Below are 144179 nucleotides of genomic sequence, written 5' to 3'. Positions count from 1 at the left end.
TTTTTATCTAAACTCAAATTTATTTTCAAAATGGACTAACCAACAAAGAAACCCTTGCCGGGGGGCATGGCCTGACTGTAGACCTGCATGACCGCGTAATCTGAGGACTCCCGCTCATCCACTTTAAATTCAGCATGTACCAGCAGCATCCACTAGCACAAACGACAGCAATCCAGTGCATAATGTCTACCTTGAGCACTGGGGCAAAATCAGCGTGTAAGAAGAGAAGGGAGGACGAGATTCCAGCCTAACAGTGGCAGACATGTTCGTCCCCTCACGCTCCAACCAGGCAGCACAAGATGGCCACCACCTCAGCCCGCGTGTCTCCCTCTCACCAGCATCTACAGCAGGCAGTGAGACGCCTGAAAGAGCAATGGAGGACGCATCGCAAATCCTCACCAAGCTGCTTGAAGTCAGGAACTACCTGGCTGAAGAAATAACGCGGAGCTCCTTCGAAGTACGGTCCGAAATCCAAGCCTTAGGGCTACGCACAGCGGACCTAGGAAACATGGTTGAGACCATAGTACGGGCCCATAACACCACTGTAGCCAACTCACACTCCATGGACAGACAGCTAAACAACATAGAGCTGCTTGTGGAGGACCTAGCAAATAGGTCCAGCCGCAAACAACCTTAGAATTCAGGGCCTACCGGAGGCACCCAACAAGGGCTCTTTGGTGGGAAAAATGGAGCACTATTTCAAACATCTTTTGCCAGACATCCCTGACGACAAATGGGTGATCAATCGGGCACAACGTGCGCTGCGCGCCCAAAGAACAGAGGGCTCCATGCCCAGAGACATCATAATGTGATTTCACTTCTCCACAAAGGAAGCAGTCCTGTGATACAACAGAGAGCATGAGATGACCTACCAAGACGCCACCTTTGCCATATACCAGGATCTCTCTCCCTCCATCCTGCAGAGATGCCGCGAGTGAAAGCCCATCACGGATCAACTGAGGCAGAGGGACATACGCTACACTTGGGGTCACCCATTTAAGCTTGTGACATTCAAGTTTGGGAAAACTACAACCCTGCAAACGGGTGATGACCCGACCCAGTTCCTCCTTAAAATGGGTATCGCAGCACCACTTGAGTTGAACCTCCCTAAGCCAAATCGCCCTGAGCTTTCCTCTCTCCCAAGAGACTGGTATAGTGCGAAAGATACAACGCTGCGCCACACCTGAGTGACACCGGCAGAGATCGTAACGGCACACCAGTGAAAACATTTAAAAACTGTCTGGTTATCCCACAACTGAAACTCAGCTAAGTGTATCATAAAGGGGCTCTCGTGGGATACTGGACTGTGGGGGCTGACTTAACCTAGAAAGAAATGTTTATTGTTTAGATAGCGGATGGGGAAGGGAGGGGGGGAGATGTAAATAAGTTAAATTAAATGCATTGTATGGTTGGCATACTACATAGCTTAAAGAGAGGCGCAGTAGGGATCAGCTTTTAAGCGCTCCTGCCTAGTTAGGTCTCTGCACAGTTGCAAGGTACCACAGGAAAATGACAGGAACCTTTACAAAACTCAAAGAGAGTACTACTGTCCCAGCAGGTGCATTGCGCACTATAGCCGACAGCCGTTCCCATGGCGGCCCACTCCAACAGCTTCCACACTGTGAAAGACTAAGACAGGGCCCCTATTGAACTGAAACCCCCAACATATGCAAGGGACCTCACACACCCAGCCGCTCCGGAATAAGGTAGGTGACATACCCTAGGAATACTATTTGCCACCTCGCCAAATTAGGACAGGCCATCCGCCCCCAGATTAAATAGGATTTCGTACTGTACATAGTTGCCTAATCCACTTTTTCTTTAATGGGCATGGAGAGCTCTAAGTAGAGCCATGGGATCCCCTGCAGAGGGGGTTCCATGGGATGCCCCAACAGGGACCACACCCGGGGCAAGGGTCTCCTGGAAGAGCTACTCACAATAGTGCAGACAAAGGGGCAACACAGCAGCCAGGCCCTAAACGGGGCACTCCATTCCCCAGCTCTTGAATGGCAGTGGGGGCGCATGTCCTCAACTCCGAGGGTGGACAGCCACAGAGTTCCCTGTGTATCAAGGTTTCAGAGAGGAGGGTGCATATGTCCACCCCTTTCCACTACAATACAGATACAAAACCCTGAAAAGTATCAGAGGGAAGGGAGCATGAGCTCTGATAGTGGATAAGAGTGGGTTGGCCACTCCTTATTCTGGCAACCTGTAAGACCAAAAAACAATGTAAATATCTGTAGGTTCTTGACATGTTTTGTTTTGTTTATTGGCTCATGGAGTAATTTCACTTATGGCTTAAGATATCGATACTGAGATACAAGGCACACACACAACCCTCACAGATGCTCCCTTAGGGGCGGCACCTTACAGAGGGGTATGCAACCCACACCTCCACAAAACCAGGACCTCAGCAAACTACCCCTCCACACCCATGGCCCTTCAGATAGTTTTAATGAATGTTAAAGGCATTAACACCCCAAATAAACATAGACTTATGTTGAGAGAAATTAAAGCAAAACGAGCGGACATAGCGCTCCCCCGGGAGACACACCTCCCCAGGTCGGCACCCACTTCGCTGAGGGACAGGACGTACACCACAGCACATGAGGCGAGGAGTAACAGAAAAAAGTCAGGGATAGAAGTGCTTACCCATAAACACTGCCCATATGTAATCACAAATAGCCAAGCAGACCCCGAGGGGCATTATTTAGTGGGGATGGGAACTCTTCACAATATAAAACTTAGTATCATCAATGTTTATGCCCCCAATGAACCAGATATCTCCTTCTGGACCTTATTGGAAACCCTCACGAAAAACATTGGTTGGGGGTTTGTGGTGGTGGGGGGAGACTTCAACACAGTGCCGTGTCCGTCAACCGACAGGAGTGCGAAACTAGGGACCCTGAGACCTCAGGGCAGAGGGGGACAGGACAAACCGATATGGGCCTGTGACGGTACAATCCGTTACTCCGTCAAGCATTCCCTTCTTCCCATAAAATAAAATCACCAAGTAATCCACAGAGTAATAACTTGCTGGTCTCGCCAAATAATCCACACATGAGCCAAAGCTTAATGCTGGAACAAGACTGATTTACTGGCACACAGAACTCACAATTTATGCAACACATAACTCCTCCTCTGGGCCAGGCTAGATAATTGAGTTTTAGCAATATACATAGCTCAATTATCTGCTGGCCAGAACATTTACAGTTAAACATACTTTTTACCTAACATTCATAACTCTAAAACCATACATCACATTCACATAAAAATACATATCCACAATCAATCCATTCAAGGGAACAACATATTAAAAATTGGCATGAATCAGACCAGGGGTTCAAAAGTTAGTAAAAGTATCTTTTGGGCCCTGGCTGGCAGCATGGCAAAATCTGGCTCACACAGGTTTTACAGAGGCCTCTATCCTGGAGACAATGGGGGGAAGTAATCCAATTATCCAGGGATAGAGGCAGACTCCATTGAGCACATGGTTACACAAAGACAGTAAAACACTTTAAAATACATAAAGTTACTTTTTATACACTAAACACAGACATGTAACATATCCCCAGATAGCTCAGGTCTGAGTGCACATTATTAGGTGAATGGCACGCAGACCACACAAATACAGTTTAATTGCCATGGAGCCAAAGTCTTTCCCATAGTCTTTCATTATATGAATAGGCTCCATGGCATAGCTATCTGGGGGTATCACCGCTCACACAGGGCAAGTACTGAATGGCCCCACTGTGTTTAAAGGGCCAGAATGAGTGACATGCACTCTGTTAGGGCCGAATACTGTTTTTAAAGGGCCCAATCTCCCAGGGCCATAGTCCAAAGGCAGGAGGCGGGCAGCCAGGCTTCTCCAATGCAATGTGGCGAGATTGCTCTCGTCACAGGGCCTATTAGATGCCTGAAGACTGCAACATCCTGGTACACAAGACTACACATTTTACTTAAACCCACACGACACTTACTTGAGAATCGACAACATATTTCTAAACGACATTGGCATGAATAAAGTGATTCACTCAGAAATCAATAGCATTACATGGTCTGACCATGCAAACATAGCGATGACACTAAGAAAACTACAATACAGCGCTAACTGGACGTGGAAGCTGACTTCTAATCTTCTAAAAGACGAAGATGTACTGACCTCCCCTAAAGAGGCTTTCACAAACTATTTCAATACTCCACGCCAAATACTCCAAATCAACCCCACCATGCTTTGGGCGGCACACAAAACGGTAATAAGGGGACACCTCATTTGGCTAACCACCCATAAAAAGCAGCACAAGACAAAACTCATATTGGAGCTACAGTCAGCTCTGCGAAAGCTAGAACAACAGCACAAAAATAAACCCAACTGCACCTAAACTAGCTGAACTGAATGCGATAAGACACTCCATCAAAGAGCTGTCACGAGAGGAGGTAGCCCGCTCCAGTATATGGACCAAACAACAGTACTATGAAAAGGCAAATACAATTAACAACCTCTTGGCCAGACAACTCAAACCGAGACATCGGAGCAAACCCATCACTAAAATATGAAAGCCTACTGGAGACATAGCAAACACCCCTAATGACATCAACACAGAATTCACTGCTTACTCTCCCGCATTCTACAAACTCTCCCCACACCATACACTTGATAACGTAGACTACAGAGAACACATCATCTCTTACCTGGCACACCTCTCGATACCGCGGGTTAGAGTGGAGGAGGTAGAGGGACTGACAGCACCGATCACTGAGGAAGAGGTGGGGGTCACAATTTCCACCTTTCCACCCTGAAGGGCAACAAAGCACCAAGCCCAGAAGGCTATGACATGAGCTACTACAAAAAATTTAAAAATTACCTGAGCCCACACCTGACAACGTTGTATAATTACTTCAGAGAGGGTGGTACACCAGACACAGATATGGCAACAGCTAACATTATGTTAATACCAAAACCAGACAAAACTCACACTCTAACCTCTAACTACAGACCCATCTCACTGATAAACTCAGACCTTAAGATCTTTGCCAAAATCCTAACAAATAGACTCACACCACTCTTGACACGACTGACCAGGTGGGCTTTATGCCTGGATGACAGCTGTATGAGAACACCCACAGGGGAGCGGACTTACTAAGGGAGTCCAAAAAACAATGTCACATGAGGTTGAGCCCCACTGATACCTGTTGGCATCTTTGCGGGGACAAACTAAGCTTTATGTGGTGGCAGTGCCCCAAGGTCAGAAACTTTTGGGGGAAGGTAGTGAACCTCAGCTCTAGAGTTTTACAGAACTAGACCCTTGGAGCTGTCTATTTATAGTGTACATAATATGTGTACAGAAGCAAAATAAAATTTTAATGTGAAAAAAAAAGACCTTAAAAATCAGGGAACAAATTAATCAGGCAACCCTAAAGCCTCCTTGGTTAAGGTTCATTCCTTAAATCTCAGAAAGTAGACAGAAACAAGGGGTGGAATAGTGCTAAGTCAAAGGAAGGGACAGCACACCTAAATAGGTAAGTCTCTCCTAAAAACCTAATAAGGACAAACAACAATACAAAGCAATAGGGTGCGCCAGGGGGTTAGGGGAGAATTAATACTCAATTAGACAACTGAAGTGAAACAGATAATACTGTATGTCGTCAGTAAAATGATATAAGATCATATATGCATAAAAACAGACAAGCCAAAATGTCCATAATGAGGCATAAACATATAGTAAGTCTATAAGAGTTTGCCTTTATCTCCAGGTGAGTATCTCTTCCAGATAGTTGAAGTCCAGGGATATAAAAAAGAAGAGAAGAGTTCCAATAGTGCAATATGATTAAAATATATTAAAAGCTTAGGTAAAAGGAAATCCAAATTTGCCTACTCACATGTGATAGAAATGATGTTTTGTTGTTGAAGGCTGTATATTAGGTCCAGAACTTTCCTGGTGCCATCAGTGCCCTGCCTTTCCCTTCACAAAGCCTACCTGGTCTTCATGTACTAGTGTGGGGAGTATTGTTGCAAGTCTATTAGAGAACATTTTTGCGAGTAGTTTGATGTCAGTGTTTAGGAGGGAAATTGGGTGCAAATTTTGCCCTTTATTTGGTATTTTCACCAGTTTGGGGAGTGTAGCTACATGACAGCATCTCCGGTGGCATGGTCCCCGTGTAATGATGTGATGAAATTTATTTTGTAAATGCGGGATAACTGTAGTAGCGAAGGTCTTATAGTTGTAGTTTGTTAGGCCGTCAGGGCCCCGGGGATTCCCCCCCGCCCCTACAATTTTGGATTGTATTTGTTTATTACGTAACATATTGGCTAATAATTTGCTGGCCTTGTTTCCTTGGATGTAATGCTTCATTTAAAGTTTTTGTAAGGTATAGGCCAATTTTTGCAAGTGTAGATCATTAATCTTATTAGTTACAATCTGTATCTCTTTTGAAAGGTTTTGTTGTTTTGTTTGGTAGAAGGTTGGTGTTTTGTCTCTCAATTCTTTAAGGAGCGTTATGAGTTTGGCTCAGTGTTGTCTATGGAGTTGGGACGCTCTACTGAGCTGTTCCCTGTCAGAAGCTTCTATGATTCCTGAAGACATATGGGAGATACTGCATAAACTGCCATCCAGGGATTCAAGATAGAATCACGCATTCACAAAATTAATGTTTGCAACCCTCCACCCCACTGTTATTTCATTTATATGTTATTATTGTTCCTTTTCATTTTATAAGGCTATCTGTGACTGTCAAGCTACCCTTTAGAGATACCCCTGCATGTGTACTCCTTTGTGTTTTTTTGTGATATGCTGCAAAATATGGGACGTGAGACGGGTAATATAAATGTCTTACGCTCCTCAGTGACAACGAAATCTCACGCAATCAGTTTGAAATATGCTCACATGTAGTATCTATGAATGTCAGAGGGTTGAATGTGCCTGAGAGACTTCGCCTGCTCCTCACAGAATTGAAAATAAATGGGGGCTGATGTAGCAATGTACAGGAAACCCATTTTAGAAAGGGAGATGCGCCGCCTCTGAGGGATTGCAGATATACGCATGGCTATTTCAGTGACTATGAAAGGGGGGAAAGCGAGAGGGGTAGGAATACTGATAGCTAATCACACACCCTTCCAACTGGCTGACCAATTGACTGACCCACAGGGGAGATTCATATTTGTCAAAGGCACCATAGGAACACAAAATTACACCTTGGTGAGTAAATACAGTCCCAACAATAGGCAAGGATACTTTTTCAAACAGACGCTCTCCAAACTGGACACTTCGCCACAGGCATCATTATCTGCGGAGGGGACTTTAATGTTAATTTGGACACTTCCAAACACCAGATACATCATAGGTACCTCCAAAAACCTATGTATACAAATGTTACATTCTCATCACCTAATGGACTGCTGGAGACTGGCTAACCCGACAACTAATGATTACACATTTTATTCCTATGTACGGGACTCCATCTCCACTCATCACAGACACTTACATCTCGTCCGTAAGGCACACATAGGCCCGATCACCTGGTCGGATCACACCTCAGTGCACGTTTACATGACATTCCCCACTATAAATTCCAGGACGTGGAACTGGAGAATTAATGACTCGCTTTTAGACAAACAAAAATCGAAAAGCCACATACAAGAGGCCATTCTAACATACTTCCACGACAATCCGGTGTCAGACACCTCACCACTAAACACTTGGGAGGCCCATAAATGCATAATCAGAGGAACACTTATTCAATTAGGCACCAGAATGAAAAAAGAAAGAGACTCAAAAATTGCTGCTCTACTCACAACTATCCAAAACCTAGAGACACGACACAAAATGGACAAAAATCCAGCTACGCTTTTCACGCTCAGACTTAAGAGGGAAGAATTCTCTCCTGGCAATAGAAACGGCAAGCTACTGGCACGTGCACTAAAGCAAAGGCTTCACAACTCATATATCTAAAAAACTAAAGACAACCCATTTAGTCCCACAGCCTTAGAAGCCACTATAACGTTGATTCCAAAACCTGACAAGGATCATACTGTTTGTGGCAGTTACAGACGGATATCGTTGATTAAGAACGACATATAAATCTTTGCACGTATGCTGCCCAACAGGTTGAAGCCCCTGGGGATTGGTACACCCATATCAGGCAGGCTTCACACCTAGCAGACAAGCCAAAGACAACACCATTAAAAATCCTAAATATAATCCTTAAAGATGACTTGGGTCTGTGCAATCTATACACACCCACAGGCCAGAGTACAAATCAATGGCACACAATCTGACCCCCTGCACATCCAAAATGGGACTAGACAGGGCTGCCCACTTCCCCCCCTGATATTTATACTATCCCTCAAACCATTCTTGAATGCAATCTGCGACAATGCAGCCATTACCGGCGTACAAGGTCGCACACTGCAATACAAAGTCTCAGCCTACACTGATGACTTATTGTTTACCATCACTAAACCAAACATATCACTCCTGGCCCTGATGTCTGAGTTGACAATGTACACTGACCTCTCCAATTTCAAAGTAAATTACGATAAAAGCAAACTCCTCCAACTCGCATCATCGCCTCACATCATACACACATACATACTGTGCAATCATTTAATACAATGTACAAGTATCTTTGTATTTTCTGAAAATAAAAAATAAATGAATTTTAAAGAATAAAAAATTATATTTTTGATATTTTAATAACATCTTTATAAAAGTTTAACTAAAAAATAAATTTGGCAAGTGAAGCTTTTGAATATCTGTTCATCAATATGAATTTGCATAAAACACAAAAATGTCAAAGCTGAGGTTTCTGTATTATTATTTTAATAATCTACAATCGTCATACCATGCCATGGAAATATGGTCTTCCATTTGTCAGACCCATATAATACATTTGCTATTAGAGTAGGGCATCCACATTGAGACCTGTGAGTTTTATGCTGAAAAAAATTATAATTTATTTGTACTCGTCATCAGTTAAAGGTTTCCAACCCACCCTTGCATCTTTCATTGCTCTAAGTTAGTAAGGAATTAAGACAGTGTAGCTGTGTTTCTCTCTGCCATTAATAGGCATGACCACATAGAAGAACAAAAAAAAAAAAAAATCTGCACTTATCTAAAGGATTACAAAAAATAAATCGTAAAGAGTGATTAAATCAGGGTCCTCCCAGAAAACAATACCGGCACAATTACCTTAATACACATTCAGAATCACAACAGACTGTAAACTAGGAGGGTTTGCGAAAAACAGGAGTGCAGTGTAATTAGTTTTAGTTATTTATAAACCTGTGTCACTTATGAAGGTGCCTTTATTGCAACATGCAGAATAACTTGACTTGATAAAATTAAAAGGACAATACCGGCAAAAGGACGTACCTCACCTTTATGAGAAGCTTCATATAGATAATACATTAATAATGAGCAAACATGTTAATAATTATAATAAACAAAAAGTGTTTGCATCAGAGATAGACCAGACTGCTGTCCCATTTCAAAATTTACACTTATTTATTAATATTTATATATTATTTTTTTTTAATGTGTAAATTTCCCTTAGTCACACTGAAAACATCTATGCTATATGAATGTGTTTGTGTGACTGTTTCAAAATCAGTGAATCATATCAGTAACTGAATGATGGACTGTAAACATTAGCTATACAGAAGATTTTAATTCTCTGGTGACCTCTACTGGAGGCTGTTTGGAAAAACTAGTGCTATCCCTGGTCCTGAACTCCTTGACTCTTGTTAAAGGGACAATATAGTCACCAGAAAAACTACAGCTTATTGTATTTGTTCTGGAGAGTAATATCATTCCCTTCAGGCTATTTGCCGTAAACCTTTTTTTTTCCGAAAAAAGACAGTGTTTACTTTACAGCCTATGGATACCTCCACTGGCCACTCCTCAAATGGCTGCTAGAGGTGCTTCCTGGGGCAGTGCTGCTGTTGTGGATCAGAATGTTGATCTTTGTTATATTCAGAGGAAGCCCAAATTGTTGTTACAAGTGCACTTGGAGAAGCGAGAATTAGACACCAGACACCTGTTGGTATTCAAAATAAACCTCTGACGTTTTTTATTCATCAGCTGGGTTTTATACATTAAAAAGTAAGTGCTTACGTGCAAATACTCTTAGAACAAAAATAGCAAGGGAATACAGATAAGACATAGGGATGAGCGCCATGTATACATAACAAATACGTTTCAAGGTAAGAGAGAACAACAAGATTAGAGTAGAGACATCTTAGGTGGGGGCTCTCTGCTCCCGGGACTTAGACATATATGGTCTTAAGTGTTGTTCAAGCATCAAGCAATCAATCCTAATTCCAAGTTAGCCAATTTTAATATAGGATATCATTATATGACACCTATAAGCTTGAGCCTTGGAATCAAGATAAATTCTATCACACTGCACACAGTGCAGCCCTGACATTCAGTGTCTCCACCCTCTGCATGGAGACACTGAACTTTCCTCATAGAGATGCTTTGAATTAATGAGGAGATCAATGAGGAGATGCTGATGGTGACATCAAGGTGGTGTTTGACTCCACCCCTGTCCTACATCCTTGGCCATCTCAGTCAATCCAATGCTTTCCTATGGGAAAGAATTGTGATTGGCTCAGATCACCACTTTTGATAATGTCAGCCAAAGAGGCAGATCAAGGGCAGAGGCAGCACCAGCAGACTGGAATAAAGATATAGAAAAAAATGACACAATGTGTGTGGTGGCAAACTAATGAAATCAGTTATGCTTATGTATAAAGTAAAAAGCTTCCCTCAGATTACTTCCCAGGTAGCAATCCATGGTAACCAGAAATACATATACATAGAGAGTGGGATACAGCTGATAAAACCTACAAATATAAAGATATACATGATGTAGTGTAATACAGTTAAATAAAAGTATTTGTGCTTAAATAAAATGCACTCACAAGAATTAGGTGTAAATCGCGCCTCAGGAGTGCAAGAATGGGGTACATTGACGTTGTGGCAGGCTTATGCAATATATGATCATATAATGTAACTAAACCCCCATTATATTTTGCCTAGGTGAGGTGTTTTTAAATAAAACTACTACAATCTGTAAAATTTTAAATAATTGTTTAGTGAATAAGCGAGTGCGCTGGATTGTGGATCTTGTATATTTTGGCCCCAGCAGCATCCTATAATGTATGTATGTTCAGGTGAGTGCAGTCCTCTTGGAGATAGATAGATAGATATATATATATATATATATATATATATATATATATATATATATATATATATATATATATATATATATATATATATATATATTTCAAAAAGATTGTTCGCACTCCCAGACTCCAATTAAAATGTAACTTTTATTTTCACATCAAAAAGTAAAAAATAAATGCCAACGGTCAACGTTTCATTCCCCGATTGGGACTTTCCTCAGGACAGCATCAACATGCTGTCCGGAGGAAAGTCCCAATCGGGGACTGAAACGTTGACCTTTGGCGTTTATTTAATAATTTTGATGTGAAAATAAAAGTTACATTTTAATTGGAGCCTGGGAGTGCGGACCATCTTTTTTAATCTTCTGTATACATATGACCTGGATCCAGCACCCAGCATGTAAGCTAAAACTGCAATTTAAGACTGTTCTGCAAGGTATTTTGAGATATAGATAGATAGATAGATAGATAGATAGATAGATATACAGTTGCAAGAAAAAGTATGTGAACCCGTTGGAATGATATGGATTTCTGCACAAATTGGTCATAAAATGTGATCTGATCATCATCTAAGTCACAACAATAGACAAGCACAGTCTGCTTAAACTAATAACACACAAAGAATGAAATGTTGTCATGTTTTTATTGAACAAACCATGTAAACATTCACAGTGCAGGTGGAAAAAGTATGTGAACCCTTGGATTTAATAACTGGTTGAACCTCCTTTGGCAGCAATAACTTCAACCAAAAGTATCCTGTAGTTGCAGATCAGACGTGCACAACGGTCAGGAGTAATTCTTGACCATTCCTCTTTACAGAACTGTTTCAGTTCAGCAATATTCTTGGGATGTCTGGTGTGAATCGCTTTCTTGAGGTCATGCCACAGCATCTCAATCGGGTTGAGGTCAGGACTCTGACTGGGCCACTTCAGAAGGTGTATTTTCTTCTGTTTAAGCCATTCTGTTGTTGATTTACTTCTATGCTTTGGGTCATTGTCCTGTTGCAACACCCATCTTCTGTTGAGCTTCAGCTGGTAGACAGATGGCCTTAAGTTCTCCTGCAAAATGTCTTGATAAACTTGGGAATTCATTTTTCCTTCGATGATAGCAATCCGTCCAGGCCCTGACGCAACAAAGCAGCCCAAAACCATGATGCCCCCACCACCATACTTCACAGTTGGGATGAGGTTTTGATGTTGGTGTGCTGTGCCTCTTTTTCACCACACATAGTGTTGTGTGTTTCTTCCAAACAACTCAACTTTGGTTTCATCTGTCCACAGAATATTCTGCCAGTACTGCTGTGGAACATCCAGGTGCTCTTGTGCAAACTGTAAATGTGCAGCAATGTTTTGTTTGGACAGCAGTGGCTTCCTCTGTGGTATCCTCCCATTAAATCCATTCTTGTTTAGTGTTTTACGTATTGTAGATTCGCTAACAGGGATGTTGGCATTTGCCAGTGACTTTTATAAGTCTTTAGCTGACACTCTAGGATTCTTCTTCAACTCATTGAGCAGTCTGCGCTGTGCTCTTGCAGTCATCTTTACAGGACGGTCACTCCTAGGGAGTAGCAGCAGTGCTGAACTTCCTCCATTTATAGACAATTTGTCTTACCGTGAACTGATGAACAGCAAGGCTTTTAGAGATACTTTTATAACCCTTTCCAGCTTTATGCAAGTCAACAATTCTTAATCATAGGTCTTCTGAGAGCTCTTTTGTGCGAGGCATCATTCACATCAGGCAATGCTTCTTCTGAAAAGCAAACCCAGAACTGGTGTGTGGTTTTTATAGGGCAGGGCAGCTGTAACCAACACCTCCAATCTCATCTCATTGATTGGACTTCAGTTGGCTGACAAATCACTCCAATTAGCTCTTGGAGATGTCATTAGTCTAGGGGTTCACATACTTTTTCCACCTGCTCTGTGAATGTTTACATGGTGTGTTCAATAAAAACATGGCAACATTTCATTCTTTGTGTGTTATTAGTTTAAGCAGACTGTGATTGTCTATTGTTGTGACTTAGATGATGATCAGATCACATTTTATGACCAATTTGTGCAGAAATCCATATCATTCCAAAGGGTTCACATACTTTTTCTTGCAACTATATATATCTATATGTATATATATATATATATATACGTTAAAAATTAAAAAATTAAAAATAAGCAATTAAAAAATATATATGTGTAATTTCATTCTAACTGTATTTTGATATTAATACATATATATATTGATATCAAAATACACATAACAACGAAATAATATATATACCTATGTACATAAATATATATGTATATATCAATATATATATATATATATATATATATATATATATATATATATATATATATATATATATATATATATATATATATATATATATATACACACACACACACACACACACACACACGTATATATTTTTAAAAAGTCTTTACAGACTGAAACGTCGACCTGTACGGTGAGTATTCCTGTTATTGCTCAATAAAGCAACAGTTATAATTTACTTTAAAGAGTGCTCTCTACTGGGATCGAATATGTGTATATATATATATATATATATATATATATATATATATATATATATATATATATATATATATATATATATATATATATATATATATATATTTTTTTTTATTCTACATATATGTTTATGTAATATTTTTACATAATTAAGTCATTTTATTAATTACAATTTGCGGGACCTGCCTGATAACCCAGGCAGAAAGTCCAGATAATTTAATTTGCAAACACTATATTTAACCCTGTAACTTTCCAAGACACCATAAAACCTGTACATGGGGAGTACTGTTTTACTCTGGAGACTTCGCTGAACACAAATATTAGTGTTTCAAAACAGTAAAATGTATTACAAAAATAATGTTGTCAGTGAAAGTGACGTTTTTGAATTTTTCACACACATTTTACGGTTTTGAAACACTAATATTTGTGTTAGGCGAAGTATCCTGAGTATAACAGTACCCCTTAAGTACAGGTTTTATGGTGTTTTCAAAAGTTACAGAGTCAGATATAAGGCTTGCGTTTCAGTTTTTTCACATTGAAATTCGCCAGATTGGTTACGTTGCCTTTGAGACCATATGGCAGCTCAGAAGTGAGAATTGTTGTTGGTGTTTGTGGTTTTGTCAAAATCTTATTATATGGAAGAAGCCTATAAAATTTTGAATGATGAGGTCACTTATAAATGTCTGGATAAAGATCCAACTATATTGTTTCTTAACCCCTTAAGGACACATGACATGTGTGACATGTCATGATTCCCTTTTATTCCAGAAGTTTGGTCCTTAAGGGGTTAAAGAACTTGACATCCTTTTAAAATCTGGATTAGAAAATGATATAATCACTAAGGAGGAATACGATTTTCTATATAATCCCCATTGTAAAATTGCATGTTTTTACTTCTTACCCAAGATACATAAGTTTATTTCAAATCCCCCAGGGTGTCCCATTATAAGTGGTATTGACTCCCTTACTTGTAATCTCTCGGCCTATATAGACTTTTTTCTACAACCATATGTATCTAAGATTCCTTCATACATCAAGGATACCAAACATTTATTAAATCATTTACAATCCATTACATGGAAATCTAGTTATATTCTAGCTTCAGTAGATGTATCTTCTCTCTATACCAGTATCCCCCACCAAAAAGGTCTATCGGCAGTAGAGGAGTGTCTACTTCAGCACTCTTCTATTGCCAAAAAACAGATTGATTTTCTTAATAGCTGCATGTTTTTCGTTCTTACTAAGAACTTTTTTTGGTTCAATGACCAGTATTTTTTACAGCTATGTGGTGTCGCCATGGGGACGAGGTTCGCCCCCAGCTTCGCCAATCTATATGTCTCCCATTGGGAATCTCGATGTATTTCTTTGGGTCAGACGCTGGGGGGGAGCCTCGTTCTATGGCGACGCTACATAGATGATGTCCTTATCTTATGGGACGGTGATCAAACCAGTTTAGATAGCTTCATTTCATATATCAATAATAACGATTATAACCTAAGTTTTACTTCGACCTGCCATTCCACACAGATAGATTTTCTAGATTTAACAATTTATATAGAAAATAACATCTTACAGACTAAAACTTATTTTAAAAACACTGACTGCAACACTGCCATAGATCACACTAGCCTGCATCATCCTATGTGGTTAAAAAATGTCCCAAAGGGACAATTAACACGATTAAGACGAAACTGCTCAGATATAGAAACCTTTAAAACTCAATCTAAAATTATCAAACAAAGATATATAGAAGAGGGATATGACTCAAAAACTATTGAAGAAGCAGAATCTTCTTTAATTAACAGCGATCGCAATCAATTACTTTCATCAAACAGAAATAAAAATAAAAGGAATGAAGAGTCAAATAAATTTAATTTTGCTTTTATTACTAGATACCATTCTCAAGCCCGTGAGATTAAAAATATTATGAATCGCCACTGGCATATTTTAAAGAAAGATATTTTCCTCAATAACATTTTACCAAATAATCCGACTATAATTTACAAAAAAGCAGATAATCTAAAAAATAAATTAGCTCCTAGTATTCTTCCTATCAAAAAAAGCATTTCCTCCCAGCCTACTCAAATTTTTTCTAACCAAATATTAAAAGGTTTTTTCAAATGTGGAAAATGCTCCACATGTTTTTTTTCAAAAAAAAAGAACACAGATACATTTTTGGGAACCTATACTCAACAAACCTATCAGATTAACAAGTTTATCCAATGCTCCACTACCCATGTAGTTTATTTATTACAATGTGTTTGCGGAGCTCAATATATTGGTCGAACGATCAGAAAACTACATGTAAGGTTATTGGAACATTTTAAAAATATAAGGAATAAAAAATTAGAACATAGTGTATCTAGACATTGTGTCCAGTGTCCTCAGTTCCAATGGAACACACTGATAGTTATTGGGATAGATAAAGTAGAAAAACATTGGAGAGGAGGTAATATTGAAACTTTATTAATGTCAGGGTCTTACCTGAGTTGGGAGTCTGTAGCGCAGATATGTTGCTCACCCTTGCAGATAGCCACAGACCGAGGTGGTCAGGTAAGAATTCACCTGGCCTGTGGGTCTGTGCACGGGGGCTGTGCAGGATGCAGTACCAAATACGCAGGACAGGCAAGGACAGAACCAGCAGGATAGTCGAGGGATAGCCGAGGTCAAAGGATGCCAGAGGTCAGGAACAACGAGGAGTAGCCGAAGTCAAGGGATGCCAGAGGTCAGAATAAACGTAGTCAGAAGCCGAGGTCAAATATACGAAGCAGATAAACTGGAACACTGGTACGACACAGGAACACAAGATCAAAGACTTGACACTGAGCACAGGGCGAGGCTGGGTTTAAATACCCTGCTGATGATCGATCAGAGTCAGGTGAGACACAGACAAGTCAAGGTGCAGCCCCCGGTGTAGTAGCCATGCCAGGATGAACAAGACCGGAATCAGTAGTCTCTGTGTAAAGCTGCTGTGGCTCAGAGGCAGAAAGCAGGACTAGGATTGATAAGTTCCCCGGTTCAAGTCCCCTGTTGGGAATTCCAGGAGCGACCACGTCTGGCCGTCTGTCTCACAGGTGAGAACCCTGACAATTAAATACTAAGGAGGCCCAATGGATCTTTAATTTGAAAACTTTAAAATTTGGTTTAAACCAAGAAATAGATCTAGCAGGATTAATTTGAGAGAAATACAAATATATTTTCTTCAGTTTTAATATTTCTTCTTTTTCTAACTCACTCTTTTTCTAACTCATTCTTATTACCCTTGTTCTTCATATGTGTATATTGTCTATATTTGATGATTAATTATGGTTTCTCATTACAGACATATCTCCTATTTATTGGATGAGGCTATACAACATATGGTTCAAATTTGTAAGATTTAGAGCATTTTGAAGCGATCTGCATCAATTGTGTATACCTTTAAATATCAAATAAATTCTCTTTCATACTTAAATTTCACTTCATATTTGAATTTTCCTCATATTTAAATTTTTCTTCATACTGAAATTTCTACATCCTTAAATCCCCATCTTTCAATTTATTAGATGGGTTTGCTACACTTGATTCTTAATATGCAGTACATATACCTTTAAATATCAATTATATTTCTAAAGATCAAATCCTTCTGCTACAGCTTTATATTCAAATTTCTATATTTCTATCTCTCTTTAGGATTCACTTGAATTTACTCATAGACAGTATTTTATATATTGTATTAAATACACAGATGTACACCATTTCAAATATGCTCAATGTCCAATCCATTCTGTTCATATTTTTTATATATAATGTCTTTTGGTAGACAAATATGGCTTCTATTGGTTCTATGTCTCTATGTGATTATCATTGCTTCTATCCGAGCTGTCATTTTCAAAGGAAACTGTGTTTTTTCGCTGTACTCGACAAACCGGAAGTGACGTCATGCGGAAGTAACATGCGTTCCACAGTGGAACGCACGCTAACACCGGCGGTCATTTGGAGAATTATCAGACGGATATTTAAGGAGACTCCCATCCCTATCACAGCCACACATCCCTGAGGAAGTCCAGAGAAGGACGAAACGCGTTGGAACTGTTTTATTTTCGTTTTTAAACCGAACTTTTATTTGTATTTTGTTTGGTGCTGCTACTGCTGTTCCTGATCCTGTATCCTGATTGGTCCAGTTGCTGCTTATGAATACCACCCAGTGTGGAGACATGCTGTTTTTACTTTGATACACTGTAAGTGCAATATATGCAATACAATTTTTATTTTTTATACAATCTGCACTATCTATTTTATTTTCTCTATTTTTGGAGTGCATTAGAAGATTTATTACCATCTTTCACTGAGATTCATTGCTGGAGGTCTCTCATACTATCCAGTTCCCTAATACAAAGGGAGATATGCCTGAATTCATCTTACTTTTGTGAGTTTTCTACCACCCATACTGCTCAGTGGTCTTTAGCAATATTACCCTATGTATTGTTCATATTTTTTGCAGATACCATTTTGAGTTTTTACATTTCTACATATCTTCAGTTGGTATTATATTTATTTACATATTATCACTTTGGTGATTCACATTATTTTGTATCTTTCACATTATTTTGTACCTTTGGTTTTTTCTTTTTTCTTGTCAGAAGTGAGAATTACCCCCATGATGACATACCATTTGCAAAAGTAGACAACCCAAGGTATTGCAAATGGGGTATGTCTAGTCTTTTTTAGTAGCCACTTAGTCACAAACACTGGCCAAAATTGGCATTCAAATTAGTTTTTTGCATTTTTCACACACAAACATAACAAATTAACGCTAACTTATTCATATTAAATTATGTTTCATAGCTAAATATTTCATTTTAAATGAAAGCCCTATTTCTCCTGAATACAATAATATATAATAAGTGTGGATGCACTTACTATGAAAGAGGGGAATTATGGTTGAACAGACATATAGTCAAATTACAGGTTTTGTTTACGTTTTATTTTGATCAAAACATGTATTTTGATCAAAACCCCTCCCCCGGGCTCTGGAGAGAGTAAGGGGTTAACACTTACCTTTCTCCAGCGCCGGGCGGGGAGCTTTCCTCCTCCTCTCCTCCTTCCTCGCGACATCATCGGCTGAATGCTCATGCGCGGCAGGAGCCGCGCGCGCATTCAGCCAGTTCATAGGAAAGCATTTACAATGCTTTCCTATGGACGCTGGAGTCTTCTCACTGTGATTTTCACAGTGAGAAGCACGCAAGCGCCTCTAGTGGCTGTCAATGAGACAGCCACTAGAGGCTCTGGAGGCTGGATTAACCCTCAGTATAAACATAGCAGTTTCTCTGAACCTGCTATGTTTATAAAAAAAAAAAGGGTTAATCATAGAGGGACCAGGCACCCAGACCACTTCATTAAGCTGAAGTGGTCTGGGTGCCTAGACTGGTCCTTTAAGGGGTTAATTTATTTTGTTCCTTGTTAATTTTTCCAAATTAAATACAAAAAATCCTTGAAGGGCTACATTTCTTTTCATGAGAGACACTGAGGAAGCATCAAATAATCTGCTTTCCCTGCTTCAAACTCACCTTTTACAAATAACCACACTACTCACTGTATCACCTTTTGAGAGATGATGAAGTCACAATTTTCAGTCTCAGACTTCTTGTATTTCCTGTACACCAAGAAACATTCTTCGCAAATGATGTTACAATTCGCCAAACCTGAATCATATAGACCCTGTTTAGACATCTGAATCAGTCTATTATTATTTACACTCTGAATGTTGGGTCACTAGAAATCGTGACAGCGAGTAAGCCTGGGATTCATTTCTCATCATAAGAATATAACATCCAAAAATAATTGAGATAAAATAACAAAATAATTATTCATACAGCAAATTAACAGATTTAGTCTTCCCTAAATCATTTCCCCAGAGATGTATAATAGCAACTCTGGGGTAAGGTAAAACGGCAAAAATTTTTTGTCTATGCCCAAATAATTGCAACCATCTTATACCTTCGACACTAAACCCAAGTTTACTCGATAAGTTCTTTCCTCTTCTTCTGAGCCCAAAAAACAAAGATGTGTCGGACTATCCAAACCATTGCTGGCTGAAGAGCTCCTGCATAAAAGAATACATTGTTAGTAGAAAGCAAAGCAATGTAGCATAAAGAAAGACAAAAACATCAGTTGTGATTTAAAACAATTATTTATTCACTTGGATTCAAAATATATAAAACATAAACGACAACTAAATAACACTGCCTTAGAGTTACTTATAAAAGCTGAGGTCAAACATAAATTTTAAACATATTAGATTCCTATCTGCCCAATTTGCTTATCAAATTATCACCTACCCCTGGGCCAGACTGGGAACAGAAAGCAGCCCTGTAAAAAAAACAAAAAACTCCAGCCCTATATTTCATTACTCGTCACTCACTTACACATACAAGTACACTACAGACAAGCTCACTGACACACACATTAGCTCTTTGACCCATACACAAGCTAACTCCAGGCAAGCTCACTGACACACACAAGGACAGTACAGACAAGCTCACTAACACACATATGCTCATTCACAGAGTTACTTATAAAAGCTGAGGTCGAACATACATTTTAAACATATTAGATTCCTATCTGCCCAATTTGCTTATCAAATTATCACCTACCCCTGGGCCAGACTGGGAACAGAAAGCAGCCCTGTAAAAAAAACAAAAAACTCCAGCCCTATATTTCATTACTCGTCACTCACTTACACATACAAGTACACTACAGACAAGCTCACTGACACACACATTAGCTCTTTGACCCATACACAAGCTAACTCCAGGCAAGCTCACTGACACACACAAGGACAGTACAGACAAGCTCACTAACACACATATGCTCATTCACAGAGTTACTTATAAAAGCTGAGGTCGAACATAAATTTTAAACATATTAGATTCCTATCTGCCCAATTTGCTTATCAAATTATCACCTACCCCTGGGCCAGACTGGGAACAGAAAGCAGCCCTGTAAAAAAAACAAAAAACTCCAGCCCTATATTTCATTACTCGTCACTCACTTACACATACAAGTACACTACAGACAAGCTCACTGACACACACATTAGCTCTTTGACCCATACACAAGCTAACTCCAGGCAAGCTCACTGACACACACAAGGACAGTACAGACAAGCTCACTGACACACACAAGGACAGTACAGACAAGCTCACTAACACACATATGCTCATTCACAGAGTTACTTATAAAAGCTGAGGTCGAACATAAATTTTAAACATATTAGATTCCTATCTGCCCAATTTGCTTATCAAATTATCACCTACCCCTGGGCCAGACTGGGAACAGAAAGCAGCCCTGTAAAAAAAACAAAAAACTCCAGCCCTATATTTCATTACTCGTCTCTCACGTACACATACAAGTACACTACAGACAAGCTCACTGACACACACATTAGCTCTTTGACCCATACACAAGCTAACTCCAGGCAAGCTCACTGACACACACAAGGACAGTACAGACAAGCTCACTAACACACATATGCTCATTCACAGAGGGCAGTGTGAGGTTTCTTCAATTGAGAAAGCCGCAGTAGCGGAGAAACGTCCTGGAGAGGTCTGACTCCCATCAACACCAGCCAACACTTGCACTTTCAAGAGGACTACTATTCAATATTTTTTAAGCACTACACCATTTTGCTGACTCGGGACGCCAAACATTTCGAATAAGGTCTGGACTTTTGCATGGCTCTTATTAGACATTCCTAAAAGACATAATATTTGCTATATATGGTATTTTCTTTTTATATTTGTCTGCATTTTATTAATAAATGGATTTTTAATTTATTATTATGAGTGTGCTAGTAAGGTTAGTAATTATAATCTATTAGAAGAGATGGGTTTATTTATCTAATTATTTGTTATATAACTTTTGTAGCCAAGGACATTGAGCTGTCTGCAAAACTGTGTGTTTTAAAATGCTTTCGGTACTTTGCTGCTATATATATCTTCAGTGTATGAAGCATTTGTTTGATTGTCCCCATAAAACTGTATTGACTTACTGCATTTGTCATACGAACTAAATCTACCGAACACCAGACCATCCTGATACAAAGTGTGGCTTCAATCAACCTCCCAATTCGTTTTATTACCTCTTAAGTGGAAACTCTTGAACTCTCTGTTAAGTCCCTGGGTGGCCGCCATTTCGGGAGTTTAACACGCGGCCATTTTAATCTCCTGAACAGCGTTGTTTTGCCGTCGAGTGTCTGGAACTAAAATCGGACACTCGACTAAGCAAACACTGCTGTGACCTCCAGACTTCCATATCTTTGGGCTGGAACTACCGAACGAGCTGCCGTTCGGTAGACTCCTACTAACATGGGGATTCACACGAATGCCAGCATAGTCATGGAAGGAAAGTCTTTCGGGACTTTTATTCCACGAACGGACACCGACCGCAAGGCCAAAACTTATGGAACTATTTTCGGATACTGTTGCCTGTGTGGTCGGTCAAAGCTTGCCCATAACTCCCGAACCCCTGGTCCGATCTGGGTGATTTTTAAATATGTTATTCACCTAGATCAGGGCTATCAGGGGATACCATATTTAGGGGAGTACCCTATGTATTTGGGGTACATCTAGAACTTGGGGAAAAATATGTACATTTTAATTCTGTTAACAGATAAGCTGATGGGAGGAGATGTGTGGGTTGTACCTTGTACTTTATTGGTTAATGTACTAATTATTGTGGGTGGTTCCCTTGCACGGGAGCATTGCATGAAAGCAGGGGTTGTGTGATTAAAAGTTAGTTAAGTTCTGCTCCTGATACTGTGTATGTCCAGTTATTGGGAAAGGTGATGGGATATTATTGGATTGTCTTACTGTTTGTGCCTGCTACTCTATTGGATTATTTTATTTATTACTGTGGAGGTTTCTCCTGGGTTAACTACTTGTTCCTGAGCCACACTAGGATTACCAGCGGAAATAGTCTGTGAGAGACCAGCGTTCCGCTACACTCCTTACGGACCTTTTTTCCATCAATTAATGGAAAAAATTAATCCCTGACAATTCTTTGCAATCCAACTCCTTCAATGGCCTATCTGAAATAAAAAAAGATAACTAAAAGATATATATCTGCGAGATTCTAAAATGTCATACTCAAAACCCATATTAAACCAAAACCACCCGTTCCATGCCTTAATATACACTTTCCATGTCACAGGGGCAAATTAAGACACAATAAAAGAACTTATCGTTAATAAATAAATTTTCAAAAGTTGCTTGGGAACGGGGGAACCCTCTAGATCTGCTTGAGGCACCTCACTTCGGAACAAGGTCCCACTGGAAATAGGAAAGAGCGTCAGATATTACTAGACCATTTGCACTGCGAATCATTAAAGGCCCAGCACACACCTTTTTTTCTGTAAGGGAACAGCACCTGAAGGTTGTCTAGATATATTTACTGAATTTGTTTGAGGGAGCATGAGACTCACCCAAAGTCCCACGTCCTTCATTCTCCGTTTCAATGAATCATGGACCGCCAATTTACGGTATTGAAACCAGGCAAGCCTGGAGATATTTTTGTAAACCTCTAAAATGCTTTCCACGTGCCGCAAGAAACCACTACATAAATGTGGATGTTTTTCCACAAGGACTCCTGTATATATGCAGAATGACTGCGACCAATTGTTAAAAGATCTTGTAATGGGGGATTTTCTGTCCTCCTCTTACCCTTATCAGTTTTAAATATCTCAGACATGTGCAGCAAAGACAATATATCAATATTTTTGCGCCTCCATATTTATCCTTTTAACCTTCTTCGTGGGACACCTCACAACCCATCACCACTTTAATATAGATTTACTTAACGCCTGACTGACCTATAACCCCCCCCCCCCCTCCCCATAGAGGGGACCGATTTAATATTTTTTAGCTCAGGTGTAACCCCTTGTTTTCACACATGCTGAGCAGCCCTGTAATGCTTTTGTGATCAGCTACAGAACATACAACCCCTTGTACATTTTGTAATTGCAAGGACTCAGCACTCAGCAAAAAAATAATAATATTTTTTAAATAACTGATAAAGCCAACTGATAATGGACACACTAGCTCTTGTGCTGTGCTACAGTTAATCAGCCCTACACTAGCATCCCGCGCTACATAGATAAATTAACTCTAACCTACCTGACTCTAACCTAAGACCCAACAATTCCCATGAGAGTCAATATGCTTTTAAATATCTGCTCTTACCATTACATCTTTACATATGGAGAATAGGTTTCACGCTGTAAGCTTGTTACCAGCTGCTACTTTATACAGATACAGTGACATGTTTCTTTTATGCTCTTCAGTCAGGCAGAAATTTACTTTCTTGCTTAGTTTAGAAAAATCAATTTTGGAAATTCCTTATAGCAAGCACAAGATAATCCACAGGATATTCTCATTCCTCTTATAATAAATATTCACCACAGCCATTTACCATGTGCTTCCCAAATTCACTGCTCATTTATTCATACGTGGCGCCAGTCAGCTCTCCTCTCCTTCGTCTCCCCATGGTCACTTGTAATTGCACTATAGTGAACAGTGCTTATTTAGCTAATATCAGACACTTTCATGGGGAACCAGCAATTGTAAATTGCCAAGATAATCTGCGGCTTTAATCTCAACGCTTTTCTGTGTGTTCCGCGAATTCCCAGTCAGTGGGTCTGCAGCTCCCATGGTTCAAATTGCTGAAAAACTTAATGCTTGCCATGATAGGAAGGTGTCAGAACACACAGCGCATCACAGTTTTCTGTGAATGGGGCAATTTAACCGCAGACTAGTCAGAGTGCCCATGATGACCCCTGTCCACCACCGAAAGCACCTTCAATAGGTACGTGAACGTCAGTACTGGACCATGGAGCAATGGAAGAAGGTTGCCTGGTCCAATGAATCACATTTTCTTTTAGATCGGTTGGATGGCAGGATGTGTGTGCATTGTTTACCTGGGGAAGAGATGACAGCAGGAGGCACTATGAGAAGAAGGCAGACCGACAGAGGCAGTATTATGCTCTGGACGATGTTTTACTAGGAAACCTTGGGTCCTGACATTCATGTGAATGTTGCTTTGATATATACCACCTATCTAGAGATTACTGAAAACCACGTACACCCCTTCATGGTAATGGTGTTCCCTGATGGCAATGGCCTCTTACAGCAGAGTAGATACACTGCAAACATTGCTCAGGATTGGTTTGAGAAACATGACAAAGTGTTCAAAGTGTTGCCTTGGCCACTGTACTCGCCAGATCTCAATTAGATTTAGCATCTGTAGGATGTGCTGGAACAATAAATCCAATCCATGGAGGCTCCACTTCTGAACTTGCAGGACTTAAAGGATCTGCTGCTAATGTCTTGGTGCCAGATAACACCGGACACATTGAGAGGTCTCGTAGTCCATGCCTCAAAGCATTAGAGCTGTTTTAGCAGCTCAAGGGGGACCCACTTGATATTAGATTTTAATGTTGTGGCTAATCATTGTATTACCTGGAAACAGATATTTTTCAATTTATTTTGCTGCTATAAACACATGCCACAGGGTTATATTGACCACAGGACGTCACATTGAAAATTACTCTTTGCATCAGGGGATGTAACCAGGGTGAGCACACCTTTCTGTTGTGAATGACTGTTTGAGATACGTGCTATGTGAACAATTTCTGCAACTGTCTAGGGTCTGCTGTCATGTACTCCTGCAAGTGTGCAATGTAAGTGGGTGATTCAGTAACAGACAACATACTACTCCACACTTAGCTAGCAGCACCCGAAGCAAGCCACCCTCCTCCAGACAAAAGGTAAGCTAACAGAAGGGTGGCAGCCAATGTGGCGATGTGCTTATATCTGTGTGTGTGTCAAGGTTCAAGGTATGTATATGGATCAAAGTGTGTATCTTTGTGTCGGTGTGTGTGTTTATGTGTCAATGTACAATGTCAATGTCTGTGTGTTAACCCCTTAAGGACAGAGCTTCGGAAGCTTGTCTTTCACTTTGTGACAACGGCATTTTTTGCATTTTTTGCTGTTTGCGTTCAACTGCAATTTGCATTTGACTAAGTTATTGCACCGACGCATATTATATACCGTTTTTTAAAGGACAGAAAGGGCTTTCATTTGATGTAACATATATATATATATATATACATGCTTATTTATTATAAAAAAATACAGAAAAATGCAAAAAAATGAAAAAATTTGATTTTTTTTACAGTTTTTGCAATAATAATGTGTGCCTAATTAGTGCAGGTTAAGGAAAGTAATTAAAAATAAATTCATTTAGTTGTTCTGATTTACAGAATATATAATGTGTCTGTGATTTTCAGTTTTTTTTGGTAGTTACAGGTCAAAAAGCACAAGGAGTAAAATAAACTTTTAATATGGAGCGATTTTAGAATTTGGTATGTTTGTCTTGTAAGCTTTATAGCCATAAAAGAAAACAAAATTGCCACACAAAAGTATATATTTATATAAAGTAGACACCACAGGCTATTTACCTAAGGTTGTTTTGACACTTTCTACGTAGCCATTTTACCGCCAACCTCTGCTAAATATTGGAGTAAAATTGTGTTTTTTGGGGGGTTTTCGCACACAAACTTATAACAAAGAACTTCTCATGTGTATTTTGTAAAGTTGGTGTGTGCTATTCCTGTACAAAGTTTTATTATGTGTTCAGTTACTTCTGCTGAGTACAACGGTACCCCCATTGTATGTCTTTGGCACTATTTCGTGAAGCTACAGTGCCATATAGGAGACCTGTCCTTTTCAGTATTCACAGTAGAATTTTGAGAGACGGATTTAATGAGCCTATGCTTCCATTTGGGGTATTATAACAGTTTGACTGTTCAAAAAAAAAACCACAAAGGCCTACCATTTGTAAAAGTAGACACCCCAGGGTATCTCATAAGGTGCATAGTGTGCCTTAACATGCCCCCATTTTTTTACCATTACATGCCAAAGTATGTGGTAAAAAATAATTTTGTGCATTTTTTACATACGGATTGCATTTTTGCTGGGCATTTTGTATATTTCATATGTGCCACTAAGTTCAAACCCCCCAAATTATGCTCAGCTACGTCTTCTGAGTAAAAGGACACCCCCATTGTATGTCTATGGCACTATTTCGTGAAGCTACAGTGCCATACAGGAGACCTGTCTTTTTCAGTATTCACAGTAGAATTTTGAGAGACGGATTTAATGAGCCTATGCTTCCATTTGGGTTATTATAACAGTTTGACTGTTCAAAAAAACCCCACAAAGGCCTACCATTTGTAAAAGTAGACACCCAGGGTATCTCATAAGGTGCATATTGTGCCTTAACATGCCCCCATTTTTTTTACCATTACATGACAAAGTATGTGGTAAAAAATTATTTTGTGCATTTTTTACATACGGATTGCATTTTTGCTGGGCATTTTGTATATTTCATATGTGCCACTAAGTTCAAACCCCCCAAATTATGCTCAGCTAAGTCTTCTGAGTAAAAGGACACCCCCATTGTATGTCTATGGCACTATTTCGTGAAGCTACAGTGCCATATAGGAGACCAAGCCATATCAGTTTTTACCGAACTTTGAATTTTGACGCCGGGCCTAAGTGCAATTTCCAAGCATCTTCGCAGGTTTTAAATTCAAACTACCCCACAAAGGCCTACCATTTCTTAAAGTAGACACCCCAGGGTATTTCAAAAGGCATATTTTGAACCTTAGCGTGGGATCATTTTGCCGCTAGCGTGTACCAGGTGTAGTGGTAATAAGCGTTTTTCTCTGCCTTTTTGACACACAAAGTGAGTTTGCACAGTATATTTTGCAAACCATATGTGTACTACCACTGTATAATACTTCATATGTTGCTCAGCTATGTCTGCTGAGTACAAAAATACCCCCGTATGTACCTTTGCCAGGTATATGTGGACATCGGAGGGGCACATTTGGGACACAGCCATTCCATTTTTTTTTCCAACTTTCAATTTTTACGCTGTGCCCATGTCCCATTTTAGAGTATTTTACCAGGCTATATAATCCAAATACCCCATAAAGCCATACCATTTCTTAAAGAAGACATCCCAGGGTATTTCAAAAGGCATATTTTGAACCTTAGCGTGGGATCATTTTTCCGCTAGCTTGTACCAGGTGTAGTGGTAATAAGCGTTTTTTCTGCCTTTTTGACACACAAAGTGAGTTTGCACAGTATATTTTGCAAACCTTATGTGTACTACCACTGTATAATACTTCATATGTTGCTCAGCTATGTCTGCTGAGTACAAAAATACCCCCGTATGTACCTTTGCCAGGTATATGTGGACATCGGAGGGGCACATTTGGGACACAGCCATTCCATTTTTTTTCAAACTTTGCATTTTTACGCTGTGCCCATGTCCCATTTTAGAGTATTTTACCAGGCTATATAATCCAAATACCCCATAAAGCCATACCATTTCTTAAAGAAGACATCCCAGGGTATTTCAAAAGGCATATTTTGAACCTTAGCGTGGGATCATTTTTCCGCTAGCTTGTACCAGGTGTAGTGGTAATAAGCGTTTTCTCTGCCTTTTTGACACACAAAGTGAGTTTGCACAGTATATTTTGCAAACCATATGTGTACTACCACTGTATAATACTTCATATGTTGCTCAGCTATGTCTGCTGAGTACAAAAATACCCCCGTATGTACCTTTGCCAGGTATATGTGGACATCGGAGGGGCACATTTGGGACACAGCCATTCCATTTTTTTTTCCAACTTTCAATTTTTACGCTGTGCCCATGTCCCATTTTAGAGTATTTTACCAGGCTATATAATCCAAATACCCCATAAAGCCATACCATTTCTTAAAGAAGACATCCCAGGGTATTTCAAAAGGCATATTTTGAACCTTAGCGTGGGATCATTTTTCCGCTAGCTTGTACCAGGTGTAGTGGTAATAAGCGTTTTTTCTGCCTTTTTGACACACAAAGTGAGTTTGCACAGTATATTTTGCAAACCTTATGTGTACTACCACTGTATAATACTTCATATGTTGCTCAGCTATGTCTGCTGAGTACAAAAATACCCCCGTATGTACCTTTGCCAGGTATATGTGGACATCGGAGGGGCACATTTGGGACACAGCCATTCCATTTTTTTTCAAACTTTGCATTTTTACGCTGTGCCCATGTCCCATTTTAGAGTATTCTACCAGGCTATATAAACCAAATACCCCATAAAGCCATACCATTTCTTAAAGAAGACATCCCAGGGTATTTTAAAAGGCATATTTTGAACCTTAGCGTGGGATCATTTTTCCGCTAGCTTGTACCAGGTGTAGTGGTAATGAGCGTTATTAAATGTATTTTTTAACTTTTTAAAACTTTTTTTACTTTTTAAAACTATTTTTTACATTTTTGTTTTGCTTATTAATTTTTTTAAAGTTTCCTAAACTTTCGTAAAACTTTTTTTTACAGATTTAACATTTTTCTATGCTTTTTTTTTACGTTAACCCCTAACTAGCAGTAAGCAGCACTAACAGTAAATTCCCCATTTTCCCATAACTCTCACCCACCCCAGCTAGCAAAATATTTAATTATACAATATTTAAATTAGTTAATTAAATAAATTTAACCCCTGAGGGTTAAAAAATAAATAAAAGTTAATCGTCAGGGGTTAAAAAAAAATTAGATCACAGTATAATACTGTGATCTGTATTTTGATCACTGTAGGCAGTGATCGACTGGCAGGGAAGGGGTTAATTTTTATTTGGACTGGGTAAAGGGTTTATTTTTTTACATTTTTTACTTAAACGTTATTAAAACTTTTTTTAACTTAATTTTTTAACTTTTTAAAGCTTATTTTTAATTTTTTTTTAACGTTAACCCCTAGTTAGCCTAATACTAAATCCCCCAATTCCCCACTAACTTCCACCCTCCCCAGCTAGCTAAATTTATAACTTTAAAAAATTTAAATTAATTAATAAAATAAATTTAACTCCTGAGGGTTAAAAAAAATAATAATTAACCCTCAGGGGTTAAAAAAAAATCAGATCATAGTAAAATGTAATCCCTGCCAATTGATCACTGTAGTCAGTGATCAATTGGCAGGGAAGGGGTTAATTTTATATTAAAATGGGTAAAGGGGGGGTAAAGGGGGGTGGGATTTTAATTTAACTTTATTGTTTTGTCACCAGGGGGCAGGATCACTGAAGATCCGGCTCCCTGCACTTCACACAGAACCAGGAAGTGCAGGGAGGCGGAGGTGAGTATAGAGAGCACATGTGCCCGCTCTGGCATGCTGTCAGAGCGGGCACATGTACTCTGACAGCCCGATCCGGTGCTCCCGGTCTGCCTCTAATGCAGAGGCAGACCGGAGCACCATTAACCCCACGATCGCCGCGATTGCGGCGATCTGGGGTTAATTTTAACGGGTGACGGACGAGGTCCGTCACTCGTCGTTAAGGCAATCCCCTAAGGGGTTAATGTGTATGTATATTTGTGTATGTAGCAGTCAAACACAAACAACATGCAAACATAGCCCTGCGAACACAAACATTACATACAAAAACGCCCCTGAATTCAAACTCTAAATTTATATACAAACACTTATACACAAATGTACATCCGCATTTAAAAGCCAACACTACATCCAAACCAGGGCCGTTTGAAGGAATTTGGGGGCCCCAAGCAAAACGGACATGGAGGCCCCCACATGCACGCTCAAGGTCTGGGCCCCCCGGCGCCTGCACCCGGGTCCTCTCCCCCCCCCCCTCGAGTCCGCCCACAGGGATGCAGTGTCCCCCCACTCAAATTTTCTCCCTCTCCCCCCTCCCCCCTCCAATTTCCTCCCTCCCTCCCTCTCCCCCACTCACTGAAATGTCCTCCCCCAACTGGCTGTCCCTGACACCCGGCGGGCACGCGAGGGAGCACTCTCCCTGGCTGAGTGCTTCCTCTTCAGCTCCCTCGCGCGCCGCGTACTGATGCCGGAGCCGGAAGATGACATCATCTTCCGGCTCCGGCATCAGTACGGTGCGCGAGGGAGCTGAAGAGGAAGCACTCAGAGGAGAGTGCTCCCTCGCGCGCCCACCGGGTGTCAGCAGGGCCAGCCTCTGGGGGGCCCTGAGGTGACCGGCTGCTGGGCCCCCCAGGAGAAGAGGCTGGCCCAGTGGGTACATACCGGGCCCCCTGTGACCCGGTATGTACCCACTGAATGTGGGGCCCGGACGACCTGAGCAGTCCGGGCCCCCCAGGACCGCATGCCCCTGCCGGCTCTGCTTGGGGCCCCGGGCCAGCTCGGGGCCCCAAGCAGTTGCTTGTTTTGCCTGTCAGGTAGCGACGGGCCTGATCCAAACACGCCACTGCACATAAATGCAGTCATTACATACAAACACATACCTGTATTAAAATGATAAAATGTTATACAAACACCAACTCTACACTCAAAAGCACACCTACTCCTAAATACTGCAATTATTTTATAAAATATTTTACCAGGAAAGATACATTGAGATTTCTCTCGTTTTCAAGTATGTCCTGGGTCCACAAATCATTGCATTGTTACAGTTAGTGTACAATAAAATACAAATACAATATTAATATACAATATATACAAAATTTAACATGGAACAGGTAGGAAATATATAATCAACCATGACAGGTACATTCTGTTTTGAGGTATGTAGAGAGGGATCTCTTAAAGGACTTTAAGCTTAGGGAAGATTTTAATTTGTGCGGGAGGTCGTTCCACAAATGCGGTGCTCTGTAGGAGAAGGAGGATCGGGCTGCTTTCTTTTTATATTGAGGTAGACTAAGTAAAGTGTTGGTACTGGATCGGAGGTTGTAGGAAGTGGGAACAGCTGGGGAAAGCATTGCGTTCAGGTAGGGTGGGAGTTTCCCAGAAAAGCTCTTAAACACAAGGCTGGAAAGATGAAGGGTGCGTCTGGATTCCAGCAACAGCCAGTTTAGTTATTTTAGCATGTCACAATGGTGGGTACATTGTAGCACAAATCGGCAGAACGAGTTATACAATGTGTTGAGTTTATTAATGTAGGATTGCGATGCAGATGCATATACTACATCCCCATAATCAATGATTGGCATCAGCATTTGCTGTACAATCTTTTCCTTTACTGAAGGGCTTAGGCAGGATTTGTTTCTGTACAGGGCACCTAGTTTTGGATAAAGTTTAGATGCAAGCTTTTCTATGTGCAGGCCAAAAGATAGATTGGGGTCTAACATCATACCCAAGTATTTGAAAGAGTGGACTGCGGTCAGTGTGCCATTTGAAATTGTTTTGATGGATAGGTGGGAATTGTGTAATTTGTGTAATTTAGGTACTGTTCCAAAGATCATTGTGACAGTTTTGTCAGTGTTCAGGAACAGTTTGTTTTTTGCGATCCACTTTTCTACCTCTGTAAACTGGTCTTGGAGCACAGCCTCAAGCTGCGGTAGATCGGAATTGCTCGCATAGATTACTTTGTCATCTGCGTACATGTGTACATTTGAGGATTTGCAGACATTAGGCAGATCATTTATAAATAATGAAAATAGTAGGGGGCCGAGAATGGAACCTTGGGGAACACCACACGTGACTGGGAGAGGGAGGGAGTCGCTGTCAGAAATGGACACATATTGCGAGCGTTCCGATACATACGATCGAAACCAGTTTAGCGAATGATCACCAATTCCTGAGTTTTTGAGTTTGTGCAGTAGAATGTCGTGGTCTACTGTGTCAAAGGCCTTAGCAAAATCAAGGAAAATAGCTCCAGTTAGGTCTCCTTGTTCCATGCCAGTTTGGATGTCATTGCAAACTTTTAAGAGGGCAGTTGTAGTGATTCTGGCGAAAGCCCGATTGATCAGGGGTCAGATAGTTTGATTGTTGGTAATACTCACATAGTTGCGTATGGACACATTTTTCTAAGATTTTTGACAATACCGGGAGCAATGATATAGGGCGATAGTTTTTGGGGACTATAGTGTTTCTTTAATGTGAGGTAAATTAGAGATTAGTGCCACGAATAATATACTAGATTGCCTACTTACAACCAGATGAGGATGATGATGGGCTTCAGCTGCCGTCTGGCTCCACTGGTCTAGTGTAGAACAGGCTCTCTGGAGGCGGTTTGTAACTGTGGTCACAAAAATCAATGTTCTGGGAGAACGGGAAGCAGCTCCATTTTTTGAGGGCCATTTACACAGCTCAAGGTCTGGGTCCCAGGGTCCACCTTCATGTTCCACCAATGAGTTTGTTCACAGGGGTAGGGGTGTGTGTGTGGGGGGGGGGGGGGGGGGTCCTGATGTGTGTAAGGAATGCATTGTGTGAATCTGTGTTTGTATGTGTAAGGGCTGCAAGGTGAGTTTGTGTATGTATGGGATGCAGTGTGTGTGTCTGTAAGGCAGTGTTTCCCAACCCAGTCCTCAAGGCACACCTACCAGTCCAGGATTTAAGGATTACCCAGTTTTGTCTAAGGTGTTTTTAGAAAAAAAAGAAAAAACACTTTAGACACAACTGGGTCACCCCTAAATCCTGGACTGGTAGGTGTGCCTTGAGGACTGGGTTGGGAAACACTGCTGTAAGGGATGCACTGAGTGTGTGGAAGGGGTGCATTGTGTGTTGCTGTGTGTAAGGGATGCATTGCTTGTGTATGTGTGTCTGTGTGTAATGCATTGTGTTTTTCTGTGTGCAAGGGGTGCATTGTGTGTGTGTGTGTGTGTGTGTGTGATGGATGTCAATATCTCCCCCTACCCCCGTCAATTTCCTTCTTCTCCCCCCCTCTCCAATTTCCTTCTTCTCCCCCTCCCTCTCATTGCCTTCTCCCCCCCTCCAATTTCCTTCTTCTCCCCCTCCCTCTCATTTCCTTCCTTCTCCCCCTCCAATTTCCTTCCTCCCCCCTCCAATTTCCTTCCTCCCCCCTCCAATTTCCTTCCTCTCCCCCCTCCAATTTCCTTCCTCCCTCCCCCCTCAAGTTTCCTTCCTCCCTCCCCCCTCAAATTTCCTTCCTCTCCCCCTCCCTCAAATTTCCTCCCTTCCTCTCCCTCAAATGTCCTCCCTTCCTCTCCCCCCTCCCTCAAATGTCCTCCCTTCCTCCCCCCCTCAAATTCCTCTCTCCCCCCCTTCGAATTTCCTCCCTCCCTCTCCCCCCCACTCCCTCAAATTTCCTTCCTCCCTCTCCCCCCCACTCCCTCAAATTTCCTCCCTCCCTCTCCCCCCCACTCCCTCAAATTTCCTCCCTCCCTCTCCCCCCCACTCCCTCAAATTTCCTCCCTCCCTCTCCCCCTCCACCCACTCAAATTTCCTCCCTCTCCCCCCCACCCACTCAAATTTTCTCCCTCACCCCCCCACCCACTCAAATTTTCTCCCTCCCCCCACCCACTAAAATTTTCCCTCCCTCCCTCCCCCCACTCAAATTTTCTCCCTCTCCCCCCACTCAAATTTTCTCCCTCTACCCCCTCCCCCCTCCAATTTCCTCCCTCCCTCCCTCTCCCCCACTCACTGAAATGTCCTCCCCCAACTGGCTGTCCCTGACACCCGGCGGGCGCGCGAGGGAGCACTCTCCCTGGCTGAGTGCTTCCTCTTCAGCTCCCTCGCACGCCGCGTACTGATGCCGGAGCCGGAAGATGACGTCATCTTCCGGCTCCGGCATCAGTACGGTGTGCGAGGGAGCTGAAGAGGAAGCACTCAGAGGAGAGTGCTCCCTCGCGCGCCCACCGGGTGTCAGCAGGGCCAGCCTCTGGGGGGCCCTGAGGTGACCGGCTGCTGGGCCCCCCAGGAGAAGAGGCTGGCCCAGTGGGTACATACCGGGCCCCCTGCGACCCGGTATGTACCCACTGAATGTGGGGCCCGGACGACCTGAGCAGTCCGGGCCCCCCAGGACCGCATGCCCCTGCCGGCTCTGCTTGGGGCCCCGGGCCAGCTCGGGATCCCAAGCAGTTGCTTGTTTTGCCTGTCAGGTAGCGACGGGCCTGATCCAAACACGCCACTGCACATAAATGCAGTCATTACATACAAACACATACCTGTATTAAAATGATAAAATGTTATACAAACACCAACTCTACACTCAAAAGCACACCTACTCCTAAATACTGCAATTATTTTATAAAATATTTTACCAGGAAAGATACATTGAGATTTCTCTCGTTTTCAAGTATGTCCTGGGTCCACAAATCATTGCATTGTTACAGTTAGTGTACAATAAAATACAAATACAATATTAATATACAATATATACAAAATTTAACATGGAACAGGTAGGAAATATATAATCAACCATGACAGGTACATTCTGTTTTGAGGTATGTAGAGAGGGATCTCTTAAAGGACTTTAAGCTTAGGGAAGATTTTAATTTGTGCGGGAGGTCGTTCCACAAATGCGGTGCTCTGTAGGAGAAGGAGGATCGGGCTGCTTTCTTTTTATATTGAGGTAGACTAAGTAAAGTGTTGGTACTGGATCGGAGGTTGTAGGAAGTGGGAACAGCTGGGGAAAGCATTGCGTTCAGGTAGGGTGGGAGTTTCCCAGAAAAGCTCTTAAACACAAGGCTGGAAAGATGAAGGGTGCGTCTGGATTCCAGCGACAGCCAGTTTAGTTCTTTTAGCATGTCACAATGGTGGGTACATTGTAGCACAAATCGGCAGAACGAGTTATACAACGTGTTGAGTTTATTAATGTAGGATTGTGATGCAGATGCATATACTACATCCCCATAATCAATGATTGGCATCAGCATTTGCTGTACAATCTTTTCCTTTACTGAAGGGCTTAGGCAGGATTTGTTTCTGTACAGGGCACCTAGTTTTGGATAAAGTTTAGATGCAAGCTTTTCTATGTGCAGGCCAAAAGATAGATTGGGGTCTAACATCATACCCAAGTATTTGAAAGAGTGGACTGCGGTCAGTGTGCCATTTGAAATTGTTTTGATGGATAGGTGGGAATTGTGTAATTTGTGTAATTTAGGTACTGTTCCAAAGATCATTGTGACAGTTTTGTCAGTGTTCAGGAACAGTTTGTTTTTTGCGATCCACTTTTCTACCTCTGTAAACTGGTCTTGGAGCACAGCCTCAAGCTGCGGTAGATCGGAATTGCTCGCATAGATTACTTTGTCATCTGCGTACATGTGTACATTTGAGGATTTGCAGACATTAGGCAGATCATTTATAAATAATGAAAATAGTAGGGGGCCGAGAATGGAACCTTGGGGAACACCACACGTGACTGGGAGAGGGAGGGAGTCGCTGTCAGAAATGGACACATATTGCGAGCGTTCCGATACATACGATCGAAACCAGTTTAGCGAATGATCACCAATTCCTGAGTTTTTGAGTTTGTGCAGTAGAATGTCGTGGTCTACTGTGTCAAAGGCCTTAGCAAAATCAAGGAAAATAGCTCCAGTTACGTCTCCTTGTTCCATGCCAGTTTGGATGTCATTGCAAACTTTTAAGAGGGCAGTTGTAGTGATTCTGGCGAAAGCCCGATTGATCAGGGGTCAGATAGTTTGATTGTTGGTAATACTCACATAGTTGCGTATGGACACATTTTTCTAAGATTTTTGACAATACCGGGAGCAATGATATAGGGCGATAGTTAGAAACCAAAGTAGTGTCACCACTTTTATGGATAGGCACTACTCTTGCAGTCTTCCAAAGTTTGGGTAAGTATCCAGACACCAAGGATTCGTTAATTAGAGTTGCGACGGGTTTAGCAATTTCCGGCGCACTGAGCTTCAACAGCATTGCTGGGATTTTGTTATACTTGGGAGACTTTGCTGAATACAAATATTAGTGTTTCAAAAAAGTAAAACGTATTACAACAATGATATCATCAGTGAAAGTGTGGTTTGTGTGTGAAAAATTCAAAAGAAATCACTTTCACTAAAAATGTCATCGCTGTGATATGTTTTACTGTTTCGAAACACTAATATTTGACTTGTGTTCAGTGAAGTCTCCCGAGTAAAATAGTACCCCCCCCATGTAAAGGTGTTAGGTTGTCATTAGTGATGTCCCGAACAGTTCGCCAGGAACCGTTCGCCGGCGAACATAGCGTGTTCGCAGGCGCGAACACGCGCGATGGGCGGTCCGCCCCCTATTCGTCATGGAGGTGGGAGGGTCTGGGAGGGAGCGTCTGCTGCTGATTGGCTGGAATGTGTCTGCTGACTGTGAGGTACAGGGTCAAAGTTTACTCAATGATGACGAATAGGGGGCGGACCGAACATCGCGCGTGTTGCAACCGCGAACACACTATGTTCGCCGGCGAACGGTTCCCGGCGAACTGTTCGGGACATCACTAGTTGTCATGTAATGTTACAGGATTAAATACAGTGCTAGCAAATTAAATTCTCTGGACGTTCGGCCTGGGTTGTCAGGCAGGTCCATCAAATTGCAAACAATAAAATTACTTAATTATGTAAACATATTACGTAAATATGCACGTAGAATTTAAATATATATAGATATTTTTATATTTGAAGTCTACGTGTATATTTATGAAATTATTTATGTAATTTTGTATACGGATATATATACATTTCATATTATTTATTTATATATACATAGCTACATATACCGGTATATAATTTATATATACCGATATATATACACACGTGTGTAATTTAATTATAAGTGTATTTTTATATTAATATAAAGTTTGACATTATTAGTTTGACATTATGTATGTAAGATATATATACATATATTTTTTTTTTTTTTTTTATATTCTTTATTTTTGAAGTGCAGTGGAGACATACATAGCATAACAGTGACATAGAGGTAAAATGCATTATGAATGGTTACAAGCTTCAAGTATAAGCACAATATGTCAGGAGTAACTGCACACATTTTTGGTTAAGAATGCAAAACATGAGAGGTAAAACAAGCTTGGTGGATATAACATGCCTAGCTGTCTAACAGTTTAGTTAGTCAATATATGTAATCTATTTTGTTTTGTTGTGGCCAGTTTGGAGTAATGACTAGGTAAGCCGTAAGCCCTGAGGCATATTAGTGTAAAAACATGCGACTTGTCAGTGAGTTAGATTGCCCAGGACTAAGCATGGCTAAGTTACACAAGCAGGTAAGCGATAAGCTTTACAGGCTATTGAGTGTATAAGTGCGACATTTATCGGTATGAACTGGCTAGTTTCTCTACGCTTTAAGACAAGCTAGGGATATTAGTGGTGTCCTTTCTGTATGTACCCAAGCTAAACCAAATATGAAAACACTGTTAACAGGCGAATGATTAGGGCGTCAACACTGGCAAAGCATAGGCATCTGTGGTAGCATAATGTGGTGCACACTAGGGCTAAACTAGGAAATTATTGTATAACAAATTTGACAAGGGAAGTCCACAGCTGGTATAAGGGGGCACCAAAGAAGCGGATGTGTGGTCTCCCAACGTTTAGCCCACTCCTATTGTAGGGTAAGTGCTGTCCCGGTCAGGAGAGGCGTTCCAGTCCCATGCCTCGGCGTTCCACCAACCTTGGGCTGTGAGAATGCCTATATTGCCAGTCCCTTTAGGTGCTGCGGTTCGTCCTCTAGGCCCTTTAAGGGGTTGCTTGTGGTCGCTTGTGACGTTGCTTTTCCGAGGCTGTGAGGTGCGTCTAGATGATTTTCCCGGTTGTGACAGAGATTTGGGATGGCTGCTGGGCTTTGCTGGGTGTTTTTGTCGGCTCTGGGTTTGTTTATATGACGTCTGCTGCCTTCCCGGCGACCCTACAGCCGCGTGGCGTCGCCCAGGATGTTCGGGCTGCCCCGTTGGTAGTGGTGAGGTTGGCTCTGGCTGGACTTCAGTAGGCTTGTGCCGGCGTGCGGCTAGTGTGGACCAGAACCTTGCAAACAGGGCATCCAGCTTCTCCTGCAGGGTCGCGACAGGTCGAGTCAGTGAGTAACACGAGGCATCCGCCATCTTGGTCAGGGCAGGCGGGTCGTCCCTAATGTGTATTTGCGGGAGTTCCGCCAGTGAGATTCCATTGCTGGTAGCCAGGATAACCCCCACCGGCTGGGGGGGGGGGAGAGGTCGCATGCTGGTTCTCCCGGTGAGTGCTTGACAGTGGGCTGAGGGATCGGCCGCCTCCCTCTCCCGCGCGGCTAGTAGGCCTCAAACTCCTCTCCGGGATTACTTGCCGCTCACGGTCCGATATGCCACTGGTTCAGGTGCTGGGGGTGTTTCCCGACACTGTGGTGTCCAGGGAGGTAAGTTTTAAGTCTAATGTTTGTGGGTATATCTTCTTGAAGAGCCCATTTGCACGGAGCTCTCTGCATGTGCGACCGTTCCGTGCGGCTGTTAGGCTCCGCCCCCTATATATACATATATATATATATATATATTTATATTTATTTTTATTTTTTTACTGTGACTGCTTTATAACTTTTTTTCACCAGCAGGGAGACTGCCTGTCAGCACAGACAGTTCCCCCTGCAGGCAGATACATGGACACCTATTGCAGCGATGTGACCGCTGTCAGGGTTTCTTTGCTGTTTTAAACAGCAACCCTTTTCTGTTTCAGTGATTGAGTTTTCAGCTGCAATTACTATGAGCTCCTTCTGCTTGTTGCCACAGTTACTCACCTGTGAGTAGTAATGAACCCTGCTGCTAATCAGTTCTGCCTATTTAAGCAGCTAAGCCCAGAACCTCCTTGCCTTTGCGTAGTTTCCTGTTTCCCAGAAGTCTCCTTGTGCCTGGGTTTTCTGTTTGTTCCTGGTTCCTGACTCCGGCCTTGTTCCTGACTCCGCTGCTCTCCGTGCTCCTGATCCCTGGCTTGTCTGACTACCCGCTCTGGTGACTGACCCCTGCTTGATTCCTGGACTTTGCTTTTGTTATTTATTTGTTATTTATCAATAAAGGTGTGTTTGCATCTAGTTCCGTCTCTGTCTGGTTCCTGGTCCCTGATATTACGCAAGGGCCATGAATACAGATGGTACAGGCAAGACACCTATACCTAACCTACTTACCCGGTGGGACCAGCAGAACCACCATTTGGACCAGTATGCCCATCTGGATCCAGTACCCGGCCAGCCTGCGATTGCGGCCGCCTCTGCCTCACTTCCTGTTCTAGCACCGGTTGTAGCCTCCAAACCTGTAGCGGCTAGAAAAATGACTGGGTCTGTCCCGCTCCCTCAGTATTTTGGGGGCAACCCAGCTCAGTGCAGAGAATTTATAAACCAGGTTAAAGGATACCTTGAAATCCTGCCCCAGGCATTTCCTACAGACAGTGACAAAGTTCACTTCATGATTTCTTTGCTGTCTGAAAAGGCCCTAGCTTGGGCAAAACCTCTCTGGGAGGCAGAGAAGCCTATTATTTACAATTACCCTGAATTTGTTGCATCCTTCAAAAGGGTTTTTGATATTCCAGCTCGCTCCACCCCTACTGCCGAACTACTCATGTCTAATACTCAGGGCACAAAATCTATTGTCGAGTATGCCAGTGAATTCCGTACCATGGCAGCAGAAGGTGGCTGGAACAACGAGACTCTCGTGGCTGCCTTTGCACAAGGTCTCTCCGATGTGTTTAAAAATTAGATTGCAGGGGCGGAGCCTAGCTGCCAAGCCGAGTGGACGTGCCAGAACTGAGCTCCTGCACTCTCTGCCTGTTTTCGGGGAATTTACCCAACAAACTCGGCACAGATCCACTCTAATAGGGCACTATGGAACGGGGATTCTCAAGGGGCACCTTTAGACACCCTACTCGAAGGAATACCTACCCGAGATCCCAAGCTACGGTGACCGAGGCCTGCAGAATGGCTGGTAAGGGGGAGACGGCCGCTCTCCTTTCCTCCTACCTGCTCCACGACCACCTCGACGCTCAAACTTCCTAACCCCCCCCCCCCCGGGACCGGTGGGGGATATCCCGGTCCAAGTCACGAACCCAGACCGAGCATATACACATCGTGAGGACACCAGGTCCGGCGACACGTGGCTCAGCAAACATGGCGCCGGAGAATCCGCGGCAACGGCTACTTCAGCCTGCAACCCCTGAGCAGGGCTCAGACCGCGGCACAGACTATTGCAGCGTCTGGATGCCCTATTCCACAATTTCTGGGAGAAGCTCCAGCAACGCGCATGGTGCGCTAAAGCAACAAGTAAGAAGAGCTCTGGGCGGCCGGGTGAGAGGGGGACTCCCTCGGGCGCAGCACCGGACCGTAAGCCGACACTCACCTACCCTAGCCCACCCGGGCGGAAGGCCAGGAGGGCTAAGACCCGCAAGCGTCGGCCACAAGGGCGGACTCTCAAGCGGCAACCAAACGGCAGACCTACCGCCATCCCCACGAGGGGGAGACACTCGGGCAATAGATGCCACCGAGTCTCAGGCCAGAAGACGCATGCCAACACACCTGCCTGGGGCAAGAGGGACACCCCCGCCCCCGCCAGAGCGGCAGCACCTTGGCTTACTTCTGCATGCTCCCACACCCAGCGACGCTCAGGAATTGGATGACAAGCCCGGAGGGGAGGCAGTGGCAGTCTGGAGATGGAGCCTCACTCAGGAGGACTAAACTGCTTAAGAGTTGCATGGACTTGCTTCTACTTTTTGGGACTATCTGTAATGTATCGCCACACCATACACCAACTCCCATCACACCACTATGCAACACGTTAACATCTTACTATAATGAACGTGCACTCATCTAGAAACGCACAAGTGCTAATTACCTTCAGTGCACTCATTCCTCCTGAGTCATGCTATTGCTTTACTACAAGGCAACTTAGAGCTCTATGTCTATACACTCTGGCACTCAGTGGCTTTGTACTCCTACTCCTACGACCTACTATAAAGCAATAGGCACACATAAATCTGCCATGTTCATATTTTACCTGTGTATCCTTTAACTGTTTAAACTTGTACTATACATTTGATATGCAACACATTAGGACAGCTCCTAGATAAGCAAGGGTTACGACTAGCATATTTTAGCAAGCCTCTAATGTGCATCCCTGTTTAAAGCTGTTAAACCTAATTAGCTCCTGACTTTAACCACAATGTCTATCATACCCTTACGCAACTGTAAACTTGATTGAAACTAATGTTGGAGACATGTTTATTTAGCCTGATTCATTTTAAAAATTGTGCTGTCAATATTCACCATGACACTGTTTATTCTATGTTATGCCATCACCTTATATCTGCTGTCGTGGCGATATAAGAATGTTTGTCAATCTGAGCACTACAAAAATAAAGAATTAAAAAAAAAAAATGAGATTGCAGCCAGAGAATTACCTAAAGATCTCGAGGAACTGATATCATTTGTCACCCTCATTGACATCAGACTCCGAGAGAGATCCTCATCCAGGGAGCGCCTGCGGAGGCCTCTTGTAAATTTGGCACCGAGCTTTTCTTGCCCACCCGAACCTCCCTCACCTCACATGCCTCCTGGTCCTGAGTCCTCTGTCTGTGTGGAGCCAAGGCGGTTAGGCTTCTCACGCCTCTCGGTCGAGGAGAGAGCCTTTAGGAGGAGGGAGGGTCTGTGCCTATACTGCGGACACCACGGTCACGTGTTAAAGTTTTGCCCGATTCGTCCGGCAAAGGGCCCGCACCCAAGATACTGTCAGGGGAAGATCTTGGGTGGTCTTTCTGCAGACCCAGAGATATGTGTGCGCAAACCCTTGGTGCCTATTATCCTCTCCTGGCCTGATTCATCCATTAAAACCTGGGCATTTCTTGATTCTGGGGCCGCAGGCTTGTTTATAGATTGTGCATTTGCATCAAAGCACTCTATACCCTTACATTCTCGCAACTTTCCACTAGCCTTCGATGGCAGACCAATACAGCCAACCCACGTGACCCAAGAAACCGAGCCCCAGGCATCCGTGCGGGTATTTCTCGAGGAAATTGAACCCGGCGGAATGCAATTACCAGATTGGTGATAGAGAACTTCTAGCCATAATTCTAGCTCTCAAAGAATGGAGGCACCTTCTTGAGGGTACTTCAGTGCCAATCCTCATCCTCACAGACCACAAGAATCTTACATATCTTTCCGAAGCTAAGCGGCTTTCCCCCCGGCAAGCTAGATGGGCTCTATTCCTATCAAGATTCAATTATGTGTTTTTCTTACTTGCCCGGTACTAAAAACATTTGGGCTGATGCCTTGTCTCGACAGTTCTCCCCTCCATCTAGAGAGGAGATAACCACTACTCCTGTGATTCCTCCGGACCATATACTGGCAACCATCCGTACTAACCTCACCTCACCCCTAGGCGAGGAGATTCTGGCTGCACAAAGTAATGCTCCTCCAGAGAAACCTTATGGCCGTTGTTTTGTACCTATTAACCTCCGTACGAAACTATTGAGTACATACCACGACCCCAAAGCAGCTGGACATCCAGGCAAAAACCAGTTAATCTGGTCCGTCTCCCGGCAATTTTGGTGGCCTAGTCTCCGTTCGGATGTCACCGCTTTTGTAGCTGCCTGTCCTGTGTGCGCTCAAAATAAAACCCCACGACGCCCTCCAGTGGGTCTCCTGCAAACCATACCTAATGGTGAACGACCCTGGACCCACTTGTCCATGGATTTTATCGTAGATCTTCCAGTCTCCCGTGGCAATACAGTTGTTCTCATGGTTGTTGACCGATTCTCGAAGATGTCACATTGCATTCCCTTGAAAAAACTACCAACTTCCCAGGAACTTGCAACAATTTTTGCTCGGGAGGTGTTTCGTTTGCATGGGTTACCCAAAGTGATAGTCTCAGATAGGGGTAGCCAGTTCGTGTCCAGATTTTGGAGAGCTTTTTGTACGCAAATGGGAGTTCAGCTTTCCTTCTCCTCGGCCTACCACCCGCAATCCAATGGTGCAGCGGAACGAGCCAACCAAACACTGGAACGTTGCTACATTTCTGACCACCAGAACAACTGGTCTGATCTGCTACCCTGGGCGGAGTTTGCCCACAATAGTGCGATTAATGCCTCCTCCCGGCTATCCCCATTCTTGGCAAACTATGGGTTTCAACCGTCCATGTTGCCTGATACGTTCTTGCCACAGGGGATACCGGCATTGGAGGAACATCTCAGGGAACTCCGTTCCACTTGGGTGCAGGTTCAGAATTCTTTGCAACGCGCAATGCAGAACTACAAACTCCAGGCCGACCGCAGACGCCTTCCTGCACCTACCTATCAGGTCGGAGAGAGGGTCTGGCTGTCTTCCCGCAACCTACGCCTCCGTGTTCCCTCACAAAAACTGGCACCCCGATACGTTGGGCCATTTCGTATACTTCGAAGGGTTAACCCTGTAGCTTACGCACTTGACCTTCCTGCTAACATGCGCATCTCAAATGTTTTCCATGTTTCCCTCTTGAAACCGTTGGTTTGTAATCGCTACACCACCTGAGTGCCACGTCCACGTCCTGTTCTGATTGACAATCATGAGGAATATGAAATACGCAGCATCATTGACTCACGGGTCTTCAGAGGACAGATCCAATACTTGGTGCACTGGAAAGGATACGGTCCAGAGGAACGCTCCTGGGTTCCAGCCTCTGATGTCCATGCACCATCCCTCCTTCGTTCCTATCACGCCCGCTTCCCCATGAAGCCCGGACCCACCAACAGAGATGGGGGGAGTCGTTGAGGGGGAGGTACTGTCAGGGTTTCTTTGCTGTTTTAAACAGCAACCCTTTTCTGTTTCAGTGATTGAGTTTTCAGCTGCAATTACTATGAGCTCCTTCTGCTTGCTGCCACGGTTACTCACCTGTGAGTAGTAATCAACCCTGCTGCTAATCAGTTCTGCCTATTTAAGCAGCTAAGCCCAGAACCTCCTTGCCCTTGCGTGGTTTCCTGTTTCCCAGAAGTCTCCTTGTTCCTGGGTTTCCTGTTTGTTCCTGGTTCCTGACTCCGGCCTTGTTCCTGACTCCGCTGCTCTCCGTGCTCCTGATCCCTGGCTTGTCTGACTACCCGCTCTGGTGACTGACCCCTGCTTGATTCCTGGACTTTGCTTTTGTTATTTATCAATAAAGGTGTGTTTGCATCTAGTTCCGTCTCTGTCTGGTTCCTGGTCCCTGACAACCGCTCTGTTAGAGCGATCTCATGGCCGCGGGGTCCTAATTCACAGAGGGGAGACTGCCTGGGCTGCAGGCAGTCTCTCCACACTGGGAGAAATGGCGATCGCCGCCAGGGGAACGACAGCGACTGGGTGAGTAAATATTTCAGTTATGATGGTTCAGGACCGTCACTGGTCCTCAAGGGGATTTTTACGATGATGGTTCTGAACCGTTACTGAGTTGTAGTGGAACGCAGGAGGAGAGAGCAGTGTAACGCACGCAGCACTTTACACTAACTGACATCTATCTTTCAGTATGCAGTATGTTGGCCGAACTTGTAGAAAATTAAAAGAACGTATTTTTAATATAAAAAGTAATAATAAAAAAAAAAAAACATAGTCCCCATCTATTGCCATACATGTGCCAAATTTAGTTGGAAAGCTTTTTATTTTATAGGTTCAGAAAAAATAGAGATGTATTGGGTTAGCACAGCGTGAAACGTATTGGATAAACACGCTAAAATGCCTCCAACAAAGGGGGTTAAATGTAGATATAGAGCTCTGGTGCTTTCTGGAGTAAGCCTGCTTAATGCCAGTTGTTCTTTACTTCTGTGTAAATAAATTAATTTTGTATTGCACTTTTATTATCTAGTCACCTTATTTGGTTGCATTTTAACTTACACATGATTGAGACCCACAACATCCTAATCCAAGAATTAAGAAGACATACATCTAAAGATTTATGAAGGCTCATTATCTGATTTCAAAGTGTGAGTGACCCTTTGGCACTACAATACTTACCCTATTGGGTCCCACAGTGTTGCCCTATGTTCTATTACTTCTGTCTCCCTTAAATGGATTCACCCTACATATTGTATTTACATTGATTAAAGATTTGAGGAGATCTTCGGGTTACTCCATTGCTAGAAGTGAAGTTTAGTGTTTTTCTATGCACTTTAGCTCACTTAAGCACTTTATTATCTCAAACTAATGAAATTCTACTTATATGCACTGTATTTGATTGAAGCACTTTAAAGTGTGATATTGTGGAAAAAAAAATGTGTATTATATCTATCTTTCAACCGGCCGGAGTGAAAGACTGTGACAGTCACTAACAGCCTCTCAGCACAGCATTCTCACGTTATTATCGGCCGATATTCTGTATTTTCAGCAATATCGGTATAGGCCAATTTAGATATCGAGATTGCTGATAATACATACCAGGACCGCCGGGCCCATTACAAGCCCGGCGGTCCTGGGGGGGGCGGCAGCAAGCTGTTACTCACCTCCCAGCAGCTCCCATGTCAAATCTTGCAGGTTACCATGGCAACGCTGCGCGGCACGCAGACTGCAAGATTTACACTGGGAGTTGAAGGAAAGTTAACAGCTTGCTGCCAGCACCCCCATTGCTCAGCCAATGCCACTGGACCACCAGGGAATGTCATAGCGCCCCCCCCCCCCCCCCTCCTTGGACAGGTAACAAGCAGGGAGGGTGGACCAAAAAAATAAATAAAACATTATTAAAATAAAAAATGCCTCCCCTCCCACCCATATTACACAAATTACATTCCTTCACAAACACACACACTCTGCATTCACTATATACACACACAACACAAACACACGCTGCATTCACTATACATACACTACACAAACACATGCTGCATTTACTATAAACACACACTACACAAACAAACTGCATTCATTATATACACACACACACTACACAAACACGCTGCATTTACTATAAACACACACACACACACACACACACACTACACAAACACGCTGCATTTACTATAAACACACACTACACAAATACACACTGCATTCACTATAAACACACTACACAAACACTGCATTCACTTTACGCACACTGCACACAGTGTGTAGTGTGTGTATAGTGAATGCAGTGTGTGTAGTGTGCAAAAAGTAAATGCTGTGTGTAATGTGTAAAGTGAATGCAGTGTTTTTGTTTATAGTGCATGCAGTGTGTGTTTGTGTAGTTTGTGTTTATAGTGAATGCAGTGTGTTTGTTTATAGTGAATGCAGTGTGTTTGTGTAGTGTGTGTTTATAGTGAATGCAGCGTGTGTTTGTGTAGTGTGTATAGTGAGTGCAGTGGGTGTTTGTGTAGTGTGTGTATAGTGAATGCAAACACCCACTCATTCACTATACACACTACACAAACACACACAGCTACCCTGTCTAGACACACTGCATCCACTGGATGTGGCATGTATATTTTGTGCATTTACCTTTAGAAATAGTTTATTTTTTCAAAATGGTAAATGTACAGAATATCGGCAAGTTATCGGCTATCGGCCTGAAAGTTCACAGGTTATAGGTATCGGTATCGGTATCGGCCCTAAAAAAACAATATCGGTCGATCCCTAGATTTTACTACTGTATTCATTGCCCACAATCTGTTCTATCCTCTACTTTGCACTTTATTGCCATATCCTGTATAGCTCCTCTCCCTACCCAGTGTTTCCCAGGACGGTACTATACCATTGTACCACCAACGTTTTTACAAATTTTACTCTATGACTGTAGAATTTAAAAACATTTTTAAAAATGGCGACACGTTTGCCTTAGTTGACTCATAGTTTGCAATCATATGGGCTACAGTCACACCCAAATCCAACATTATTACTTTTGAAGCACAGTAGAAGCAAGCCACAATCAGAAACGGAAAAACACAGCAGTTACTATGCTCAATCACAGACCACGTTTTACATAATAGTTTTATTTTGGCATCAGAATGAAATGTTTCTCACGGTAACATGAGGAAAAGAAAGCCAGTAGATTTAGTGTAAAGTCAAACTAAAATGAACAAAACAAAAAATATGAAATTAAAATTCACAGGTCCTGAAAGATACAGCATCAAGTTTAAATCTCTACATGAAATCCGAGTATGTACATACAGCTACAGGTAAGATTAAGTCACAAAGATTGGGGATTGGCAGAGAAACAGCAGTCATGTCAAGAACACAAGTGTTTGCAAATTTTGGGACCAGAGTAGATGCCTGCAATACATTTTTAACACCTTAAAGGACCAAACTTCTGGAATAAAGGGGAATCATGACATGTCACACACGTCATGTGTCCTTAAGGGGTTAAAGCCTTTTGTTGGCAAAGTCATTAATGCATTAGTGATAGGACAATAGATTACAGAGTTCTCTAAATTACCTAGAAAGTCAAACCGGGGCAATACATTTAGGAATATATGCACTAAATTGTGACAATGATAATGCTCCAATACTGTTAGGGAATTTTGACATCAAACAGGCATTTTTAAAGGATAATGACATGCTGGCTTTAATGCACTTGTGTATAACCATTTCAGGCTTAAATTAGTAGGCCATAGATTATATTTACTGTTAAAAACATTTTTTAACTAGATATAGGCGAGTATTCCATTACACAAGTTGTGCCCGCTAAAGAAATGGGGAAAAAAAAAAAGAAATCTTGATCCATGATGGAAATATACATACAATACAGATGCTCACCAATCTGTCATTTGAATTAATGGGGTCATTATTTTGGTATTTTCATAAATTATTAAGAAGAAAATATAAGTGTGTGTTTGTGTGTGTGTGTGTGTGTGTGTGAGGGGGGGGGGGGTGGGAAGGGGGCAAAAAACACAAACAGATTCACAAGAAATTTCCTTATCCCTATTTCTTAACCACACATCTGAAAAAAACAAAGACTCTGTATTTAAATGAAAGTGGATACTTAGCTCTCTCAAATGTTTGAATATGACAGCAGGTCAATACAGATGGATAAAAACTCTAGATTTATGGAGGTAGGCACAATACAATATTTCCCAGGCTTTCACTTTAACTGTCCTGCAGCAGTGTATAGAAACAAGCATTCAGATACAGACAGTTAAAATAAAAATCCCTGTAAGAAGTAAAGTGCCTTAAAACTTTTTGCAAACATGTCCTCATGTTACGGTTTTTAGATAGCTTTCGATTAACATAGCCAAGTTAATAATCTTCTACCTCACTATCAGAGATATGAATACAGTAGTTGAAATATCCTAAAATAAAAGGTCTTTTGGAGGGGTTCAGAGGAAATATTTAAAGGACAATGCTGTACACCATAACAAAAGAAACCCAAATCTGCACAAAGCTGTAGATCAAACGGTTTTCATAATCTTTCCATCCAACTCTAAAAACTTTAGAATACAAACAGAATTTGATATAAAAAATAAAGTTTGAATGACCATAATAATAGAGCTAGAGTTTTAGCATAAATCAAAATTAATTAACTTTAGAAGTTACTGAGGTGATGTTTCTTATCTCTATTAGATCACAATTTTAAATTTTTCCATTTACAATAAAGAGGTACATCTCCTAAAACTGGGAGTGCAGGTCACCCGGTGTCTATTGCCTTATATTTTCTTTAACTGTGCTTTTAATACTTGAAAACTCCATTCTCACACACTGCGTTTTCCTGTGTATCCACTTAGAGCACAGCACAGTTTCTATATCAATATGAATTCTGCACTAGCAATGACCATATAAGAATAGGTTATAAAAAAACATCATAAAATAAAATAATATGTAAGGAAGATAGAAATAGGATTTGTGTTTTTTTTTATTTTTTAGATTTATCTTATGCAAAGCTTGCTTTCTTTATAATAGTTTATGGGTTAAAGGTTTGTGTGTGCTCATGGTAAAGCCTGATAAGTATACACTGATCAGGTTACTTGCAGTTGGAATGTTATCATATATTACTAAAATGGCAACACCAGAAGCAGATAAGCAATCAGTGAAACCATATTACTCGCATTTAATTTGAGATGGAGCTATAATCCCCCAACATTTACATTTTAACCACCCAACTGTTCAATGGTTTCTGAAGAGAAATTTATACACACATACCAAGTTTTCCTAAAAAGAAAAGACAATGATATCACTTTAAAAATTTACTGTATGTAAACTTTGTTAAGACTTCAAGGCAAAAAAAAACATCTACTCAAAATTAACTCTAAACATTAGTCTATTTACAAAATCAAATTACACATTGGCCATAGGAATATAATTTTTATCCTATGCATGGATTTTCTGCAAATTTTCTAAAATGAATGCCTATTGGAAAATGAAAAAATGCACATAGACTCTGCAAACATATATATTGCTGGTAAGTCTTTGCCCAGAGTATCTTATAACATGCTTCCTCTAAACCACTTTCCCTTTTATTTCTTATATGATCTGCAGTGCCACACTCAAACATCCCATATAGTGAGGGTTAACCATCACCCTGCTTTTGTATTTAGTACGCAGACACAGCTGGTTTTCACCTGTGCAAGGCCTGCATGGGGATGCTAAATTGAGGTGCATAAAGTCTATTCAGAGCTGGAGGGCACATATAAAATATGGAGTCTTCTCTACCTTCAAGAAAGAGCTTAAATAATAACAGTTCCTGGTCCCAATAGTAGAGATTATCTACAACTCACAAATTCTAGATCAAAATCCACCTACTCAGCACACATACTAATAATGGTCTCACAATGGTCAAACAATGTCCAGGGAAGAAAGGAGGCAAGGGGAGAAAAGGGCAGTACACAATACTCCTTAACTGTGAAAGATTCAACAGCGCAGACTAAGAGCAAACTTTTAATGTCCACACAAGAGAGTCTATATTAATGATATTCCTGATGATTGTTTTCTTCATTAAATCCTGCTGGAGCTAAATTTTCAGTATTGTAGAGGGTTCCACTGCAACATGTCTTGCTTGATTATTGCATGTTACATACCTCAGGAAAACTAAAAAAAGCAAAATACAGTCCCAAATATTGTACAAAAAGATATGAGAGACATTGCGCCCCCCCCCCCCCCTCCCCACACACACTTTTTTTCCCCTAAAGCTCGCTCTCACTTACACACACACACACACACATTCTCTCTCTCTAAGGGGGAATGGAGAAAGTGCAGCACTTGAAAAGTAGTATTTACATGATATAAATCACTTCCTTTTATTTCAAGACAAGGTGAGACATGTCTGTTAAAACACCTTTGCTGCCAGTAGAGCTTTGCAACTTGGTGTAGACAACGTGGGTAAGGAAAGGGTAATAAAGAAAAAAATATTAGTCTAGGCTAAGCATGTGTGTGTTTTATGGAAGCTTGTCAGAAAGTGGTTAGTGTTTCATTTCCCTTCAAAAAGGTTCAGTAATCATTATAGCAGTCACTATTTATGTGCTACTCCCAAGACCAGCCAAGGATGATAGTGCTGGCTTTTTTCTTCTTCTTCTTCTTCTTCACAAAATGTAAGGAGAACAGTTACTGGATGATGTGCCATCTGAGCAGACTTCACTCAGTGGAGCTTTGCTATTCCCATAGCCTTTACATCTCCTAGAGGTTCAGCCAATGGCAGCATTGTTGATGGCAAGGTTTCATCAGTGGTCAAGGAACAAAGCTAGCTCGCTCACACACACACACACACACACACATATCATCTCTCTTTAAGGGGGAATGGAGAAAGTGCAGAGCTCGAAATGTATTATTTACATGATATAAATCATTTTCATTTCAAGACAAGGCGAGACTTGCCTGTTAACCACCTGAGCTGCCAGAGGAGCTTTGCAACTGGCGCAGACACCTTAGGTAGCAAAAGGGCAATAAAGAAAAATATTAGTTTAGGCTAAGAATGTGAGTTTTAGACGCTTGTCTGAAAATGGTCAGTGTTTCACATCCCTTCAGGAGGGCAGTTAGCTTTATAGTGGTCACTGGTTACGTGCTGCTCCTAGGAGCAGTCAAGTCTAGTTGTGTTGTGTTTTTGTTTTGTTTGTTTTTTTACACAACAGTGTTGAGAGAACAGCTGCTGGGTGACAGACACCTTTGACCATCACTAGAGAAAGCTTCACTCTGGAGGGTATTGGGTGGAACCAGCAGGGAGGTGCTGCCATCTTCAGAGTCTTCTGCATCACCTGGAGGCTGAACAAGTGGTACTGTCTGAGGCAGTGGTTCCTCAGTGGTTTGGGGCGATGAGGCATTACTGCTGCTTGCAGTGGAAAGCTGTCCCAGAACTGCAGACTGATGAGTCACTTGGTCTGTTTGGAGAGGTTAAAAAAAAAAAAAAAATCCAAACGTTAATTAAGATGAACAAATTACAGATGTAGGTTAGTATAAGAGAGAGGGAAAAAGTATGTACAATGCACCCTAGGAACACGTAAAAGATACACATGTGCAGGAAGAAAGGAAAAACAAAAGAAAAGTGAAAAGTTGACATGTGGAGGAAGAGAAAGTCACGTAGGAAGACCAAGGACTAATGACATGTGAAAGAAGGGAGCATGTGGCTTTTATCACAGCTGTCTGGAGAACCTTTTTGCAGTAGAAATTACATTCTAACACAAGTGCAATCCCTTCTTTGTATATATTGATATTTTTTCCCACAAACATGTCTTAATTATGATGTGTTGTTGCACAGCCCAAATCCACTGAATACGTTACATCAAAAGCAATGTGTGATCAGCGTCTTGAAATCAACTTTTATTCAAGCTGTAGCATTCATTTTTAGTAAATGAATAATCAACCAAAAAAAAAAAAAATACCAAATGGGATATGGATGCGGGAGAGGAAACACAAGCTTCCCCTTGCAGGCTCTGAGTGAGCACTAATGACAAATGTAAACTATGCACAGAATTTACATTAGGCATGATGAACAGACCAATACTACTTCATTAAGCTAAAATAGTTTGTGCTTAGAGTATTCCTTTAAGCTGGGGGCCGTCTGCTATGAGAGCAGGTTATCTGCATGCTGAGAGAAATTCAACTTACCAGGTGTTGAGCACAAAATGATATCTGGGCTAATTGATGCTTCATAGGGAGGAGGAGGATCATCTGGATGTTGGATGTCAGAGTACTTGTAAGCTGTATAGGGAGGAGGTGGCTCATGAAAGTGGAAGGCTCCACCCTCACCATCATCTGACAGGTGAAGAGGTGTGAGACCAGTGCCAAATCCATCAGGTCCATAGTCAAATCCTGGCATCCTCCGGCCCAGGTTGAAGTGATGAACTACAATGTGGAGCAATGGGATGTTAGTCATGTAGGATCAGATAGCTAAGCCAGTGTGTGTAAAAAACAACAAAAAAGTAAAACCCACACCATTAAAATGGTGTATTATACAGAACAAAACGGCAGTATCAAAAGACGTGTCAAAACTATAAAATACTACAAAAGATTGTAAAGGCCACTAAATTAAGATGATTAGGTACTAACTTTATTTCCTAAATTGGCTAAACCTTTAAGGATATTTATTGGTAAAGCTAAACTAGAGCAAATGGTAGATAATTAGAAAAGCATTTGTTTGAAGTTATACAATAGAAAACATTACTAGAGGGACTGTGGATTTTGAGGTTCATTACTCAAGTGGGGATTAAATATATTTTAATTTATATTTATTTTATAAGAATATATACAATTACTTAATTTCTGAAGTTGTATTTGGCTGTTAAATGAACATTTCATGCATCATAACCACTAGAGCCCACAGTAGTGGTTGTGGTGTCTTCCCAGGTTAAGTTGTAAAACTGAGCAGTTTGACAACTTACCTGGGGTCCACTGGGCACAACCTCCTGAGCTGGAAACTCTTGCAAGCTGACCATGGCCTGGCATACTCCAGGTAAGTAATTAAAACCAGTAACTCTACATCACTCTATATCTTTCATGGAACCAATGACAAGTGTAAAATGTAGGCAATAAATGGATTCCCATGGTCATATGTTCTGAAGAAAGGGCACGATTCTGATTATCACATTCAATATGAGGCAAATAATTTTAAAAATGCTCGGCCAGCTAAGCGTAAATGGAAATGTACATTTTTTTTTTTTTATTTTTTTTTTTAAATTCCATTCTTTACTTTTACTTTTGGATGACTGTCATGACACTGATATCACATACAGCAATAGTTATATATTTGCATAGCACCATTGCTAATATGGGAAATGTTAATTGAAGATAAGCAGTTACTGCACTTTAGACAATTAAGTGTCATGAAGAACAAAACAGGGACAAAAAAAAGTATTAGAAGGATATGGATAAAGCGTTCTTACGGTTTGCTCCAATTAGAGACTCTATGCGTTCCCTGCGCCTCTGTCTCAGACGATGCACCATGAAAAGCAGAAGTGAGAGTATAAGAAAGGAGGAGATGCAACTCACGATCAGGCGCATGCCACTTGCCATGGAATCAAACAGGCTGTTTCCATCTACAAAACAAAATAAAATGAAGCAGTTATTGTGCAAATATTCTGTTACTGTTTCTGTATATTCAAATTGGTCTTAAAGTCTAGTGCTCTTGTTCGCAAATAATTAAATCTTTTCTGCCATAAAAACACAACGATATCAGTTTCACACTGCACAGAATATGTCCGACTCTTCACCCCTCCAGACTGAAAGCAATGCTTTGGTCTGCAGAACTCTTGAGGCTGCCTCCATTTCTGTACTGGCCAGTTAATAGACAGGTATATAAATATATACAATACTGAGATTTAGGTAGGCGTGGAATAAATGTACACTTTGCCTTAAAAAAAATTACTTCTTCACACTTGCCTAATATATGGCATGGCTAGTACAGCAGAACTTTAAAATGTTGACTAAATATATGCTGTCTTATGCTTTGTGCTTTAACTGAGATTGCAAGCAATCTCCGATTTTATTTTATAGGGATGAGTGGGGCACGCTAAGGACTTGGGGGGGGGGCATTTTTTTTTTTTTTTTAAATGAATATCACCGCCACTTCCATTTTCAACCCCTCACTCACCAGCAATGAGTGACAGGTTAAAAAAATTAAATAAAAATAATCAGTTGCCTGAATTTTGTTAAGAATGCAATTATATAAACAAAGTTCGGGAAAATTAAGCCAAAGCATAGCCAAACTTGGTCTTAGCCTGAAATGTTTTTGCATTTTGGGAAATAACTATGCAGATACACAATTTTTTTTCCACTGTGCACAAGTCTAAAAAATAAACACCACTCTGCAACTTATTAGAGAGTTGGCCAACCAAGCTGTAAAAGAAGCAGGCTAATATTGACTAGAGCAAACAGAATTGCAGTGGCTGAACAGAGATTTTATTTTATATGTACTGCTCTGCCATGGAGATGAAGGGCCATAGTTTATGTAAGCTTTACTTCCCTATAATAATACTAAGGAAGTTAGCTAGCATCAGAAACAGCTTTTTCTACCAATTTTCTCGAACAGTTCACAGATTGGAACAGATTAACAAACCATACAAGCTCCACTCCGTTTACCTGGATCAAGACATGTGAAATTACAGCACTCCTTGGGATCTTTGCGATATTGTTGACAGCCTTGTGGTCGCTCGCACAGGGCAGCTACACACATTTCTGGTTCACCATTGCCACACGTGCAGCTTAGGCATGGGTCATCACCCTTTGGTGTGAAGTAATAACCCTCATCCACAATGTTATCCTTGATGTCAATACATGTCTGACCTGGAAAATAAATAAAGTATTTCCATCTATTGTAATCCATGATCAAACAGTGCACATACTCACAACCTTTAGTATACATTATGACCCAGATAAACCCAACACTAAGTTTCACAATGGCAGTATCAGATTTCAGTTACACAGCTTCTTTCTAGTGTACTCTGTGACTAATCAATGTGAATGTTTTTTTTGTTTTTTTTTACACATGACAGGAGACTTCACACTTCCCTTATGACGTCCTTTACTGAACTCCATGACCAGTGGTTTTATCTTTAGCAGTACATTATATAGTTCAGCGTAGCATTCATTTTCTGTACAGTTGATAAAGCTGACTAAATGTTTAGTATATTTCCAACTAAATACACTACTAATAATAGATGGCCTTTCATCCTACAATTGTGAATTAAAAATAAAGTTCCCTATACTATTATTTCTCAGTCTACCTCGGTCCCCCTGACAAAATCTTTTGGACCCTGCGGCAACAGAAGCAGCAGCCAGGGAGCTGCTTTGTCAGACGCCGGAGGACCAAATGGAGGATTAAATGGTCAAAGTGCTGGAAAAAAGTTTAAGAGGGTAAGACTGTGTGCACAGACATCAAGCTCCCTTTAACAACGTCAGTGAGCTAAAGCCGTCATGGGATAGGAGTGCTCCTTAAGAACAGTGTCCATATTAACACTGTCCGATAAATAGTCACATAACAAATTTACTACAAATATATAAACTTTGATTTATGACAAAGTCATAGTCACTTCGCTTTTCAGATTTCCTAAAATGCCTAGTAACAATGGACAGCACTAATGCAAAAGCAGGCAGCCCAGTAATTATGCTCCCACGTATTAACAGTGATTAATAATTGTACTAATGGAGCAAACAATAATGCATATTTAGTCTGCCAAAGTGAGTTTTAAATATGATTATCAGTTTCTAAACTCCTAAATACCAACAGTTCCTACTTACTGCGTTTGCAAAGGAAGGAGGACTTTTCATAGCAGTTCTCAGCATACCAGCTATGAAGGCCATGGTGCCGCAGAGATGGCAAATGGAAACACTGTAGTTGAGCACATAGAATATTCTCATTTTCAGACATTGCAGTTCCAAAGATGGGTACTGGAGGTAAAAATACCTCTGAAGAACCTATTAAATAAATTAAATATTCAGTGGACCTGAAAAGCAAATGCAGGGAAACTGGTGATGCAATGGCAAATAAGAAAATGCAGGACTTGTACTATGTTACTCAGTGGAGATTATGACTAGGAAAATAGATTTCTTTAGTTTTGCTTAATAAAACAAAAAAGTACTACATGTTAAAAATGGCAGCACAGTAAAGCAAAAATGTGTCCATTGCTCAGAGAGATGTACCGTATATACTCGAGTATAAGCCGACCGGAATATAAGCCGAGGCCCCTAATTTTACCCCAAAAAACTGGGAAAACTTATTGACTCGAGTATAAGACTAGGGTGGGAAATGCAGCAGCTACTAGTAAATTTCTAAATAAAATTAGATCCTAAAAAAAATATATCAATTGAATATTTATTTACAGTGTGTGAGTATGAATGCAGCGTGTGCGTATGAGTGCAGTGTGTGTGTGTGTGTGTGCGTATGAGTGCAGTGTGTGTGTGTGTGTGTGCGTGCGTATGAGTGCAGTGTGTGTGTGTGTGTGTGTGCGTATGAGTGCAGTGTGTGTGTGTGTGTGTGTGCGTGCGTATGAGTGCAGTGTGTGTGTGTGTGTGTGTGTATGAGTGCAGTGTGTGTGTGTGTGTGTGTATGAGTGCAGTGTGTGTGTGTGTGTGTGTATGAGTGCAGTGTGTGTGTGTGTGTGTGTGTGTATGAGTGCAGTGTGTGTGTATAATGTAACTAAATCCCCATTATTTTTTGCCTAGATAAGGTGTTTTTAAAAAAAAAAACTTTTAAAAACTAATACAATCTGTCAACATTGAAGTTGCTGTTTAGTAGATAGGAGAGTGCGCTGGATCTTGTGTATTGTTTATTGTATAATATGGCCCCCAGCAGCACCCCATTTAAGCATGTTCAGGTGAGTGCAAACACCCCCCATGTTCCAGTGTGTGTGTGTGTATGAGTGCAGTGTGTGTGTGTATGAGTGCAGTGTGTGTGTGTATGAGTGCATGAGTGCAGTGTGTGTGTATGTGTGCGTGTGTTGCAGAGCCTTGGTGGGGGGTGGGCAATTTTATTTATTTTTGTAATTATTTTAATTTTTTTTATATTATTATTTCTAATTATTTTTTTATTTAATTTCATTATTTTTGATATTATTATTATAGTTATTTTTTCGTCCCCCCTCCCTGCTTGATATATGGCAGGGAGGGGGGCTCTCCTTCCCTGGTGGTCCAGCATTGGCAGTTCAGTGGGGGCTGTGGGGGCTGTGAGAGAGCGTTACTTACCTCTCCTGCAGCTCCTGTCAGCTCTCTCCTCCTCCGCGCCGTCCGTGCAGCTCTTCTGTCAGCTCACACTGTAAGTCTCGCGAGAGCCACGGCTCTCGCGAGACTTACACTGGGAGCTGACCGAGGTGCTGAACGGACCGCCGCGGAGGAGGAGAGAGCTGACAGGAGCTGCAGGAGAGGTAAGTAACGCTCTCTCACAGCCCCCACAGCCCCTGTCTGTATTATGGCAATGCAAATTGCCATAATACAGACTATTGACTCGAGTATAAGCAGAGCTGGGGTTTTTCAGCACAAAAAATGTGCTGAAAAACTCGGCTTATACTCGAGTATATACGGTACATTCACACACAAGGATACTCACTGTCAGACACAAATTCTCAGACTCATACACAGGTAGACAATGCCAGACATTATCAGAAATACACACAGCCCAACACACATTGTGACTGCATGTCTATATTTGTCAATGTGTGCATCAGTGTGAGATTTATTAATGGGCATACTAAGTGTAGTATTTATTAATGGGCACACTGACTGTAATATTTATTAATTGTGCAGTTTGTTTAATAAATATCACCAAACTTACTGTGGTATTTATTGATGGGCAAACTTACTAAGGTATTAATAATGGTCAAACGTACTGTGGTATTTATTAATATGTAAACCTACTGTTCTTTATTAATGGGCACCTGGCTTGGCATATGTGTGATGGGCAAACTGCCTGTGGCATGTTATGTGGGAAAAAGTAACACGGTTTTGTGTATGCACTTTATTACTCCTATTTATATATATCGTGTGCTGTGAAATTCTGTGAAGAGCTTAGGTGTGCCTTGGGAGAGAAAAGGTTGGGAAGCACTGCTCTAGAAGGCTGCACAACGATTTGAACAGGGTGTAAATAACACCATAAATATGAAACAAAAAAATATATCAAATGCACGTAAAGCATTACCTGCAAGCATCACAAATGATACAGTTCACCGCAGTGGTCATGATGCCAGGAGTACCCTAGAAAGGTTCTCCAGTAATGGAGCAAACCGTGTAGCAACAGCATGCCCTTTAATCTGGATACCCATCAGGATCTGTGGCACATTATGCAGTTGCAGAAGCAAGACTACGATCCAGATGCCATTTATTGGCTGAGACCACTCTCAATTAATAAATAGCATGCTGTGCATGAACATTTGCCCAAAACAGTCATTAACCAGCCCGGACCTCTAAGGAGTTATTTGCAGCGTTTAAAACTGAACATACATAAAGGCTTCTGGCACCATGCCCACTTAAAATCCCTGAAGTTAACATGTTGCTTCGAACAACTATTTTATTTGTGATGGTGCCTTGAGTGTTCCATGAAAAACGGAATAATCACCTGATCAAACTTTAACTTTGTGTTAAAGGTGAAAAGCATTTAATATTACATTTGTTGCAATGTTATTGAAAACTAAACAGCTCACATAATATTTCAATGTTTTGACATTGCTGAGCTGTGGGGAGTTTTCTATCTGGCAAAAAATACCAATATCCTATTGGTTGTTCTGAACGTTTGAAAGGCAAGCCCTTGCTCACAGCACATATCTAGGCGGAAGATATATTTAAGAAGAAGATTTTCCTTTTATGCACCGCTATTCCCAAATTATGCAGAATAAATAATAAAATACAAATGTAATTTTTTTCTACTTTAAAAATAGAATGTCAGAAATGGCTCTCACCTTTATACGCTACCTCCCAGTGCCCCTCCACAGAATGATTTCTGCTAGTGATCACAAACTGGTATCCAACCCATAATCTAATTAAATAAATGCAAGAGTGAAATGTTATTGGTTATTGACAAACATACTATATGCTTCCAGAATGAAGCATAAACATAACAACATGTAAGCCTTTATTGAAATTGTGCTCCTTGAAAAATGAAGAGGCAAACATGGTTTATAGGCATAGAAAGGCATTTTGGGGTTTTATTCACCAAGCATGTGTTCCAACTAAAATGATAACAGAATGTTGCCAATTGTTGGAAATATTTTGCATACCAAATCCCTTTTCAATTCCCCACACTTCTCGATTTGTATACAAATCAGGGTGGCTAAAAATCAATGATTTAAAATAAAAATAGAATTCTGAATTTTTACATTCAATAAAATGCTTTTAAATGAAAAATCTATCTAAAGACAGACTTTAGCCAAGATACATTATAGTGCAACCATTATTCAGCTTGAAATATGGAGTAGTTCTATAGCATGAAGCTGTATATTTATGCCAAATTAAAATTTGGGATAAATTCATTCCATTAACCCAAGTTAATTGAACTTGTGCCTGCAGAGATAACATGCATTATTTCACAGTGAAATGTTATAAAAAAAAACACATGCAAAGTTCAGGAAAAGTCCTTGATCCCATTGTTAAATCTGTACACACAATAAATAGCTTACCTTAAAGGATACCCTATAGGGTCAGGAGCACAAACATGTATTTATGACCCTATTGTGTTAATACAACCATTCAGGTGGCTTGCCTCCCCTTAACCTCTTTAAACCCTTAAGGACCAAACTTCTGGAATAAAAGGGAATCATGACATGTCACACATGTCATGTGTCCTTAAGGGGTTAAAAAGGTAGGAAAACATACCTTGTTTCCAGCGCCGTGCAGGTCCACAGGCGCTGGCCCTGCTCACGATCCGATCCGCCTCCATCAGAATTAAATCATTTCGGCCAATCCAATGCTTTCCCATAGGGAAAGCATTGTATTGGCTGAAATTGGCAAGGAGGTGGGACGGGGCCGAAATGCCAGCTTGGCCAATCGGCACCTCCTCGAGATGCAATGAATCAATGCATCTCTATGAGGAAAGTTCAGCGCTCTCCATGCAAAGCACTGCCCCAGGTAGCACCACCAGTTGCCATCTGAGGAGTGGCCACTGGAGTTGTCCCTAGGGGGCAATGTAAAAGTGTCTGCAGTGCACGATTAAACTCCCCAAAACCACTACATTAAGCTGTAGTTGTTCTAGTGACTTTAGTGTCCCTTTAAACAGTTACTATAAGCATTTGTATGTGAAGCTTTTCAATAAACTATGCACATACTGAGATAATTTATATTGCGGTCAGAGGTTTAACTCCACCTCAAGCAATGTCATTAGTATGTCAGTAGCCAGCACAGAACAAGAGTTCCAAGTTGGCTAATGTCAGTTCTGTACATATTCGTTGCACAGAGGATCATTCAACGACCAGGTTAGAGGGCAAATTATTGCAGTTCATTATATATATATATATATATATATATATATATATATATAGATGTAAAAAACAGATAAAATTTGTATCTTGTAATACCTTTTTTATTGGACTAACAGAATTTTTTTTAATGACAAGCTTTCGGGATTACCTCCCTTTCTCAAGTCTGAAGCATTTCTGAGCAAGACGACACATAGAATTCAAAGTTGAGTTGTGATACAGGGGTTAAAGCGACATGAGTGTAGATAAGACCCAGGTTTGGTAGAAAATAGACACCATCTTTGTAGAGGGTCATAAATATCTTTCTGAAGAGGAGAGTGAGGGGGGGAGATAGGGAAAAGAAAAACAAACAAGCAGACAGTGCAGAGGATGGTACACTTTATACATGCACACACACATAAAAGTGTATATGTGAATGCATAAACACATGTACATATACATAAACACATATACATACATGCAAATGAACTCATATACACAAATATAAATGCACAGTAATATATATATAAGCATACATGCATATGAGTATGGGAAAGCATAGGTTAACACATAGTACTTGGTATATAGATAGAATAAACATATAGGAATGCATTTTAAAGTGTTGGTACATATGACAGAATAGTAAGATAATGCTGGGAGAGTGTTCATGTAAAGTGTTGGTAGTGGGACAGGAATCCCAAATCAATATTTAGTCCTCTATTCTTGCTGTTAAACCATTTAATCATTCTGGCTTCAAAGGCTTTTCTTTCCTGGGTATTTTTAAAACCCCCCTTCAGTACTTTGATTTTTAGGTCCTTCAGTGAGTGGCCAGGCTGGGTAATACGGACTAATACGGCTACAATCTCTACTTGAAATAAATATATATATATATATATATATATATATATATATATATATATATATATATATATATATATATATAGTTAACTTTAATAATTAAAACAAATACAAGAATATGTATACTATGTGTTATTTTAGTTAAATACACAATTTAATGATTTTCTTTAAATATGAGTTATTAACCTATTAAATTGAAGCTAGTGCACCTTGCAATTATGTCATTATCTATCCCATTTATAATGGTTTATAACAAAATCAGTTCTGAGAAAACTGTTGAATTAATCTGAAACATTATTATTCTAAAGGTGAAATAGTTTTCTGGCTGCAAGTATTTAAAGTATAAAATTCAGCAATAATGAGACTGTTTAAAAACCATGATTTAAATTAAGCCTTACTGACTGGTTATTTAAACCAAATCCTTCTAGAAAAGCTAGAGTGGGTTTTCACACATCTCAGAGTGTGTGTTGTTCCTCTTTGTGGAGGAAAATGAATTATATACAGTGTAAATAAAAACAAAAAAACATACTAATGCATTGTGAGCGGTGGGGGGAATCCAGGAGCAAGTCCCCAACATATTAACAGCTCACCTGCGTTGATCCTTCCTTCCAAATGGCCTCTCCTCCATGTCCCACTCCTGAGCAAGAATGAACTTCAGCTCCAGGTCGGTTGTAAACGTAGCCAGTGAACCATTTACCTTCTGACAGGTCTGCACGGCATCCCAGTAGTTTTCCCCTGCAGAGTAAACCTTGTAGCAGCTGGATGTTCCCTCGTAATGATGCCATCCTGTTGGGCATTTTCCTAGGAAACATGCAAGAGAGAAGGGGAACAATCCCCCATTATGTGAACACATTGATTTGATCATGTAAGACAAATCATAGCCTGGGATTAATCAGGAGTCGTTATTTAGCGCGACAGTATTTCATATAAACCAATTTATTTTTTTAAAAGCTCAAATTTGCATATGCTGCTTATTTTGTAAAGTTGTATATACATTTACCTGATATAACAGGAAACTTTATTTTGAATCCCATTAAAGTGGTCCACAAAGCCTATAGAAATACTTAGGAACTTGCTAAATAAGTGGACCCAAAGACTGGCATTAGTCTATCACAAATAGTCTTTGCTTCACCTCAAACATGGTAAAAATGAAAGAGTTACAATAATGGTCTCTACAGAAAACTTTTTTAATGATATAAAAACTTTAATTGAAGGGACACTAAGGCACCCAGATCACTTTATCTCATTGAAGTGATCTTGGTACACTGTCCCTGTCCCCCTTAGTCCAGCAATGTAAACAAAACATGGTAGTTGGAGGGAAATGGTAATGTTTACGTTGCAGTGCTAAGACTGTATCTAGTGGCTGTCTACCAGACCAGACTGGTAAGACAGCCACCAGAGGTGCTTGCTACAGTTTCACGGAGTTTGACTCCGTGAAATGACACTGGACATCCAGCATTAAGGAAAACCCCATAGGAAAGCATTACAGGAACACTATAGTGCAAGGAAAACAAACTCGTTTTCCTGGCACTATAGGGTTATTAGGTCCCACCCACCCCTCTCTGAGCCCCACTCCTGCTGGGCTGAAGGGGTTAAAACCACTTTAGCCACTTACCGTTATACAGCGCCGGGCTCCCTTGGCGCTGGTGACCTCTCCTCCCCCCTGCCGACGTCAGCTCCGAACGCGCATGCGCAGCCAGAGCCGCGCGCGCATTCAAACCACCCATAGGAAAGCATTACTCAATGCTTTCCTATGGACGTCCAGTGTGAGTTCAATGCAATATTCGTATTGAGGATTGCGGAAGCGGCCTCTAGTGGCTGTCAGGGAGACAGCCACTAGAGGCTGGATTAATCCTCAATTCTCTGAAACTGCTAGGTTTTCAGCTGCAGGGTGAAAACTGGGTGGGACTTGGCACCCAGACCACTTAATTGAGCTGAAGTGGTCTAGGTGCCTATAGTGGTCCTTTAAATTTCTTTCCTCTGGTGAAGTCATAACATGCATTAAGCCTTCCCCAGCGGCTGACGTTTGAGGAGGTGTAGCGCAACCCTGCACCAAGGGACATCAACGTTGGAATCAGGTAAGTAACATGGTCTGATCCAAGGTGCATGTATATGTCTGAAGGATCCTGTCATACACTAAATGGGATGAGTTTCTAATTTTTTATTTTATGTATACTTCCAACAAAGAAATAAAATAAAACATGTATTCCAGACCCTATAGGGTTAAAACCACCATATAGCCCCCCCCCCCCCCATCTCCCAGTCTCCCTAAAAATAGTAAAATATTACTTTTATTCAACCCTGAAGCTGCAGGCTTTGTCCTGGTTTCCTTCGGAGCTGCCCACTGCCTGCTGACATCAGCAGAAGTGGTAGCCTGATCCAATCACAATACTTCCCCATAGGATTGGCTGAGACTGACAAAGAGGCAGATCAGGGGCAGAGCCAGCACAATTCAAACACAGCCCTGGCCAATCAACATCTCCTCATAGAGATACATTGAATCAATGAATTTCTATGAGGAAAATTCAGTGTCTGCATGCAGAGGGTGGAGACCCTGAAAGTTTGGATGCATTTTAGGGAGCAATTACCCAGGAAGGATCTTTAACAGCCATCTAAGGAGTGGAGAGTGCAGTTATCACTAGGCTGTAATGTAAACACTGCATTTTCTCTGAAAAGACATTGTTTACAGCAAAAAGCCTGAAGGTAATGATTCTACTCACCAGAACAAATTCAATAAGCTGTAGTGTTCTGGTGACTATAGTGCCCCTTTAACTGTTGATCTTATCACTCATTTTCTTCTTCCTCTTGCATATTTAAACCGATCATGATTTTAAATGGACACTATAGTCACAAGAGAAACGATACCTGAATGTAGTAGTTCTGGTGAGTATAATTTGTTCCTGCAGGTACTTTGCTGTAAACAATTTTTTTATTTTTTTTAGAGAAAATGCAGTATTTGCATTGATCCCTAAGGACACCTCTAGTGGCAGTTTACTCATATGGCCACAAGAAGTGCTTATTGGGTCAGTGCTGCATAATGTGTCTCTATGAGGAGATGCTGACTGGCCAGGGTGACATTTGGATCTGCCCCCAGCCCAGCATTCTTGGCTGAAATCATCAGAATTGACAATCTCAGCAAATCCAATTGCAAATCAAATGGGAAAGAATTTTGATGATGTCAGCCAAAGAGGTGGATCAGGGTGCAGGGCAAGCACCAGCAGACCTACACGGTGCCAAAATAAAGGGAAGATTTTACTGTATTTAAAGAGGCTAACAGTTTTTTTTTTTGTTTTGTTTTTTAACACTTCTGGGTCAGGAATATACGTTTGTGTTTCTGCACGCTTTTTCATGCAGGGTCTTCAATAACCTCTTGTTAACACTTGTAGCAGTTTGTTTCTTAAAAAGCTGTGGAATATGTTGGCACTATATGAATGGCAATAATAATACAACAACAATTACAGGTAGTTACACAAAACTGTCAGCAATGGTTTTGCAGACTTCTTAAGGATGCAAAAACAGTTGAGAAGCAATCATCAAGTAGTACATAATGCAACTTACTGCTGAAGCGAACTGGTTGGGCTAGGTTAACTGTGTGAAAGCGAGGGGTTTCGCCACTCTTGCCACGGCTGTGTCGTGTGTCTACATTATCCTTTCCATGAAACGCCCGCTGGTCTCCAACAAGACCTACCAAAATATGGGGGGGTGGAATTTTTTGGGCACATATACACACATACACACTTTTTATTGTAATAGAAAACAGCATTTTATGGTCCATACATAACTGAAAAACATAAGCCCTAATCTATAACTAAAGAGGAGAATAGGATGGGGGGAGGGTTTCAAAGTTGTTTTTGTTGTAGTAGCTGGTTTTCCAGGAACAGCATTATTCTTTTTCGAAGGTTCTCCAACTTTAAGGTTCACTGCTCTCCCATTTGCCTCACCATAAATAAGTTTAATTTTACGCTTTAATCACGCTTTCACATGAAAAAGCAACAGAGGAATGATTGCCCCGTTTATGTAATAAATAAAATCAGATACATATGACAGATCATAGATTAGTGAAATTAGAATGATGTCTGCTTGTTTAGAAGCCTGTTCTGACCATGGAATTTGTTATAAATCAGAGCTCAACAAATCCAAGGTATCAAGGCCCCCATAGAAACCCAGACATGAGACTTGGTGTTGAAAACACTTTATGTCAGAGCACAATATTTGCCCCAGAATTCAGGGGGAAAACAACATTTTTCTTGCATTGCTACTAAGGGAACACTGTAAGCACCAAAACAACTTTAGTTAAATTGAATGGTTTTGGTGCATAGATCATGCCACTGCAGTCTGAGTGCCCAATTCTTTACCATTAAATAATTTTGTTTATACAGCCCTAGTCACACCTTACCAGCAGGTGACCTACACAGTCATCCTACAAGTTCCCTGTAAAGATAGATCTAATGTTTAAAATGTCCATTATTACAGTCTGTTTAATTTAAAATGTCTTATCCCGTGCTGTGTTACTAGCATGCTAGAGCCTCCTTTATGTGATTAAAGGTCAGCAGTGGATTCAAGGTAAGTAAACAAACCTAATAAAGTAACTAATAGGGCATTTTATATATACAGAAAAAAAAATACCATAAAAAGGGTTTAAGTAACCCTTTAACCAAATTTCTATTCCGAGTGCCAAGCTAGTTTATTCAAATCTATCAAAAGAACCCAACAGAAGGATAAACTGTAGAAAATTAAATCTAAAAAAAAAAAAAAAAAATACATGACAGAGCCACTTTAGTAAATTACCTTACCATTGCATTTATTACATACGCTGCCTTATGAGAAGGTCAAACAGAACTAGAACTGAATATGAGTTTAAATGATTAAGAGCAGACTCCAAATATCAGAATGAGAGGCTCCTTATTGGTGGAGTCTTTTCCTAGTGAACTACACAAGTCTAAAAGGTTTTAGTTTTTTTCATAATTTTTATTGCAATTTTGACAATAATTTCCCTGTAACTATGAACTGTGGAAATGTCCCTGAAGTGACCATTCCGCATAAACAGTAATGCACTAGCAAGCCTCATCTTACATGTAAAAAAGGTCACAGATTTGACACCGAGATGAGGGAAGCTGCAGAGAGGCAGGTGTTGGCTTGGATTTAGCCCACAGAGAGAGAGTGTTTGTCACTTGTGCTATTAAAAGTATCAACTTATAGGAGATAGGTTTAAACCCAAGAAGATTGAATGGATATATCAAGGAAGTAATATGAATGCACAGAATACAGCATTTTACAAGGAAGACTACAGTCACCGAAACCACTTCATCTCAATTAAGTGGTCTGGGTGTAGTGTCCTGTTCTTTTAACAGTGCAATGTAAAACAATGCAGGATTAAAGGGACACTATAGTCACCAGAACAACTACAGGTTATGGTCTTTGTTCGGGTGAGTATAATCAGTCACAATGTGCAGCACTGACATTTAATGTTTCCACCCTCTGCATGCAGACACTGAACTTTCCTCGCAGAGATACATTGATTCAATGCATTTCTATAAGGAGATACTGACTGGCTATGGCTGTGTTTGGCTTGTGCTGGCTCTGCCCTTGTGATTTGCTGAGATCACCACTTCTGATGATGTCAGTCACGGAGATCAGATGTAGAGCCAGCACCAGCAAACTGGAATAAAGTAACAATTTATATTTAAGGGAGCCAGATGGTGTTTTTAATACTATAGGATCAGGAAAACATGTTTATGTTCCTGAACCTACAGTGTTCCTTTAAGTACTTCTTTAGTAGCTGTCAGTACAACACGTCACGTGATGCATGCATTAGGTTCTGGACCTACAAAGGAGCCAATGCCTCCAATGTGACATGGAAGATGGAGAGGTAAGCTATGCGGAGGAATCCTCATCACTGGATATAAAATATTTATTACAATGGTGGGATAGGAGGGGTACATGTGTAGAGCTAGGGACAGTGGCACTATAGTGTTCACAATACAGGTTTTTATTCTTAATACTCTAATGTTCCTTTCAAGACACTAAAGATACCCAAACCACTTCAGCTCATTGAAGTGGCCTGGGTGCAATGTCCCCCTGACCCCCTTAGTCCTGCAATCTAAAACCCTGCAGTTTTTCAGAAGCTGCAATGTTTTCATTGCAGGACTAGGCCTGCCTCTAGTGGCAGTCTATAAGACAGTCACTAAACGTACTGCATGGATTTTAGTCTTCACGCTCGGCATGAGGACATTCAGCATCAGTGAAGTCCCCATAGGAAAGTATGGACTCAATGCTTTCCTATGGGGAGGGCCTGATGCGTTCGCGGTGGATGATGCCGGAGGAGGTTTTATAGAAACTGTAATGATTACATTGCAGGATTAAGACAGCCACTAGAGGCATGTACCGCTTGCTAAGCGACTGTTGGTCACCTGACACTGGACGTCCTCATGCTCATCAGTAAAATCCCCATAGGAAAGCATGTGCATTAGGTCCCCCGTCGGATGATGTCGGAGGAGGCGGAGCACCGAACCTGCGCTATGGGATATCTGCACTGAAACAGTAAGTAAATAAAGGGTTTTAAACCCTTTATGTACCACTGTGAGGGGGTAGACAGAACGACTAGACGACTAGTGACGACCAGAGGGAACTATAGTGTGATTGAATTTTAATCCCACACAGGAAGCTAAGGAAGCCCAGAGAGACCATGTGTGATTTAGCTCTTAAATGGTGGACAAGTGAGCAGTGAGACTTCAGAGACATGATCTATACACCAAAACCAGTCAAGCTGAATAGGCAAGCTTTCAGACGTTTTACCTAAAATGTAAATTAGTTTATCACGGTCTTCACAAAACAGATAATGGTTTGAAATTTCTTACAAACCACCTGTTTATCCAACATGTCTTGCCTTGGAATCAGTCAGCTCAGGATTAAAAACATCCTAGGATTAGACACTAAAAATAGAATGCCATTTTCACACAACACAGCAACATGCTCAAGAAATAAGATACAAATGACCTGTGTGCTTGAATAAAACTAAGGACATGATCTTAAAGAAATCCTCTTCTAAGCTGCTCCACACTGTACATATCAATTTACACATTTAAAAGAAACACTATTTAGGCCCTCACCATAGGAAAACAGTGCTTTCCTATGGGGATTTAACGGACGCTGGATGTCCTCATGCAGAGTGTACTTTTGGAACAGCCTGCCTATCCCCATCAGACTCTAGACTTTAATCTTTTATCATTTAGGAAGTTTCTCAAAACCAATCTCTTTAGAATAGTTTATGACCTCCTAGGGTAACCTTTTTTACAAACATGTGTCTTGCTCTCTGAAGGGAACACACTTCCTCTCAACTTCCAGTTCTGCTATCTTCCCACCTTGTCGCTTGGTTGCTATCCCTAACTCTGCCCTTCCTATTGTGTATTTTATATCTGAAACCCTGTATATTGTAAGCTCGTTTGAGCAGGTTCCTCACCAATCTATTGTTCCTGTAACATTTTAAAATTTATTGTTAAAATTTCCTACATTCATTATATTGTAAAGTGCTGCAGAATGTTGGCGCTAAATAAATGCCAATAATAATAATAATATTTTTCAATGGTGTATTGTTAATATTAATAAAAATAAAAAGTTGGCGTGGCCGAATGAGCATGGCAGCCAGACGTGCTTAATATCTGCTCCTCACACAACTCTTGTAAAACACAATTTTATGGTTGGATTACATCCTCAGACAATATCCAGACAACTGGCATCCTGATTCTGTGTGCTGTGGAGTACTCTTGTGCAAGTTTGGAGCCTCATATCACTGCCTGATGCCAGACATGAAAATGCGGCCTACACGCCTGGCATGGACCTTGGGCGGGAGAAATGGCCAATCTCCCGACCTGGGAGTACTAACGTCTATGACATCCGAAGGTGCTAACCTGTTTCCCACTCCCATCCCCCCCTCTTGACCGGTGGGGGATATCCTGGTCCCCACCAGGGGAGAAGCCACTGACGACTCTACAGCAAAACTGCCTACTTACCTTGACCATGCAAAGCCTCACCAAAATGTCCGCCTCACCAACCGATTACTCAGTAGGACACTGGACAGCCAAACTGAATTCGCCCTTTGACGTGATCTGCTCAGCCTTCTGGATCTGGATCGAGTCCTGTCAAGAAGAGCGGCTCCTCATCATACCCTTAGAAGCAGAGACTTCAGGCAGCGGCCCGACGCATCGCTCTCCTTCTGGGCCGAGAGTCAAGATGGACAGAGCGCCGCCCATCAGTCATTTACAGTCTTGGGGATCTGCCGGCGGAGTGGAGGTACCCCAGGATGTTAACCATGCCACAGGAGTTGAAGGGTTCAGTGGATTCCAGGCACCAGCGGCCATCGGCCTTGGCGTGGGAAGCGGTGGAGCTGGAGAGCCGCTTTTATGACCCATATAGTCTAAGCCAGATCAAGCCTGCCTGTTGCATTGGCTGACTAATCAACGCAACAGTTCTCCAAGCATGTTACAAGAACTGTTGTGTTTTTTATTTTCTTCTATTTTAGTTTCTACAATATTATCCTGGCCAAATGCATTCTCATATGATTACTTATTTTTAGTGGTAAAACAAACAAGTGCTCTATCCCCCAACAAAACAAATGGAGGGTAGGATAAATGTACTTCGATTAGTATGGTACAAACAGCTTCCCAAGAGGCCTTCCCCCCACCAACGCCTCTGTTATATCAGATTAATGATACAAAGGTTAGGAAACAGCAAGATTCTAAAACATAAAAACAAACAATACATAGTGATGTATAGTTTTAACTGGGAGACGCGGCAGTAATTTGGTCCCCTCATCAACGAACCAGATTGGCACAGAATCTTAGCCACCTGGAGGACCATTCAATCAACATCACTGGATAAGTGTATTTAAATGGGACTGAGGTAGGGTTGGGATTATGCAGGTTTCTATTTATTGCTGTTCACTTATATATCTGAGGAAGTCCATTGTTAGTGGATGGAACGCGTTAGACATTTGATTTATACTTTTGTATTTGCTTTTACTATATATTTTTAATCAGGCATTTTGTGCCTAATAAATACCTATTTTGTATCTGATCCCTGACTCCGTACTTTGAAGTTCCTGTGCCTGCTGACCCAAGGTGGAGAGCAGACCATTGTAGCCGTGGTCTGGGCTTTGAGGCACTTCTTGAATTTCCCTCTAGTTAGTGCAATCAATTACGGTTGTGTCTCCCAGTTAAAACTATACATCACTATTCTTGTTGCTTCACTGTGGCCAAATGCTGTGATTGCCTACCTGGCGTTTCCCTGGTGGACCCTATCAGCATGCTCATTTTCAATCATCCATTTATTAGTTTGTATGTTAAGGCTTATACAATCATTTATCTTGTCTTAGAGTTTCTGCTAGTCTGCACAGCACCCGTCTTGTTAGAATGGTATTTGTCCACTAGGGTACTCTACTCTGCACTGTACCAGCCATGTCATTTGATCAGATATGTGGACCTCAGCTGTCTTAAGTACATTAGCATATAATGTACTCAATTAGACCTTTATAGATAATGCATGTTACTCTAGTAAGCCTTATACAGAAGAGCATGGTTTATATAGCTTGATTTTTCTTGTTTTATCAGCGTGGAAACCTGTAGATCTCTCTTTGCAAGTCATCCCTTTTTCCCCAGCACAAAATCTGTGTCAGAGAATATTCCAATAATAGGCTTCTCGTTGAGAAGTCTCTGTGCTGGAACCGTAAGCTAAGATTTTTAAAGCTTCCCTAATGTTTAACCCTAAACAGTGCAAGTTTTCAAAAACTGCAATATTTTGCATTGCAGGGTTAAGTGGAACACTGCACCCAGACCACTTCAATGAGATTAAGTGGTCTCGGTGACTATAGTGGTCCTTTAAAACTAGGTAACGTAGAGCTATCATTTACACTTAGAATTTTTTTTTGAGGAATCAAAGGGAAGCTGCTGAATAATCCCATACCGTCATCTCATGTGCAGAGTCAAAGGTGTGAATAATCAGCAGCAGTTTACTGGATTCATTATGTACATGTGAGACCTGCTTAGTAGGCACCGGCAGAATTACTGCGGTTGCAGGGGTCGCAGCTGCGACCAGTCCAGTCACGCCAGGGGGCCCAGCCTCCCTCTGCGACAGGGTGCCCGCCAGCATTTTGGGAGACCATGCACTTGGGGCCACCCGATGGCAATGGATTTCCTGGTGCAGTGTCAGCGCTGCAGTGCTTTAAGAGTGCGACTGGGCCCCAATGATTATGTCAGAGCTGGGAGGGAGCCGTCACTTCCTCCCAACCAACAGAGCACCGTTGGGTGCCAGAGTGGGAGGTCAGACTCCCATCAGCATGAGGCAGCCACTGGACCCCAGGTAAGTCACTAAATTTGTTTTAACTGTTAGTGTGTGTGAAATAAAATGTCTGTGTCAGTATATCTGGGTGTGTGTGTTTCTGTATATCTGTGTGTGCCCGTATATGTATGTGCTTCTGTGTTTGTATGTATGAGTCTGTGTGTATGTTTGTCTGCATGTGTGGGGGGGGCGGGCACTTGTGGGGGGCGCGGACATATGTGGTGGAAGATAGATTTATTTGGGCGGGGACGTATGGGGTGGGGGGTAGACGAGCCAGGGCAATTTTTGGTTCCGTGGTTTATAGTTACGTCTCTGTTAGTAGGCACCCTTATCTGGGCATTCATTGGGTCCTGCAGACCCTTATCAACACTTGGGTTCCTGCCCATCACCAAACACCAACGGATGTTTTATATGCTGCCATCAACAGCAGTGCAAGGAGATATCTAGCGCTATATAAGAACATATTTTTTTTTCTTCCTTTCTGTAGTGATACATGGACTTAATAACCAACTATATAATAACCTGGAGTGCCACTTACTGTATTTTTTGGTTGTCTTCCAGAAACATTAAGAGCTTATGGAGAGGAAAGGAACTATTTTAGAGACAAATTGTTTTTAAACATACCTGGACAGTTTATTTCATCACTCTCATCCTCACACGTCGGCCATCCATCGCACTGCCAATGCAATGGAATGCACTGGATGGTGCCACTGTGACAAGCAAACTGCCCCGGCGTACAGCGCAGTTCTGCAAGAAAGACAAAATTCCTTATTTCTTAAACACCACCATTTTTCTTTCCCTTTAATTAGCACACTGTTGATCAGCATTGATAAAATTAAAAAATTAACAGATCCCTTTAGCTTGACCTCAAATGTTCATACCCCCTTCAAGAGAAAAAATAAACAAACTGATGTGCTCATGTACAGAGCACATCAGTTGCTAAATGCAGTGGGGGCTGTTGGCATCAACCATGTGCTTGGCATTTCCATAAAACAGATCTAAACTGTAATGACATGTGCAGACACGGTCATTAGGTACATGCAGCAATAGTGTTTCTGTCCATCAAGGCACACTCTGATTTGCATTGTGTGTGAGATGCTTGAAAGTCGGTGCATTTGCTATCATACCACCAAAGGACAGTAGGAGTTTTAGTGTAATAATTATTGCTGGGTGTTTGCATTTGCTTTCAATTGCCCACATGGTCATCCAACCCATGTGTGCTCTTTCAAGGGTTAATTATTTTGTAGGCATTGTTTAAATTATCCTAAAACAGGGTTTGCTAAAAGCTAGCCTAAAGCACATTTATAATTCTCCCTATACAGGTTAGCTTTCAGCATGCCTTGCCATTATGTTAGATTACCGGTATATGTTCTCATTTAGATAAGGAGTGGGTGTGCCTATCAAGTAATGGTTTTGCAGCTCTTGTGGAGATGTGAGCTGCTGTGCATTATATTGTGCCAGAGCATTTTTATCACTTTCTATCTCATTAGAGATTTTGCCTTTTAGTTGAAAGTAGCAAGGTGAATTGTTCGTGTAGGACTCCGGAGTAAGGATTTGGGCTACTTTTGTACACATGTTGCCACAATCTACTGAAAGAGTCAGTCTCTATACATTTTCAAATGTGCCTTTAACGGATTTATGTTGGTAGTTTGTAGTGCTCAGCGTGATCAGAATAATACATTTTTGTTTATTTTGCTTAAATAAGTTTACAGGAGATGTTGACCATGTAAATTGTAGTAATAGAAGATAAAAAAAAAATGGGTAAACCTGTTATCATTACAACAGGCATGAGGCATGGAGGAAGGCATATATATATTGCCCGACCAGTAAAATCAATCAAAATAAAATTTAAACTGTATTGTATACATCATTAAAGGGACACCTCCCGCGGCGCTGAAGGGGTTAAAACCCCTTCAGCTACTCACCCTTTCCCCCCCCCCCCCCGTGCTCCCTTATGCGCGCGCATTCAAAGTGTCCGTAGGAAAGCATTTTTCAATGAGAAAAAAAGAGAAGTCATGTCTAAATAAAGAAATTATAAAAACATGTGTTATAACATATACACATTATATATATATATATATATTATATATATATATATATATATATATATATTTTATGTTATAACACATCTGGTTTTATAATTGATTTCCCATCTACCCTATAGTTCCCCTATTCCCCATCTATCCCTATAGTGCCCATGCTCCCCCCATCTATCCCTATAGTGCCCATGCTCCCCCCATCTATCCCTATAGTGCCCATGCTCCCCCCATCTATCCCTATAGTGCCCATGCTCCCCCCATCTATCCCTATAGTGCCCATGCTCCCCCCATCTATCCCTATAGTGCCCATGCTCCCCCCATCTATCCCTATAGTGCCCATGCTCCCCCCATCTATCCCTATAGTGCCCATGCTCCCCCCATCTATCCCTATAGTGCCCATGCTCCCCCCATCTATCCCTATAGTGCCCATGCTCCCCCCATCTATCCCTATAGTGCCCATGCTCCCCCATCTATCCCTATAGTGCCCATGCTCCCCCCATCTATCCCTATAGTGCCCATGCTCCCCCCATCTATCCCTATAGTGCCCATGCTCCCCCTATCTATCCCTATAGTGCCCATGCTCCCCCTATCTATCCCTATAGTGCCCATGCTCCCCCTATCTATCCCTATAGTGCCCATGCTCCCCCTATCTATCCCTATAGTGCCCATGCTCCCCCTATCTATCCCTATAGTGCCCATGATCCACAGAGACTCAACCGAACTCAATCACTTAGATTCTCGCGCTCCCCTATTGGCGTTGAAAGCAATTTCTCCCTGGCTGTCGCTGAAGCTTTGGTCTGAAAAGGGCATACAATCTATTGATGACCTATGCGATAAGGCCCAGATATTACCATTCTCCGACCTCCAAGAGAAATACAAAATTCCGAACTCCTTTATCTTCTCATATCTACAACTGAAGAGTATAATTAACACTAAAGTAGAGTTCCCGCACACAGGGCTTAACTTTAGTCAGATATGTAAGGCGAATCTTATTACCAGATGCCAAAAGAACCCGACAAAATCAAAAACTCTATCAATATGTTACCGAACGCTGCTAGATTGCCGTTCACCGCAACTCTTCAAATATACTTCCCAATGGGAAAGGGAGGGCATCCCCAAGCTTCCAGATGACCAATGGCTCAAATCGCTGGATGCCTTGAGGGGTATAACAACCTGCTTCACCCACATTGAAGCTCACAAGAAAATCGTGTACCGATGGTACCTCACACCACAACGTTTGCACAAGATCTACCCAACAATCGGAGCTAATTGCTGGAGATGCCAGAAAGCCTTAGGGCACATGACCCACATATGGTGGGAGTGCGAGTTGATTAAGCCGTTATGGACACATGTCGAAACCCTGATAACTTTAGGCATCGGGAGATGCCCCACTCTCACCCCCAAAACCGGTTTGCTGCTCCTATTCTCAGATGAATGGCCAAGAAACTCCAAACAAGTGGCTACTATAGTTATTCTAGCAGCTAGAAACCTTTTGGCACTCAATTGGAAATCCACATACTGTCCGAAAAACAAAGAGCTAACACGGAAAGTACACCAATATTATAGGTATGAAATACTCTCCTCGGAGTCCCATCTTAGAACTGCAAGACTAGAATCCATATGGAAACCATGGTTGATAGCTACACACATGACCAATTGCGAGACAAAGACAAGACCGAAAGATCCAAAAAACGCTCTGCAGGATACTTTGAGGCACTTTGGAACATCTCGGTAGAACCGTCGAAAGAAATACAAGGCGAACATATGAATCCGATGTCTCCAAATTCAAATCATATATATATATATACCCAATACACCAACCTGTGCCTCCGGGTCAACTCACGACGACGCCGACAAGCTATGAATTGTGGTCCTTCTCCCCTTCTCCCCTCCCCCCCCCCCCTCTATCCCGATTGACAAATGGACACCTTAGTCCTATACCAGAGACAGAGAGCGACTAACTGGTAATTGTAATTCACATTTAGGCTTGAATTGAGATTGTCATCGATTGATTGTACCATGTAAAGCGATTTGTCATACTATGTTCCCCTCCTATTTCCTTTCTGTATCCCATCCTTTGCCTTACAGAAAATAAAACAATATATTTCAAAAAATATATATTTTTTCAACTGTAATATCCTACTTGTACTTATAGCCCTATAACTTGCAAAAAAAACATGTAAACACTGGGTATTTTTAAACGCAGGACAAAATTTGGAATCTATTTAGCAGTTTTTTCCCCCATTAGCTTTTGTAGAGGAGTAAAAGATGTTTCAAGTAAAAGTAAAAAAAAATGTATTTTTTCAATTTGTCATATTTTTTATTAAATTAAATGAGATTATATAAATAATGGTATGTAAAGAAAGCCCGTATTTGAAAAAAATAATATACAATTTGTTTGGGAACAGTAAATGAGAGAGCGGAAAATTACAGCTAAACACAAACACCAATAAAGTGTGAAAAGAGGCCTGGTTGCAAATGTACAACATCGCAAAAACAGTCCAGTCCTTAACCCCTTAAGGACCAAACTTCTGGAATAAAAGGGAATCATGACATGTCACACATGTCATGTGTCCTTAAGGGGTTAAGGGGTTAAAGGACCACTATAGGCACCTAGACCACTTCAGCTCAAAGTGGTCTGGGTGCCAGGTCCCTCTAGTTTTAACCCTGCAGCTGTAAACATAGCAATTTCAGAGAAACCGCTATGTTTACACTGTGGGTTAATCCAGTCTTTAGTGGCTGTCTCACTGACAGTCACTAGAGAAGACTGACGTCCATAGGAAAGCACTGAGTAATGCTTTCCTTTGGGCGGTTTGAATGCATGCGCATTTGGCGCCAACGTCGGCAGGAGGAGGAGAGATCACCAGCGCCGAAGGAGCCCGGCACTGGAGAAAGGTAAGTGGCTGAAGGGTTGGGGGGACCCAAGAACTACATAGTGCCAGGAAAACTAGTTTGTTTTCCTGGCACTATAGTGGTCCTTTAACCTAGCTATAGTCTGAATAGCGTACAGTGGCACAATCCACTTTGGGGAAACGCGTTGTGGATGTTTTAACTGTTTGTTTTACATTGTATTTTAATAAAGGTATTTTGGCCTCTTTGCACTGTGAGTGTGCCATTTTATTTTTTTATTATTTTCTACCTGGCATCCGATTTTAAGTTCCAGTGAGGACTACTCCAAAAGAATCCACGGTGGGGATTATACCACTTACACCTACACATTAAGCAGTTAGTATGCCCAAATAAATGTGAGTACCTTTCAATTACTTCCTCCCTCGGGCTATCGCAGTGGGCAAATTCTCCCACCCATGTAGCTGGCAATACCCTTGACCTAATCTTCACTTATGCATGTACAGTATCTAATATCTGCAACACTCCATATCCACTCTCTGATCACCACCTCTTATCCTTTGCTCTCACATACCCCCTCACCCAAAAACCTCAGCCTAACCCCCCTCAACTCAGGAGGGACCTTAATTCTCTTGATCTCCAACAGTTGTCAGCTGACATTGATTCACAACTGCTGTCCATCCCTTCCCTCTCCTGTCCTTCACAGGCCATCTCCATATATAACTCTACTCTTACATCTGCCTTGAACACTGCAGCGCCACTCCAAACAAGCACCTCGTGGAGGTCCCGCCCCCAACCATGGCATACTAAATCAACGCGCTACCTGCAAAGATGCTCCCGTTGTGCTGAACGCTCCTGGAGGAAGTCTCGTACACAATCAGACTTTCTCCATTATAGATTCATATTGTGTTCATACAGTGCAGCCCTTGCCCTTGCCAAACAGTCCTATTTTTCCACTCTCATTAGTTCATGTTCCCGCAACCCCAGGCGTCTCTTTCACACCTTTAATTCTCTTCTTCGCCCTGCTGTGGCCACCCCCAAAACTAACCTTACTGCTGATAACTTTGCATGTTACTTCACTGACAAGATTGAACAGCTAAGGAAAGAATTCTCCCCTCCTTGCCTTTCTGTTTCTCAATCACACATAGATCATGCCTTTCCTACCCTTCAGACATTCTCCCCAGCTACTGACCAAGAGGTGGCTGCTCTTCTTTGCTCCTCTCGCCCCACCACTTGCCCGCTCGATCCTGTCCCATCTCACCTTATTAGATCTCTCTCCACTTGTCTCGTGCCTTCTCTAACACACATCTTCAACTGCTCGCTCTCCTCTGGCATCGTCCCTGCTGACCTTAAACATGCCACTGTAGTACCTATACTAAAAAAACCATCCCTCGACCCATCCACCCCCTCTAACTACCGTCCCATATCCCTGCTCCCTTTTTCCTCAAAGCTTCTGGAAAGACTTGTCTTTACCCGTGTGTCTCATTTCCTCAATTCCAACTCTCTCCTTGACCCCCTTCAATCTGGCTTCCGCCCTCTCCACTCTACAGAGACTGCCCTTATCAAAGTTACTAACGACCTAATCGCAGCTAAATCCAAAGGCCACTACTCCATACTAATTCTTCTTGACCTCTCAGCGGCCTTTGACACCGTTGATCATGCTCTCCTTCTTCAAACTCTTCAATCGCTTGGTCTCTGTGACTCTGTCCTCTCATGGTTTTCCTCTTATCTCTCCCAACGCTCATTCAGTGTCTCCTTTTCTATTTTTTTTTTACTTATTTAATATTTTATTCTTTTTCTTATTATATAAAACATATACAGCATAATATGCATTACCATTTTCTCATATTGCAATTACGTGATAAAAAAATTCAAGTGTATACATATCTAACATACAAAACATAGACTATACATTAACAAAGATAAACAAAAAGTCCAGACTGAGGGCTCTCTTGAGTCAGATTAGATTTTAATTTAGTAATTTTACATTCCTATTATAGCATCTAGCTATCTTTATATCAAATGTAAGCAGGGTTTATCTATAGACTAATTTTCCTGTATGATACCTAGCCAGTTTTTCAAAGTACTTGGTTCTTTAACTATCCCTATCTCCATTTTCAACTGATAGATTAATTGTGATTTTACTTCCTCCCATATTGGGATTTCTCTGGCTTTCCATTTCCTAGCAATTGATATTTTAGCTGCTAACAGTGTATGGACTATCAGGACAACATATTGATCCAAATTCTGAGACATATATAGTTGTAACAGAAATAACTGTGGTTTCCTGTCGACCTTAATTCCTGTCCATGATTCAATATTCATAGTTACCATATCCCAAAATCTTTTTATCTCACCACATTCCCACCATATATGTAGCATTCCTGCCTTATGTTCCCCGCAGCGCCAGCATTTATCCGATGCATCCGGGTACATTTTAGCAAGTTTATCTGGCGTTAAATACCATCTATTCATGATTTTGTATTGGAGTTCCACTAAGTTCAGACAGTGTACATTTTTTATAGTCAAATTCAGTGCTTTCATCCAGTCATCGTAACTTATGTTATTGTCTATTTCCTTCTCCCATTTTGATATCACTAGGCCAATAATTTCTTCCGGGTCAGTTCCGATTAAATTAAAACACTTTGAGACTAACTTTTTAATAATAGTATGGTCTTTTAATAAATGTTCCAGTATTAAATGTTTCGCTGAATAGTTATTTATTAAGTGCTCTTTAAGATACCCCTTAATTCTCATATAGGTAAATATCTCTTTAGCTTGTAGCTTATATTCGTCTGTTAAAGTATTAAAATCTTTTATCTTACCATTATCTATTATATTGTTGATTTTGTTAACCCCTGCATTGATCCAGCTCTGGATGTTTAGATCCATTATATTTTTTTGCAGCTGTCTAAAATCAATGCTAGTAAGCAGTTTGTCTTGTAAGTCTAGATCTTTTCTTAATTTATACCATATGGGGATTAAATTGTTTAGGATCAAGCCCTTATCATAATTACCCTGTCTAAGGTTTTTTCTATGGTCTGTCTTCCAGAAAAGAGAATATATATCCTCCTTTATTGCATCGTTAAGTAGACTCTGTTCCATTTTAAACCAAATTTGTTCTTTTGCTAAATCGGATTGGGTTATTATTGCTTGTGCTATGTTACAAACTCTCCAAGTATGATTTAATTGTGGGATTCCCAGTCCACCCGATTTTATCTTTAATTTTGAATGGTTTCTACTTAATCTAGGACGTTTTTGACCCCAAATAAATTTATTAATAATTGATTGTGCTAAAGATAGCCAGCTTTCTGAACAGTAAAGGGGTAGCATGCGGAAGAGATACACCCACTTTGGGTATATATAGAATTTTATAATATTTATTCTCCCCCACCATGATACTTCAATTCCCTTCCAATTATTCAGGGTTTTTGCTGTATCTTTCATTAGCCTTAAAAAAATTTGTTCCATCATATTATTCGGTTCATTAGTAATTTCTATGCCCAAAACTTCCATGTTTTTTTTTTCACAATTAAATCCGAATTTGTCAAATAACTTTTGTTTAATATTCAACGTGAGATTGAATGAAAGTGCTGTAGACTTGCTTAAGTTTAATTTATATCCTGAATAGAATGAATATTCCTCTATGGAATCCATGACCTTTTCCATGGATTTCACGGGGTTTCTCAGAGTAAGTACCACATCGTCTGCATACATTGTAAGCTTTAATGATTCCTTCTCTAGTTCTATTCCTTTTATAGAGTCATCCGCTCTGATTTTGTGTGCTAATGGTTCAAGACTAATCAGGTATAATAGTGGGGACAGGGGACAACCCTGTCTTGTTCCATTTGTTAACTGGAACCATTCGGAAGAAAATCCGCTTCCCACTACCCTAGCCGTTGGAGTTGTATATAAAGCCATGATAGCCCTGGTCATATTACCTTGAATTCCGAAGCCAGATAGGGCTTTCTCCAGAAACTCCCACCTTACCCTGTCAAAGGCCTTTTCGGGATCTAATGACAGGGCAAGGAGGGGGATCTTGTGTCTGGTTGCCAAATCTGCCACATCTATCAATCTCCTAATATTAGAAGTTGGGGCTCTACTGGATATAAACCCCACCTGGTCTTGATGAATAATACTAGTTATTACGTTAGATAACCTGTCTGCTAGAACAGAAGAGTAGATTTTAATATCGCTGTTAAGTAATGAAATAGGTCTATAATTTATTACTAATTCCACATTTTTCCCAGGCTTTGGAATTGGAACTATGTGGGCTTTTAACAATTCGCTGGGGATATTTCCGTATGACATAAAGTCATTAAATAGTTTGGTAAGAGGTTCTATTATATTACCCCTAAAGGTTCTATAAAAGCAGTTACTAAACCCGTCAGGTCCTGGTGCTTTTTTTGATTTTAATTTTTTAATTGCAGATTCTACTTCATTTTGTAAGACAGGTTCATTTAATACTTCCAGTTGAGCCTCTGTTATACACGGGAGTTTGAGTTCTGTAAAGAATTTGGAAATATCATCAGTACTGTTTCCCCCGGGTAGATTATATAGTTCTGCGTAATATTTTTGAAATGCGTTACCGATCTTCTCTGGCGACAGGACTACTTCTTCTCCGTTTATTTTTATTTTAGAAATAATTTTTTAATTTTTTCCTTTTTTAATCTATTTGTTAGTAGTTTATCCGCTTTATTCCCTTTATAATACCAGTTTCTTCTTAAACGTTCTAACGCAAGGTTGGATTTGTTTATCAATATATTATTAATACTCTCCTTTATTTTTTTTAATTCTTTACTTATTTCAAACGATATTTTTTTTTATTCTGTTTTTCCAATCTATCATGATCTATATAAAGTTATGCCAAGTTTTGTGAGTTTCTTTTTTTTATAAAGCTTCCCCTGATTGTACATTTAAACGCACACCAGAGCGTAGATAAGGAGATCTCAGAATTATTATTTTCTCTGAAATAGTCTTCTATAGCCTTTTGTATTGTGTCCACATTTTGTTGTTTTTTTAACAAATATTCATTCAATCTCCAGTTAGATCTAGTTTTGGCAAATTCTTCTTTGATTTCCAAAATTAGAGCATTATGATCTGACCATGGGATATTGGTGATCAGAATTTTCTTGACCCGATATTTATTTCTGTCAATATGTAATCTATTCTTGAATATACCTGATGCGGGAAGGAAAAACAAGTATAATCCCTTTCCATAGGATGCCATACGCGCCAAATATCCATAAGACCTGCCTTTTTGATTACCTCGTTAAATTTTTGGGAGGATTGTTCTAACTGTCTCTTGTTCTCATTTGTTTTTAATTTATTTCTGTCCATATCAGGGTCTAGTATACAGTTAAAGTCTCCCATATATATTATTTTCCCTTGTTTAATTTTTTCGACTTTATTCACCAGTTTATTTAAAAACCTTATGGGAGCTTTATTGGGGGCATATAGATTTACAATTGTGTATCTCTGATTGTTTATCTCTCCAATTATTATGAGAGTCCTTCCTTCGTCATCTGAAACTTGGTGAATTAACTTGAAATCTATCTTCGCAGAAATTATAATTGCTACTCCTCTTTTCTTGTTCTTGGGCATAGAGGATCTAAAAATATGTGGAAACTCTTTTGAGCTAAACCTATCTTTGTCATTTTTTAGCCAGTGTGACTCTTGTATTCCACATATATGTATTGACTCTTTCCTAATAAAATCGGTGAGGATAACTCTTTTCTGCGGTGTATTTAACCCCCTTACATTGAGAGATGCTATTCTAAGCATACCTTAATTCTATCTGACCCCTTTCCCCTCAGTCTGGACAACCAAAAAATAACATAACATACAAGACATTGCACCCCTACATTTAACATTAAAATAAATGGTTCCTTTCCCATAGGAGCCATAAATATCCCTGCGTTCCTTCCCCCTGTATATCAGGAGGGAAGAAATTTACAGATTAACCACCCTATATGGTTAGGTGATGGGATATACTAACAATTCTATCAAACATGTAAGAAATCTGCGAGTTACCCTGAGTTCAAGCGGAGATAATAATATGAGAAAAAAAAATTGCTTTACATTCTTTACCAAAATTCCTTCTCTCTCCTCTGTCTTTTCCCCTGTATTATTTATCTTTAGTGCTCATGTCCAATATTATTTACTTAAAGTGTAATAAACTCTCTCTGTTTATTATTTATTTAATTTCCCTATCCTTCTCCCTTACTATTTATACTAATAATATCTATTTTTCAGTGCTCAAGTGCTCCCCTCCCTTGAATTTTACTTCTTTTTACCTGGAACTACTATCATTTATTTGTGTGATATTCAAAAGTATCTTATATTCCTTCACTTCTAACCCCCTTTGTCTTACTCATCCTCTTCCTCTCTATTTCCTTTCTTTCTATATATTCTTTAATATTTGTGTGAATTATTTAACCATATGATTTTCTGTTTCTCTAATTGTGTTCTCAGTTCAATTCACCTCGTGTTAATTTCTGTAGAGAAAATTATATTAGCTACCCTACTTTCCTAATTTTCTTATTCTTTGTTTCAAAACGCGTCTTTGTATAGACTGCTTATCAATGTTACCAACCATACTCTCTCTTCAAGGGAAAACGATAGAGGGGGAAAGACACACAAAAAAAAAAAAAAAAAAAAAAACCTTTATAGGGCTACTTAGAGTTACCTCTTCCCGACCCCTATTCATGGGGAGGGGGAGGGGGAAGTCTAATGTAGACCCATACATCTATTATTTAAAGGTTTCCTGAATCCATTTTTGCAAACTCTGAACTTCTCTAAACATTTCCACTTTTTCTCCATACGTGAATCTTAATCCAACTGGGAACAACCAAATATACTTAATTCCCATTTCTCTCAATTTAACAGTGCAAGATGTGAAATTTTTTCTAGCCATTCTGGTACTTCTAGATAGGTCGTTAAATATTTTGATGGATTCATATTTAGAGTCCTGTAGGGACTTGGATCTCATTGCCCTCATAATTTCTTGTTTAAGTCTATATGAGTTTAAAGCTGCAATGACGTCTCTTGGATGCTGGGCTGGAATATTGCTTGGGTTTGGGATTCTATGTATTCTTTCCGTACAAAATTGGCTATTGTTCTGCTGGACCCCCAAAAATTTACAAAACTCTTTTAGGAATTCGTCAAGTCCTCCTGAAGTCACTTCTTCTTGGATTCCTCTTATTCTGATGTTGTTTCTCCTTGCTCTATCTTCGTTATCCGAAATCTTGGCTTCCATTAACGCCATTTTTTTTTCCATCTGTATAATTCTTTCTTCATTTAAACCTTGTTGTAGTTTTATATGATCCATTTTGTCTACCATTAGATTTATTCTGCCCATTATTTTGGCTCTGTTTTAAAATCCCCCATCATTAGGTGTATCTCTTTCTTTATATTTTCTAGTTGCGCTTGTAAGCATTCATTCAAGAGATCTTTTCCAATCAGGCCAGCGTCTTTACTTAGAGAGTCCGACATTTCATGCTCGGGGTTTGTTTGTATTATAGATTGCATTATGGGTTGGGCTGCTCCATTTATACTGTTTCTTCGTTCTGCCTTCTCCTTATCTTGGGGTGAGAAATAGTTTGAGAGTCTTTTTTCATTTCTTTGGTCGAGTTTTTTTTCTCTTTTGTTTCCCAGCTTAAGTTCACTTTTTTTGTTTGCCATTATTGCACTTTCTTGTATGGAGTTAATAAGAGCAGGATAGTATGTATCAAAAAGTATATATCAAAATAAAAAAAAAAATAAAAAAAGTTTTTTATTTGATTGTTCCGTCTTCCTTTCGCTTGATTGTGTCCGGTATCTTGAGTTCAGGGACTAGGGTCTCGCGGCGTTCCACGGCTTTCAATTGTTCTCTGGCGTTTTATTCTTAAGCTCCAGTTATCTTAACATTCGTTCTTAACATCTTAACATTCAACAAGTGAACTTTAGAGCTTTTAGAGCATTTAGAAAGAAAAAAATATAATTTTATCCAATTAACCCACAGCTCTCCAGATAGCTCCAGGCCATTTACAAAATAGTAATTTTCCCTCTTGAATGTCTATTTTGAACGTGTACATGGAACTTAACGATATTCCATACTATTCCATATATTCTGTGTTATTCCATTTTTTTTTTTTCCGTCTTAGCTATTTTATGGATAACGATTAAGTTAAGCACGCTTATCCAGAAGAGATAACTCTCTCAGCCAAAATTCGTTTGGAACCTTTGCACGCTCCTGTTAACGGAGTTTTCAATAATAATAATAGGTTAGACACATATCTCCAGTGGGAACGAGTCTCACAACCAGGATTAATTTGGAGCCTTTTCCACGCTCCTATTAATGGACTTTTCCTTGGGTCTATATATCAGTATATATCAACTGAAATTAGTTTGGAACCTTTGCACAACCTTTGCACCCTCCTATTGGTGGAGTTTTCAGTAAGTCTGTATATCTGTATATATCCAGTATTTATCAAGTCTACGTTCAATATGCCCGTGAAAGGGATAAAATAGTTTTCTGTTGATTATGCAGACATTATTCAGCTTGTTTATATGCTTTTTTATATACTTGCAGTTAGATTGTCTTCTGCCTGTTATTTATGTCATTGTTTAGGCTTGCTGCCGTACTGGATGTTCCGAATTGCTCGTCTGTCCGTCCACCACGTGTATCTGCACGTTCGTCTTCAGAACTTCAGTCTTCACTGTCCTGGATCTCTATGCCACCGGAGACTCTCCTGTGCTATCTAGACACTGTCAGCCGCGTGTCCACTCATCCGTCGCCAGCTACCGCCAACTGCCGCCATAGACCCTCGGCCTCAGGTACCTCGCGGCTTCCTTATCTTTTTCGCGGCTTTTCCCCTCACCTTCCGCGGGACGTGACCGGCGTGCGTCGTCACGTCATCGCCCCTCCCCCCAGTGTCTCCTTTTCTAATGATACCTCCTCCCCTTGCCCTGTCTCAGTTGGAGTTCCCCAAGGCTCCGTCCTTGGTCCCCTTCTATTTTCTCTTTATACTGCCTCTCTTGGCAAACTTATTACCTCTTTTGGATTTCACTACCACCTGTACGCTGATGACACCTAGCTATATCTCTCCTCCCCGGACCTCTCCCCTGCCGTCCTGCAACGTGTCACTGCTTGCCTTTCTTCCATCTCTGACTGGATGTCCTCCCGCTTTCTGAAACTCAATCTCTCAAAAACTGAGCTCCTTGTCTTTCCTCCTCCTAATACTGATCCTCCTCTTTCGCTCTCCCTCCAAGTTTGTGGTACCAACATCAGTCCATCCTTGCAAGCGCGCTGTCTTGGCGTCATACTTGACTCTGGTCTCACCTTTGAGCCTCACATCCAGCATGTTGCCAAATCCTGTAGATTCCATCTTAAAAACATAGCCCGCATCCGCCCCTTTCTTGCACCAGATACTACCAAGGAGCTTGTCCATGCTCTAGTAATTTCCCGCATGGATTATTGTAACCCTCTCCTGATTGGTCTTCCCAATAGCCGTACTGCACCCTTACAGTCTGTAATGAATGCTGCTGCTAGATTGATTTTCCTCTCTAGTCGTTTCTCTCACACCTCACCCCTCTGCCAGTCCTTACATTGGCTTCCTGTATGCTATAGGAGTCAATTCAAGGTACTAACTCACACCTATAAAGCACTGAACAACTCTAGCCCCTCTTATATCTCCTCACAGATCCATAGGTATGTCCCTTCTCGGTCTCTCCGTTCTGCCCGTGACCACCTCCTGTCCGTTGTCCGCACTCGTACGGCCAACTCGCGCTTGCAGGACTTCTCGCGGGCGGCTCCCTTCCTATGGAATAGCCTGCCTACCGCCATCAGACTCTCCCCTAGTCTTGCATCTTTTAAGAAGTGCCTTAAAACCCATCTCTTTAGGAAAGCTTATGGCCTCCAAGATTAACCCTTACCTCACATACCTGTCTCTTGCCCTCTCCTAAAGGGCAGCCCACCTTATTTGATTGTAAATTCCTGTCCTAATGTGTTTTACACCCCACCTCCTATAGAATGTAAGCTCGTTTGAGCAGGGTCCTCTTCAACCTATTGTTCCTGTAAGTTTATTTGTAATTGTCCTATTTATAGTTAAATCCCCCTCTCATAATATTGTAAAGCGCTACGGAATCTGTTGGCGCTATATAAATGGCAATAATAAATAAATAAATAAAAATTATTCTATACTCCTGGTACCCTTTATACTTTTTTGTGATCTTCACACCGATGATACATCTGCCTATCTAAACCGTGTCACGTATCCTATAAGTGGGGATTGTACCACTGTACGCCATTTAGACTAGAGCTAGGTTAAGCTCTATCAATTGTAGTTTTATTTACGTTTTATGTTATTCTGGGATTTTTTGCACCATTAGTTCCCTCTTTCTGTTGCATATATGGCTGACAAGAATACTCTGATCTGACCCCCATTCCAGAGGAACTACCCTGACTCTTTAAGGTTTTATCTTCCAGCAAGTTTTACCATTTGGATTCACACTTTGACACACATATAATTATTATGCAAATTCTATTTAAGTGTCACAAACATTAAATATTTTGTTTTTCAGTTTAACTCATGGATGGCATTGTGTCTCAGGGCTCTTTTGATTACTGAAAACCATCTCGGCTACATGTGATAATTAGATTGCCAGGTGAGACCAATTAAGGGAAAAACTACTAAAGGAGGGTGTTCCACATTATTAAGCAGAGCACCATTTTCATGCAATATGGTGAAGAAAAAGGATCTCTCTGCTGCCGAAAAGAGTGAAATAGTTCAATGCCTTGGACGAGGTATGAAAACATTAGATATTTCACGAAAACTTAAGCGTGATCATCGCACTAGTAACAGCTTTGTGGCTGATTCAGAGCACAGACGGGTTTGTGCAGATAAAGGCACATTGAGGAAGATTTCTGCCAAATCCATGCATCGGATCAAGAGAGCAGCTGCTAAAATACCATTACATAGCAGCAAACAGATTTGAAGCTGCTGGTGCCTCTGGAGTCCCACGGACATCAAGGTGTAGAGTCCTCCAGAGTCTTGCAACTGTGCATAAACCTTTTATTCGGCCACCACTAACCAATGCTCACAAGCAGAAACAGCTGCATTGGGCAGAAAAAAAAAATACAACACTAATTTTCAAACAGTCCTGTTCACTGATGAGTGCCGTGCAACCCTGGATGGTCCAGATGGATGGAGTAGTGGATGGTTGGTGGACGGCCACCCTGTTCCAACAAGGCTGCGACGTCAGCAAGGCGGTGGTGGAGTCATGTTTTGGGCTGAAATCATGGGAAGAGAGCTGGTCGGTCCCTTTAGGGTCCCCGAAGGTGTAAATATGACCTCTACAAAGTATGTGGAGTTTCTGACTGACCACTTTCTTCCCTTGTACAGAATGAAAAACTATGCTTTCCATAATAAAATCATCTTCATGCATGACAATCTCATGCTGCAAAGAAAACTTCTGCATCAATGGCTGCTATGGGGATAAAAGGAGAGAAAGTCATGGTGTGGCCTCCATCCTCTTCTGACCTCAATCCTATTGCAAACCTTTGGAGCACCCTCAAGCAAAAGATCTATGAGGGTGGGAGGCAGTTTACATGCAAACAGCAGCTCTGGGAGGCTATTCTGACATCTTGCAAACAAATTCAAGCAGAAACGGTCCAAAAACTCACAAGTTCAATGGATGCAATACTTGTGAAGCTGCTATCAAATAAGGGGTCCTATGTTAAAATGTAACGTGACCTGTTAAAATGTTTAAAAAGTTAAAATGTTGTTATAAGTTTGACTGAAATCGCCTTTGATTTCAGTAAATATGCTGCAAACACAACAAATGACAATTTTCAGTTCTTTACAACCTATAAAGTGTTTTGAAACTTACTGTGCATAATAATTTGTAACAGTGCATTGTAAGTTTATGTTAAAACAAAAAAAAAGGTGGTTTGTTTAATATAATTTGAATTGACCCCTAAAACGTTGATAACATGAGAATTAGGCTGACTGTTATTCACATCAATTATTTAGGTAAATGAGAAAAATATCATTTGCATAATTATTTTGAACAGGGTGTGTATGTATACATACATATATATATATATATATATATATATATATATATACACACACACACACACACACACACACACACACACACACACAATCAAACAAATAAAAAGCAAAAGGTTGTTTTCATAATTTCCGGTGCAACCTTTGTCCCCCATGTTTGACTCATCTCTGTTTATAAGGCTTAGAGGGAGCCATGTGTTTTAAGGTGTGTCGCCTACTTTAATTTTTTTATTTTTATATACATCTTTTTGTTAGGTATATTAGCGCTGATCCTTTTTTAATCCTTTTGTCTATGTCTAAATATATGCGTGGGTAAGAATTCTAAATAGGTTTAAAGACATGGCTTGAATTCCAAGTTAATTGTGTCCATAAAGGGGACTAAATACAAATGAATTTATTTAGTAGATATACTACCAATGAAAATATAGATGCATTTAATTACGCATTTTTTCCCATTTGGGGTGTATGTAATGATCTCGTCTGCAGCTTTTGCAAGCTCTCCCCCTGCCAGACTTTCTGAGGCTGTCCAATCACAGACTTCCCAAAAGTTCAATGACAAGTCAACTGCTCTGACCAATTGCCTGCCTCTTGAGATTAGCTTTGTAGAATATTCTGTTTTAGAAAGCAAATAAATAAGGATGTCACACTTCACAAACAAAGCACTTAAGCAAGCCGAGTTGTTAAAACTAAGACTAGGCCGATCCCATCAGCTGACATTCTCAGCCTATCACTAGCATTCCATTAATGAAACTGCTCACAGTATGCACATAGCCTAATCACCTTCCTAATTGAAGCCAGTGACTTAAACACAGAAAGAGCAATAGAGCAGACATGTGCCATTTGGACAACTAAGTAAATGCTTCGTAAAATACAGAGATTCATTTGTAATGGTTCCTATAATAAGTAGTGTGTGTTATGTTGTGTCCAAGGCACATTGTTTACAAAGCTTGGTGAACAATTACAGACACTACAACATGACTTGACAAATTTCCTAGCAACACACAAACACTCAGAGAAAAGGCAATGTTTACATTGGTGCCTACTAACAACTCTGAGATGTATTAATGTGGTCTGGGTGCCCACAGTGTCCCTTTAAATTTGAAATTCACTTTGAATTCTTACTTTTGTCAATAACCGTGTAAATTTGTAACAAAGTTGTCTATTCATTTTTGTACTGGTTGTCTCGTGAGCTTAGAACTAGTATTTGTATAAGTTTTCTAAACAAAGTGCTTAGTCACATAGTCGGCCTATGGTGGTCGGCCGGCCGGCCAGCCAGCCAGACAGCTCAGGAAAAGCATGGGTGTGCAATCCACCTGCTGAGGGAGAACGTGGGCGTGCGCATGGGCAAGAGCCTCCTAGAGGATTGAGGCAGACGCACAAGGGAGCTGTAACCTCCCTGCTCTACAGTTATGTACAGTGATATGATGTCATTCAGGCCCCAGCATCACAAAACAGACTAAAGCCACATTGGACCACAGAAAAAGCTGAAACACTTGATCTCTCCCAAAGGTAGGGAGGCTGGGTGATCACATTTATGTGTGTGACAAAATGTGTGTGACTATTGTAGTGAATGTGTGTGTGTGTTTAGGCGATTGGTCCCCCTCCAATCACATGGGAAAGGAATTTTATTTTTGTATTTTTGCAGTGCATACGATAACATGCATGAGGTAGCCCAACAGCATTTCTCAGGCAAAATAACATGCGTTACATTTGGGGTATTAGATAGACGTGCCCAATTTTATAATAGATAGGTTTGGTCAAACATGTAAGTTCATATGGGTTTAATGTGGCGTGGTCATTATGTGTGGGTCTAATACGAAGCAACATGGGTTAACAAATGCATAAAATAATATGTGAGAAGACATAACTGGCTATGCTGAAGAGTAGGTGCACTGTGCTCTGGAGTTTAGTGAGAAGGCCTTCTGCTCCCTATGTTTGCAGTCATAGTGGTGTGTGACAGCCTAGTTAACATAACATGAAATAAAATCACATGTAGTAATGGCACGATGGCCCAGCAGAGAAAGTGCTGGAGGCGTGGGTCAGAGTGCCCCTGTTATCCGATGCCCTCTATGGGGAAACGGCTGGGGCCTGCTGGAGGCCGCTGCTGCACAGGAACTAGCTAGGGTGTCCCTCCAGCCCCAGGCTGGTGAATAGGCCTGCATCTCCTGGCCACAACCTCGGTGACTTCTGGAGCCGAGGTTCCTCCCCATGTGGGAGTGTAGGAGGGACTGTGGGGTTACCGCTGTTGCGGTACATCAGGCTTTGGAATCGATCTGTGCCGACTGCTCCATTCGCCCAGTGAGGACTGGTATGACCCCGGCCGGTGCATAGGGTGAGAGCTCTGAGGAGTCCATACTCTGGTCTGTCAGCGTGGAGAGCGGCTTCCTCTCCTCGATCGCTGGTAGGCCTCAGGTTAGTATTATGGGTTCCCGGTTGGCTGTAAGCTTGATTTCAGTATCCGGAGATTCACCCGGGTGTCCCCGACTCATTTGTAACACTCCAGAGTGCGTTTGTGCCGTTTTGGGGGTTTTACCCCCTAAATGTGCGAGTTTGATCAGGAGCTGATGCTTGGCACGACCGCTCAGCCTAGAAGCTACCCTGGAAAGCGTTTTTTTACTCACCTTTTTATCCCACGCTGTGCTGGTCTTGCCGCAGCTGGCCCTGCTTTCATGACTGCGATCAATCTTGATGATCTCAGCCACTCCAATTATTTCCCATAGGAAGTATAGTGTCCCTTTAAGAATTGTATTTTTGACATTGAAAAACCTGGCTCCTAACTTTTTTTGCTGGCTCCTAGATTTTTAGCAAATTTGTCAAGCCCTGTGTTAAAATATAAATAAAATCACTGCAACTTTAAGCCTGCCCTCATAGCTGTCAATGCTTGAAAACAGCTTGATAAGAACAGGTCACTTTACCCACATATTCATATCACTATAACCACAAAACCAGACAGTAGTGCTCACAATGTCCCTTTAAGCCAGGGCTCCACAAATCACGTGAACTAGGTAACAACTCTAACGTAGACTGGTGTTCCCTTAGGGAGCAAGTGAGTAGAATTGCATTGCAGGTTTTATTGGCAGAGAAACCTGTGCTTCTGTTCTTTACTCTTGCACATAGCTTGGAGGAAGTCATCTAATTATTATTATTATTATTATTTTATTATTTATATAGCGCCAATAAATTCCGTAGCGCTGTACAATGGGTGGACTAACAGACACATAATTGAGATCAGACAACTGGACGTACAGGAACAGAGGGGGTTGAGGGCCCTGCTCGATGAGCTTACATGCTAGAGGGAGTGGGGTATAGTGACACAAAGGGTTAAAGTAGGGGAATTAGTTTGTTAGAGAAGGGTTTATTGAGTGCTTGGTATGTCATTTTTGACAGTTGCGGGAAAGGAGTCATGGGGTGGGGGATGAGAAACCTGCTGACAGTGTCATTGATACGCTTTAATGAAGAAGTGAGTTTTCAGAGATTTTTTGAAGGAGTGGAGGCTGGGTGAAAGTCTGATTGAGGAGGGAAGGGAGTTCCACAGAAGAGGTGCAGCCCTGGAGAAGTCTTGAAGGCGAGCATCAGAGGTGGGGATCCGGGCAGAGGATAGGCGTAGGTCTTGGGCTGAGCGCAGGGGTCTCGACGGGACATACTTGTGTATGAGGGAGGACAGGTATGTAGGAGCAGCATTATGTAGGGATTTGTAAGCAAGCTCCAGAATTTTGAATTGGGCCCTATATCTAACTGGAAGCCAATGCAGGGACTGACAAAGCGTGGAGGCGTGGGAGGTGCGTCCGGACAGGAAAATAAGCCTCGCAGCCGCATTCATTATAGATTGCAGCGGTGCAAGCTGGGAACATGTAAGTCCGGTGAAAAGGGGATTGCAATAGTCAAGGCGAGAGAGAACAACAGCATGAACCAGTACCTTCGCTGCGTCCGGCGTTAGATATGGGCGGATGCACGCTATGTTCTTGAGTTGGAAGCGACAGGATTTGGCTATCGATTGGACATGGGGAGTAAAAGAGAGGTCAGAATCAAGAAGAACCCCTAGGCAGCGAGCTTGCGAGGTAGAAGTGATAGTAGCGCCGTTGACTTGGATGGAGACAGACACAGGAGTAGCAGCACTTGAGGGAGGAAAAACTAGAAGTTCTGTTTTGGACAGGTTGAGTTTAAGGAAGTGAGCCGCCATCCAGTTGGAAATAGCAGAGAGGCAGTCAGAAACACGAGTCAAGGTGGGTGGAGAGAGATCAGGGGAGGACAGGTAGATTTGTGTGTCATCTGCATATAAATGATATTGGAAGCCAAAGGAGCTGATGAGTTTACCAAGGGAGGCAGTATAGATAGAGAACAGTAGGGGGCCGAGGACAGAACCTTGGGGGACGCCGACAGAGAAGGGTTGGGGAGAAGAGGCAGTGTCAGAGAAAGAAACACTGAAAGAGATCTAATGCCACAACTCACAGTGTTGTCAATTAGGAAGCAAGATGGAAGAGTAAGTGAAGTCCTGATTGTGTCTCTGCTATCAAACTAAAAAAAAAAAAAAAGTAATTTTGTTATATATATATATATATATATATATATATATATAGTGTAAATAAAAAAAAACAAATGCCATTCAGTATTTTAAAATTAAGATAAAATAAAAAATAATTATATATATATATATATATATATTTTTTTTTTTTTTTTTTTTTTTATTTTTTTTTAAATACTGAATGGCATTTTTATTTTTTTTAAATTTACACTCTATGCCTGGTCCAGTCAGGGAATAACATGCAAATTTATTGAACCCACACTGCACAAAATGCAAGGGGTGCACACAACAGAACAAAAGCTCAAAAGCAAATATGCTTATATGGCATTTCTCATCAGATGCCCAAACAAATCTGGAGTATCATGAACCAATGAGAACATCCCAGAAACCTTGTCATATAGGGAAGTGTTGTTTTAAAATATCTGCTGCATTTCTCTACTCCAAATGCATTTCAGCAGAGTTTCACAGGTGGGGTGACAAACAAAATAAAACTTCACAAACGTGACAGTAGCTCCTTAGCATCTACACTGCTTCCAAAGCGCAGGTGGTCTTTGGAAGGGTCATTGCAGGGGTGTTAAATTACAGGCTACTGTGTACTCACTATAGTTACAAGATGAAATATAGTATATTAAAAAATTAAAAAAAAAAAAAAAAAGAGAGAGAGAGAGAGAGAAGAACACTTAATTGCTTTATTGCAGCAATAAAGAAAACACACGTTGAATTCTTACCATCAAGGAAAGAGCTTTAGTCCAGCTTACTAAGTGTGTGAGCCAATTAACTATGTAATACAGGAACTCCAACTGCCTGAAAAGAGGGAAGCGGTAAGAAAAAGCCCCCAATAGCAAACTATTTGAATGGGTTTCAGCAAAGTCTATTCTACAGCACAGCATGATTCTAAAAGTTTAGTAGCTGTGAGAGAAAGGAAAATTTTCTTTCCACAATCTGTACTTTCATATCTGTCCATGTTAGATTTAAAATACAGTGAGTATCACAGAATTCTATATACCCACACCCCCAACCCACTTTACAGACATTGCACAGCTAAACACAAAGCAGGGGGACTTTTCCCAATCACAGAACTAATGGGAAGAAGGATGGAACAAGGATTTTCTTTTTCATATTTAATTTGGTGCCTGTACAAATGCTTCAACTACGATTTAACCAAATTTGTTAAAATGTGTATTACGAAAGTTTTAGCCATAGAGCTTTCCAATACACCATATACATTTTAAATATATATTTATTTTGCATTTCTAATTCTCTTCCATGTCATTGTATCAATCCTAATCAGGGAGGGAGACAGACAGACCTAGATATCTGAAAACAAAAACCTTAGCCATGGGAGCACTCCTCCTTACCCAGTGACAATTAAAGCAGGGCTCCCAACAGTTCCGCTTTTGGTGGGACAGTTTGTATTTTGGGGTGCGTTGCCCCGATTTCGTTCCCTGGTATCCCGTATCTGGGGACACCAGGGAACGGTCACCAGTCATCACAGCGGAAAGATCATCATTAGACGCAGTGGGGGAGGCACCAATACCATGCAGGGAGCATTTCACCAGCACTCTCTGCATGGTCCTGTATATTGGGGCCAGCCGGAGAGGTTGTCAGTCAACTTGGCACTTGACTGGGAAGGCGAGTATGTTATCAGTAAATTTTGTAAATTACAAGATGAATATTGATGATGGGAAATATCTTGAATATCAACACTAATAATCGGTAGAAATGTTAAGTTGGTCGATCCCTAATTCTCAGAGAAGTATTGAAATCAATACTTTTCTATGAAAAGCACTGGATGGGTGGTGAGTGGCAATTGCCATGTGTGCCATAGATTCTCAATTCCTCTCCATGAGAAGCTTTATCTTAGACCAGAGATCATGAATTGTGATGCTTTCATCAAGAGTGGAATGGCTATGAAGGGTTCCTATAGTGATAGAAATAAAGCTTAGTTTTCCCAACACTACAGCATTCCTTTAAAGGGGAATTTTGGATGTTAAGTTTGTGTTAGTTTATAGGTAATTTACTGTCAGGGCATCACAGGGTGCTTTTAACTTAATAAATTATCTGTAAACTTACATTAAATTATCATTGTTGAAGCAGATTCCAAAAAGAGAGAAGTAAGGAAGGTGCTCTTTCCCACCAATATCACGCTTTGACACTCTATTTTTCCAGTGCAAAGTGAAAAATTACATGCTTAGAATGACATTTCAGCAAGGATATACAGATCAATATACAAATCAAGATGGTGCATGAGATGTAAGTTAAAGTTGCACTTTTTTTTTTTATAATGTCAAACAAAAGCAGGCTACATAGGAGGAAAACCTCAGAAAAATAAGTGATATAAAATAAAAACATTCACTAGCTATCACTGCGTCATACGTTAAGAATGAGTGGTAGCTAGTGATATTTACTGATGTGAGAACCAGTGGAACCATATGCATTAATATAGCACTATCAAAAGTAATCAAAAAAGGAGCAAGTAGAAAAAGTTAGAGAATTATTAACAGCATGTCGCTGTATGCCACATGATCGATCTTCTTGCTGCTCTGGCAGCACAAACTTTGGAAAATGTGTCCAGTTGAAGCAAGGTGGATTCTATGGTGCCACGGTGAAACTTTAGTGATGGGCATGGGTTTTACTCAAATGTTTAAGAACAGTTTGACAACCTGCCTGGGGTCTGCCAGGATAGGGGCTGTAGTAGGGAATAGGGGCAGTGGTGTGTGTGTGGGGTGGGGGGCGCAATGTATTTGTGTGTGTGTTGGTGTGTGTGTGTGTGAAGGGTGCAATGTGTAGGGTTAAGTGTGTGTGTGTGTGTGTGTGTGTGTGAGGGGTGCAGTGTATGTGTGTGTTTGTGTAATAGGTGCAGTGTGTGTATGGGGGTGCAGTGTGTTTGTCCCCCCCGTCCTCCCCACACACTGTATCCCTCACACAAACGTTATCCTTCACAGTGTGTTTTAGGGAGCAGTGCATGTGAGGGGTACAGTGCTTGTGTATGGGGCAGTGTGTGTGAGGGGTACAGTGCTTGTGTATGGGGCAGTGTGTGTGAGGGGTACAGTGCATGTGTGTGGGGACAGTGTGTGAGAGAGGTACAGTGCTTTTATGGGGGGGCAATGTGTGTGTGTGTGTGGAAGAGAAATAGTGTGGGTCTGTGGGGTTGGAGGGTAGATTAATAAATGTAAAAAAAAATAAAAAAATATATATTTTGATATCCCCTCTCCCTGCTTACCTTTTGCCTGGGAGGGGGGACAGTACAATGCAACCCCTGGTGGCCCATGTGCTTGGAGCGGCGCAGCATACCGTTTGGGAACCGCTGGTTTAACCCAAAAGTCTTCAGTCCAGCGCTCGTCAGCTCTGACCTGCACTTCCATTGCAGTCAAAGGCTTCATATAGAAAGCCTCAGAAAGGGGCACATGTGATAGGCCAACCTGAGGCTTCCTGTGTCAGGAGTGTTCCTTTAATTTAAAGGGGCACTACAGTCACCAGAACTACAGCTTAACAGTTTTTCTGGTGTGTGTATAACATGTCCCTGCAGGCTCTTTGCTTTAAACAATACCTTTTTAAGAGAAGAGACAGTGTTTACATTGCTCCGTAGTGACACCTCCAGTGGCAGTCAGTCATTCATATGCATGGAGGCGTTTAACTTCCCACATAGAGATGCATTGATTTAATGCATCTCTATGAATAGCTGCTGAATGGCCAGTGTAGCATATGGCCTCGCCCCCTTCGGAACAGATAAGATTTTTGGGGAGGGATTTTGTTTTCCCCTTTTTGTATATGCACCTTGTTTAATAAAGCTTTCCATTTGGAGCGCTTGCTTTTCCTGGCTTTATTTTTTTGTTTTTTCTTTGCATGAGGATTTGGAGTTCCTTGTCAGGCGTCCTATGTCCCAGAGAGGTAAGTGGGATTTTTTTTTTCTTTACCCCACTTCCAGTTTTTTTCCCTTTGACCTTTAAATGAGTGTGTGCTTCACAGCACAATGGTATGAGCTCCCTGGTTTCCATTCCAAGTACTTTTTTTAACTGATGATCTCAGTCAATCCGATGCTTTCCCATAGGAGGAGGATCAGAGCATAGCCGTGCGGTGCTGGAATACATTTTTAACTTATTTAAGGGGGAGCCAGGGGCCAAAATAGTGTTTTTCTTTGTTTGTTTTTTAATTCTTTATTTTGGTTGCGCAGGTGAGTACAGTAACAATACAGACGCCACAACAGCGTGCACCTGTATACCAAACATTCAGAACAGTGGCACGGGCATTAGCGCATTTTTTTTTTTTTTTTTTTTTTATTACAGGCTTATTTCAAAAGTGGAACTCACAACAGTGGCAGAAACAGTCATATATGATAAAAGTTACAGGCTTTATAAAGTCAGTGTTAAACACTAGCTTAGACGTTATATTAAAGGCAGGTAAGTAAATACGTCAGGTCAGATAGTCCGGCAGTATAAATGTTTAGAGAGCGGGCTAGTTGTCACAGTATGTTAGTTAGTTCCTAATCTTTCCTGCCTCAATTATGTTAGTAGATATGCTATAAACTTGCAGGTTTTCATAGTTGTACCAGTAGCTAGTAGTCAGGCGTGCTCAATTTTGGGGGATCTGATCTGTAAGCTCATTGGAGCACAGCCTCGGTCTGAGTGCAATGATGGTTAAGTAGATTAGGCCAGGATATTCAAATGAAGTAGGTACGGTGTACCGAAAGAAAGTAAAACCCCCCCAAAAAACACAAAAGACATTTTGTCTGCGTTTGTGGCATACTGTCCATTATGCACGGTTGAAACTTCAAACACACAATGCGCCTTAGGGAAGGTCGAATAGGGTTACATAGGCTAAACAAGCTAGGCAGGCTAAACAATACCAGAATGATTATAAGTGTACATATCAATTCTGTACTATTTAAACAGTACATTGTAAAAACAAATCATAACTTTTCTATTATTCGCCTGTCGCAGGGATGTAAGGCATAAGAAATTAAAATTAAAAATTGGCGGGACATAGTCCTCAATGGCTGCATAGGTGTTGTGGCATGACAGCAGTCCAGGCCGCCGTGCTGCAGTGAGAAAGGGACAGGCAAATGCGAACAGTAAGGCAGTTGTATCATGAACAGCTTTAGTGGTTGGACAGTCCTCTCCCAAGGGATTCAGGTGGTGGTGACAGTCTGCATAGTGCGGACGGGTCCGCCTGGAACGAAGGGTTCGGAGGTGGCAGGGTTCCATCTGTGAGACTTGTGTGTCGTGTGCTGTCGCCGCATGGCGTCCACGGGTAGGCCCAGAGTGGGTAGGAGGGCTTCGGCCTCCTGTGAGTCTGCTACTAGATGTGTGACCTCTCCATGCAGCACTTGGAGTTTGCAGGGTGAGCGCCATCTGTATTGGATGTCGCTCTCACGGAGCAGAGTGGTGAAGGGCTTCAAGGTAGAGCACCAGGCCATAGTTCCCCGTGATAGGTCAGAGTAAATTGATAAGGTCATGTCCTCGAAGACGATCGGCGTGGTATTTCGGATTGCGGCCATTATGGATTCTTTGTCCTGTCGCTTGTGGAATTTAATGATTAAGTCCCTGGTTGCTGCTGGTGGGGCCGTGGGTGGTTTAGGTATCCGGAATATGCCCTCAACACCCACACCTTTGGCCTGCTTTGGCGGTAAGATTGTGCTCACCAGACGCCTCACCAGGTGGGGGAGTTCAGCTTCAGGGACAGATTCGGTTATGCCCCTTACCTTGAGGTTCTGGAGTCCTCCATTGCTGCCATGGCCTGTTCCACCTTTGTTTGCTGTTGTTGCAACAGTTTTGTCTCCTGCTGGAGTGAGGCTATCTGCTTAGTGTGGGAGTCGTGCTCCACGGTTGCCACGCGGTCGTTGAGGCCTTTTAAGTCCCTCCGCATGTCTGCCACGTCCTCCCGAAAGTTTCGTCGGAGTTCTGCCAGCAGCTCCTTCATTTCCAATTTCGTGACCGGAGCTGTGTCGGGCTGTGTGGCAGGCTTCACGGTAAGTTTCTCCGGTGTCCGCATCGTGGGCATGCAAATCTCGTCCGGCTCTGAGAGCAGGTCGTCAGAATCCTCAAAGCCGTCCATGTATGCGGCCATGACAGGCTCTGGGGCGCCATGCGCTCGCCTCCACAGATCTCCTATGCTGGTGCCCTGTCGGGGTGGATCGGGCTTAGGTTTCTTGGTCTTTCTGCCCATGGCCACTGCTTTCTCAGGTGGCTGGTCTGCTTTAGGGGGTGATATTTCTGAGTTTTGGGTTCTTTTAGTGCAATTTAGCCGGGAGCTCCCGGTGCATGCGACCTGTCGGTTCGGCAGTTGGCTCCGCCCCCCCAAAATAGTGTTTTTAACCATTGAGTTTGTATTCCTGACCCTATAGTTTTCCTTTAATGTATTTTTCAAAGAATGAAACAAATTTGATTTTTTTTTTTTATATACTTTATTTTTGCAGGCATAAGGTTCATGCAGTTGCAATAGGTTACAGTTTCCAATCATAAAGTCAAGGTTCGCATTATATATATGTATGTTGTGCCCATTTTTGAGATTGAACCAACATATATAAAACTGACATTTTTAAATCTAGAAGGGTAAGTCGTACGTCTGTAGTGCTAAAGGTTTCTAGAGTTAGTAGCTGTCAATGTATGCTGCGTATAGTGCTCTGTATCCCCAAGCTCGGGGGGAATAGACGTCACTCTGTGATCTGGCCCTCTACTGAGTGGCTCAACTAGTGTAGGCTGTACTCTATATCCTCCTAGTGTCAGCCTCTTGGCTATGAGGAACAAAAGAGTAACAATTAAAATAGGAGACAGCCGGTCAAGATAGATAGATAGATAGATAGATAGATAGATAGATAGATATAGATATAGATATGAAGAGAGAAAAAAAAAATAAAAAAAAGGAAGTATAAAAGCAAGATCATGGTTATGGAGGGACTCCATAAAGCAACATAAACAATACAACTATATAACTATAGACAATCCCGGTCAATGGTGTTAAATTAAGTCATGAGGTGATGGCCCCAATAAGTGTCAAGAGGCCTCAGGTTGTGGCAGCCACATAGGTGTCCAAGGAGGTCTTCTGAGGGACAATTGCAGTTGCTGGGTTCCACGTGTGAGTGATCGGATTAGCCACGTGTGGTTTCTTTAGTCGCAGGGTGGTCTGTGGGAGGCCTAGGATCCCCAGTAGTGCTGCCGCATCCTGGAGATTATAGACAGAATGTGAAGTGTCTCCGCGTGAAGGACCAACAGGGTCTGAGAAGGGCGTCAACGATACCGGATATTGTGTTCCCGCAGGAGGGTGGTAAGAGGCTGTAGGGATCTCCGCCATATTAGTGTGTTGCCCGACATATCGGCATAAAAAGGTAACTCCAGATTCTCAAATGTGTAAATGGAAGTCCCTTGCAGAGCAGCCTGTACTGCAGTTTTATCCTTGAAGGATTGAAATTGGACCACTAGTTCCCGGGGTGCGGTCGGGGCCTTCCGTGGTTTGGGTATTCAAAACATGCCGTTGAAGGCTACATTTTTAGCTTGTCTTGGTGTTCGTAGGGCTGCCATCAATCTTCACATGAGATGCGGGACTTCCACCTCTGGTATGTCCTCGGGTACTCCTCGTAGCTTAAGGTTCTTGCTACGTCTCCTATCGATGTCTGAAGCGCAGTTCCATGGCTGTGTTGCTTTTTGAGCCCTCTTGTTCAAGGGCTGCGATTTTCTGGGAGTGCGTCTAAGACGAGGCTTCCACTACCCCCAGCCTGCCCACCATGCCTGTAAGGTCTGCCTGTAGTGAGGCCACGTCAGCCTGAATACTTTTCTTCAGGTCTGTGAACATTTCCCGCAGGGGCGCTTCTGTTACTGGTGTCGTTTTGGCACTCAGAGGGACCGGTTGCGGGTGAGCAGGAGTAGGTGTTGAAGTGCTGCCTAGACCCAGCGAGAATTCCTCTGAGGAATCAGAGCAGTCGTCAAGGTCGGCTTGGTCGGCCCAAGTGTTCCATGTGCTTGGCGGAGCATTTCTCCGATGTTCATACCCGGCCTGGGTTTGTCGGGTTTCTGCTTTTTGAGTTTTTTTTTTTTTTTTTAATTCCTTATTTTTGTAGTGCAGAATAAAAATAACACATTTTTGTCATGCCACATCAGCCAACAACCGTAGATTCACAGTACATAGCTTATACTTAGTGATGCAGTGAGAGAATCATGCACATTTTTTTTTTTTTTGAACAGGTATAGCAACAAGTATAGAGGCTTGCTTAGAATATGTTGTAGGATTTCAGGCATTATAAAGACATTTCGTGTGAGATATATAGGATTACGATTTGCTGAAAACGACACCTGTGTTACATTTTCCTATACATTGATAAGTTGGTGCTATTTATGCCATACGATACACAAGAGTGGCAAAGGAGTGTCATTCTATTTTAAGATAGGTAAACTAGAGTAGTTATAACATGCTTTAACCTTTAGTTAGCTTATGGGTGATACATATGTTAGCAGAGGCTGTGCGGACTATGAGATGCCCCCCAGGTGGTTCGTTATCCACAGGTATGAGTCCCTTAATAACAATGAAAACAGGGAGAGAGAGACTGATGGAAAACAGATGAGTGCAAGAGTACCCCAATTTACTGCCAGTGCAGGGCAGCACAAAAACAGCACACTATAACTGACCAGGTTGGAGGCATAGCAGTCGTGGGAGTTCATCTGGTAAGGAATTTTGGGTTCTTTGCATAGCAATAAGTCCCCTTTTTGAGTTGCCTCATCCGATGCCGTTTTGGGGGTGAATACGTGCTCCTCGCCATTCAGAGTCCTCTTGCTGACGAAAAGTCTCTGCTCAGGAGATGCCATGCGTAGCCGGTGCCGTTTGGAGCCTGTGGTGTGTATATATCTGACAGCCATGGGTTTGGCGTACCAGGGTGCCCGGTCTGCCTCCATTCGCTGGGTGCTGTTCACCAGGCTGGTATTCTGCTGGGTGTTTGCAGCATGTGATACACTCCTCGGCAACAGGGGTTGATGTGGTTGCTAGATTGCTGCTTCACCACGTGTCGGTAGGCCCCACGGCGTGGTAGCGGTTGCGGGCAGCTTGCGAGTCAGTGGGTCGTCCTGTGCTTTGTCCGGAGGAGGACGAGGGCCTCCTAGATTCCAGCCATAGCGGAGGGGAGTATCATTTTTGGATGCGATGGTGAATGCGAGCTTTGTGCCATCGCCATTTTGATTGCAGTGTTTGGGTTGCGGGTCTTTGCGGCCCAGTTACTGTGCCCCAGGTGCTTCGTGGTGCTCAGATCCTTGGGGTGAGGACCGGGATCACCCCCCCGGTCCAAGGGGGGGGGGTTCGGGGCCAGTTCCCCGCAGGTCCGACTCATGGCTGAGCGCTGATCGGCAGTCAGTGGGGCAGCGGCCGTCCACCCCTCTCACCGCTTGATTAGGCCTTGAGGTGCCGATGAGGAACCCTCCTCCTGGGGACTGAAGCCCGTTCGGCCAGCCTCACCCTAGATCCAGGGCTCTCTGCCCGCTGGGGGCCACCGGTGCTGGACGGTTTTCTGCCCTTAATTGCCGTTTTGGTGCCAATTTGGGCCTATCTTGCAGGAGCTGGTGTCGAGTGCGACCGTCCAGCTCGGCGGTCCGGCGCCGCCCCCCTGCTTTTTGAGTTTTTGCCCCATGATGACCAGGATTGTGGTTTGTGTTTTGCCTGTGTGAAATTCCGACGGGCAATCAGAATGAAACACATTTGAAAGACTGAAACAAATGCTGCTGAGAGATATTAACCTAAATACAGGTGTTTTAGAAGTGATTTTTAATTCACATTTGTAATGTGACAGAAGACAACAGAGAAATAAGAACTAATTAGAAACAAATTAGACAGTCAAGTGGATAATCAAACAGAAAATCTAGGTAAATCTTAAAGCAACACTCCATGCACCAAAGTAATCGTAAAGAGACACTGTCACATTGTAGTTTTTGTTTATAATAACCGTGTTTTGGCTCAATATTTTCCCTTGGTTTTTTTCCACACTTAGGCCTTCTCCATGGTAAAGCATGGTAAAGCACTGAATCAATGCTTTCTTAAGGAGGATTTGAAGACACTGAACATCCTAATGCAAAGAGTGAGGACGTCCAGCGTCGTTTCAGAGTGTTATACTCCATGAAAAGCCAATGTGGTGGTGAAAACCCCTTCAGTAACTTACCTGAGGCAGCGGCGATGTCCCTAGCCGCTGTCTCCTCCTCCGCGCCGCTCCTCCTCTTCATTGCGTCGGCCGGTGGGCGAGACTGATCCCGCCCACCGGCCGAGGAGACCTAATGCGCATACGCGGCAATGCTGCGCATGCGCATTACGTCTCCCCATAGGAAAGCATTGAAAAATAATTTCAATGCTTTCCTATGGGGAAATGATCGACGCTGGATGTCCTCACCTGTGCTATGAAGGAGGAAGTGACCTCTAGTGGCTGTCTAGGAGACATCCACTAGAGGAGGAGTTAACCCTGCAAGGTAATTATTGCAGTTTATAAAAAACTGCAATAACTACACTTGCAGGGTTAAGAGTAGTGGGAGTTGGCACCCAGACCACTCCAATGGGCAGAAGTGGTGTGGGTGCCTGGAGTGTCCCTTTAACAAAGAATCAAATTTTTGCCTCCAGTGATCAACCTCATGCTGATGAGTTGCATTAACGAAACAGCTGTCCATGAGTGGTTCACTGGTTTTGCATCTTTTCCTATATTGTGTTTCAAGCTGTTGTATATAGCAAACAGATTAAAGCAGCACTGTCATGGCCGAATCCCTTTTTTTTTTTTTTTTAACCCCCCTCCCGACTCCACTAGATCTAACCACTAGTCACCCCCAAATTACTTATTTTTATTCTTTCTTTTCTGCCCAGATCTATATTCAGGGCGCCGCCATCTTTGTGTGGGTAGAGGAAGTCCCTGTGGGATACATCATCTGCCCACACTAGATAGCCTGTGAGATTCCCGCACATGCCCAGTTAAACACTTGGGCATGCGAACAGGAATTTCATCTATTCATTCGTCAGAAAGACGAATGAATGAATAGCATTGTCAGACGAACAAACAAACACTGAATATCAGTGTTCGTTTGTTCGTTCAGTTTATAACAAGGAGGGAGCTACCGGCGTGCAGCTCCCTCCTTGTAATATGTAAAGATAGAAGCGTCAGGGAGCAGTGCTCCCCGCCACTTCCTAATCCCCCCATGTCCTCCCTCACTCTATGGGGGTCAATATGAACCCCATAATAGCATAAGGGAGATTAAAATCTCCCGAATGCCCCTACTCGCTATACCGTGAGTAGGGGCATGTCTACTAAACAGTGTGGCTGCTCACTGTAAAAATAAAAATAAAAACACCCTACTATCTGGCCTCAACCCCTGCGTGGTGGGTGGGGGCCCTAAATAACAATAAGGGGGGGACCTACTGTCCTCCCCCCGGCCCCCACCCCTGCGCGGTGGGTGGGGGCCATAAAGATAATGAGGGGGAACCTACTTGTCCTACCCCCCCCCCCCCCCCCGGCCCCCACCCTTGGGCGGCAGGTGGGGGCCCTAAGACAAATCTCCCTCCCCCCCAATCAAAGGTGACTAGGGGTCCCCAAACCCCTAGTCACTCACCCTCCCACCCCAAAAAAAAGTTACCCCCTACCTATCCCCCCTCACCCTAAAAAATAGTGAGGGGGGAATAAAATAACAAACCTGTAAATAAAAATTAAACTTACCATTTGATGTCTTTTTTCTAAAATCTTCATTTTCAGCCCCAAAAAAGGCCAAATTAAAAAACCATCATACCCGCCGAACATAAAATAAAATAATAAACCCGAGCGCAAAAAAAAAAACTGCCGAAAAAGAAAAAACCCGAGCGCAAAAAATTATCCATCTTCACCCATGGAGGGCTCCGCGCAGACTGAGCTCTGCAGGGCAGGGGGAAGGCTTATAAAAAGTCTTGCCCCGCAATTAGGCCAAGAACACTCTGATTGGTTGGTTTAAGCCAATCAGAGTGCTTTGTGTCATTTTACACAGCGTGGGAAAGTTCTTTGGAATTTTCCCACGCTGTGTAAAATGACAAAGAGCACTCTGATTGGCTTAAACCAGCCAATCAGAGTGTTCTTAGCCTAATTGCAGGGCAGGGCAAGGCTTTATAAGAAAAAAAAATATATATATATATACACACACACACACACACACACACACACACACACACATTTTGGCCAGGGTTTGTGACTTCTAAAAAAGACTGGACATACCCCATTTTGAATACTGTGGGTTGCCTACTTTTACAAATGGTATGCCATGATGGGGTTAATTTTCATTCCTGGGCTGCTATACGGTCTCAAAGGCAACATGGGCCCAGCAAATCAATCTGGCAAATTTCAAAGTGCAAACATGGAAAAGGGGAAAGCCCTACATTTGACCACTGTAAGTCTGCAAAAAAAACATAAAACCTGTACAATGGGTGCACTGTTGTACTCAGGAGATGTTGCTGAACACATAGTGGTGTGTTCTTTGTCAGTAACACATTACAAGAACTGAGAATCCATGCCTAAAGTACAATGTGAGAAAAATAACAAAAAGTGACTACCCACAAGTTTGACAAAGACTGGTGGTAGAATTAGTGCCTGGAAAGTGTTAAAATACCACCATTTGAATTACCCTAGGGTGTCTGTTTTTCAAAAATATATGGTTTGATGGGGGTAAATTACATTGACCGGCTTCAAAAATGTCCCAAATAGGACATGAGTGCATGATGACCAGCTGTGAAAATTCCAAGTTGGAAAACTGGAATGCGCACCCTCTAAATAAGGTCTTTTAGCCCCCAGAGAACCTGACATACCTATACATGGGTGGTATCACTGTACTCAGGAGATGTTGCTGAACACATATTGGAGTGTTCTTTGGCAGTAATCCTTAAAGTTCTCAGTACATCTATTCTTAAATTAGCAAGTGTGTCAAAAAAATCACCACTTATTTATTTATTTATTTTTTTAATTTTTACATTTGGCATAGATCGGTGGTAAAATGGTTGCATTGAAAGGCATGAAAAGAGTCAAAATACCCAAAGTTTAATACCTTAGGTTGTCTTTTAAAATTTTATTAAGTGTTCTTGCATAGCAAGACCACTTAATGTTATCTCACATATATATTATTATTATAGCCAAATGTACCACCCCAACTTCTCCCACAGTTTTTACACTACATAGACAAAAATATACCAAAACGTGCGGATTGTTCCCGATTGGATTGCTATTACTTTGTGGAACGTTTCGCCGAATGGTTCACGGAATATAGTCGTTCGAGGCAAAATTGGTCCCATAGGAATGAATGGCAAAATGTTCAAAGCTAGAGTGGGAGCTGGCAAAAGCTGAAAAATCAGGACATGATTTATAAACTGCCACCACTCCCTCATTTTCAGGCCCACCTACACAAATCTTATATCAAAACGTTCAGCTATCCCTGCTGCCACTAAAAATGTCCACGGCTAAGCCATAGTCCTGACAGTTTTCACAATATGACCATTTGTTTGCAACTCACGCTATCCATTGACATTCATTGAAACTCCACTCTGCAAAGCTCACATTTGAAGGGCAATTTCTAAACTGCGACTGTGCCTTCATTTTTAATACTTCAGAGACACACTATGCATCAAAATGTATGTCTGGGTCTTGTGATTCTCACAATATAAATCTCATTGCTGTAGGATTTAAAGTTTGTAAAATACGACCGTTTGAAGATGGCAACCACCAAAATACTCTGACCTGTGCCAGGCTGGAGCAGCAAGTGATGTCATAGACAGAGCCTTTTGTACACCTGCTAATGTTTTTATAAATGTATGTTTTAATGTAACTGTGAAGCACACTTTGGGCAACAACTGGTGGACTACTGGTGGAGGCAAGAACACTTCACACAATTTCCCCAGAAATACATACATACATACATACATACACACACACACTGACATACATACATACATACATACATAAAGGGTTATTCAGGGATTCCTGACAGATATTAGTGTTACAATGTAACTTGCGTTAATTTGGGGGGGGGGGGGGGGAATGGTTTGGAAATAGCAAAGTGCTACTTGTACTTATGGTCCTATAACTTGCAAAAAAGAAAAAAAAGGCAAGAATATGTTAGCATTGGGTATTTCTAAACTCAGGGCAAAATTTAAAAACTATTTAGCACGGGAGTGTTTGGGCTGTTATAGATGCGCGACAGATTTTGTGGGTCAAAGTTAGAAAAAAAAGAGTTTTTTTTAAAAATTTCATATTTTATAATTTTTTTCTAATCTTTAGAAAGACCATTTAATGGCTAGAAAAACGGTTTAGAATATGTGTGGGTACAGTAAATAAGCAAGATTAAAATTACAGCTAAACACAAACACCGCAGAAATGTAAAAACAGCCCAAGTCCTTAATGGCAAGAAAATTGAAAAACGGTCTAGTCACTAAGGGGTTAAGGAAACTAGCTATCTTGTATCTACTAATTATACCAATGCTTAATGGTCATATTAAAACAATGTATGTATTATGGACCAGAAACTTTGTAAAGCAGTGATTTTTCATTTCATGATTAATTATTTGCAACCAATGTTTTAGTGTAAGTAACAATTTACTACGATACTAGAACACAACTAGTCACTTTCGTTGTTTTTTTTTTTTAATGCAAAATCTCATTCTAATATGTTTTTTTGCTATTATTGTGAAATTAAAAGAGCATGTATAAACTGAACACATCGCCTTTAATCTACTCACTACTAAGACTATTAGCATGCTCACCTGATTGCAGTCTTGCCAGAACTACTCGTGAACCTGAAATTTAAAATTTAAGAGAAACTTACCAAAACAGTTACAATCTAGTTAGTTAATTAAATAAAAGAAAAATTAAACACAATATGAAATGGTCCAACACTTATTAAACCCACATAGGTCTTTAATATTATTTGCAGACTACAATGTTGGCTTAAAGGCACAGATATGCAGTAAAATAAAATCATATATGTAATGGCTTTTGTAGTTAGTGTTTGTATTATCTACTTATAAACCACGGTCAATTACTGTTAATGCCTGATGGACAAGAACAACGTCAACATTTTTCTAAGAGTTTTTTTTCTCAATTGGAGAACCAATCAATATTACCATTTCCCCCTCAAGTTTTGTCCAGTAATATCTGCTTAGAAGGAACACTTAAATCACCATAACCATTGCAGAACATTGTAATGGTTATAGTGCCATGAATGCTTTTGCACCCTCCCAGTGTAAGTAGTAAAACATTTGAGAATGTTTGACCACTTAACCTGAGCCCTACAGTGATTGGAGGCACTAATAGAAGCTCCTTGAAGAAGCTTCCAGCTACCGAACAACCAGCAAACTCCAGGTTAGCTGTCAAACAGTTATCAAATAGGCTGTAGTGGTTATGGTGCTTGGAGTGTTCCTTCAAGACATCAGCATTAACAAAAAATGTAGTGAAAAAATGTCCCTGTAAGTGTTCACCATGATAATTTCTACAGAATTACTGAAGCTAAAAAAAGCAAAGCAGTTAAGTACCTACTCTATTTCAAACAGTTATAGAATGAGACAGAAATGTTTTCCATTAGCCAACAAATGGGAACTTTTTGGAATTAACACCATTTAATAAAACATTGAAATTTGCTTATGACATGTATTTAATGTGTTTCCATGGCATGTTTCTTTTGCTTTTAAAATTTATATTAACGATTTAGGAAATGACACTAACTCACTGCATACAAGTAATAGAAAGGGAAAATATTGCACTCAAAGAGGAAACATAGATTAATTTGGGCTTGAGTAAGTAAGAATGCACAGTGTGCAGCACTGCACCAGGAAGCACCTCTAGTAGTCATTTGGGAAGTGGCCAATGGAGGTATCTCTAGGCTATGGCTATAATGTAAACATTGCATTTTCTCTGAAAATACAGTGTTTACTGCAAAAAGCCTAAAGGGAATGATTATACTCACCAGAACAAATACAATATGCTGTAGTTGTTCTGGTGACAATAGTTTCCCTTTTTCAGAGAAAATGCAGAGTTTACATTACAGCCTAATGATAACTCCACTGGCCACTCCTCATATCGCTAGAGGTGCTTCCTGGGTCAGTGCTGTACATTGATTCAGTGTCTCCACCCCCTGCATGGAGACACTGAACTTTCCTCATAGAGATGCATTGATTCAATGCATCTCTATGAGGCGATGCTGATTGGCCAGGGCTGTGTGACTTGTGTTGGCTCTGCCCCTGATCTGCCTCCTTGACAGGCTCAGCCAATCCTATAGGAAAGCATTGTGATTGGCTCACAGAATCACATCTGATGATGTCAGGCATGCAGGCAGGTCAGGGGCAGAGGTAGCAGCTACAGACTTGAATACAAGTAAATTTTACTATATTTAGGCAAGGGGGGCTAGATGGTGGTTTTAACACTATAGGGTCAGGAATACATGTTTGTGTTCCTGACCCTTTAATGTTCCATTAAAACCTCTCATGGTTCACTCCCAAAACATTAAGGAATCTAGTTAATTTTGGTATTGTTTAAAGGGGAGTGTAAAAATGTTCTTTTTTTGTAAAAAGCACTGCTACACACAAAATTATTCAGTATGGGGTCACTGTGATGTCAGCATCAGTGGGATAAACATTTGTTTCTCCTTCTGTGTGGTGGAACTGAACTCCATGCAACGACCTTTTCGGAGTCTGATCACATGGTTCACACAGGTTCCTCAGTGAGGACATTGCTGGAATTGTGGTTTAAAAAAATTAAGCGTTAGGGCATAGGTACTTCAAGCTGTTTAGGCATAATGCCCACCCGATTGGGAAGCTTGCTATATCCCATACGTACTGCCACCATATGTCAGAAAAAAAAAAAAAAAAAAAACAGACATTTTAACTCACCATAATTTTGTTTTCTAAATATTGTGGCAGTACGTGCGGGTTGTGCTTCCTAATTGGGACAAGCATCTGCAAGGTAGGTGATTAAGAAAAGTCCCTCCCCTTTACACTATAAAGGGCTTCCCCCCGGCAATCCCACCTCTGTCATAGCAAGAATACACCCCTAAGCCACACACTGTAAAAATTGTAATTTCGAGGGAGGGAGATTTGTACTGCCACCATATTAAGAAAAAAAAAAGAATTTACGTTAAGTATAAATTTAGTTTTTTTTCTGACATATGGCAAGATTCCCAATCAGGTGGGCATTATGCCTAAACAGCTTGAAGTACCTATGCACTAATGCAATTTTAGACGCAGAGGGTACATCTAGCCTGAAAATGCCTGACGTTTTTTAGGTGCTAAAAACTGACCAAGAAGCAGCCATGCGGATTTCTTCGGGTGAAGCAAGAGATTTTCTCTGCCCATGAAATGGCAATTGCCTTTGTGGAATGAGCTGTGAAAGATGCTCGTGAATCAAAACTTCTGAAGCATAGGCCATTATGATTGACAAAATAACGAGAAATAGAATTAAGAGAGACTTCATTCCCCTTAAAACTTCCCTAGAAATTGACAACAGGTAATCAGATCTTCTGAATTCGGCTGATATTGATCGGTACATCTAAAATGCCCTTTGATTGTGCCATCTAGTTCCAGCGGGGAGGTGGCATAATTATAGAAGGCTGAGCTGATTAACGTCACTAAAAGATTTGAAGTGTTAGGATGAAACACAACTTTCACCCTGATGGAATATAGGAAATTCCACTGAAGATTATATATCCGGAAGCTTGCTTACTCTCTTGGTAGAGGAATTGACACTAAAAATGCTGGTTAAGCTTTAGCATATTAAAAGGAGCCATCTCCAAAGTAAAAGGGGACTTGAAAGACTGAAGAAAGATCCCAGGAGGGAAACAGAACTTCCTGGGTGGCCTAAGAAGCCTGTTGCTTTAAAGGAACTTCTAACCAGTAAATACGAAGACCAATCCCTTCTGAGACAGAACTTAGGGAATACAATTTTGCCTTAATGTGGAAACGCCCAACCAGTGGAAATCTTCTGCAGGAAGTGAAAGTTTGACCCACCCGGACAAATGAACTAGAAGACAATGACGTTCCTTACAAAAATGTAGAAACTCTACCCAAATCCTCATGTAAAAGTTAGAGGCGGAACAACTAGAAGATTATAAGCAACAAGTGGACTCTGACTCATAAAGACTCAGGAGATGAAGGATCCACCAAGCAGTTGCCCTACTGTCAACAAGAACATATTCAACACTTCCAGCAGGATATTCTGTCTTCCAATAGTATTCGAGATCGGAAACTTGAAAGTCATCTCCACAAAGGCCGAAAAATGGCTCGTGTTTGGCCAGTACGGAAACCCTTCTGACAAACTTCCTGCTGCTAGAGGGAACACACAGCGATCCGCACTCTGCGGTTTCACGGAAGTTCTAGTCCGCGCATGTGCAACAGCGCACCCGGAACTTATGTGAAAGGCAACACCACCCGGGCGTGCGTTCCACCGCTCTCCGCAGGCACGCGGCCTGCAACATAATAAAGGCAGCCCACGGCCCGCCCATACTCACCAAGCCGGAACATAGCAGCTGATACACTATTTGTTAGTGTTTGTATAGTGAATGCAGAGTCCGTGTGTTTGTGCAGTGTGAGTATAGTGAATGTAGTGTGTGGTGTGTGCATATTGTGAATGCAGTGTGTTTGTGTAGTGTGTGTACATAATGAAAGCAGAGTGTGTGTGTGTGTATAATGAATGCAGAGTGTGTGTTTGTGTAGTATGTGTATAGTGAATGCAGTGTGTGTTTGTGTAGTATGTGTGTTTGTGTAGTGTGTATATAATGAATGCAGTGTGTTTGTGTAGTGTGTATATAATGAATGCAGTGTGTTTGTGTAGTGTGTATATTGAATGCAGTGTATTTGTGTAGTGTGTGTATATAATGAATGCAGAGTGTGTGTGTATAGCGAATGCAGTTCGTGTAGGGTGTATGTTTGTGTAGTGTGTGTATATAATGAATGCAGAGTGTTTGTGTAGTGTGTGTATAGTGAATGCAGTGTATTTATGTAGTGTGTGTATATAATGCAGAGTGTGTGTGTTTCTGTAGGTATGTAACATGTGTAAAATAGGGGGGAGGGGAGGCATTTTTTATTTAAAAATATTTAATTTTTATGTATTTTTTTAGTTCCCCCTCCCTGCTTCTTACTTGACCAAGGAGGGGGGGGATATGGCATTCCCTGGTGGTCCGGTGGCAACCGTGGCATGGACTGTGCAGTGGAGGGCCCGCAGCAAGCTCTTACTTACCTTCCCAGCAGCTCCGACGGGCGCAGGACTCATGAGGTTTAGACAGGGGAGCTGAAGGGAGCTGCCTGAAAGGTAAGAGCTTGCTGCGGGCCACCCAGGACTGCCGGGTTTGTCGTGGGCCCAGCGGTCCTGGTCTGTATTATAGGCAATATCGGTATCTTTATAGGCCGATACCGATATTGCCGAAAATACCGAATATCGGCCAGACCGATAATTGGCCGATCCCTACTAGAAAGGAATCGAAGGGGAAAAAAATAAAAGAAACTATAAAATTAAACTGTGCCCCAGGCATGGCAGGTTACGACAACCTAGTCCATATCATATATATCATATAAATGCCGTCAACGTTAGTGATGCATGCTGTCATTATGTTCTTTCACGTTTTTACATATATATAAAAATGCGTAAAGAAAAACAGTCATTTGTATTAATTACACGACTAGTATTTTGTGTTACAGTGTGCTCAAATACAAAATTCTGAGCAGCTCGTGTTCTTGAAAGCAACACACAAAAGTAAGCTCTGCCTAACACACAAAAGTAAGTAGGTCGCCTGCCTCCAGCTACTGTCTTAACATAACTGGCCATTCCCCATCTTCCATCTAATGAGGGTCAACTTTGAACATTTTAGTGATATTTCAAGATGTCCTTCATGGACATATCTAAGAATAATTAGCATTATAGTCAAGTACCATGAATGTTAACAATATTAAAAATAAATTATGCAGATGAGGCAACAAAATGTTGAGAAACTACAGCAGAACAAGATGAAAGACTAATAACGATAAACAAAATAGTTGAATTAAAACAGCACCATCACCTGCGCTCCTGAAAAAGTTAGTATGTCATAAAGATAGAATCTTTATAAAATACTCATATTGTCAAGAGACATACTGAGACAAAGTAGATACTACTTTGTCTCTGTAGATTTTACAACGTCTGATAGTTCTAGATGTTGGGTGGCGCTACTGCCGTCTAGACGTGTAAATCCCCTCCCATCCCAGGGAATTGGCTTTATCAATGGAGGATCTTGCAGTCTCACTGATCCCCCTGGACCTCAATGCTGTACTTTCACACATGCACAAAAGCTCTGCAGTGACATCGGGTCCTGGCGCTATCTATAGAGGGCCAACCCAACCAAGAGAAGATCTTGGTGCCCACAAGGGACAGGTTTCGATACGTAGAACTTATCTTTGTCTGCACCCCCAGCCACCCGAAACCCAGCGTAAATTCTACAATATCCTCAGACGGTTACAGTGCAGCAAACAATGTTACTATTTTCTTAGCAATCCTATGAAACATTGGGATACTATCTTCCATTCCTGTTATTTCTTCTTAAACCTAATCATGTCTCAAACAATCATTCTTCGTTTCTCATTCACAAGGCCTCACCAACTCCAATACCTTGCAGCATTTGAAACTTTTGAACTCTTGTTCTAAGCTGGCTAATGACACCCCAATGACACGGCAGCAAAACGGTTAACATTCTGTATGTGCAGCGTTTCATAGACAGTCATACAGATTCCCGGCACCGAGACCACTTCAAATAACTTAAGTGGCTGTGGGTCTTGGAGTAACCCTTCAAAACATAACAAACAAAGATACTTTTTGTTTCCATAATACCAAACAATCAACATTTATTGTCGCAAACAACTGAATATAAATTTCAATGGGAAATAATTATGAATTCGGTACAAAGAAAACTTGATTTGTATCCAGTTTAACGGTCCAAGAAATCAACTTGCGACTGATTCACTCAGCATCTGCCTATATTTAATAAAATGATCTGTGAGACAATGACAGATAAGACAGCCTCTTTTTCAGTGTTCCATTCCAGGCATTCAATGAACAGCTGGTATGCATTACATAAAACTTCCTTAACACACACACACACAGCACATATCCAGGAAACATCTACAATGCAAAAATCAAGTAAATTTTATTATTTGGCATGCAAGCCAGCCATCACATTAAAAAAGTAAGTAAATAAGACCCCCCCCCCACATTACCTGGCCTAGTCACTAGAAAAGATATTGATGTTTTTATTTTTACTGTGATCCCATAAGAACAGAGGTAATTGTCCATGTTCAGAACCAAAACAAAACCTCTCACTTGTTCCACTGTAATTTAAAGGGAAACTCCAGTGCCAGGAAAACGATCAGTTTTCCTGGCACTGGAGGGTCCCTCTCCCTCCCACCTCCCACTCCCCGGTTACTGAAGGGGTGAAAACCCCTTCAGTCACTTACCTGAGGCAGCGGCGATGTCCCTCGCCGCTCCTCCCTGTCATTCTGTCGGCCGGTGGGCGAGACTGATCCCGCCCACCGGCCGAGGAGACCTAATGCGCATGCGCGGCAATGCCGCGCATGCGCATTAGCGCTCCCCATAGGAAAGCATTGAAAAATAATTTCAATGCTTTCCTATGGGGATTTGAGAGACGCTGGAGGTCCTCACACAGCGTGAGGACGTCCAGCGACGCTCTAGCACAGGTGCTATAGAGTAGGAAGTTCCCTCTAGTGGCTGTCTAGAGGAGGAGTTAACCCTGCAAGGTAATTATTGCCGTTTATAAAAAAAACTGCAATAACTACACTTGCAGGGTTAGGAGTAGTGGGAGTTGGCACCCAGACCACTCCAATGAGCAGAAATGGTCTGGGTGCCTGGAGTGTCCCTTTAAAGGGACACTAGTCACTAGAATAACAGCTTAATGAAGTTGTTGTGGTGCGTATAATGTATCACTGCCTGCATTTACATGTAAAACACTGCCTTTCAGAGTAAAGGCAGTGCTTACCATGCTCCTTAGGGACAGACAGCCACTAGAGATGCTTCCTGGATCAGTGCTGCACAACATGCTCTGCATGGAGGTACTGAACTTTCCACATGGAGATGCTGAATGGCCAGGTCAGCATTTGGCCCTGCCCCCACCCCACCTCCTTGGCTAAGATCTTTAGAATTGACGCTCTCAGCCAATATGGAAAAGCAGTGGATTGGCTGAGATAATCGATTATGTCAGCCAAGGAGGCGGATCGGAGCATGGCCCTCTTCAACAGACCCAAGCGGCGCAGGCAGTTTTAATATTTTTTTAGTGGGGCAAGTGGCCTATACTGTATTTTTGGTTATCTCAGCCAAGGAGGCGGGTCAGGGGCAGAACCAAACATTGCCCTAGCCAATCTTCACCTCCTCATAGAGATGCATTGAATTGATGCATCTCTATAGGGAAAGTTCAGCATCTCCACGCTAGAGCTGTTCCTAGTAATGTTATTCTCTGAAAATGCAGTGTTTACAGCAAAAAGCCTGCAGGGACTGACTATACTTACCAGAACAACTACATTATGTTGTAGTTCTGATGACTATAGTATCCCTTTAACACCAACCATACCCCTTACCCTATGCTTACACTAACAATTTATGTATGCTAACCTTACCATAATCCTACACTATTCGCAACATTATAACAGCATTAACCAATCCCTGCATTAACCCTTACCTTACCCTAACTCGAAGGAAACCCTCTATCTACTGGCTTTTTTCAATAGGAACAGTTTCCTGTACAAGTGAATATAGCATGCTTCCCCAATTGATCAGTGATCGGTGATCAGCAGCTGCCAATACAGTGCTGATCACAATTCTCTTGGGGACATGTAGGGAGACCCTGGGAGTCTCCCTTCAGCAAACTGCAGCCCTTGCATTTCCATGGCTGAGGAATGACTTTCAGTACTACATACAGCTTATTGGTCAGTCTGGGGGCACTAAAATTAGCCTAGGCTAACAGAATGGAGCCGCAGGTTACAACTGATACCTCAGTCTCCCTGGTGTCAGCAGGTATTTAAGCATGCTCACGCTACTGCATCATTGGGATTTAAATCTCTAAAGAATAGCATGCACCGCTGGATTTCAGTGAACCTGTTTTGCTTTTAATTTTATAAGGTCCAAGGATGCAAGATATGACACCAATTGGGTGGACGCATTGGGTAGGAACATTCCTGATTAATCTAAAACTCCTGACAGGGCTGACAAACGGGGCCTCCCAGCTGTGATAACGAGCACGGATGAAGTTCTACAATAAATTAAATCTGGGATATATTATTTGATTCTTGTAATTATTTATTTTTTTCCAATTTGACCATTTTTATTTTATTGGGGGTACAGAAAGGAAAAGGGGGTAGGGGAAATTGCAGATAATCATAGTATATCACATCTGTACATCACATTGTTGTAGCATAATTTTAACAACACATGTTCATTCGACTTCCTGTAACGCTAGGTGATCAGCCTCGGTTTAATGTTGTGAATCAGGGTGGGGGCGGGACGCAGGTGACTGGTATGAGGGGCTCAAGGTGGGGTGTCTACTGAAGGGATTCGGTTCGCTTGCAATTGTGCCCTTCCCCTCAACCCCTCCGCCTCTGTCCCTGTCCCTAGTTTATTGTCGGCTCTTTAGGCCTTTGTTCCGGAGGTCATACAGTACTATGATTTATTGGGGAGTTATTGTCCCCTCTTTTTCTCCAAGTGATTTACTGATGCTCGCGCCGTCAAGGCTTGTCATTCCTCGTTGCGCTCCCATGGAGAAGGGTCATAACCCTTCCTTTTGTGGCTATCTACCGCATGGAAAAAGGGGGGGGAATAACTGGGTCTAACCGTGTAACTAGTATGTCTTCACTGAGATGTCTCGATCTACTCAGTCGTCTTCGTCTTGTCTCTTTTGGCTACTGTAGGGAATTATATAGAGGCCCATCCCTCTACATAAGCTGTCCAAAGTTCTTTTGCTGTGGTGCTCCCTATACCCACTTTCAGTTGGTGCCACACTATTGTCTCATAGTCCAGTGTCGTGGAAACCAATGTGGTTACTTCCGCTATGGAGGGGATCGTTGGAGTTTTCCACTGACGTGCCAATAGCGTGGAGGCAGAGGAGAGAATGAGGAATGTTAGTTTAGATATACATTGTGGCATGTTAGGAGGTAAGAGTTTGAGTAAAAAGGTTTCGACCCTGTATTCTAAGATGCACCCTGTGGCCCCCCGTATCAACTCTTCTACTTGTTTCCAGTATGACTGGACCAAGGCATTGTCCCCTCCTGGGTTAGGCACTTCCAACATTTGTTGCTCGTGTTTGGGTACATTTTCTTGAGTCGTGCGGGTGTCATACCACCTATAGAGTATTTTTCGGGCTGACTCCAGAAGGGAGGCGCACGAAGTGAGACCCTTGTGGGTTGCGTAGATGTGGTTCCATTCATCTTGTGTGAGGTCTCTGCCTATGTCTTTGTGCCAATCTGATTGGAACCGCCACTTAGGTTCAGTATTGTGTGCGGTAAAAAGTTTGTAACATACTGACAACGTTTTTTGGGTTGGTATTTGGTGTAGGCACATCTTCTCGAAGGTAGTGAGAGTGGTGTCGAACATGGGTGTGGGATCATTGTCTTTGGTGTTGCTAATTAGTGTTTTAAGTTGCCAGTAGGAAAACGTTAGCCGCTGTGGTAGATCGTGTGTGGTCTGTATGGTCGGGAGCGTGTGTATGCCTTGTGGGTTGCACAGTTGGTGTAGGTGTGTGAGGTTGCACGCCTTCCATGCTCTATGTGGGAATGTATCATTGCAGAGGTTAATTGTGTGTAGTGGCGTTGCCAGGGACCACAGTCTGGCGGAGCAAAGCGCATCTCTGTGATTATCCCATATGTTGTGCAGAAGTTTAGTGGTGGGGAGAATGCTTGATGGAGTGCGCAACAGGCGCCTGGGTATCCACATGGTCGCCGCGAGGTCTGATGTCCCACTTCAACTGGCCTCTATCTCTATCCATTGGGGGGTGTATGAGTTGGTGTGCATAGCCAGGATATTGGCTGTTTGTGTTGCCACATAATACGCCCTGAGGTTTGGGAATCCGAGACCCCCTTTTGTTTGACGGTCTCATGAGTAATGTTCTAAGGACCCTGGGATGTTTCCCCCCAACTGAATTTAATCAGACTAGATTGTAGTCTTTGTAGGTATGTCTGTGGCAGGGGTATCTGCAGAGAGCGGAACATGTAGAGGATTTTCGGTAGGATTGTCATTTTGATAGCCGCTATTCGGCCCAACCATGATAGAAATTTATTCTGCCATGAGTGTAGTATATGCTCTACTTCTTTGGCTAGTTTAATATAATTAGTAGCAAAGAGGTCCGTGTGTTTTTTTGTTAGTAAGTCGTCTCTCCAGTCGTACAGGAATGTAAGACGATACCTCTGTTCCTCCTCTTTGGGGATGTTTATGCACATGGCCTGGGTTTTAGTTAGGTTTAACTGATAATATGATTGTCTGGTGTAGTCTCGTATTTCTTTGTGTAGGTTTGAGAGTGATATTGATGGGTTGGTTAGGGTGAGTAGGATGTCATCCACAAACCGGTTAAGTTTATATTCTTTGCCTCCTATGGTGACCCCTTTAATATCCTGGTTTGCTCTGATAGCTATTGCTAGTGGCTCCAAGGCAAGCACATATAGCATTGGGGAGAGGGGGCAGCCTTGTCACGTGCCATTGGTAATCGTGAAGGGGGTGGAACTAAATCCAGAGTTTAACACTGTAGCTGATGGGGAACTGTATAGGGCCCTCACCACATTAAGGTATTCGGGGGGGAATCCATATCCGCTTAACACGTCCTGCAGAAACAGCCAGTTCAGGCAGTCAAACGCTTTTTCAGCGTCTAATGAAAGGAGTGTGCTTTGTGTTTTGGAGCGGTCGAGGTAATGTAGGATGCCTAGTACCTTCCTCGAGTTGTCTGGACCTTGTCTGCCTGATACAAACCCCACTTGGTCTGTAGAGATCAGACCCGGCAAGATTGTTTTAAGTCTCTCTGCATATATCTTAGCGTACAGTTTTGCGTCTGCATTTAGCAGGGAGATGGGCCTGAAGTTCGGGCATATTGTTGGAGGTTTTCCCGGTTTGGGCAGGGTTATGATATGTGCTGCTAAGAATTTGGTTGGAAGGTTGCCTTGTTGTGTAGCATGGTTGAAAGCCCTTGTTATGTGTGGACATAGTGTGTGTTTGAAAGTTGCATAATAAATATTGGTGAGACCGTCCGGTCCCGGTGCCTTCCCTTTCGCCATCGACTCTATAAGATGCAATACTTCTTGGTCAGTGACAGGGCTGGTTAGGTGTGTAATATGGTGTGATTGAAGTTTAGGCAGCTCAAACCTGCTTAGATATTCTTGTATTGTGTCGTGGGTGGGTTGGGGTGTTTGCGAGTTGTTCTGGAGGTTATAAAGGGAACTGTAATAAGTAGCGAACTCATCACAGATCTTTGTAGGTTGGGTCAGTTTGTGTCCTGTAGGGGACAGCAAGTAAGGAATTCTAGTTTGTGCCTGCTTGTCTCTGAGTCTTTGGGCTAATGCTTTGCTAGCTCCGTTACCTAGGACGAAGGTAGAGGCTTTTAATTTTTTTAATGCGTAACTTGCTTTTTGAAAGGCTATGGTATTGATTTGTCTTTGCTAGCTAGTAGTCAGCTAGCTGTCTTTGATAGTCAGCTATCGCGGTTTGCGTGGTGTTTGAGGGAGTGATTTGGTTAGCTCTGTGGAGGTCTTGCAATGTTTTAAGAGCTTGAATATGTGCCTGGTGTTGCTGTTTTTTGAGGTAGGAGGCTCGTCTAATTTGGATTCCCTTAAATGACCGGTTTGTGAGCCATCCAGAGAGTGAGGGGGGAGATGTTGTTAGTGTCGTTGGATTGGAAGTATGTATGCAGGTCCTGCTGCAGTGTGCGAACAAAGCGAACAAAATTTAAATGTATATTGTCAGAGTCACTCTGAACAGAACAGACTCCATTTTGTTATTTTCAAGCTAACAAACGACACAAGATTTCTATCCCTTCTGTAAAACTAACCACTTTGCCAGAAGCTAAGGAATGCTTAGTATATACAAACCAAATTGATAAGAAATGAGAACGGGGGATGGACAGACTGTCTAAATGCTAATGGAATATAATTAATTCTAAACCCAGACATTTGTGACAGAGAAGATTAAATATTTTAATTTTACTTTCGATATTGTAGAACGTCCCATTGTAATTTAAGGGTCATATTTAGTTTATGAACTGTCATATTAGAAATTAGAATTTCCAGACACATAGTCTGAAGAAAGCCCAAAGAAACTCTTTGAACTGACAGAAAACTTAAATTATAAATAACCATAAAGATAAGCTAAATGACGTCAAAATAGCCACCAGGAAAAGTTAACTCTTTCCTGGATAAGAATGTTTAGTGGGACGAGACTGCCATCTATAGACCAAATACTTAAATTGCTATCTGGAAGGTAACCACACCTCCAGTTTTCTATTGGTCTATCACCTAGTGAATTTTCCCTTTAAAAAGTTAAGACAAAGGGAAGAGAGAGGTATGCAAAGGAAGCAAAGAAGCAAAGAGGTGAGCATATGATGGGAAAATCTACTCAACTGGTAATTATACTGGTTTCATTTAATTAATCTAAATTAATTAAAATTTTCTAATAGCATGATATATGACTGGATAAATCACGATCAGATTTCGATATTTAGAAATCTTAGTTACTAAAGAATATATAATTAAGCATTCCATTCTGCAGATGGAAAGGAATAATTATATATATTAATGTGACATATCACATGTTAGCATAGTGTGATATTTATCCAGGTGTATTGATTTGCCCTAAAATAAGATAAAATATCTGTTTAGGCAAGTTAAGATTCTGCTTATAGAACATGGTAGATTACGCTTATTGGATGGTTCCAGGAAATGACTAATGAGCTGGTTTAAATGTTATTTTATTTAAAATTACATGAGAATAGATCTTAATTACCTAGGAGGTCTAACCAGCATTGAAAGGGTTATTCTAACTGTCAGCTAAAGTTTTATGGCCTTAAGCTGCAAGCTGTGTGTGTGTAAGTTTCACCTTCGTTTCTCTGTGAAGTACCGTCATAAATCTTCTCTTGACAGCTAATGTTGTAGATTCTATACTGTGTTAGCCATTGGAATGTATATTGCCATTGTATTGCATATCATGTTATACTGAATATTCATTGATTATTGTCACGCATGTTACATATTATTATTTAAATTGTCACAATAAATTGTATCTATTTTTATAACAAATTGTGATTTTATTTATATGGAATACATTTCACTTACACGATAACGATCTTTGGGATCTGAGAATTTAAATAGTGGGCAATTCTCAACTGTTTACTATTATCATCCCATAAATATCCCCACAATTCGGATGCAGTGTGCGCCAGGTGTCATATAAGCCGTATGTTAGTAAAAGTTTGGTTAGAGTTTTACATTTCTTGTGAAGTATTTTGGCTCTTTGGGTTGTGTGGGTTGCTGATGAGTCTAATATAGGGTCCTGAAACTGATTAAAGTCTCCGCACAGGACGGTGGTACCCGTTTGGAGCTGCAACAGGTTTCGGAGGTACTCCACTTGATTTACATTAGGCAGGTATGCGTTTAATATAGTATAGGTAGAACTGTTGATGGTGCAGATCAGGATAATATATCTGCCTTGTGGGTCCTGTTTACATGATATTTCTTCAAAAGCCAACTGTCGGCTGAGTAAGATAGAGACTCCCTTACTTTTTGTGGGTGCGGTGGCGTGGTATTGGTGTGGGTACAATGCCTTCCCCAAAACAGGGCTAGAGTTTATTTGGAAGTGTGTTTCTTGAAGGCACACCACATCTGCCTGGCTTCTTTTGAGGTCTTTGAGAAGTGTGTGTCTTTTTTGAGGGGTGTTCAGCCCTCTAACATTGTGTGTGTATATTTTCATATTAATTCACGTTAATTAAGAGTGCTGCTTCGGGGCCGTTGGTTTATCTACGTGAGCATGACCACTCCCATTTGTGTAAGTCGTGCTGGTGTGTGGGTGAGTGCGGTCTGCTCTGTGTGTACCGCTGTGAAGGGTGGGCTAATGTACTCTGTGCATGTTCCCGTAAGTGGGGCCACCTCTGGGTAGTGTGGTTTTGTAGAGGTGATGCTTTGGGTGAGCATGAGATTGTAGAGACATAAGCATGCAGAAGACATACATCTGTATAACGTAACTTAACAATAAACAATTTAAACCATAAACAGTAAACGGGCACCACATTTGAAGTGACCATAGAACTTATTGCGAAGGTTGTAACTTGAACCTTCTCGGATTGGGGGTAGGTGGACAGGTCCTACCGGCTCGGTCTCGGATCTGTACACCCCTAAAGCCGTGGCTCAATGTCGCTAGCACTGCTGTACCGTGTGTCCCCTCAGTGGCATAGTTTGTGGCTTTTGGGTGGGGACATGTCTCTTTGTCCTTTTGGTTTCTGTTTCAGGACATGTGACTTATGGTCATAGCGTAAAGACCTTACAGGACTGTGCGTCTCGGTCGTGTAGCAAAGTATACGGGGGAACCTATGTGAGGCTCCTGGTCTACGGGTCAGACTGGATTTTTCCTAGGTTATAGTTGTGGGGGCGAATATATATATATATATATATATATTTTTTTTTTTTTTTTTTTTTTATTATTTTTTTTTCCCTAAATCTTTTTATTATAATAATTTTTTTTCCCCTCTTTTTTTTCCTTTGAGTTAATTATATTCTCAGTTAAAGATTGTGTGATTCAAACTCTCGTCTAGGTTTATAGGGTCTGTCTGTGTTTGGGGGGGTTACGATTATGACGCCCTTGTCTGTGTCTATATAAAACGTGGGCGTCTACTTGTCTTGTTGGCCTGACTGGGCTTTTTAGATCACCCACGGGAGCGGTGGAGCGATCTTGCCCCTTTACTTATATCCTCTAGGTACACATTCCTTAGCGTGGATTTCCCTCCAGGGCGCACCACGCCAGCGGGAATGTGTGTTAACGTTTGTGTGCTAGGGCATAATGACCTTCCCTATAACCACCGGGATGTGTCCCCTTTCCACTCCCCACCCTCCCATTCAGTCCCCTTAGTTCAAACCTTTGACCATGGACCTCGACCCGTAAATGTCCCGTAATGTTCACTGCACCATCCACCGGGCAGGTCTCCTCGTTTTAGTTGTCTTCCACTCCCCTTGCATTCTAACGCTGCAAGGTTGGCCCGTGGGTGGGTTGTTCACCTCTATGCCCCATGCTTGCAGGAGTTCAGTGCCCTCTGTGTGGGATGCGACCATGTGCATCTTGCCGTCCTTGTTGATGAGAAGTTTAACCGGGTATCCCCAGCGATATTGGAGGTTGTGCTGGCGTAGAGATTCTGTGATGTTTCTGTAGGTAGGTCTTCTCCTCAGGGTCTTGGCGGACAAGTCCGTGTAGATGTGTATATCTTTAAACTTCTCCATTGTCGTGCTGTTGGTCCAGTGAGCCCTCAGAATCTGTTCCTTGACATGAAAGTAATGTACCCTCATAAGCACATCTCGTGCGGTGGAGGGGGGTAGGTGCGTGGATCTGGCGACTGTGTATCCTATCCAGGATCATCATGTCTGATGGTATATCAGGCAGTATGGAACGGAAGAACTCAGTTGCATAAGCTGTCAGCTCCTGTGGTCGCACCTCCTCCAGTATGCCCCTGAGCCTCAGATTGTTGCGGCGGGAGCGATCTTCCAGGTCCATTAATTTATTTTCAAAATGTTCTAACCTGGATTCTAGGTCTTCCACTTTGTCTGCCATGGAATCATGGGCTGCTACAAATTCCTCCATTTTACCCTCCATGTGGGTGGTCCGGTTGCCTAGGTCAGCAATATCCTTTCTTAGGTCAGCAACTGCTGTGTGGACTGTGTTTTGCCTTTTGTTTGCCAGGTCGTCCAGCATTTGCTGAGGGGTCTGCTTGCTTACCGCCATTCCCGCTGTGCGCTCACTGTCCGTGTCGGACTCGGCGCCATCTTGGGCCTGCTGGCTCACAGATTTGTGCTGAGGTGTGCGGGCTGCAAAGAAATCCGCTTTTTCCTTGGCGTCCGTCGCTTTTTTCGAGCGGTATTGCGACATTCTTAAGGGTGATCATGGTAAGTTGTTTTTTTGCAGAATGGAAGCTTTAAATTATGCTTTTAATGAGCCTAATCGGCGGAGCTCGTTCAATCCGCGACCATCTGGCTCGGGTTCCGGCCACGCCCCTTATTCTTGTAATTATAAAGATTATACTGCAGTATCCTTAGTATCTTGTAATTATAAAGAATATATTGTTTTGTCGTTCATAAAGAAACTTATTTCACCCACTCAATTAATGTCATATCCTGCATCCTTGAAAATAAAAGCAAAACAGCATCTTTCAGTCTGGGGCTAATATACAATGGCCCAAGTTCATGCAGACGAGCACCAGGTATCTAATTATACCTGGGTTTCCTGTTGTGAGTAGGGATTTAACCCTGCTCACTCTGTATTACAGTCTATGGGTATTTAAACACCCATTTAAACATCTGTATAAAGCGCTCACTTTGAACATTGCATGCAGCTCATCTGTCAGTCTCGGGCCACTAAAAATTACCCCAGCTGAAAGAGGGAAGTCCAAGTTATCAATACATGAGACTACCTAGAGTGAGCCCGAGCTAACTTTTTTTTTTTTTCACCCGTGGCTTTTATATTTCCAGAACTTTTTACATCTCTAACTGGAACTCTTGTAAAGTTACACTTCCGGCAGCACTGGGCTAGATTTCTCTATGTGCAGCAATTCAGACTACACATACAGACTCCAATCACTATGACCACTTCAAGTCACTTTTTGGAGTAAGAGTTTAATGTAACAGGATACAGAGACATGTTAGACAGTTGGGTGCTTTTAACATTATGGCATTATTATCAGTTTGGGGAATGACTTAGCCACTGTGCCCAAAGCAAGGTCCATGAAGACATGGTTTGATGAACTTTACGTGGAGGAGTGATTGTGACCACTTAACACCTTTGGGATGAAATGCTTAAGTGTACACACTGTGTTTCTTTAACATTCTAGCTGAGCTTTCAGAGAGAAGCAACAATGAGGTAAGTTAATCCCCTCTTTACAACAATAACATGAAAAATGTTAGAAGAAAAAAAAAAAAAAAGTTTACTCATTCAGAAAAAGGGTTTCATTTCCATAATATATAGTTCTAGATTTTTAAAGGGGCATATCCACTATAGCATGCTGTATTTGTTAAGGTGGTGTAAGGACTCTTTAGACCCCATCTGAACGTTCAACATTTGCTTTGGTCCTAGACTCCCATGACCTGGCCTCTCAGATATTACTAAAGTAGAGTTTAGTAATAAAATTCTTATATCCACATTTGACATATCAAATCTGCCTGTTTCTACACAGGGGACACAAATAGGTGACTCCTAGCATCATAACCACTACAGTGCACTCTAGTGGTTATGGTGCTTACACTGTACGTTTAACTATGACTATGCATCCCACTTTAACATTTTATATTTTAAATAATCTTCCATTAGCAGGCATAAGGGAGAATAAACATGTTAACATTACTTGAAAATGAATCAATGGAAATCCCCAATTTTTCAGAAGGCAGTAGCATCCCATGGTGTGATACAAAATGCTATATTTCTGTTATTCATGGCAGCTACTGCTAGCTGTGGAACGCCAGCAAATGAGGACATCACATAAATAACAGCAAAAAAATGTCTGGCAGAGTATTAAAAGAAGTAACCATCTTGGCAACATTCGGAAGAAACAAAAAGTAGTTATCATTGCTATATTGGTGTGTGCCAATACCTGAATGTTTCATTCCATTCCATTCCATCATTCCATGATTCTCTGGCTATGTAATTCAAAGAATCAAGGGAGTTGTAGTTCTAAAGCAAGATTTTTTTTTTAAAAACTATAAGGAAATAAATTCAAAAGAGGGAAGTGAAAATCTCCAACTCAGTTTTTTGCTTTTTTTTAATCCAGGTTCTCTTTTTCCATTTGCAATTCAAACAAACTCCAAACTTAGTATAGGATTATGGCAGTGTGTAAATAAAAGAAACAATAAAAGAAAAATTAAAAAATAAAAACCTCCTCCAGATCTGCACGAAGCCTAATGAGCTTGCACAACCTTCTAATCCTTTGCCATAAAAGGCTCAGCAAAGAAAACATAGCTGGGCCAAAGTCGGGGAAGATCAGGCTTGCCATTCCCCCTGCCAACATGCCCTGTGCATCCCTGACAGGAAGTGCCATGCATCCCCTGCCCTTTGGGAAAGGGACTACAGATTCTGCAATGTCCCTTTAATTAGGGGGAAGCTGCAGAATTAGCATGTTACAGATGACGGCAGGTGACCGGAGGTGTGCACTCAAAGCATTGGTTTACAAAGCATTGGGCACACATCTGGTACCTGCAGGGTTACAATGAGACACGTAGACGCCCTGCCACTCATAATGCCACCATGCCCGATGCCCCCGGCCCCTCAATACACCCCCCAGCACTCCATACACCCCCCAGCCTGCCCGCCCTCCTTGTAGGCCGCACCCCCCGCGGGTATAACTCACCTGGCCGCAGCGGCTCAGTCAGGGTGAGCACGAGTAGAAAGAGCAGGAGGAAAGTGCCGCTGTCCGCTTTGGGCACCATTTATCCTCCGTTCATCCTTCCGCCAGAGCCGTGAAAACGGGACACACAGCGCCGTGCGGGGCAGGTTTAATCCAGCACTGCTGTCACAACTCGTCCGATGTACAATAATCCTATCGCTTCCAGGATTCCCGTTCCCGTTCCGTTAGTGTTTGCTGCCCGGTCGGTACCGGGAACTGTAACAGATTGACTAATCAGTGCTAACAAGATGGCGGCCTCCGTCTCCTCACAACAAACAGAACGCAGCGCAGCCAATCAAAGTGCGGAGAGGACGGGATTTACGGGCTGTCACGTGGTTAAAGGGGAATATAATAGGGGGTCCGCCCGGTCACCGATTCCGCCTATTAACGGCAAGCAGGCGGGAGCCTTCGTCTCGGGAACACAGAGACTGGCCGTGCTATAGAGAGGGTCCGGGGTGCGTTCACTGATTAGTGAAATAGCGCCTCAGGGTGAAATAGTGGAGTCCCGCTGTCACTGGAGAGCAGTGGGAGCATTTATATTTATTTTTTAGTCAGCCTTGTTGCTAATCGTTTGCAATTACAATTTTAGTTCCCAGTTTGGTATTTAGTAACTAAATTCACAAGTTTATGTCATTTTTGGCGAAAATTGGACTTGTCATTTTCTTCCATTCAGCTTTGTTTTTATATAAAAACAGAGAATATGAGAACTCTGAGAATGGACAAGCCCCTTGCCCTCCAGACAGTCCTGGATTCAGTGGTCCTCAGTTTCTTCACTTAGGTCCCACTTTTGGAGATACTATAGAAATGTCCCCAGTAATCACAGCACTAGTGTGTCATTAGCTTGTCTTCTAGGCAGTTAGCTGTGCTTCCACATCAATACTGATGCATAGTGTCACTTTAATGCCTCTTACATAGCCCATCCTATATTGAGGTACTACCTAAACATCCTGGTTTCAACTGTTTAGTACCAATTTTACACTCCCTGTCTAGTTCATTGGTGTCCTGCATCAGAGGACACCAGGGAAATTTCTCCAATCAGCATAGCACAAGTGCATCAAAAGATACATTCACGCTTTACAAACTGCAGCAGTCTGGGAATTAAGCTCGTGCCTAGGGTGATTTTAAAATGCTCAGCGTGCGTCAGCCAGGGAATCTCTCAGTCAGCTTGTCCTAAATTAATGTCTTGGCCTTCTTTGTGTGGCCTGCCTAGATTTTAAACAGGACTCACATTTGGGGCATCTCACCAGTGATGCAAAAGGCATAACAGGCACATCCCCAAAAGCCTGCCTATCCCCAATTCCATATGTTCCAATGTTGGGAGGTATACATTTGTATGTTTTCAGTTTGGGTATTTTGGCCCCAAATTTTAAATAAATCTTTTTTATAGTATAGTGTACTTCATGGTCACTAGACCCTGGCTGGAGATGGCACCTTCAGAGTTCTTTGCAAAGGCCCCAAAAGTGACTGATCTGCTTTAAAATGATGATAAATACTACAAGAGACGTGGAAGGTTGGGCAAGCAGTTGCAGCCTCAAACCATTCTTCTGAAAATTAAAATAACAGGAGGAATGTCTGTTCGCTCAGTTCTGGAAGATTAAGACAGCAGGCAGAAATTGTGTAGTGGTTTTGCAAGCCCAGTGTGGGCTTGTACCTGTGCTCTCTCATTAGACTATAATATCTTAGGCTGCCCTAGCTACCAGACAGCAATGAGTATGGATGATGCAGACGTTTACCATTGACAACAGGTTGAGATGAGACCGTGATCATGACTCTCATAAAACACATAGGTGCCATATTTATTAGCCCCAGACATCCCAACATTTACGCTGAATAATTGAGACAGAGTTGATGCAGGCCTGCCCGTCACGGGGTGTTGCCAGTTATGTATTGTGGCAAAACTAGCCACTTCTTTGTATAAGAGACTGAGTTGGTTCGACTATTTCTACTTCACGAACAGAATATGGACATATTGTGCGTCAGTCGAACCAACTACCGAATGGGGAGACCACCCAGTGGAGTCGTGTGTCTCCAATTGAGGATTGTAACACTTTAAACCCACAAGGTTCTAAATGGTCGGATGGGTGGCCGCCGCCACGTGTTCGTTCATATGGGCGCACGAACGCCCATCGATGTTTGGTTGTCGAGTGTGTGGAACTCAAATCGGACACTTGACCTCGCGAACACCGCAGGACTTCTATCCTGTTTGTACGTGCGTTTCCTTTCATCTAAGAAAAGCGGCATTCAACTAAATTGACCAAACGACCATCAGGCACACGACTATCCAGTTTATAAACGTTTACAATCGATAGTTTATTCATGAGAACTCCTGAAAGAAGACCGGTCGAAGCATTCAATCGCATGGAACCATTTTGGGGCTTCACCTCGTGGCTGACCGGTCTAAAACTTCACTCGAATGGCAAATTGGGCGCTCAGATCCCTGCTATTCGGTGAAGTGTCTTTCGTGGAGTTCTGATTAATATTTAAGGAGTTATGTTTTAAAATATTGTTTTATTTTCTGTACTTGGGAGGTAATCTAATTAAAGAACTGCCCTTAGGCAATCATCTTCCACGTACAGAAAAGGATCATGGGAAATGTGTCTTTGTTCCCTGCCCTCCACAAGGCCCACCAGGGGAAAACCCCTGGAATAAAAACCAGCTGTGGCTCAATATTCGTGCGCAAAGATGGCCGCCGCCACGTGTTCGTTCATATGAATGGCAGCCACCCATCCGACCATTTAGAACCTTGCGGTTTTAAAGTGTTACAATCCTCAAATGGAGACACACGACTCCACTGGGTGGTCTCCTCGTTCGTAGTTGGTTCGACTGACGCACCATATGTCCATATTCTGTTTGTGAAGTAGAAATAGTCGAACCAACTCAGTCTCTTATACAAAGAAGTGGCTAGTTTTGCCACATCTATTTAACCACTAGTGATGCCCATAATGGGCAGGGCCACACAGAAAAGCTATTTAACTGGCCCCCAGCCTTCCTGACCATGTAAGGAGCACTGCTGAAGCACTTCCTGCATGGTCCTGGAGCCTACTGTACAGCTAGAGTGCATCTAATGATGAGCTTGCACTATTTTGCCTGGGGCATTTCTCTGGTCTCCCCAAAGGTCGGGTACCAGGCAACTAAACCAAGCCAGCGGGACAGGACACTAAAACCGGAACTCTTATGCCACAAACGGTACTGTTAGGAGGTCTGCAATAAGCTGTGTGCAGCACTCCCATTAAGCAGTGCACACAGCCCTTTAAATTATCAAGGCTCAACAATCATATACATTTACAGTGATTATCTTTGAATCCAGGAAGATAGTCTCCCTGAATACCTCACTAACAATAGTGATCACACTGAGTTGTGCATGCTGAAGTTACTGTATGCAAGAGCTGCAGCATGAGAGGGAGGTCTCCTTATTCTATGATCACACCATACAAAGCTCTCACATAGTGCTCTTTATTGTGTAAGCTGAGAACTGACAGCAGAGGGAATCCCTTAATGTTAGCAAGAGGGCTTTAATTCTAATTTCTCTTACACAGGCCTTGTCTGGACTCTAGAAAGGGCAAACCATTGTAAAAAGGTTTGCCTCCTTACAGGGGAATGGCCGCAAGGTGCTCCAGGTATCCTAACCATAGTGGAGGACCTAGTGCCCCCCATAGCCCCCACCCATTGTTAGACGGTGAGGGAGGCTCTATTATTAAAAATGGAGGGGGGGGGGGGCGGGGCCTGACTACTGAAGGGAGCAGACCCATGTCTTTGCAGCTCCTGCTTATCGACTCACCTAAAGCCGATTATCGACGCACAGAGGCGGTAAACCAATGTCTTGGGGCTCCCAAACGATGTGGGACATCGAGACCGACAAGTGGACACCACGCAAGTGGTTCTATGTCCCAGACCCGACCCAAGCAGGTTTGCGGCCTACAAGCATGGCGGCGGTGGGGGAGGCGGCCGCTCTCCCACTGCTGAAACACACGGCAAGGCGAAGCTGGAATCCCCGTTCCCCCCCCTATGGGCCGGCGGGGGTTATCCCGGTCCCCACCGAAGCGACACATATGGCTGCACAGACGGCACCTGCCCACTCGGGCTGGAGTCCCGGACGCTCCGGGCCCAGCAGTATGGCGGACGCTCCGGGCCTTGTGGTCCCTGTACCCATGCAACCCTCAAGCCTGGATCTGATATTCCAGCAATTTATGGACAAACTGGATCGACTCTTCGCAACACCCCATATACAAAACGGGGATACAACATGTGGGCCGAGGAAACAGAAGCGGAATGGGACTCCTAAGGGCTCTACAAACCCCTTAGCGCCCACGTCGACTACCGACTGCCCACCCGGGCCGAGGGTCATCAGGAGACTTATTCCTCAGCGTCAGCCACATCGCCGGAAGCCTAACCGCCGCTGGCAGCGACGGAACACCAGGGCTATCCGAAGCGCCCTTGCAGGGAAAAACTTGGCCTCCAGCAGCACCCAAGTTTGTGGTTCCAAGACGCAGACCCCCACACGGAACCCGGGACAAAAGGGAGACTCAGCCGCCCTCACACCTCTCCCGCACTCAAAGTATTCCTAAACCACCGATACCCATGCTGAGACCACAGTCCCTCACCGGCAGCGGACACAGACAAACTCTGTCACGCAGAGCAACGCAAGAGAACCCGGTTCGGAGACAGCCACTACAGCGGCAAGCCCAGACCGGAAAGCGCACTTCTCGGGCAGTTTCAAGGGGACCCCCCACAGCAACAGCTATTACCTGCAGACTCTCAGCACATCGGGTCTACCTGCAACGCCCAGCCGGGCTATGGGACTCTGTATGCCCACGGAGAGGAGTCGGGTAAGCTGCTCTTAGCGCGAGGACTTCTTGGCCTCCAACCCTGCCCACTGGAATCTGGGGAAATTGACATAACACGAAAAAAGTGGACACTACCCTGTGTAGATTAACTGTGGACACTAGCCCATCATGTTTTATACCATTTCTGCATGTTATTAGACTGACTTTGAACCAACTGAAACAATGAAGATATATGTTATACCCGACATCAAGATAGCCTAGAGTAACCAGCAAAGTTAGCCTAAATGTATGGTATGCTACTGAGTACAAAGGCAGCGTATATAGTTTCCACATGATGAAGCTTTAAGCAGCAAATGTTTACTTTATCTGTCAGACCTGCCTACTGTCTTGCATTATTCTACATGCAACTTGTTACATACTGTTTTACGTAACTTAATACTAAACGGGATATACTCTGGCTACATAATCAACATGCCTGCTATAAATTCTGTCTCTATGCATGCTTTCTATATTGGAACAAACATTTGTGTTTTCCTAAACCTATACTGTACAGTTGCACCCAGTTTAAGTCAGTTTCTGGCACGTGCGAAGAAATCCTATCTTAGAACCCTGTCTACATGGGTTGTGCAACTTCTAGGCCTTAGACCGCATTAAATGGAGGACATGGTCACATGACTACGGACTGATAGGCGACTAACTCAGTCAAACGCAGCATTAACATGTTGCACCATACAGTAACACCGCTTAGCCTGATATCTTTACGACACACTTTTCTGGGGAACTCAACACGAGTCCTACATATATCGCCATAAGCGACGTGAACCTACATGGTATAACAAGTTATAAGCATACGTGTACCGCTAGTGAGTACAATTTGCTCTTGTCTCAAGATCCAGTTGATATCAATCAAGAATAGCTTGACCGTCATATTGTCTACCCATACACCACAGAATAGCCGACCATACCACTCTCGCATGCAGCCAATTGGACTTTATGCTTCCTAGCATGTATTTAAGCTTGATAACTACGACTTCTAATATTGTTCACCTGTTTTAGCTACTTATTGTTTTCTAGCATGTTTATATAACATAAAATGAGGCTGATACTTCTAAGAGATTTTGTAATTTGTCATGATGTTTCTCACCTGTATGACCCCTGCAAATCTCCCTCTCTTCATTCTGTACCACCATAACCACTTGCCTCAATAAAATAAAGATTGACAAAAAAAATGGAGGGAGGTCTTAGTGTTATAACTAATTATACAGCAATGGCATGTCCACCCCCCAAATAGTGTTCTGTCAACCCTGGGTAGCTAGTGGTCTTCTATATGAAATATACATCATGTTTGGTTTCAAATTAATTGTCTAGATTGCCAAGATTATCTGACCTAGTTACAAAGAGATCAGAAACACCTGTACATACATATTATGTATTTTAAGTTGGGTTCTAGAATACATTAATTGCCCCTCATAAAACTAGAATTCTTGCGCTTCCCCCCGCCAGCTCATCCTCAGAGGGCCAGATTAGAGAGGATGGGAAAAAATTATTATAGAATTCATAATTGAAACCTTAGCACTTTGTAATCCATTTTAAGATTCAGATCAAATATGCAGATGATTTTCCATACCAAAAGCTCTCTTGGAGCAGAAGAAAGGTTTACCCAATTTCTAAATTGCCTTGGTTGTGGCAGGTTTTCAGGTGTGGGTGATATTAAGGGGTATTTTTTATATATATAATTGTTTGTCTAGTTCATACAAATATTTATTTTGAGCCCTTTTACCCACTGAAGCAAGTTACGTGCCTGGCTGAGTGGTGGTATTTGTGATACCTCCATGTAAGGATCAGGCCGGATTCCCATTGGAATACAGAATCTTATTGACAGAAAACACCAAAACAGTTATACCTCCCAAGCGTCATCTATCTGGTGGAGGTGGTGCAGGGGGGGAACTCACACAATATAGTTATCAGAAAACACATACCCTATGCTAATCTATCACTTTCAAGTAATCCATACCCCCTAACAGCAGTGTCTGTTGAAGCAGGATTTTGGTGGGCAAGGTAAAAGGGCCACTGGTGTGAATCTCGTAAACAGAACTGCCCAAAGGGACAAGCATGCCCAAAAAGGCACGAAGAGTTAGATGGTCAGATTGGTGTGAATGCACATCAGGCTGCCTGCCAATCATGCAAGATGAGCAACCAAGGGCATACTATGCAGACGGCACCCTGAGCTTGGCATAAATGCGTCTAATGATTTGCTAGCTCTACACTTTCTAAGGACTGTTCCCTAGCACTAGCTGGTCCACTCCTCTCCTAATGTTCTTACTAGCAAGCAGAAGCTCCTGTTATACAGTCTAGGACAGAGAAAAAGTGTATGTAGTGCGGGTAGAAGAAAGGGGACATGCCACAGTGTTAGAGAGACTGAAGCAGCAAGGGTATTTGTATTGTGCACAAAGTCAGCTTTACCTTAAGTAATTTCATTGTCAGCCAGTCCACACCAGTTATGTTACCCTACATTCCTCTTAAGTTTCCATACTTAAGCAAGAGCATGTGAGGATATTTATGGGGTGATAAATATTAAAAATGTTTTCATAGAAATTATCAAAAATGAATTTAATTATTTTTATTATAGCAAAAATTTATATATTGGCCCTGTTCCCCTTAATTAAAGCAAAGAGCTACCCAATATTTTTAGCTCTTATTGACCCTTGCGTACATTTATTAGGGGATTTATATTTCACACATTAATGACAAACTAATTATAAAAATATAATTTATTGTGACAATAATAATAATAATATGTAACATGCGTGACAATAATCAGTGAATATTTAGGTATAACAAATTTATACAATATGGCAATGGTTTAACTCTATTTACAGACAGCTAAATAGCAACAGTTATATCGACATAGATGTAAATTTCAACAAGGTTTATGACAGACACTTTACTTTGAAACCAGCAATGCAATTCCTTACACAGCATCAACTTGAAATTTCTTTACACAGAGCTTTTCACAGCGTCTGTCTCACACAGCACAGGATAGAGCAATAAAAAGGATTTTTGGACTGACATTCTGTTAACTCCTCGCTATTGGCTACAATTCTCATAGGCAATATACCCTTTTATATTGCAATTGCATCTTTCTCATACCAGATCATTTAACCATTCCTTTTTCATCCAATAATAGTAATTCTAACCAGATTTTACCATATGCAGAATTTTAGCTTTCCTAATTAAAGATTACTATCCCTAATTCAGGTGAGTAAATATCCCTTGGTAAAAGTTCAGTATTCTAATTTTTGACAAATTACCAGTGAATATATTGTTTAATTATTCCACCTGTAGGAATGGAATTTTTATAACCATATATTCCTTAATTAATTGTGATTTCTAAGTTAGAAACCTGACCAACCTTCACCCAGATATATTTGGCTTCTTTGTAAAAGTTAGGTAATTTGATTTAAATTAAATAAAAAAAAAAACAGCATAATTATCAGTTCTTTTGTAGAATTTCTATCAGGCTTGGAGATATGTCCCAAGAATTGTAAATGCAAGTATGAATGAGAATTGTGGGAAATAGGAAAGTTTTCGGTTTAAGAGACAAGTGTTAGGATTTTTCAAAGTTCAAGAATTTTTAAAGAGATGAAGAAAGTTAGGTGTGTCCTCGTTCCTGCTCCAGATGTACGATCTTAGATGTTAGATGTCCCATCCCCAGAGAGTATTCCTCTCTCTCCTTTTTCCTGAAATTTTAAAGGAGAATTTCTCTATACGTCACTAGTTCACAGTGACCAATAGAGAAAGGTGGGCTTGTCTTTCCTATAGACTCATCTAGATTTTGGTCAGTAAATGGCACAATTACATCACCAAAAAGTCTTGTCATGGAGTCCATTTACTATTTTGTATAATAGGTTAACTGTATTTCGTGATGCGTTTGACATCATCTGGGCTATCTTTACGATACCTATTCGTTAAAAAGCTGTCAACTCTTCAAAGCGTTTTCTTTGTTTTTTACTAGACATACTATCTGGTTTGGTGCCATAAAATTAGATTCTGACACGTGTAGCCTTAATTTCACCCTTCCTTACAATGGAACTTTGTATTAGATCCTTCATATTTAAAAAGTAAATTACCGGTAATTACTTTAGTGTTATCTGTTATTCTGTGTCTGGTTTTCTTGTATGAAACTGTGTGTAGCACTTAGTAATGTTACACATGTGATTTATACATGTCTATTACACATATTCCACTATCGTTACTAAATAATATGGTATTTCTTCATTGATATTATATCCATGAATATTCTAATATTATTAACTATTTATATATAAGTAAACATAATTATAGTTAGTTATATGTGGATATATATATATATATATATATGTATTAGAGTGTCATATATACATATATATATAAATATATATATTTGTGTCTGGGTTGTTGCTATCAACCCCCCTTCTGCTGCAAACATCATGTATTTTCTCTGCCAATGTTTACATTATTCATTCAGCCATTAGCAGAGTAATACGACTAGAGTGCAGAGAAGTAAAAATGTAACTGTATTTGCAATTTGTTACAAAATGGAGTCACCTCTGTTTTAATGGTGATGTACAGTATACATTTTTAATTTCTATCTTAACAAAAAATGTCTGCCAGTGTAAATATACTGACAAGTAGTACAAAAAAATAATTAAATTAATGGGCCTATTCCATAGGCATGGGCCTGGAGCCCTGGTAAGGGTTAATGCATACATGGGGAGCAATCTTACTCCAGTACACCTTCTGGTTGGAACTCCTAGAACTAATGCAAGCCACGGGAATATAATGTAAAAGTAAATTTGGTTCACATATAGGATAATTCACTAATCTGAATAATCCAATGGGGCCAGAGAGGACCCTAGGTCCTCCCTCATGAAACTTATTAAAGCCCTACTCATTAACCACAGATGGTGACTGGGACATAAGGATGTTTCCCTGTTTATTTTTAATATATATCCCCACCTGATGGTCATGGGTGGGGATATTGCTGTGTGTAGTGATCTGTGCACCCCAGAGTACTTTTTTTTTTTTTTTTTAAAGTCCCCCACCTGATACCTATTGCTGCCCAGTTGCTAGTTAATATATTATTATTAATATTAAAGGCAACAACCTAATATCCCTCCCCATCCATCCACCCATGGGCCATAATAATAATCAGGGGGTGGACCTAGTGCACCACCCAGCCCTCATCTCAACAAAGTCAGACATCTACATGAATTCAATCTGCAGTCAATAAATATATATACAGTGGGGGCATAATCAATTATACAATAGGGGGAGTGGATATGCCATTACCCATATTTCACCCTTAAATAGTGTTCTATTCCCTCAATCCTCTAGCCACTGCCAGTAAAATAAATAACACTACAAACCCCCACCCTAATAATAGTGAAGGGGGCAATAAAACTAACTAGTCAACCAATCAGATAACTTTTACTCATATTGCAAATCACAAGACAATTTCCACGCTTTGCAACAGTTGACATAGCATTGAAAAGCCTATATAAGGGCTTTCCCCACTATCAGAGCTCAATCTGCGCTGAATCTTCAATGGGTGAAGGTGGATTAATTTTTGTTGTTGCATTTTTGCATTTTTTATGGCTCTTTTTTGTCCAATCAAGATGTTGCTGATTTTTAAAATTTTCATTAGTTGCGTTAGTTATTATGGATTTTTATTTGACCTTTTTTGGGTCTGAAGAATTAGAAGAAAGAGGACTTCTGGTGGTAAGTATAATTTTTTACACAGGTATTAGATTTAATGGCCTCCCCTTCACTATTATTATGGAAAAGGGGTAGGTAGGATTATTTATTTTTATTGGTGTGTCTAGGGAATTGGGGACACTTAACCACTGTGGGGTTGACATAACACTATTTGAGGGTGGACAATGACATGTGCCCCCGTGCTGTATATTTAATTAGGGACCTCACCCACTTATCTGAAAAGGCAGTGCTTACATTAAAAAGTCTGCAGGGATGAACTATACACACCAGAAAAACTACATTAAGCTGTAATTGTAACTGGTTACTATAGTGCCCCTTTGACATTAGGCCACCATCCTAGTTATAATGCCTGGAGTACTGTTACCCTGTAAGGGGGCAAGACTTTTTACAATGGTTTGCCACTTGTTAGAGTCCCATTGGGTGACAAGCAACCATGAATGGCATCTAAAAGACATCTGACATCTAATTGTTCCTTAGGACTAGAGGCTGTGCATTACAGCTGGGATATTCTCTAATCTAGAGGGAAGGGAGGCAGACCTAAAAATAAAAAGAAAATTAATTCCCACCCCTAGCTTCTCCTCCCCTAGGTATATAATACCTCTCTTACCTTAAATCTCCAGTAAATACACAAGCACAAATAACTGCAAAGTAATTTATTAAATAGGGAGGAAAATATGCTCTTTAATCCTAAAGAAAAACGTTTCCCTCCAGATTAGCAGCAGTTCACTACAGCGGGCATAAAAAAAAAATCTCTAAAGAGCGTTACTTCACTGCTGCTTGCAACATCTTGCTCCCAGAAACTAAATCTTACGAGGCCTATATGTCCAATCTGTAAAGTTTGGAAAAGGTTTGAAGAGAAGATCATGTTGCTGCCTTGCATATCTAAGATGGAGTTCCGGCAGCTCTAAACACGCATTACGTAGAAATAGCCATGGTATAATGGGCTTTTCATTGCATAGGAGGATGAATCTTGCCATAAGACCTTTGTTCTTCCGCTGAAAGAGGACAAACAATCTATCAGATCTTCTAAATGCTTTAGTTTTCTCTATATATAACTGTAAGTTGCGTTCGACATCCAGGCAATTACATTTTTGTTCAGTGGCATTCTGAGGATGTTGACAGAAGGTAGGAATGATCATTTTCTGATAGATGTTTGCTTTTTTCCCCAAAAAAGGGTGGACTCTAAGGACCACTTTATCCAAATTAATGACTAGATAAGGAGGAGATGTAGACATTGCTTGTAGTCCACTTAGCAACTTGGAAGATGTAACTGCAATCAAAAATATTGTGTTAAAAGTGAGAATTTTAAGACTAACTGAATCTATTGGCTGAAAAGGGGCCACACACAGATCCCAAGGAGGCATGAGTTTTCTGATGGTGGGCAGAAGGCTGTAAATTGCTCTGAAGAATCTGGTAATTGCGGGATCTGTAGTGGAGTCTCTTATGGCAAAAAACTTATTGCCGTTATCTGAACCTTCAGGGTAGCCTGGCGGAGACCATTGGCAAAGCCCAGTTGCAGAAATGTAAGAATTTGAGGAATTAGGGCAGATAAGGGCTCAATGCCTATACTGCTGCACCAGTCACAGAATTTATTACAGACTCTTGTATAGTGAGATGCAGACTCCTTATTAGCTGCCACACTAACAAGTCAGGATCTTGCATTCAGACTCCATACTGTCAACTGGAATGTTTTAAGAGTCTTCAGAGGGACCAGTTTGTGCTCTAGCATATTCTTTGTTATTGGAATCTTCCAGAAAGTATTGTTGGACAGGTTGAGAAGGACTGAAAACCAGCTTCTTCATGGTCAAAAAGGGAAAATGTCAATAACCTTTGCCCTAGCCTCCCTGATTTTCTGTAACATTCTGGGTATCATCATGATTGGAGGAAAGATGTATGCCAGACAAAAGTTCGACTGGAAAGCCATTGCATCTATGAACCTTCTTGTTTTCGTTTGTAGCCATTAGGTCTATATCTGGCATTCCGAATACCTTCACAATGTATCGAATAATTAGAGGCAATAGAGACCAATCTCCCTGTTTCCAGTGATCCCTGCTTAGAGCATCCGCCAGGTAATTTCTTTCGCCTTTGATGTGTACTGCTGAAATGGACAGAAGATGACTTTCTGACCAAAGCATGCTAATTAAAAAAAACTTTTTCTAAAAGGACTGAACAAGTTCTCCCTTGTCTGTTTAAATATGCCATTGATGTGGAGTTTTCTATTCTTATTTGTATATGTCTTCCCTGGATTCTGTGTTAGTAGAAGAGAAGTGCCAGTCAAATTACCTTTAATTCTCTGAAATTGGATGATTTCTTTGAATCTTGAATATTCTATATCAGGCTTCCCCAAACTTCAGCCCTCCAGATGTTGCTGAACTACAACTCCCATGATTCTCAGCCTCATACATAGGATCATGGGAGTTGTAGTTCAGCAACATCTCGAGTGCCAGAGTTTGGGTAAGCCTGTTCTATATGTTCCTTCTCTACCCAGATGTGCACCAGAGCCACTTCTAGGAGCATCTGTTGTTAAAATACCAAACTGTAATACTTTAGGAAAACTTAATGTGGAACTCAACCGCAGATGAATGAATTTGGCACTGTCACTTTAAGAAAGTTTAATTTATTGAAATGAAGTAAATTAACTTGGCAATCTTCTGCAGCACTGATAATTGGAAATAATAATGCATAATAAATGGCAACCTTTCTTAGTATAACTTCAACAGAGATAGTATTCAGTAGAAATAAAAAGACAAGGTAACTCCTTAATTAGGAAAATATAATATAGTCCATTAGACAACAAATAAGGAATTGGAAGAACAGGTTATTCCTGTTTTAGGAATGTAACAATATTTTTGGTTGCTAGAGTAAATGTTGAAATAAAGGTAGATCCTGATTTGGATAAATGGTTCTAGTCCTTTTAGACTCCAATAATAAATTAAACAATTTAGAAAGTAGCATTCAGCTGTAATGGAATTTCAATAAAGCAAACATGTAATAATAGAATCCCAGAAGGCAGATATTAGTATCCCCTTTTCCTTCCAAATAAACCTAAGGCTTGAGCCAATTATTAATCCCAGTAACTGGAGAATTTATCTTGCTTTCTTTGGATGATATGCATGGAAGTCCTTTCCAGAATAGAGTGGATTATGGTTCCATGTAGTACATGGAGGAATTCGTGGTGAAGTATGTTTCTAATCTGGGAGAGAAGAAGCCAGCGTAGTCGGGATCAATCAAGAGAGGTTCGGTACACGGGTAATCAAAAAGAGGAGCTCCCTCAGCAATTAGCAAAAAGGTTACAAGTATCAAAGTTACAAATTGATTGAGCGCCTGAGATCAGCTGCAGCTTCCTTTTAACACTGGTATTGATGACATCAGAAACATAGGTGGGGCCTGATCGGTGATTAATGATAGTGGAAATCTTGATACAAACTTTCTTAGTTGAAATGAAAGACCTGACAGGAACCGTGAAGATGTCCAACAATGTAGGGTCTTTGGAGTGGAGGGCAGATAAATCAACTTGTCCAGTGAAGAGGTGTTTCTCTCTCAGACTGAAAGTTCTTTTGTAAGGGTCTCATTCTTGCTTTGGCCCAGTTTACTGTCGGAGTGGCCGATGTGAACAGACCCAGGAGACTCATCACTTCCCTTATGGAACAGACCTTCTTTGTAACACAAAAACTGAGTTTCTGTTTTTTTCTTGTATTTTAGAAGAAAGATTTTCATATTTATGGCATCCAAGATAAGACCTAGAAATTGGATTAAACGAGTTGGAATTAGTTCTGACTTTACTGTGTTTATGATCCAATCATGATTTTATAAAGGACACGGAGGTGAATATTACGCTATTCGCTTTCTTTATTCCTCAGCAGCAAAAGAGAGAGATACTGTAAATATTCAACAAAATTTAAATAATAACATAATTTACCCCAAAGGGTTAACCATATATAACCTATTAACCAATGAGAGTGTTCCCAGCATAATAGAGTCCCATGTGACCTTAAGCCACCCCTCTTTCTTTTGCTGCTGCCTCCTCAGCTAAGTACAATTTTCTTCTCCTGTCATTGTTTGAGAAATTGTATGTGTAATTTTCATTGTTTTGGGTTAATTACCCTTTATTACCTGTTTAATTGTTACATTTGTTTCATTTTATTTGAATTTATTTAGTTTTATTTTATAATTCTCCTTATTTGTGTTTGGGAATCTGCTGCTGCTTTGTATTCCCCTCCCTCCCTACCCTCCTCCCTCTGTGGTCGGTTTGTTTATTTTCCGACCGTTTCTTCGTCCCTGCCTTATCTGAGTGCCTCATACCTGAGGCTCCCCTCACACGCCGGGTACCGTCCCTTTCCGCGGTCCCGGTGGGTCGCGGCCCCAGCCGCGCCTAGTGCCACTCAAGCATGCGCACATCACGAGTGCGCATCACGGCGGCCATATTGTGATTTTCCACGCGGCCAATAACGTTCGCCTGGGGGGGGCGGGAGTAGTCTGCTGTTACTAGGCAAGTCACCGGTGCTCCCCAGGACCTTATTCCTGAGGGAACACTCGGTGAGCTTGCTCTATTGATTTCTTTGTGCCCAGTTTTATTACATTGGTGCCTGTCAAGCTGTTTCTTGCACTGTCTAGTCAGCCTGCTATACTGTACAGCTCCCTACTACAGCTAATAGTGCCCTATTTGAGCATACAAATTTTCTGCCTGTCATTTAGCCATATTTTTTCTGACCATGCAATCATATAAAATGTCTGATATTTCTGGCTATGCCACCATAACCCCTGACCCCCTTCCTGAGTCCAAAACTCCCGCAACCATTGAATTGTCACAGGAGCAAACGGACTCTGAGGAGTTACATTCCCTCCTGGATGTTGCTATGACAAAATCCGTGACACAGGCCATATTTAACGCTATGGGGGCCATGTCAGACAATATCTCACATTCAATTACCATGGCGCTGAAATCCACTCAGCTGCCACTAACTCTCACTACTAAGCCCCCTGAGAATAAACCGGTGGCCCCTAGTGGGCGTAAAGCCGCAAAAAAGTCCCGCCACCTGGACGACAATGCCTCCAAAACATTACAGACGGACAGGGTACGTCCTGTCACAGATCATGTGGTTGCACCACAACTAAGAGCTCCCCACCAGGCAAAATCGGTGAGGAACTGGAAAAGGGCTAGAGCCCTCATTGAATCCTCCGAATCTGAGTCGGAGCAAGAGGAGGCACTGAGCGAGTCTGATGAGGAGGACTCTGATGATCCCAGCACTTATTTTCCAGAATCCCGACACCTTATAACACCTGAGATCATCAGAGTGGTATCCCCTAGAACACGTAGCAAAATATATCGCTGCTCGTGTTAGAAAACCACTTGACAAGGTGTCACGAAGCAAACTCCGGGCAGAATGCCCACGGCCCACTATTTCCGATATGGCATGCGCCACCCATGACGTAGACCCAAAGATTGCCCAATTCTTGGGGAAGTCGGGTTGGAAAGCCAAAAAAGGCCTGGATTTTGCCTGGCGGAATTGCCAGGATAAGGTATTGGATATTCTAGGACCAACTGCAAAAATGTTCGACATGGTCGAAATCGCACTGACAGGTGGTACACCGGTAGATTTAGAAGCCCTCAGGGGGTGGATCCAGCGAGCCGTATGTCTGCTGGGCAATGCCAAGACGGCGGTAGCCACTGAAAGGCGCAAGGCAATCCTGATAAAAATAGAGCCCAAGCTAGTGAACCTAGCTATTTCAGAGCCTGGACCCCAGGCAAAAGCCCTCCTGTTTGGAGATAGTTTTGTTAAGGAGCTAGGCACATATGTAAGCACCTTTACAGGACTTGATAAAACTCAAGCCAGCATGAAACGAGTGTTCCACCAGAGAGTTTTTGGCGGGGGCGGCAGATATCGGGGCCGTCTGCCTGGCCGATCACCCCGGGGTTCATCCCGGGGCTATCAAGGCCCCATACAGTCCAGGCTTACAACACCTGAGCCCAGAACTACCACACCATTCTTACCAGTCCGGGGCAGACCATGGCAGTCTCGAGGACCCAGAGGTTCTTCCTATGGCTGACGACCTTATGGTAAGTCCAATGCCATGGCATCTAGCCTCATTAACTATGGTGGGGGGCAGACTGTGTCAATTTATCAGCACATGGTGCATGCTCACTGCAGATGCATGGATCCTTCACACTGTTCAAGGTTACTCTATAGATTTTGTACAATACCCTGTTCAAATGCAGCCCCCCAACCGCATGGTGTTCCCCACCCACGACCAATACCAGATATCTCAAGAAGTCCAGGCCTTAGCCTCCAAGGGTGCAATGTCCGAAGTTCACCCTCTCACACCAGCTTTCTTAAGCAACCTCTTCCTGGTCCCCAAAAAAGGCGGAGGTACCCGTCCAGTCATCAACCTATGACTCCTAAACATGTCACATACCATCACTTCAAGATGGAAGGTATACACTCTCTCAGAGATCTCCTACTTACAGGGGACTGGATGGTCAAACTCAACTTGAAGGACGCGTACCTCACGGTCCCGATTGCTGACGAATGCCAAAACTTCCTACAGTTCCAATGGAAAGAGAACATAGAATATACAGCCAAGGTGACCGATTAAGAGAATTCAGTCACAAAGGGTGTATTTTTTGCAGGGCATAACCCAAAAGTATATATAGAAGGTGAGGAGACTGAAATTGGTTAACTAAAGAGAAGTATCCCCAAAGTCAGTATCTATACCCTTG

At 41.7% G+C, this 144179-nt stretch overlaps 1 protein-coding gene across 4 annotated transcripts; it reads right to left on the bottom strand.

The window, feature by feature from the left end:
- Positions 1-47928: 47928 nt before the first annotated feature.
- On the bottom strand, positions 47929-127237 carry DGCR2 (DiGeorge syndrome critical region gene 2). Of its 4 annotated transcripts, none has more exons than XM_063454483.1 (11): positions 126885-127237; positions 108061-108093; positions 72503-72625; positions 65105-65230; positions 62137-62347; positions 59198-59274; positions 56049-56225; positions 54891-55094; positions 53696-53848; positions 52422-52658; positions 47929-51694 (listed from the first exon to the last, which is right to left on the bottom strand). In XM_063454483.1, exons 1-11 carry the CDS (start codon positions 126961-126963, stop codon positions 51438-51440), a joined length of 1677 nt encoding a protein of 558 aa, XP_063310553.1. In that variant the 5' UTR covers positions 126964-127237; the 3' UTR covers positions 47929-51437. The 4 variants fall into 4 exon arrangements, with proteins under 4 accessions (XP_063310553.1, XP_063310552.1, XP_063310554.1 ...); XM_063454482.1 differs by having other exon boundaries at positions 62137-62356; positions 126885-127236; XM_063454484.1 differs by lacking the exon at positions 108061-108093 and having other exon boundaries at positions 62137-62356.
- Positions 127238-144179: the final 16942 nt, after the last annotated feature.

This window comes from Pelobates fuscus, chromosome 5 (assembly GCF_036172605.1).
Source record: "Pelobates fuscus isolate aPelFus1 chromosome 5, aPelFus1.pri, whole genome shotgun sequence".
Lineage (NCBI taxonomy): Eukaryota > Metazoa > Chordata > Amphibia > Anura > Pelobatidae > Pelobates > Pelobates fuscus.
Note: the sequence above shows the minus strand (reverse complement) of the source record. Positions and strands in the feature narration are given on the sequence as shown.

What these genes read in the sequence shown, in the direction of transcription:
- DGCR2 (XM_063454482.1), bottom strand. Translation starts at nt 126,963, where the DNA reads ATGGTGCCCAAAGCGGACAGCGGCACTTTCCTCCTGCTCTTTCTACTC. An exon ending in TCTGGCAAGACTGCAATCAG is followed by an intron (nt 72,626 to 108,060) that starts GTGAGCATGCTA and finishes TCTTTCTTGCAG; the next exon opens with AACTGCGCTGTACGCCGGGG. An exon ending in GTCTCTAATTGGAGCAAACC is followed by an intron (nt 52,659 to 53,695) that starts GTAAGAACGCTT and finishes TCCACATTGTAG; the next exon opens with TTCATCACTTCAACCTGGGC.